The sequence below is a fragment of the Pongo abelii genome, chromosome 6 (genome assembly GCF_028885655.2).
Source record: "Pongo abelii isolate AG06213 chromosome 6, NHGRI_mPonAbe1-v2.0_pri, whole genome shotgun sequence".
NCBI lineage: Eukaryota > Metazoa > Chordata > Mammalia > Primates > Hominidae > Pongo > Pongo abelii.
Window position 1 is genome coordinate 112141578 of NC_071991.2, and position 144179 is coordinate 112285756.

At 36.7% G+C, this 144179-nt stretch overlaps 1 long non-coding RNA gene across 1 annotated transcript; it reads left to right on the plus strand.

The window, feature by feature from the left end:
- The first annotated feature begins 31130 nt into the window (after positions 1 to 31130).
- LOC134761784 (uncharacterized) lies at positions 31131 to 85775 on the plus strand. The gene is made up of 4 exons (XR_010140912.1): positions 31131 to 31282; positions 78194 to 78286; positions 81635 to 81704; positions 84904 to 85775. It is a non-coding gene; the product is annotated as an uncharacterized LOC134761784 (long non-coding RNA).
- The last annotated feature ends 58404 nt before the right edge of the window (positions 85776 to 144179 follow it).

Consider the following 144179-nt stretch of genomic DNA (forward strand, 5'->3'; position numbering starts at 1 on the left):
GGAAATACTAGTACTTCCTTCTGATAGTTTTAATACCTTGGGAAATATGTTGACGTTTGCTTTCTGCTTGCCCCAGGGTCATGTTTGGAAATTCCACTCAGTATTAGAACCAGATTTAGTCGGTCAACAACAACACGGAATGTTAAATTTTTCATTTTTTGGACTAGATAACACTTTTTAAATATTCTCCCTATGCCAGTCATTCTGGTGAGAAATATATATACAGATAAACACCAAGGAAAGTAAACTGTTGACAAATATATTGAAGAGTAATTTAATATGGATCAAATACCTTACATATAAGATCTTTCCACTATCACTTTCTGCAGTTCCATGCTACAGTTTAATCTTTGATTGTGTTTTGTTTTTTTCTGGAATGAAGGGCTGGAATTATATAATTAAAACAACCTGCGTGTGCTAACATAAATTTGATTGGTCTAGACATAAGGATTAAATTTAATAGTAACCATGATAAGCTTTGAGGGTAAATAATCAGACTTTCGGAGGCCATCTACTTCATACTTCATAATCATCAGAAATATTTTACATATTTCTGAGCATAGTTCCTGGCATGTATATCTAGAAGATAGATAAATATATGCTTTTGTTGAATGAATAGATTAGGGATATACCAACCAAATGAAGTACCTAACAAGTTTTTCTTTTCTTTTCAAAAAGATATTTTGATTCTAAGAGAAACAATGCTTAAAAACAAGCATGTAGTGGACGACTAAGACAACTGGAAAATAAGCATTGAACAAGCCATAAACTGAAAAAATTAACTGCTCTCTCAGCTCCCTTAGTGAAACACAAATATATTTGTGAGTAAAAAGGGTATGTTGCTGAAGTCTCAGCTTTCAACACCTAGTGCCTTCGTTCAGTAATGCACACAAAGTGTTGTAGCTTTATATTTAAAAACCTCAGAGGGCAATTCACAGTTTCTCTTATTAACATATTCTAATGCTAGTGAGAGTTCTCTTTCTTTCTCTCTCCAGGTTATAGTATATTATAATTGGTTTAAACAAAGTCCCTCTCTTGTTTTATCTATTCATTTATTTTCTTTTATCCACACACCATACTCCCATTCTTTCTCACCCAATCATCTTTGGATACATTCTATCAAATAACTTATTGAATTTTTGCATATAGTTTTAAATTTTGTAAATGATATTGCTTATTGAATCACCTATTTTTTCTACTTAGGACGATATTTTAGATCTATCTGGCTGAGCGCAGTGGCTCACACCTGTAATCCCAGCACTTTGGGAGGCCTAGGCAGGCAGATCACTGGAGGTCAGGAGTTCTAGACCAGCCTGGCCAACATGGTGAAACCCTGTCTCTACTGAAAATACAAAAATTAGCCAGGGGTGATGATGCATGCTTGTAATCCCAGTTACTGTGGAGACTGAGGCAAGAGAATTGCTTGAACCCGGGAGGCAGAGATTGCAGTGAGCTGAGATTGCACCTCTGCACTCCAGTCTGGGTGACAGAGCAAGTCTCTGTCTCAAAACAAAACAAAAACAGAGTTAGATCTACCTATGCTGCTCTATGCATATCTAATCCATTGCTCCTGCATACAATTTCTACTGACATACTAATTGTTGGTTATATAATAATGGATAAGTTACTTAAAGAAAGGCTCAATTTATTAATAAAATGGTGGATGATATGTCCACCTCATGAAATTGTATAAAAATTAAATGATCAAATGCATGATGGATATTTTCAATTAATAGCAACACTTTATATATATATACAGAGTAGTTTATATATATTTTAAAGTAGTTTATATATATTTTAAAGTAGTTATATACATTTTATATAAATTTTCAGTTAATAGCAACACTATATATATGTGTGTATACACACACACACATATATATATGAAGTAGTTTACTATGACTTGGCAAAATACGATAAAGGATGGTAGGAAAAATGTGGTGGTAATAAATAAGATGAAGCTGGAAAGTCTTGAAAGGTTTTCCTAGAACATGGTAGAGAATTTGTATTTTAAATTTTCAGCCACAGTTTCCATTAGATTCACCTGAGATTGAGAATTTATACTCCTGGACCCTAACCACAGAGATCTGACCTACCCACCTGGTTTAAATTAATTTTTCTAATGCAATAAAGTTGATTATGTTTCTAATTTGTGTCATGTTGACTTCTGCCCTTGAAATTAATAGTAGGGAAGTTGTTTCATTTCTAGATCTGGGTTTTAATGCCTTGAAACTTGGGAAGAGGATAGTGCTTAGAACAGTGTTTAAAACATAATGTCAATAAACTTTTAAATGTGAGGGTGATTGGAGCTGGGTATATCATGTATCAACCAGTCATCTGAGCCTAGGTCAAAGCTATTACAATTTTATATTGACTCTGTCCATCTCTAAGGAAGAAAAATGATCACCTCATCTATCCCTCTCACCTTCAGTATCTAGGGAAAAAAATGACTATTAATTCAATAGGCTGTTGGCTTTTAAAGTAAATAGATGAATGATAGATGATAGAAAGATGATAGATTAGATAGATAGATACATAGATTGATAGATAGGCTAAAACCCTGAAATAGACATTTTAAACCAGTTATTCACATAATCCTTAGGCATGTTAAAGTTTGAGAACCTTTTGGCAATGGGCAGCCATAAAAAAGTATCATATATTTTAGAACTAGCTTGTCTAATATTGTAGCCACTAGCTACATGTGGCCATCTAAATTAGCATTAATTGAAATTAAATACAGTTAACATTTCAGTTTCTTTGTTGCACAAGCCACATAGTATGTCCTCAGTGGTCATACGTTTCTAGTTGCTACTATATTGGAACTTAAATGTATAGGACCTTCTCAATATTGTAGAAAGTACCATGGTGAACTATGTTTTAGAAAGATCATTCTAGTGGCAAGCAGGGAGGGTACACTAGGTGGGAATAAGCCTAGAGTCTAGTTGACAAAACATTTTTTGAAGTCAAGAAAGAGTGTCCAGAAGATAACAATTACTATTGTTGAGTACTGCTCAGCAGTTAAGGATAGTGAAGATTAAAGTTAGTCCACTTGATTTGGCTATCAGCAGGGTTGGTAACCTGTCAGATCAGTATCAGTGGAGCTGGTGGAGACCAAAGGCAGAAATGGGAGAAAGTGAAGGAGGCTGCAATAGAGAAAATATACTTTTAAAAGGCTTGGCTGTCAATGGGACAAGACAGTGCATAGAGGGAAGGAAATGCAGAGATGTGGGAATTTTATTTTAATTGTAGGTGACTTAATTAATTTACAGACTAGAGAAGGGGATGAGTACAGAAAGAAAATGAAATTACAGGATTAACAGCACACATATTGGATGACTTTAAGTATTTAGTGGCCAAGGAGGTGATGACAATGGGTTTTCTTTTCATATCTAAAAGAGTTTTCATTGAGAAGAAAAAAAAAAGAATAAAACACCTCAGAAATGAATAAAATGATTTGAAATCAAAGAAATATTACCTCAAAATCTTACAAGCATACTTCAACAAATGTTTAGGAGTACATATAATATTGTTAACATGCCTCAAGATACAATGAATAAATATGACAGCAATAAGGAGCATGGTGCTGCTGGCTTCTGAGAAGCAACCTTTCATTAGTGATACCAGATATGAGTTTCCGAAGTGAAGTGGTGAGCAATTGGTTGAATTTCATGGTACAGACTGTGTTGGAGAACTTTAGATGAGTAAGAACTGTAATAATCTAAGGAAGCTTTTTGGTTAAGACTCTAGACTTTGAAGGATGGCTGGCATTTGTAAAAGTAAAATAGTAGAAGAACAAGATGAGAGGAAGATGAAAAAGGTGGGAAAGTATCAGTGAAATTCTGATTTATGAAGTGAAAAATATTTGCCTTGACAATTATAAAAAGGAATTTGGATTAATGTAATAGCAAAGATAAAGTCATTAAGAAAGTTTATTCTCCACTTTTTATAAATTAGAACACTCATTGCATTGAATTTGGAGGATGTGAAGTGTAGGCTGGGCATGGTGACTAATGCCTGTAATCCCAACATTTTGAGAAGGCGAGGCAGAAGGATTGCTTGAGCCAAGGAGTTAGTGACCAGCCCTGCAACATGGTGAGACCTTCTCATCTCTATGAAAAAAAAATAAAAAAATTAGCTGGGCATGGTGGCGTTCATATGTAATCTCACCTACTTGTGAGGTTGAGATGGGAGGATGGCTTGAGCCTGGGAGGTTGAGGCTGCAGTGAGCCATAATTGTGCTACTGCACTCCAGCTTGGGTGACAGAGCAAGACTCTGTATCAAAAAAACAGAAATAAAAGAAAGAATAAAAAAAAGAGTATAGAGGAAAAAAACCAAAAACTACTTGTTATCCAACCACTGGGATTGGTTATTGATATTTTATTACATTTCCTTCAAATCATTTCATATGTATAAAAGTATTATAGCTTATGAAATTTTAAAACATACTGTGCTATACAGAATAAAGTACCTCAAAGATGTCCATGTCCTAATCCCTCAAACCTGTGAATATATTAGTCTATATATTGCCAATTTACATATTGCATGACAAGGGGGAATTAAGAATGCAGGTGGCACTAAATTTGCTAATCACTGATCTTGAAATAAAGTGATTATCATGGATTATCTGGGTCTGCCCAGTGTAATCCTAAAGCCCTTTATGTTGGAAGTGAGAGAAGAGTCCATACGTATCAGAGTAATAAAATGCGGTAAAGACTATCAATTAGTGCCTTTGAAGAGGGAAGGGGGCCATTAGCCAAAGAATGCAGGCAGCCTGTATTAGTCTGTTCTCACACTGCTATAAAGAAATTCCCAAGACTGGGTAATTTATAAAGGAAAAAGATTTAATTGACTCACAGTTCCACATGGTTGGGGAAGCCTCAGGAAACTTACAATCATGGTGGAAGGTGAAGAGGAAGGAAGCACCTTCTTCACATAGTGGCAGGAAAGAGAAATGCAAGTGGGGAAGATAGCAAACGCTTACAAAATCATCAGATCTTGTGAGAACTCTCTTACTATCACGAGAACAGCATGGGGGAAACCACTCCTATGATCCAAACACCTCCCACCAAGTATCTCCCTCAATGCCTGGGGATTACAATTCAAGATGAGATTAAAGTGGGGACACAAAGCCTAACCATATCAAAGCCCTAGAAGCTGGAAAAGGCAATAAAACATTAGAGCTTCTGAACTTCTTTATAGCTTCTAGAAAAGAAGCCTGATTTGCTAACACCTTTTCAGCCCAAGGAAACCCATTCTAGACTTCTGACTCCCAGAACTGTAAGATAATATGTACTGCTGTTTTAAGCAACTAAGTTTGTGGTATTTTGTGTCACAGCAACAATAGTCAACTAGTATATGCTATATTTGTAATTTTACATTTTATAAAATTTTACATTCAATTATATGTATTTTCCTATGGCCAGTATTGTTAAAGAATTATATGTTTATGTCTATATCAAAATATCTTATATAACCATAAATATAGACACCAACTATGTACCCACAAAATTCTTTTTTTTTTGAAATGGATTCTCGCTCTGTCACCGAAGCTGGAGTGCAGTGGCGCGATCTTGGCTCACCGCAAACTCCGCTTTCTGAGTTCAAGTGATTCTCCCACCTCAGCCTCCCGAGATCTATTGTTGAACATGTAGGTAATTTCTCATTCTCTGTTTTTGTAACGAATTACTTGAAAACACTTTCATAAACATATTCTGATTTTGTCCTTTCTTAAGAAAATGAATAAAACTTTAGTTATACTGCCAACTGGACTTAAAAAGGCACTTAACAGGTATTACCGGATTGCTCTTCAAAAAGGTCGTACCCATTTGACATCCAACCTAAATAGCCCACTGACAGTGGATGGCATTGCTGAAAAGAACTTTTCAAAAATGATTATGGAAACATGGAATCTCATTTTTAAAGACTGTTATTTACTCTTTCTGGTTTGTCTATCTTAGAAGTAATTACATTTTTGATAAGCATAATTTAATTTTCATAAAATCAAAATTATTGACTTTTTCTTTTATTTTTCTAATAATATTTGCACACTAAATGATCCTTCCTCTTTAGGTGCTAGGTTATATACACTGTGGAAATTTGAAGTATTTTGTTTATCAATGAAAATAGTTTTTAGAAGAGTCTTAGGTAGGATCAAGTAGGATCATAGATTTTGGAAACATCGACTTGGGGAAATGGACACATGACCAAGTGGAAACTAGGAGGTATTTGGAGGTTGGGAAGTAGAGCTCAGTCTAGAGGAAGGGGCCAGCAATATGGCTTTGGATTTGGAGAAGAAAGGAGGTAGCTGAACTAAGAAAGAGGATGAATTATTGGAAAGAGATATTTACAAAGAAAGGAACAGAATCTTCAGATGTGGGCAATTCTCTTCACCCCTTCCAAAATCCACCATGTGTTGTATGCACTTGGATATCAGTTAGCGTGGGGAAGCAGGTATGGATATCACACCACAAAACCCCTTCCTATTACAAGCAGTGAGCTCAGAGCACATCTTCATGAGAGTTATGCTGCTCTCCTATATTTCCACAGCCCGCTAATAGGTTGCTTGCTGCACCTTCAGTCCCTTCTCAACATAGTTTTAATTCCTCTGTGACAGTAATATGGTTCCTATGCCTAAAACCTCAGGTAGAACCCCAAGTTCTTTCCAAGAAGGCTTCCAGTCCCGACTGGATTATCTGTTCCACTCACACCCACTCTGCTCTCTGACCTTGTTGGTTGACTGCACTTCCTAACTTATTCCTGCTTTTCTGACTATAGTAGACTCTTTGCTCTTCCTCAACAAGCCATTCACACTTTCATTGCAGTACCTTGGCCTTCTGACTGTTATGTGCCTTCCCCCTTATGACTTGGTTAACGACCTCAGATTTCTTGAATCTGTGCTCATGTTTCACTTTTTCAATGAAGCTCACCCTGACTATTCTATTTCCTCCTCTGAGTGAAACAAAACCTAAGACCCTCACTGGCTTCCTTCTTTTTAGAAGAAAGTAACAGGGAAGAGGCTTGCATATTCCCTTTTAACAAACTGATTTGCTACATTGAGTTTTCTGTTTCCAGCCCCACCAAGGCAGATAGTATGTGCTCAAATAAATATTTGTTGAATTATTTATTTCATACAAACTGATTAACTTCAGTTCTTTCTACTCTTTCTGTTAAATAGCTTTGCCATATTTACTGGAGTTCAGTTTCAGGCCATTAAGAACTCTATTTTTTATTTTTCTCTTAAAATAAACTTATTGGAGCAGAGGTCCTCATGTTAAGATTTTTATCATTTTGTATTTGCATTTTATATAAACCTCTGTTTTGCTTGTGTAAATGACAAGTGTCTGGGAAATGGTGCTCACCAGCATCTCACACCTGCCTTATTGATGTTTGATGCTTGATTTATTTGTCTAGTTCATTCATAATTCCTTGAGAAATTTGGCAGAGCATTTCCAATGGTCTGGGGGCATTTTCTATGGACTTGCTGGCAATGTGACTAGTTCCCCCTGGTGTTATAGCTTTTGAGAGGCTAAAAATAAAAGACTGAATTATTCCTTTACCTGGCAGTCTTTATTGCTGCATTTCATCAACTCAATCCTACTAAATCATTAATTTGTTTTACTCACATGCTTCTACAGGCATGATGAAGAGGGATCTGCAAAAATGCCACAAAATAAAGTGCCTTCTTTATTGCAAACCTGACATTTGTATACAACAGAAAAATTCTCTTGTAAATTCTCTTAAATTTTTCTATAAAACAAAGGCCTGGCCTCCTACATTTGAAAATGCAATAAAATCACTCATATCAACACAAATTTTTAAACAGTGTGGAAAAGTCTTGCAATGCCACCACAAGACTTCAAGAGCATTTATACAACCAGTGGATGAAGAAAGGCTCAAGAACAATTCTGTGACTCCTCCTCTTTTCTTTTTAGATCTAGGGCACTGTCTTCTCAATTTTCTAGAAATTCAGTATGCTAGTTTCCTTTGGTATCTTCACAAAAGGATCATATTCCATGATATTGAATTTTAAAATTTAGAGCTAGAAAGAAAATTAGAAATTATTAGTATAATTCTCAGATTGTCTTTGTTTGGGCTGCTATAATAAAATACCACAAGTTAGATAGCTTAGAAACAACAGAAATTTATTTCTCATAGTTCTGGAGACAGAAGTCCAAAGTCAAGGTGCTGGTAGATTGGGTGTCTAGTGAGGGCTATTTCCTGGTTCACAGACAGCAGACAGCACTTTCTTGCGATGTCCTCACATGGTGGGAGGGGCAAATGAGCTCCCTTGGTCCTGTTTTATAAGAGTACTAATCTCATTCATAAGGGCTCTGCCCTCAACACTTAATCAAAGTCTCTACCTCCTAATACTATCACCATGGGAGTTAATATTTTAGCATATGGATTTTGGGAGAACATAAACCTTCAGAATTTAGTACACATCATTTGGAACACAGTCTGGATCACAAGGCATTAGAATCCCTCTCCAGTGTCCTTTCCAGATTAATTATCATCTTCCATATTTTTCAAACTTGAAGACCTACAGCTAGGAGAAAAAATCTAGTTCAGACTGTTGCTGTCAGGTGGATAAAACATTATTTTCTCCAATTTACAGATAAGGCAACTGAGATCTAGAGAGTTTATTAACTCCTCCAATGTTATAGTTAAATTATTGCTAGAATTCATGCTGCTCAATTCTTCAAGCCCTCCAATTTATAATTACATAAACAAAACTACTTAACATTAAGCATAATTGCAACTCATCTCAATTAATCTTCTACTCAATGAATTGTTATTTTATTTATAAATATTTAGAGAATTTTTGTCATTGGTGATAACCTAAGATCTGGATTTCATATTTTGGAACAATATCTATTCTTCTAAGTATAGGCACTGTAATTTTTTGGTTGCTCATGAAATATTTATTAATGCTAATGCCAATAAAAATAATGCCATGATGATTATACTCTTCAGTCATTAATGCCCTGAAAGAAGTAATTTGCAAATTGGTACACTGTCACTCAAAGTGTTAATTTACCACATGTGGGTAACAAATTACTCCTGGAATCAGGCTAGGCACAATTGTTGAGGCCCTGGAGTTTTTCTCCCCTGTAGCATTCACATCCAATCAGTTTCCAAATCTTGTAAAGCTATTTCTACAGGCATCTCATCTATCCTTCCTCCTCCCTCCATGATACTGCTACTGCTCTCATCTGAGTTTATTTCTTTCTTATCTCTTGTTTAGTGAACTGTAAAAGTAGCTGGTCATTTTGCTGTTATTCAGCCTCTGTCCAAAACCATCCTACACCGCTACCCGATGAGCATTTTGAAAACACAGTTTTGCTTCTTCATTTGCTCCTAAATAAAACTTCTTTTGCACACCTTCAAGTGAACACACATGCACACACATATACAATGAGTGCCAACTTTAGTGCACATTGGAATCTACCAGAGAACTTTAAGCAAACTCATTGTGAGTAATTGATGAAGAGTGCGGCCTTGTCAGTGGAATTTTATAAAGCTCCCCAGATGATTCTAATGTGCCCTCAGGGCTGAGAACCATCTTTTAAACTTACTAAAAGAGGCAAATTGTTGTAGAAGGGAAAATAACTTCTAAGAGTCAGGAGATTGTTCATTTCTGGAATTTGCCATTGGACAAAACATGATCTTCAGTACATCAAATACTACCACTGAAGCTCATTTCCTCATCTGTAAATGTAACATTAAGAAATTGGGCTAGGTTAATTTATTTAGCTAACATTAACACAGCACTTATTACTTGGCTCTGTATTTGAAGCTGAAAATCTAGTCTTTGCTCTAATCAACTTTACAAAGCACAGAGAAAATGATAAAGAAAATAATTATAAATTATCATAAAAGCTATGAAGAAAATGATTGATGATTATTATAATAAAAAATATGGGGTGGAGATAGCCAGTAAAGGCAATAGTTAGCAATCAAGATTTTTGCTTTTCAGATGACCCTGATCTCAATCTTATAAAAATCAACCAGGTAGACCACACCAATAGAAAGTAACAATAGTTTCCTGAAGGGCTTATTATTTGACTAACAGAATCTCATAGATTAAAAATTCTTGTTTGGGATTCTGCTTCATTTTCCCTTTCACTTTATACAGTCAAGTTTTTAGGAAACATATTTAATCCATTCTTTTGGATACTTTAATTGCAACCAAAAAAGTTGGTTTAGGGTGACTGAACTTAAAATAATCATTTGTCCTGTGTAATGGGACTATAATAGAAATATCCAATTTGGGGCCAGGTCTGGTGGCTCACATCTGTAATCCCAGATGTGAATCTGGAGAATCACTTGAGGCTAGGAGTTTGAGACCAGCCTGGGAAACATAGCAAGACCCCATCACTACAAAAAATTTAAAAAGTTAGCTGGGTGTGGTGGGGCATGCCTGTAGTCCCAGCTAATGAGGAGGCTGAGGTGGGAGGATTGCTTGAGCCCAGGAGTTCGTGGTTGCAGTGAGCTATGATTGCACTACTGCACTCCAGCCTGGGCAACAGAGTGAGACCCTGTCTCTAAAACAATAACAACAAAAGCATCCGAAGTTAAAATAGAAAATAGAACTATCGAATTTTTCCTTACTGGGGATTGATAAAACTGAGTCCATTGCTTCTGGAGTACAATCACTTTTTGAGGCAACATAAATTTCTCAACCTTGTAAATTATCCAGATATTGGTAATCCTTGGCTGTTCGTCCAAACTGGCAGTGCAAAAAATGCAATGCTCTTTTCCTGGGACCATCTTCATGTGGTTTATTATGGCGGGAATTCTAAGGACCCCCTTAAGCCTGTGAGGGGGAATACTGGGGACAATTCCTAGGGTTCGGGTGCTTTGTGCTTTATAAGCTATTCGTGAAGTAGACAATCTGGATCCTTGTTAACAGGTCCAAATGGAATAAGACAAGAAGTGTGAGCCAAAATTCCAAGCCAAGTGGGTCTGGAACCGTGTGTGGCTGCCAACTGGAAGAATCCCACAAATCAAGGAAAAAGCAGATTATTGAGGGTGAAAGTGGAGATGAATCTGAGAGTCTAAGGAAATGTCTAGGCAGTGAAAATTTTTACTTTTTATCCACAGTGGTCCAATTTTGCTTCAGTTCTTCCATTCACTTTAAGTACCAACTGTTTTTGATGCTATTCTTAGGGAGGTTTGATTTCTCAATGCTCTTGAAAAATTCTCTGCAATTAATTTCTTTTGTCCTTGTAAAAGGCTTCTCCGTCCCTTCAGTCATAATAATAATGATGATAAAATAGCAACTAGCATTTATAGAAGATTTGTCACCTGTCTGGCAGTGTGCTAATATCTTAACGTTTTGGCCTCTATTCTGCCTCTCTTTAATTTGAAGGTTAAGCCCGAACTATGATTTTAAGAATGTTCTTGATAGCCAGTTGCTTTTGGCAGAGAAAACTAATATCTAGAGAGAGTGGGTTACAGAAACTCCCATGCATTCTCTCTGTTTGTTTTTGGAAGAGTAATAGCCTCCCTGCTCACAAGGTTTTGCCTGAAGAATTTCATGTTCATGATTGTGTTGCATACCTCATCAGGGTTACTCAAGCTCAGCTCAGTTCTTGAATATTATGCTTAAGAAAACAGCAAGGCCAGGTTGATTGGTTCTGCTACTCTGAAGCCAGATAGCAGGGTCAGGAATTGTTGCTGAGGGGATAAGGAAGTAGAATTCTAGGATCTGGGGTCCTAGAAATCAGGAAAGGAAAGTATTTCATGGTAATTGTTCTGAGAGACCCACCGAGCTATTGTAGTATTCTGGCTTGGACCAGGAAGTCATGTTCACCTACCCTCCCTCTGGAGTTATTGGATTCTTAGTGCTTCTGCCTATTGGTATTTGGAGTCACCTTCTTTAGTTAGAGAAGACTGAAAGTAACTGAATCCCCAAGGAATCAGACACCAGATCCTTGCTGCTGTTATCTCTGACACTTTCCTCCAAAGACTAAGGAGCTGCCCAATTCACAGAAGCCATAATACCCTTTTATTTTTGGTTCAGCATGTGAATGTCCTTTTAAGTCCCAGATTTCATTGCTTTAAATATTTGGTTATTACATATTATAACCATATAGGGGCCCGAAACATTAGACAAAGGGAGAGAATGTATGTGAGCAGCTTCACAAAAAAAAAAAAAAAAAAAGAGTAAAACAGTAGCTCATACTCAAGGGCAGATGTGGTTACAAGGGCTTTAAATACATTAACTCATTCAGTTTTCTTCATAACATTATGAGGTAGGTTCTATCATTATTCCCATTTTACAAATGTAGAAACTGAAGCATAGAGAAATGAAGCAAGGTCACAGAACCAACCACACGCGGCAGGGGCAGGACTCAAACCCAGGAAATCTGATTCTACCAGCTGTGTTCTTAACCACTACACAGAAAGTTATATTTAAATAGAATGTATAAATTTCACTTCACTCTTGTTTATGTAGAGTGTTTTCATAAGGTGGATTAGGTGAGATATTCTGTAGTCTGCCACTTAGACAGAATATTAATATGTTATTAATATGTTGAAGTTTCATCAGGGTCAACTACCATGCTGTTTTGTAAATTAACTTGGTTGTGCTCTAGTCAAACTGCATTGGGAAGTGAAAGGCTTTTCATTTTGGGTCTTCCTCATTTACTCACAGACAATGCCAGCTGTGTCCAAGTGGCTTATTTCTTAACTATAATTTAACAAACGCTGCTATATGATTACATCATTTTATTTAGAAAATTGAAATGTGGCAATACAGGCTCTTGGAGTACAAAAATAAAACAGGATCTGGTGATGTTTGGCAGCATAATTTCAAGAAAATGCTCAAAAATATTCAGTGAGAAATATGTCAGGGTTATTCAGAAGCATATGCCTATAAGGCCTTTCATGCTGTTATTTCCATGAAAAAAACATGTTCTCGACACAAATGGCATCATTGTTTTTAGTTAAATTAAATGCCTGAGTAAAATAATTATGAACTGCTTCATTCCATTGTGTCTCATCCTAGCCAAGGGTGGCTACTCTTAATATTAAGAAATTTGTTATTTTCTAAGGGGTAGCTAGGCAGTGTTTAGCATGTATTAAGTTAAAGAAGTGCCATTGCAAATACAAGGACAGGTATATTGGTATATAATTCTAGTTTATAAATTGAACATTAAATAACTGAATGTATATCTACATAAACAATTTGAATTAACCTTATTATGTTCCTCATTTCAAAGAAGAAATGTTATTATGTATGTTTATTATACCCATTAGTCTCACTTTGTAACATACCTCACATTATGCCAAAAGGGTACTCAATTCATGATTGTGAATGATACCTCCTTTACAGAGATATAAAAATGACTCCCTTAGGATGCTACTTTGTCATGCATCTTTCATTAGAAACTGACATCCTCGTCCTTGATTTTGATGAAATTTCTCCTCATTGTATTCTTGGGTCATGTGATATTTGGAAATTGTTCATCAAGGGAAAGCAGAGTTGGAAAAAATAAGATGCAGAGATTTATCTAGGGCTGGATTCATCTGTAGAGCTATCATCAACATATTATCCAGTTGGTTTTACCTTAATTAAAAAATTGATACATAAATAGATAAGAAACTTACAACATTCAAGTCAAAAAGTTAATAAGACATCAATAAATTAAAACTAAAGAAAGTAAGTAAAAATAATTATTAAGGTAAAGGTAGAGATTCATGTTTTAGAAAGCTACATTTTTCAAGTAAATCCAAGCACTGATTCTTTGGAAGAAAACAATAATATAGACAAACCATCGAGCTGGTTTTATCAAGAAATAATGAAAACAAACACAGAGAGACAACATTATAATGGCTATTTCTTACTTACCTCCTCAATATCTCTTCCTGGCAGCAGCCATGATTTTCATTTGATAAGCTACCCCCACCCTACCAAGGGTTACTACCCAACCCTGGAGAAGAAACATGCAACTTAGACCTAAGCCAGTCAGCACCGCCTATAGTAACTGGATAATGTATAGCTACATAGCCCATGCTGGCCCCAAGAGAATGACACAGGACATTTGTTGGTACAAAAGCTCTTGCTTTTTTATACTTTATTTGAAGCTGGAAATATCCAATCTTGGGAGATCCTGGCTGCTGTCTTAAGACATATTTGAGACTGTAGGCCAAAGAGAGGCAGTAGATATGAAAGTAGAAAAAATCGATTTTTTTATAACATATTTTGAGCCCCTATATTCAATAATGCCTCAAGTGAGAACTAGTCATATTTTCAGCAATGCAAATAAATGAATTGCCACTTTTGCTCAAGCCAATTTGAGTGGGATTTTCTGTCAATTGAAACAAAAGCATCTTACTTGGTATATAAACTAAATTAGGAATAAGATGGGGTGACAACACCATAGGCTTAGAAGGATTTTTTTTAATTTTAAAAAAAGAACAAAATGAAGATGAGTTTGAAAATCTTGATAAAATTGCTGTTTTCTTAGAAAAATAGCTTGCCTAAATAAACTCAAGAAGGAGCAAAAAATATTTTAAAATAGAAAAAAGAGATTATAATCACTATAGCAATAAAAATGCTAGAAAAAAATAATAGAGTCCTTTGACACCATTTTTCTTATTGTAGCTTTATAATATGTTTTAATATGTGGAAATTTAAGGACATATTCATTTTAGTTTAGTTTTTCTTTCAAAATATTTTTCTACTCTCCTTTTTCCCATAAATTTCAGAATAAGCTTGTAAGTAGCATAGAAAATTATTTTTGATATTTTTGTGGGAATTACATTAAATTCATAAATTTAGCTAGAACTAATACCTTTATAATCTGTTCATAAAAGGTGTTATTAATAAGGTTCAGCAAGATATCCATATGTCCCCCTTAAACTGCTCCCTATCCTTCAGAAATTAATCTCTAAACTTCCCTGTAGTATTTCTAGGGCCTTGGAAAAGGTGATTCTGTATTTCATTTCAAAAAATAAACAGGCAAAAATAGCCTAGAATACATACAAAAGAACAAAACAAGAGAGAACTCTAATATATAACATGTAGATATTAAAATATAAAATTAAAACTACTAAAGATTATTGTATCAGTGCAATAAAAATACTGTAAAAAAAAAAAAAGAAAGATCCAGTAATACAGCAATACTTACTATATGACAATATGAATGTGTGCTGGTCATTTGCCTTGCTGCTCACATATCCTTTCTTTGCCTTTCTACTGTCCACTGTTGCTTCCCAATCTCCTGTGTCTGTTAGCGTCTGCTGGGGTTCAGAGTGGGGAGCTACTAGTAGAAAAAGATTGGAAAGGAAACGAAGAGCCAGGAGCCCCCTCTTTTCCTACTTCGATGACTTTTCTGGCAGGTCAGCAGCTTTGTCTCCTTCATGATCCAGCTCCTCCCAAGGGGTTCTTCTGGCTGTGGTCCCATCTATCACTGAGCAACCCTCACTTTTTGTTCTAGGTCCCACCTGATGGCTCTGGCTTCTGAACTCTGAAAACATTTCCTGCTGCTGCCTCTTCTTTTTGATTCCTGGCTTGTAAATAGGGAAAATAGAAGTACCCAAATGAGATTATAGTGCGAATTTTAACCATTATCTGTACTTAAAATCCTTAGTCCAGAGTACAGCATATAGAAATCATTCAACAAATGCTATTATTATATAAAGCCATGTTAAACACATACACACACACACACACACACACACACACACACCAACTTCTGAAATTCAAAAAAGTACCATATAAAAATGGGATAAGCTTGGAGCAAAGTGCACATAACAAAGGGCTAATATTAATATTAAAATGTTATTGCCAAACATATGAAATCCAAACACAACAGAAAATACAAGCATAAATTAGAAAAATTTTTAAAAGAATATAATTATTAATAAAGCAAAAACAGTAATAACTAAAATTGTGTAAATTTAAACTATAAAACTTATTCTTTTACACAGATTATTTATTTGGTGTGAATAAAAAGAACAATGCTCTTTAGTGCTGGTCTGGGAATGTGAATATAAGCCCTCTTATTCAAATCCATATAATTTTTCCAAAAGGGAAATTGAGAAAACAGGATCAAGCTCAGAAAACATGTCAAGTTCTATGATATTACCCCAGAAAATATTCAAAGTTTCACATAAACATTACAGAGAGAAGGATGCATGTCACAAAGTTAGGTACATTAATGATGAATGTATAGTAGCCGATGCTCAAGGGTAAAAGAATGGTTAAGTAAATCATTTTACATTAAAAAAATGCAACTTTGCGTATCTTATGTTGTTGATATAGAAGAATATCTATTGGCAAGATAAGATATTTTTAAAACTCATGTCATTAAAGTCTGGAAAAACATACACCAAAATGCAAAGAGGTTTTATGAAGGGAAAATAGAATTAATAAACATTTAATTTTCCATGTTTCTTCTGTTTGCCATACTCTTTCTATTGAGTATAGGTTGTTTTTAAAGAAAGAAAATATATGTTAAAATTTAAGTTTCAGGCTTCTAGCTTACTCTTATTTTCCATAGTTTAAAAATAACAATTATAACTGGAGCATCTCTTTGTAAAATGAACTGATAGATATATAAAAATATTTCATCTAACAGTGAAGTACTCCAAGTTGTTGCACCCAAACTCTCAGAATTGAAGGAGGGAGACCTCTAAAACCAACATAACTGTGGAGTGTTAAAACCCCAAAGCATTACTTTATCCTCAAAACTATTTGAGTGGCTATCACATGGATGGATAGTTCTAGAAATGAAAATTGGCTCGGAGAATCTCCGATCCAGGTGAATTTCTACTTATGCCATTTTTTGTGGATTTTTTTTGCCTCATTTCTCTTTTTTCTCCTATTTCTTTGCAAGATCAAAATAAAAGCTTCATGTTACAGGGCTTCTCTTTCTGAGGGAATAAAGCTATAAATTTTCACAATGATCTGAACTAAGAAGAACTCAACATCTATTTCTTGGAGAGCCTTGGAAGACTTTTTGTCATTCTTTACCTCACCATTTATCCTGTCTTTAACAGTTAAGCTCTTCTCTCTTGTTTATTTTTTGTTGCTGCTGCTGTTGTTGAGGCATATTATGGGAATTTATTTGAATAAAGTGCAATCAAGTACTTCATTTCTCTACACAAATCTTCCCTGGCCTATTTTCCCCCATCAATTGCAGCTGTATACTCATTCAATTATTTTCCTTCCCTATTTTGTCCCTATCTTCACTCCTAAGTGAGGCACCTTGGTTATGGCAATTTCCTATCCCACCTGCTGCCAAATATTTGGCTTTGATCTTTAATCTTTATTTGAGAAACTATTAGCTGATGGGGTTTCCCTACCCTAAGCCTGCAGCACATTGATAGCTTTATCTTCATAACAGGGATGAAAACAAAGCAAAAAGTTTCAATATTAGAATATCTCAAAAATAGTACTTTTCTTTTGATTTCAAGAGTTTAATTCATTTTTTTTTTCAGACAGGGTTTTCACTCTGTTACCCAGGCTGGAGTATGATCACAGCTCACTCAACTTTGAATTCCCGGCTCAATCAATCCTCCTCGCTTAGCTTCCCAAGTAATTGGGACTACAGGCATGCGCCATCACACCTGGCTAATTTTATTTTTTATTTTTTTTAGAGATAGGATCTCATTATGCTGCCCAGGCTGGTCCCAAACTCTTAGTCTCAAGAGATCCCCCAGCCTTCACCTCCCAAAGTGCTGGGCTTATAAGCATGAAGCCACTGCGCCTGGCCTAATTCAATCATTTCTAAAGCTCCTTGAGGTCAGAGACTTTGCCTCTATCACCACTGTGATATTCATCAAAATACCACATATATGGCATACAAAACTCAGTACATCTTTGTGCATGCATGCTTGGATGAATGAAAGACAGAAGACACTCTTCTTGCTCTTATTCTTATGAGACTTACATACCATTTCTCCCAGCCTTTTCTCTGCCTACTCACAGTTCACACATGAAACACTCTCCTGCTTTTGAATTAGTGGGAGACACACGCTCACACAAAACATTTTCTATATAACGTTGTGAGCATTTTGTTTCAGAAATAAATCTAGGCTATGGGAGCCCAGAAAATAGGCACTTAAGTTAGGTTGGTGATTCTGATAAGGTTCCCTGGTGTGGGGTGTGGGGAATAGTTGAGATGAATTTTGAAAGTGGTTGGGGAGTTAGTTTAAAAAGACAGCGGTTGATGCAGGAGTACAAACCCCAGTCTTCCAGGAGAAGGTTACGGTTACATGTAACCACTAATTTTCAGATCCCCATTCAAGGGCATAGGTCACATGCTCAGGAAGCCAGCACTGACAAAGAGGGATGTGTGCCTCACCACAGGGTTTGAGAAGCAGGGTCCACGGCAACCAGGAGAGCCCAGCTGTCTGTGAAGGGGCAGCATGGTCCAACCCCAGTGGGAGCACAGGCTCCATGCTGCCAGAACTTCTGATTTGCCAACAGAAGCTAGAAATTGAATGGTTGAAGTTGAACTTTCACAATTTAAAATTGTTTAACTCAATTAAAAACAAATTAAAACATGTTTGAAAGGCCAAAAGTCAAGGCTGCAGGTCTAACCTGATGTGAGGGCCAGTGGTTCACCCTATTGATCCTAGGGGAATCTTCCAGCCAAAAATTATGACTAACTCCATTGAATGGACAATATTATTCGAGAATCCTTTTCCAGTGTTTTTCGAAGTATTTTTAGTGTTGTGAAATAATAAAGATTTGGCACAAGATTCATAATGTTCTCATATGTTCTCATTTCAGAATGCTCAGCAATGTTCTCATATTTAAAAAGATACTTCATTTTTTATACTTTAGTGTAAAGGGTTTCAAAGAGTAAAGATGTTACTCATAGAGTCACCTGTGAAACTTTCAAAATATAGATAGCACAGAACCACTTCAACCCTATTGAATCAGAATCTGCAGGGTTGTGAAACTGAAATAGGTGCTTAGAAAAGATCTATGTGCACAGCTGAAAACGACTACATTAATCTTTGGGAGGTTCTGTTGTGTTTTGCTACTAAAATCAGGGATAAGTATAAATATTTATATTGAGCTTCTAAGTAATATAGTAATAATGACTATTTTGTAGTTAATAAAAATTTCATATATTAAAGAAATAACAACATAAAAATGAGGATTATGTGACTAGAGTATTACTTTTAGAAAAAGAATGTAACAACCAATAGACAATTAAATGTTAACACACATATATGATGTAACATAATCATCACATTTTATACATTAAAGTTATATCATATATTTGTGATATCAAGTGGGCAGTTAAAACAGAATGGGTTACCAAAAATATTGATTTTCTCCTCCACTCAAAACCCAATTAATAGGAATAAGCACGGCTGATAAATATTTTATATTGCCCGCCTAGCTATAGGTGATGCATACTTTTTCTCAATAGAAAAGTTTCTAGATATGCATAAATTACTGGAAAATAAGTTTAAGTATACTAAACTCAGTGAAATGCTGGGAATATTTTCCTTAATAAAGTAATAATTATTTGGCTTGTCAATTTTTTTTTCTTTTTTTGTTATTTATTTATTTATTTATTTATTTATTTATTATTATTATACTTTAGGTATGTCTCCCAATGCTATCCCTCCCCACTCCCCCCACCCCACAACAGTCCCCAGAGTGTGATGTTCCCCTTCCTGTGTCCATGTGTTCTCATTGTTCACGGGAAATTATTCTTCTAGAAATCCTTTGGAACATTCTGGGAACAATTACAATCATATAACAATGAGTGCCTTCAAACAAAATGGTATTGTTTGTGCACAATTACAAAGTTATGGCAACTTCTGAAAAACTACCTTTCTCTAAATGTTTTACAACTTTAGTTACCATAACAACATAACATTGGTACTTTACTCTTGAAGAGAAAAATTGCTGTATTTTTATATTTTCCCTGAAGAAGCTTAAAACATGATAGGTGAAATGTCACACTTAATAATACCAAATTCAGTGCAATGTAGAAAGACAGCTGAGAAAAAAGTAAATATCTGCGAAATTCTATTAATCATTTCTGACCTTTTTTCTTTTTAGGTACTTCAACATGTTTTGCCAATAGTGTATCATATCTGAAAGTTGTAAAATTGTTATACTTACTAGTAACTCTACATTTTTAACAATATGGTCTTAAATTCAAATAATTGTCATGTTGAATTATAATTAAGAAAGGTGAAAAAATTAAATATGTATATTTATATGTATATATACTCTATCTATCTATCTATCTGTCTATCTATCTATCTATCGATCGATCTATCATCTATCTGTCATCTATCTACAGAGCTTGCCTTAAATGAAGCAAACATTCAAAAAGTTGATGCCCACATGTCTCTCCCATTCAGAGTCAATCTTTTTCTACAGCTGAGTTACTTACCATTGCCTGTGAGGAAGAGAAAGTTGCTGGTCAAATGGCTAAGAACTTAAAGACCAAAGATTATTTTAAAAATTAGGTTAAATGAAATAAATCAGACACAGAAAGAAAAATACCCTAAGATATGACTTACATGTGGAATCTAAAAAATTAAATACACAGAAACAGAGAGAACAGTGGTTGCCAACGGCAGGAGGGAGGGTGAAGTGCAAGTTGAGGAAAAGTAAGTCAAAGGTATAAAGTTACAGTTACATAGGATGAATAAATCTAGAGATTAATGTACAGCATGAGAACTAGAGTTAATAATACTGTATTATATACTGGAAATTTTCTAAAAGAGTAGATTTTAGGTTTTGCCATCATACAAAAAATTTAAAAAATGGTAACTATGGGAGGAAATGGATTTGTAAATTAGCTTCACTGTAGTAATTGTTTTATTATGTATATGTGTATCAAAACATCATTTTGTATATATTAAATATATACAATTTTTATTTACAATTTAGGTTAAGTATGTGTAAATGGAACTAGAAAAGCTAGAATGAAATAAGTGAAGACTAAAGAAATATTGAAATAAATAGAAACCATGACCCAGATCCCAGTCCCTCCTTTGGAAGTCCTGTATCACAGTCCGTGTTAAAAACGTGAATCCTAGTGGCCATGTTGGCACTGTGTGATCCTGAATCTAGGGGCCAGGTATGAATATTCCCACCATTCATATTTAAATTCCCATTCATATAATAACACAATTTCTTTGATGCCAATATTACTAAAAGAGCTTTCCATTTATGTTTCTATGGGATCATTACCACTACTGAATGGTGAACTAGAGGAAGGTACAGTGGTCACTCTGAGTCAGTATTCCCCATCATGACTGCATACCATTGAGAGCCCCCAGGAAGGGAAATAGCTTCCTAAACAGCTACATTATGTATTTGAGAAGACAGCTTGAACTTGTTATTCTTCTCCTTGTAGGAGATAATCAGCACTGACTCCAGCTTGCCTCATATTCCAGATTATTACCATTGCCTACAGAAGTCTAAACCTTCAGGCCACCTGCTGTCTCTAAGACTTAGCCCCATATATCTATTACCATGACCACTAAGTCTCCACCTGAACCTCTCATCCCAAATTCTTTCTCTATGTCCTCTGAGATTCAAGATCTGGGATCAGTCAACTCTATTATATACTCAATGTCTTCATTGAAAGTTCCCTTCACTATCTTACTGTGAGCGAAACCTGGCCACCTGTTGAAAGTACTGGTCTCCCTGTTGTACTCTGGAGTAAAGATTACTTTTTCTCACAACTTCTGTGTATTTTAGGACCAGGAGGTTAGTGTTCTTACTCTCTCCTGTTGCCTTCAAGACATTTATCTTATTTCCTTTTGGAAAACTAAAACTTTTTCCATCAATATATTATAGTGGCTGCCCCTCCTTGGTACCGTCAACTTATGACTTATTTATTAGAGAATTTGCTCTGTGTCCTCCTCTTAGCCACATTTTCATTCTTGGTAATTTGTCACCCATAAGGCTGAACCATCACTTTCTGTCTTGTCAGTTCCTCCACTTTTTCACTCCTAACAACATTTTCCTTGTACTCCCATGATCACCCCCCTGGATCTTGACATTACCAACATGGACTCCAAAGACTCCACTGGCACTCAGCATCTCCCACCAGCCCTTCTTCTGTCATGTTTTTTATGCTTCACTGAGATCACTATAACTCACTTTCTTACCATCCAGTATGCCCGTCTTAAATTTCTCCTCACCTAGGTGCCATTGTACATTATTATGAACTCTCCCTTGCAAAATGCTTGTTCTTGTCTTTTTTCATACTTAACTGTCAAAATTATAATTCTGATTTAACCCAAATATCCTACATCTCTATGCCTGAAGCTGAAGGAGAGTCAGAGGTGATGAATACCAGATGATACTAAAATCATATAACATATAGAATATCTGTTTTTACTTTATATTATTTACCACCTATCCCTACTGGACACTCAACAATATTAAAATTCTGCTACCTTTCCTAGCATGTTAACTTCCCTAATCCCAGGATAACTATTTCTATTAGTATTCTATTGCTGCATAACAGATTACCACAAATGTCCTGGCTTAAAACAATACCAATTTACCATCTCACAATTCTGTAAGTCAGAAGTCTGAATGAGATGGGTTGGGTTCTTTGCTTAGGGTCTCTCAAGGCTGAAATCTAGATGATGGACAGAGCAGGCTCTTATCTGGAAGCTTGAGGGAAGGATACATTGCAAGATCATTCAGGTTGTGGTTAAATAAAATTCCTTGTGGTTGTAGAACTGAGATGCCTATTTCCTGGCTGGCTATCAACTGGGAGCCACTGTCAGCTCCTACAGGTTTCCCTTGTTCCTTGGACCTGGGTTACCTGTATCTTCAAAGCCAGAAACAAGGCATAGAATCTCCCTCATGCTTCAAATCTCTGACTTCCTCTTCTGCTCACCACCCTGAGAAAACTGCTTTGAAAGGGCCTCTGTGATTAGATTAGGCCCACTCAAATAATCTCCAGTTTGCCATATAATATACCATAATCACATGAATGATGCTTCCACATATGTATGTTTCAGCCTTACTCTAAGGTGAAGTGATTGTACATGGGAGAGAGTCGGTGGGGGGTGGGCATGGGGAGCTTGGGGGGTGTCATTCTTAGAATTCTCTCTACCACCCCATGCTATACCTTCTCCTCTCTTTCAAACCTCACCCAACTCCAACACTCCATAACTTCACCAAGAAATGAGAAACTCTCAGGAGGGAGTGCTTCCAGTAATACAAACTTTCCTGCACTGGTATCCATCATCTCTGACTGTCCTTCAGCAATTTTTTTTTTTCAAAAAGATTAGCTCTGTGGTCTGGGCAATGAGTTTTTTAGTAATACCCTGAAAGCACAGGCAACCAAAGCAAAAATGGACAAATGGGATCACATCAAGTTAAAGAGCTTCTTGACAGCAAAATAAAAAACAAAACAAAAAAAATCAACAAAATGAAAATACAACCCACAGAATGGGAGAAAATATTTGCAAACTGCCCTTCTGACAATGTACTAATAAACATAATATATAAGGAGATTAAACAACTCTACAGGAAAAAATCTAATGGTCTGATTTAAAAATGGGCAAAATATTTGAATAGACATTTTTCAAAAAAAGACATACAAATGGCAAACAGGTATATGAAAAGGTACTCAATATCACTAATCATCAGAGCAATGCAAATCAAAACTGCAATGAAATATCATCTCACTCCAGTTAAAATGGCTTTTATCCAGAAGACAGGCAATAACAAATGCTGGTGAAAATGTGGAGAAGAGGGAGCCCTCTCATACACTGTTGGTGGGAATGTAAATTATTACAATCACCATGGAGAACAGTTTGGAGGTTCCTCAAAAAACTAAAAATGGAACTACCATAGGATCCAGCAATCCCACTGCTGGCTATATACCCCCTCACAAGAAATGGAAGTCAATGTACCAAATAGATATATGTATTTTTATTTATTTGTTGTAGCACTATTAACAATAGCTGAGATTTGGAAGCAACCTAAATGTCCATCAACAGACCAATGGATAAAGAAAATGTGGTACATATACACAATGGAGTACTATTCAGCCATAAAAAGAATGAAACCCTTTCATTTGGGACATGATTGGAATTGGAGAACATTATGTTAAGTGAAATAAGCCTGGCACAGAAAGACAAATCTCACATGTTCTCACTCATTTGTGAGAACCAAAAATTAAAACAATTGAATTCATGGAGATAGAGGGTAGAATGATGGTTATCAGAGGCTGGGAAGGGTGGTGAGTGGTGTCGGGGGCAGTAGGGATGGTAAATGGTTACAAAGATATAGTTACCTAGAATGAATAAGATATAGTATTTGATAACACAACAGGGTGGTTATAGTCAATGTTAACATATTGTACATTTAAAAATAACTAAAAAGTATAACTGGAATGTTTGTGACATAAAGAAATGATAAATGCTTGAGATTATAGACACTCTATTTACCCTAATTATTCTTTTTTTCTTTTCTTTTCCTTCTTTCTTTTTTTGTGACAGGATCTAGTTCTGTTTCCTTGGCTGGAGTGCACTGGCATAATCATAGCTCACTGCAGCCACGACCTCCTGGGCCCTAGTGATCCTCCCACCTCGGCCTCCCAAGTAGACTAGGACCACAGGTGTGCAACACCATGCCTGGCTAATTTTGTAATTTTTTTGTAGAGGCAGGACCTCACTATGTTATCCAGGCTGATCTTGAACTCCTGGGCTCAAGTGGTCCTCCTGCCTTGGCTTCCCAAAGTGCTGGGATTACAGGCGTGAGCCACTGTGCCCAGCCTGATGTGATTGTTGTGCATTGTGTGCCTGAACAAAAATATCTCATGCACTCCATAAATATATATATCTACTATGTACTCAAAAATTTAAGAATAGCAAAGAATAAAAAACAAATTAAAAAAATAACTCTGACTCTCAAAGGAAAATTTCTTCAAATGTTCTCTGCGTCTTATCATCTTGCACCTTCCTGTAAAGTTTGATCCTTCAGTCTTCCCCTACATCATCAATCACATGCTCTCTGCTGGTTCACTTATTTCAGCTTACACTCATGCTCTGGTATCTTCTACTTACAAGCAAGCTTTCAATGACCCCACTTTTTCTTCTAAAAACTACCTAATTCCCCTGCTGTCTTTGAAGGCAAAACCTAATGAATGAGTTGTCTATACTTCAACACTCCTACACGCCGCTGTGGACAATCAACTTCCTAGTCAATTTCCAGCCTTTCCTTTAAACTGTTCTTGTCAATTTATCAATGTGTCTATATTGCCAAATCCAATGTACACTTCTCAGTGCTCATATTACTGGATCTAGAAGAAGATTTCCGTACAGTTGTCTCATCCCTTCTCTTTGAAATAGTCTTCACTCTTGACTTTCTTGATGATCACTCTTCAGGTTTTCCTAGTTTTTCTTTTTTCTGTTTGTTCCTTCTCTAACTAAACCCTAAATGTTGATGTGTCTTAGGGTGCCATCCTGGCCCCTTTTATTTCTTTCTTTGCTTTCTCCCCAGGTGATTATATCCAGTTGCATGGCTTTTAAAATATAATGTATATGCTGATGAGTGTCAAATTTACATTTTAAGCCAACTTTCCTCAAAAACCTCCGTTTTATGTTTCCATCCACATTGTATAGTATCTTCACTTGAAGGGGTAATAGGCATCTCAAACATAATATATCTAAAAGAGAGCTATTGATTTAACCTGTTCCCTTCACATGATATTACCCCACCCATCCAGTGGCTCAAAAAAGGAAAGAAGTAATTTTGGCTCATCTTCCCACCTCTGACATTTAAATCATCTCCAAGCCTTGAAAAATAGATCTCAAATTGTTTCACTTCTTCCAGTTTTCACTGCCATCATGCTGGTCAAAGCCACACAGTTTATTTTAAGACAATGACAGTCACTTCCTAAATTCATTCTTGTTCCTCTCCAATCCATTATTTAAATGACCATCAAAATAATTTTTAAAAATGAAATCAAATCCCGTTACTTTCTACTTTTAAACTTTCCAATGGTTACTTATTATTTTTAGATTAAAATGCAAAAACTTTGAGGTCAGCATCTTCAAGAGAGAAGGCATCTTCTATCACCTAGAGTAAGAGAGAGCTACTGGGCCAAGGAGCTCTGCTGTAAATGCAGTGTGGTTCCATACTCAAGTGGAAAAACCCTGTCATCTCATTTCTCTGCCTTTTAATGGGTTAGACATTAGAGTGACCTCATTAATGAAGGAGATCAGACTGTCTGGGTACCAGAGAATCTGGATTTGAGAGGCCAAGTGGGAAGAGGAATTGTCAGTGAACTTCAAGTGACAGCATAAAAAGACCCTGGGACACAGGTGGAGAAAGACATTGGACTCCTGTGAAGCTGAGTTCAGAAGCAGACCCTCCATTAGAAGAAGGGCTGGGAGCAAGGGAGTGGGGCTGATCCCAGCTACCTTATCCAAATCCAGGCACTCCAGATTAAATACCCAGGGCCATTTTTTGACTGTCCTATTCTTTGCATAACGTTCATATATTGCCTTTGTTTCATCACTTTATTTTATTCAGAATATTTACCAAAATGAATCACATCTTCTTTATTAAAAAAAGAATTAAAAGTATTTATTGTATGTCTACTGTATGTCAGATGCTATTCTAGATGCTTGCTTACTTTTTAATTATCTATGTTCTTCACAAAAAGGCAAGCTTCATCAGCAGAGAGCTTGTCTATTTTATTCACAGGTTTGTCCTCAAAATAGGGACTCCATAATATTTATTGAATGAACAAATGAATGAATTACTAATTGCTAACAAATGCTTTCTTCAAGACTAAAAGAAACCTTTTATTTTAATTTCTCATAGATAACACTAATTAAAAAGTATGGTTAAGTTCTAACCTTAACCAAGTCCATCCAAGTGGCACAGTTCTGTCCTTTAAATTATAGCACAATCATAACACATCATCTAAACTGGCTTCCTTTTGAGAGTGAAAGAAATATTATTAAAAATATGCCAGGACAATAAGCAGAAACTTAGATTTTCCTGGGCAATCTCAGTTTGCCCTGAGCAACCCAAACTGCATGTTTAGCCTATTAAATTGTATCCTACAGTTACAGAGGCTATGTTTTGAGTCTCTAACTTGATTTTCAAGTTAAGACATGGTATTTCTAATACTTATATTTGGCATGTATACTTTTAGATTTTAAAAGAACAAATAAGTTGTAGTTTAATACTTGTTACCATGATAAAGATAAAAACTAACACATCATGCTTACTATGTGCCAGGTCATACCTAAGGGTTTGATTTATTTCAACCCATTTAATCTTCACAACAACGTTATAAGGCAGGCATTGTTATCATCCTCATTACAGAGATGAGAACACTGAGGCACAGAGAAGTTAAGTATAATAACTTGCCCAGGGTGACACAGCTGGTGACTAAAGGAGCTGGGATTCAAACACGAGCAGTTTGCCTCCACAGTCCATGCCCTCTCTAGTAAACTTAATGTGTTATGGACAGATTGCAACTTATGCCTGGCATCTAACTGTACTTTTCCACATGATAATTGGTATGGGGTAGACTGTGCAATGGTTTGAGGAATGCTTAGGAGCCTAACATACGTAGAGCAATTACGAGGATCTTCAGGAATGCTCCAAAGCATAGCTTATCTGTCAAGAATGTCTTCATCCTGGATGGGTCTTACCTATTAAAAAAGAAGATACTGTTTTTACGTTAGAAACATAAAATTTGTTAATTTTTCAAATACTAGGCTGAAAACAATAAATTTCAGATCAATAAGAAGTAATCTGAAATTAGAAGAATAAATTTTTTTTAAATGTTATGCAGTTATGATTTAATACTGTATCTTTACATTTGTTTACACTTAACTTCGAATGGCACTAGGTATGGTCTCTGTGTGTGTGTAAATTCTGATAAATGTTAACTTTTTTTTAACAGAATTGTACTTTTTTTATATTGTTATACTTTTAAGTTCTGGGACACATGTGCAAAACGTGCAGGTTTGTTACATAGGTATACACGTGCCATGGTGGTTTGCTGCACCCATCAACCTGTCATCTACATTAGGTATTTCTCCTAATGCTATACCTCCACTAGCCCCCCACCCCCCGACAGGCTCCGGTGTGTGATGTTCCCCTCCCTGTGTCCATGTGTTCTCACTATTCAACTCCCACTTACGAATGAGAACACACGGTGTTTGGTTTTCTGTTCCTGTGTTGCCTTGCTGAGAATAATGGTTTCCAGCTTCATCTAAGTCCCTGCAAAGGACACAAACTCATCGTTTTTTATGGCTGCATAGTATTCCATGGTGTGTATGTGCCACATTTTCTTTATCCAGTCTAACTTTGATGGGCATTTGGGTTGGTTTCAAGTCTTTGCTATTGTGAATAGTGCCGCAATAAACATACATGTGCATGTGTCTTTATAGTAAAATGATTTATAATCGTTTGGGTATCTACCCAGTAATGGGATTGCTGTGTCAAATGGTATTTCTGGTTCTAGGTCCTTGAGAAATCACCACACTGTCTTCCACAATGGTTGAACTAATTTACACTCCCACCAACAGTGTAAAAGTGTTCCTATTTCTCCACATCTTCTCCAGCATCCATTGTTTCCCGACTTTTTAATCATTGGCATTCTAACAGGTGTGAGATGGTATCTCACTGTGGTTTTGATTTGCATTTCTCTAATGACCAGTGATGATGAGCTTTTTTTCATATGTCTCTTGGTCACATAAATGTCTTCTTTTGAGAAGTGTCTGTTCATATCCTTTGCCCACTTTTTGATGGGGTTGTTTGTTTCTTTCTTGTACATTTGTTTAAGTTCCTCATAGATTTTGGATATTAGCCCTTTGTCAGATGGATAGATTGCAGAAATTTTCTCCCATTCTGTAGGTTGCCTGTTCACTGATGATAGTTTCTTTTGCTGTGCAGAAGCTCTTTAGTTTAATTAGATCCCATTTGTCGATTTTGGCTTTTGTTGCCATTGTTTTGGTGTTTTAGTCATGAAGTCTTTGTCCATGCCTATGTCCTGAATGGTATTGCCTAGGTTTTCTTCTAGGGTTTTAATGGTTTTAGGTCTTATGTTCAAGTCTTTAATCGATCCTGAGTTAATTTTTGTATAAGGTATAAGAAAGGGATCCAGCATTTGGTATCAGGCCAATGAAATTAATGTCTGGTAGACTTTTAAATGTCATGCCTCTGATTCCAATAAAATATTATTCTTGATTAAGATATTAAAATCCTAGATATGAGTTGAAACATATATGAAACAAAAAAGTCTCATTGAAGATTTTGTATGAAGACATACAATTTAAATAAAATTTAAGTAATATTATTTTATAGATTAAGAAACAATGGTCCCTTACACAATAGTATCAATTATAATGTTATCTACCCATAACATTGCATTTTAAAATTTCAATTGTTTTTCATTTTCCTGTTTCAAAATTACTTTTTAAATGACATATTTCAATGATTAATTATGCACTCAAAACAGAAAAAAAGTACAAATTTAAAAAGCAACCAAAATTAACAAACCACCAAAATATCTGAAGTAATCGTTGTTAATAAAACTGGATCATCAGGTCTGGGTGCGGTGGCTCATGCCTGTAATACCAACACTTTGGGAGGCCAAGGTGGGCGGATCATGAGGTCAGGAGATTGAAACCATCCTGGCTAATATGGTGAAACCCCATCTCTACTAAAAATACAAAAAATTAACCAGGTGTAGCGGCATGTGCCTGTAGTTCCAGCTACCCGGGAGGCTGAGGCAGGAGAGTTGCTTGGACCCAGGAGGCGGAGGTTGCAGTGAGCCGAGATGGAGCCATTGCACTCCAGCCTGGGCAACAGAGCGAGACTCCATCTCAAAAAACAACCAACCAACCAAAAAAAAAACTGAGTCATCACTCAAAATAATGGATATTTGTATGCAGAAGAATAGACAGATAAATGATTTCATAGCAATAGTGTGCTTTTTAAATTAAAAATATTATTCATAATTTTGATTGCCTTTAACAGAATTTAAAAACTGAAGAGGAACTTTTGGAATTTCTGAGCTCTAGACACAAATTTATTACCACCTGTGATATAACTTCCAAATCATCTGTCTGAGATTAAGAAAAATATGATGAAAAATATCAAGAGTATAAAGTAAAATTTTAAAACATGTTGCAATTTTTTTCTCTTATGGAGTGGGGTCTGCTGAAAGATGAGAGATAAACATACAAAGATGTTCCCATATTTCCTCTCCTGATCCAACTTCCCAACAAACTAAAAGCTACCTATCTTGAACTATGCAGTTTTGGTGCTTATACATAGGAAAATATTTTGGAGGCATGGTGGTAAATGGAAACTCCTGTTTCGTAAATTAAAGTCATTTGTCAGATTGGCTAAACAGCTATTTACAGAGCATCAATTCCTTCCAAATTTTTAAGCCATGTTGTTATATATATATTATCCAAGTTAATGATATGAATTTTCTCTGATTTCTACATTTTCAACTCCTTGTTTTTATTTTAGTGGATTCAAAACTTGCTGTCCTTTTACCATTGTTTTTCAATTCTGCACTTTAGTAAAAGTCATCTCTTGGGACAAAGTAGGTTTTTGCTGTTACATTAAGTAGGTTTTTTGTTTGTTTGTTTTGCCTGCTCTATTTTTTTTCTCCAGAAGGTTCATACCTGTTTCATTTCCTCCATGAATGAGAATGTCTTCTGGTTTCCTTTATTCTTAAATGATAATTTGGCTGCGTATACATTTTCATTCATGCTTTCTTTACTGCTTCACTGTCTTTGTGTGTTGACAGATGCCTTTCATCTTTTACTCCAGCATCTCCAATCAAGCATCTTTGGTTGGATTTTTGACATCAAGTGATTTCTTTCCTTTTTTACAGAAAGGGCTCATGACTTGTATATTCCCTGACTATTTTTTTGGTTGTTGCTGTTTTTGTTTATAAAATGTCTTTCTGTTGCCCTTATGTTTGTCTGACAATCTCAGTTGGGCATAATAATCTTTAGTTACAGTCTTTCCTACTTGCTATGGTTTGCATGTCCCCTTCAAAACTTATGTTGAAATTTAATTGCCATTGTGATGGTATTAAGAGGTGGGACCATTAAGAGGTGATTAGGTCACCAGGGCTCTGGCCTCTTGAACGGATCAATGTTGGTATCAAGGAAGTGGCCTGTTATTAAAGGGAGTTTGCTCCTCTCTTGCTGGCTTGCTCTCATGCTCTCTTGTCCTTCCGCCTTCTGCCATGGGATGACACAGCAAGAAACCCCTTGGCAGATGTGGGCCTCTCGACCTTGGACTTCTCAGCTTCCAGAACTGTAAGAAATATTACTTTTCTTTATAAATTACCCAGCTTGTGGTATTCTGTTATAGCAACACAAAACATACTGAGACACTATTGAAGGTTGCTAACATTTGTTCCCCTATCTTCTGATTTCTTTTGACATTGGATTTAGTAGAAGTCTAAGACCAGTCTGACATTTCACCTCTCATTATTTATATACACATATACATGTGCGTGCACACGCACACACACACACACACACCACACACACAATTTTTTCTGGCTAAAGAATAATTTCTTTACCTACAAAGTTTAAAACTTCATCTGGACTTTCTTAGTTTAGATTGCTGTAGAAAATGTTCCTAGATTGTAAGGAATCTTTTTGATGATCTGTAATTCAATTCTTCCTTATTTTGCTTGACTATTCTTGGAAGCCTTTTTCTGTTGCCTTAGTTGACTTACCTATTTTAGGGACAACGAGTTTTTATTTTGCTGGATTTACATTTTTTTAATCTGCTGTTTCTACCTATTATTGTCTTTGAATCACAGTAATCTAAATATTTTTTCCTGTGTAGAGTCACCATAATTATACTCTTTTCCTTAGTAGTTTGAGATTTTCTTGTGTCTATTTTTTTCTTGTTGGACATAACTTTGTCTAACTTATTTATTAATTCTGTGATAGTGGCTTTTTCTCCTTAAGTTGCTTCCTTCGTTCTGGAATTTAGCTCCCATTTATCATTTTCTTAATGCCCTTCTTTTATAAAATTATGTTCTTATAATCTCCTATAGAAGGGAAAATAAAGTCTTCATGGGGAGTTATCCTCTCATTTTAGATTGTTTCCTTCCAGAATAGATTTCTTATTTGCTTATTTCTTTCTATTATTTTTTCCATATAGAATGCTTTTATAGTTGCCATGCCATTTATTTCTAGGTTTTTTTTTTGCATGCTTTACATCAGTAACTCTGTTAGATGTTTTCAATGCTCATATAGAATATGATCAAATTCTCTTTTATCTACTTCTCTTCTATCTAGAACATTTTAATATTTTCCTCTGAATTTCACTTTAGAGACTGTGGTTGAGTCTGCCTATTAACTCTTAGTCCAAATTTCTCCAAATGGGGGTGGAATATGCATATTAAAAATATTCTTAGAAATCGTAAAGTTACTTCTTCCTCTCCATGCTGTTAAACTCATCTCAGTTTTCTATTTTTCAGCATAGCAAATCTTTTCGTTTGTCTCATCCTCAATTTATAAATTTACAAATGATACATGAACTTATAGGAATATAAATGGTGCATGGTCATTGTTTGAAATATTAAAAAATATTAAAATAGATGAACAGAGACAGAAATACATATATGTGATATCCTTTCATATTTCTTGATTTTCAATGAAATAGTCTTTCTTAAAAGTAAAGAGCTAATTGTGGTCTTCTCCAGAAAAAAATTTACCCACATCCCTAAAACCCTAAGAATTCCTTACAGTTCTTAGTTATGCTGTCCACTGTGATATATACTGCATAACATTAATTTCATGGAGTAGAAAAACCAACTTCAAAAATTCGCTAGTGTCTGGAATGACTTTGGTGAAACCTGTGGGGAGAGAGCAATAACACTTTGTGAGCAGAAGTGCCACCGCGCACAGGTACCTCATTTACTTGGTTCTCATTTAAACTTCTCATAAAATTACTTAATTCCATATTGTTCCAAAATTGCCTTAATTGATTCTCAGATTGCAAGTGTCATCACTGGAATATACTTTCATTTTACTGCTTTGTCTCTGCTTTATTGTTTTGCTCAAAACTAGTCCATTGAGGATCTCTTGATACAAGGCATTTTCTTCTTAGCCATATTTTATTGAAATGTCAACTAGTACTCGAGTTTTCCTTTCCCTGGATTTTTGAAACTCAGAGTAATCATGGCTTTTACATGATACTTTAATAATGTTGCCAATCCCCTGATAAGTTGTTCACATCAGTTATTTAGCCCCAATACCTAAAGCTTGGGAATCACAATGATTCTTTTCACTTTCTGCTTCTGCAATTCTAAGAGTTATGAATATTAAGTTGTACTTGCCCCAAAGCAAAAGTATATTCACCAAGATATTTGCTGAGATCAGGACTCTCTGGGCCTCATTTTTAAACAATAGCATTAATAAGAAAACACCACAAAATACATGACATTTGAAAAGTAAGAGAAACAGGAATTTAGAATTTTTCAGTAAAGTTAGAAAATATATTTATTGACTAAAGTTTTCCTTAGTAATGCAACAGAACATCCTACATGAAGCTGTCGTTAAATTCTGCCTTTTAAGAAACAATTTATGGGAGTGAAAGAACTCTTGGGTTTTGGCATTCTAATTACTACCTTTGAATTGCATTTGTATGAGCTCTCACAAATTTTAAACTTTTTAGACAGTAAAAATGTCAGAAACTGATTCTATGCAGTACATTTTTATATTTTCTTTTAATCATATAATAATATTACTTTTGAAGTAAACATCAACTTAACCATAAAAGCTACTTCGTCCTTTTGAGAGTCTGAGCTAATATTTTACGGTGATATATTAAAATGATATAAACATTTTAAAAATATCCAGAAAAACCGGTTTCAATCCAGATGGAGTTTCTTGATCCTTGTTTCCTGAGAAAATATATAAGATACATCATCCAGGAGGCTAAGGGACTGCTTCACTGTAATTAGGGCAGCTTTGAATTTTGCTTCGTTGAGCTAGTGTGCATTTTTACCTTATTCAACCTATAAAGAGAAAACTGGATGATATTTTGCAAATTCTTGTCTAGCCTTTGAAAGAAAGCAGACTATTGATTTGGAAGTTTCCCCAGACATAGTTGCAGAGACTAAATGATGTCTAAATTTAAATTCCAAAGCGTGCACACAGTGCTGGACAGAGCAATTGCAGCCACAGAATCTTCCATGATCAAACCTTCGAAGGCAAATCAGGGTCATCTATTCTCAGGAACTTTTGACTCTACAAACCTCCCCTAATACAGGAGGTGGAATCTTAAAAAGGCTTTTTTAACAGGAGTGTCTCCCTCAGCCATCAGATTTTTTTTTAGTTTCTTATACTCAGCAGAAAGGAATCTTTGGAAGAATTGTGCTACTCTTAAGCTTGGGTCTCACCTCAAATCCAAAAGAAGTTCAAAGAACCTGTAAATTACGAAAAACAAAACGAGAATGGGAAAAAGAAAAACAAATCCCAGCTAATGAAATTATTTGCCTCCAGGTCAACAACAGTAGAAACAAAGGCAAAGACAACGCTCACACCTTATATAAAAGAAATAAGCAACACGGAAATATAAGTAGGGCAATTAAAACATAAATTAGGTACAATAATTTCATTTCAGAGTTTTAGAAATGTCATGTTATGTAAACTGCATTCAACCCTTGAGCGTGATATTTAAGGCCCTCAATAATTTGGCAACAAACTATTTTTCCAACCTTATAACAAATTGCCTCATAAAATGTTCCATCCAAATACCTCTATTGCAAGCAATAATCATAATATATCCCAGGAATCTGGAATACCTAATATAACCAATAATACTTTTATCTTAAAAATTTGTGCATTTTATTTTAATAGAAAAAATACTTTTACTTATTTCCCATCAAAGGAAATCCATGCTCCAGGAAATGTGCCGTGTAAACTCTTTTTAGCTTAACCTATTTTCTAGTACACTGTCTTATGTACCAGAGAATATTTGTATTCTAGTATGAGTAGCTAGGAAGTGAAAATACCTAAAGCCTTGAGTTCTAGTCCTGGCCTGCTATTAACTAGTTATGTGATGCTGGCTAGGACTCTTGTATCTTTTCCTGTATCTCCAACTGAAAGATGAAGTCAGATTAGACAAGTGGATTTCACATTTTTTTTTCTTTTTGGCTTCTGACCACTGGTATGTATAACAGATAAAGGGAAGCTTTTCTGGTAGAAGAAGCCAAAGTGGTCAGGCAGGAAGTTCTGGGCTGCATGGCTTCAAATCACAGGGCGAAATTGTGTGCAGTCTTCCGGACCTTCTCTTTTGATCACTGTAGTAATATTTTCCCTTACTTTCACTCACTCTTGAATGATTTGCAGCCTCCCTGAAAGTACTACAGTTTCCCTAGTCTCCATGCTTGTTGACAATCTTGCCTTTGGGCTGAGCTTGTTCTGCACACAGTGCAGTCCCATCTGCTATTAAAATTTTGTCCACCTCCCAATGGCTGCTTAAATGATACTGTTTCCTGGAAAACTTCCTCTGTTAGAAGAAACTTTCCAAACTCATGAAAGACTTTGTGCTTTTTATATGTCACTGTTTTGATTAGTTATTTGTGTACATGTTTTCTAACTTGCTAGATGGTACACTCCTATAGCAATAGAATCATGTTTTACTTATTTGGAGCAGAAAATAACAAATTACTCTTGTCAATTATTGTATCTAACATAAACTGATGCTGAAGACTAGAGGAAAGCAATTTACAGTTGATGTAAGTGTTTTAGTGCAGGGTAGGATCTGGAATGAGTCAAGCCTTTCACAGTAAATAAAGGCTAATCTTGATGAGACTTGTTCTAGGGCCATTTCTGGGCCAGATGGATTTTTGAGCCAAAAAGCAAAATAGATGTCTCTAGGTAGATGCAAACTTATGTCAGGACAAATGGCTAGAGGAACAAAGTGTGGGCTGAAGTTCAGCCTCTGTGTGTTCCTTCATTTGGGCATTTGTGCAGAGCACAGCCTTTCCAACTTGCACAACTACATGTGTTGGTCTTGCTTGTTTCCTATGTACCTAGTGAGAAATTTTACTCTTAGAGAAAGTGAATTTCAATGAACACCTACTCTCCCACTGCTCAGTAGCCAACTTTCTATTTCAGAAGACCCTATTAGAGCTTCTAGTCAGAGCTTGAGTTTCTCAAGGGTTGAGATAGGGACTTGCTACAGCCTTCAATTACAGGGAAGAAAAGGGAATCTGACACTAAATGTGGGGCAACGGTGAAGAGGAGACTATGTAAAGGATTGAGGCCATTAGTGAGGAGGGAGGGAGGCAGGAGAGGATATATCAGTCTTTTCTAGAAGGCCCTTGTCGTTAGCCAGAGAGGCCAGAAATAACTCCCACATTTGGCCACTCTGGTGAATTTTGCTCTACCCTGCTATAAAAGAACTTCGTATTCTCATTTGACCCAGCCATCCCATTACTGGGTATATACCCAAAGGATTATAAATCATGCTGCTATAAAGACACATGCACACGTATGTTTATTGCAGCACTATTCACAATAGCAAAGACCTGGAACCAACCCAAATGTCCAGCAATGATAAACTGGATTAAGAAAATGTGGCACATGTACACCGTGGAGTACTATGCAGCCATAAAAATGATGAGTTCATGTCCTTTGTAGGGACACGGATAAAGCTGGAAACCATCATTCTTAGCAAACTATTGCAAGGACAAAAAACCAAACATCGCATGTTCTCACTTATAGGCGGGAATTGAACAATGAGAACACTTGGACGCAGGAAGGGGGACATCACACACCGGGGCCTGTTGTGGGGTGGGGGGAGGGGGGAGGGATAACATTAGGAGATATACCTAATGTAAATGACGAGTTAATGGGTGCAGCACACCAATATGGCACATGTATACATATGTAATAAACCTGCACATTGTGCACAAGTACCCTAGAACTTAAAGTATAATAATAAAAATAAAAAATAAATAAAAAATAAAAAATAAAGAACTTCGTATTCTTCAACTAGACCAATGTTTGGTTCTGGAAACTTGGTGAAGCAGTGATAGGTATGACAATGTCCTGTTAGAAACAGGATGAACATGGACATATACTCACTCCCGTGAGAACTTGGCTGAGTAACTGTTGGTTATCTGTAGACTGGCTAGCCCAAAGACCAAGAGTAGCACAGATGACCCCATTTGACAGAAAGGCCAAATTTTATCTTCATTGTCTTTTGTCAAAGGTAAGAATAGGGACTCCTCCCATTACCTGGTTCGATACACTTTTCTTCAATAAGTTAATGAGCCTGGGTAAATTAACTATTTACTCATTCTTATTATTTATAAATTACAACATAACTGAACTCTGACTTCATCCAGGAGTGAGTAGATAACTTTAAACTTAAACTGAATATTTTATTTTAGAATGTAAAGTTTTCTCAAGATATGTGTCTAGTCTAGGTTAATAGCCCAACAATCTGCTCAGTCACTCTAGACAGAACCTTTCTCTTTGATATTTACCCTTCCTTTCTCTCCCACTTTAATCCTTGGTTTAAATTCTTTAAAATCTCTTCACAACCTAGAAGAGAGATTCTCAACCTGGGGTTTACCTGTTTAGAATTAGTTGATCACTGTTTAAAAAACAAACAAACAATTACATTTCCATGGTCCTATGTATTCATCAGGGTTCTTCAGAGAAACAGACCCAACTGGATATAAACAGGCATGAAGGGATTTATTATGGGAATTGACTGACATGATTATGGAGGCTGAGAAGCCCCACCATATTCTGTCTGCAAGCTGAAGAACCGGAAAAACCAGGGGTTAATTTAGTCTGAATCTAAAAGCCTGGGAGAACCAGGCAGCCAAAAAGTACAGCTCTCAGTCTAAGGCCAAGGGCCTGAGAGCCTGGGGCCACTAGTGCAAGCCCCAGAGTCTGAAGGCCTGAGAACCTGGAGTTCTGATGTCTGAGGGCAGGAGAAGATGCATGTCCCACCTTTGAACAGAGATAGAATTCATCTTTCCTCTGCCTTTTCGTTTTATGAGAGCCCTCAACAGATGGAATGATGGTCACTCACACTGGTGAAAGCTGATCTTTCTTACTTTGGTCCACTGACATAAGTGCTAATCTCTTCAAGAAAAACCATCAAAGACATCTCAAGAAATGATGCTTTTCCAGCTATTTGGGTATTCCTTAACCCAGTCAAGTGGGCACTTGAAATTAATCCTCAAACCCCACTGTCTAGGCACACTGAATCAGAATTTCTGGAGCGATGGATGAGGAATCTAAGCGTCACTTCTTACTCTTCCATATCATCTTCCTCCCCTCTTCTACCCCCATCCCTCTTCACATCCTAGGATCCAGTCTTGGAAGCCTTAGTGCTCTACTTATAATGTCTATCAGCTTTTCTCTTTGTCATGTTCTTGATGAACTCCTGCTCATCATTCAAACTTAGCAAAAATATTGTTGAGAGATGATTATAAACTCACATCTCACATTTCCATAGAAAGGAAAGGGAGCATCCTCTGCACCTACCAGGAGGAAGCAATACTGATTAAGAACATTTTTAATCCCTCCTGTTCCATAAGGAAAATAGATTGATACACAGCCATGAACAAGCCTGTCCTAGCCTTTATGGAAATGTTTAGTTTAGCTTAGGATCTATTTGTCTGGTGTATGCATGGTTTCTGCTACTCTTTATGGCTTCACACAAACAAAAATCACATCTGGGTCAGGATCAAGGGCCTGCCTTTGCAAAGCAAATCTAGAAGGCTGTCTTTCTATATCCCAGTTCTCTGAGTTCCATGAGTTCAAGCATGGAAAAGCATGTGTCACAGGCCAGGTTGGTATCACTTTGCAAATCCTATTTTACCTATTGGGTGGAAGCCAAGGTCAAATATTGGGAAAGTGGAGTAGGAAGGCTAATTTTGGCCACAGTCCTAAGCCATGATACAAACTTTCTTCAGCAAATTAGTTATTAATTTGATCTCTTTCTGACATCCTCCACTCATGGGGTGTGTTGCTTACCATTTAATATACTGGATGCTATAAATGAATGACTGACATTGGATGAATTTACTGGATGAATAAATAAATGACAGGTGTTGATCACTTCCAATATTTCAGGGTAGCTTGAGAGAAAACACTTACAGGGAGCTTTTCTGATTTTCTGGCCGAATTTTCTGAAAGTCATAAGCAATCCATTAATAATACTAATCTGATAGAATTGAATAAGGAAATCATCTTCTCATGCTCCCTGTTTCCTTTCCTCTTAGCATGGACCCAGCAAGCAGTTTCTTCCATAATCAAAGGACCTTAGCTACTTGATAAACTGTCTCCAGCTAGCTTGCTTTACTAGAGCTTACCAGATGCTGGGTTTGCCGATTTCTTTAAATGCTACAGTTACATGATATATTAATAACTTTCCTATAGTTCCAAATAAATCACCCACATTTATCACAAAACAATTACTTTCAGTAAGAACTTGGGATTGCCAAATAGAAACAAATTTTTAAAAACCTCAGTACATCAAAAATAAAGCAGACAAATTATTTTATGATAACATAGGCATAGCACTTATTTATCCTTGACAATAGAGAATTTAAAGCAGAACCATTATGCAGCTTTGCTGTTCCCTTTTATAAATGATAAACATTCAACAAGACTTTATGGTCTTTACTGTGTTTTGAGCATGATTGGGGACTTTCAGCTAAAAGATTATCAGAACCTAAATTTGAAGTTGAGCTGTAAACCATGACACCATTGGAACATTTCCTCTGACCCACTCCAGATAACATTCCAACATCGTGAATCACCTTGGCAGTGTTTTGACTGTTGCCTTTCTCAATTGCATTCCCAGCAGAAAGTACTTTTATTTGACCAATTCAATCTTTTCAACTTTCACTTACCAACAATAGCTGATTGCTCTTGTCAAAAGACCATGTCATAATAACAATGCACTAAACTCTTAACCTGCCTGGTAGCTGCATATGAAGAGCTGTTGGAATTGAAGCAATCCTGCTGTGGATATAAGGGTTGGAAACAACATCTTGTTAGCTCTCCTTTCTCTTTCAGAAATTAATATTATCTGTTACATTTTTAGCTGGGGCATCATCTTGGGAGGGGGTTAGCTGCAAAAGTGGTAATCTACATTTTCACCAATGTTTAACTATTGGTAGAGAATTTTAGACTTCACAGATTAAGAGTCTTTGAGAAATGATGAAACAAACTTTTATGTGCTTTTGGGCCAGGCGCGGTGGCTCACGCCTGTAATCCCAGCACTTTGGGAAGCCGAGGGGGGGAGGATCATGAGGTCAGGAGATCGAGACCACCCTGGCTAACACAGTGAAACCCCATCTCTACTAAAAATACAAAAAATTAGTGGGGCGTAGTGGCAGGCGCCTGTAGTCCCAGCTACTCCAGAGGCTGAGGCAGGAGAATGGCATGAACCCAGGAGGTGGAGCTTGCAGTGGGCCGAGATCACGCCCCTGCACTCCATCCATCCTGGGCGACAGAGCCAGACTCCGTGTCAAAAAAAAAAAAAAAAAAAAAAAAAGCTTTAAATAGTTGGAAACATCCTCTTATTAGCTCTCCTTTCTCTCTCAGAAATTAATATTATCTGTCACATTTTTAGCTGAGGTATCATCTTGGGAGGGGATTAGCTGCAAAAGTAGTAATCTACATTTTCACCAATATTTAACTATTGGTAGAGAATTTTAGACTTAGAGAATTTTAGACTTCACAGATTAAGAGTCTTTGTGAAATGATGAAACAAACTTTTATGTGCTTTTGAAGACGTATGGAAGGTAATTTCTATTCTTAGCAACAGTATTAATTATTATGATAGGAATTGCATTTTAGTACCTAATTTTCTGGGCACTGTCTTGGGTGCATTATCTAATCTGATTCTCATAACAATTCTGTCAAATAGGAATTATTATTTACAGATGATAAAATAATTATGTGGAAAAAAAATTCTCCTCCTTTTCATACAGCCAATAAATGGAAAGATTACAGATTAAAAGATTAAATACTGTGTTTGAATTACTACCCTTTGCCTGAACACTTTCCATAGCTATTTTTTCCTGTAAACATTTCTGGCGTCAGGACTTAGATCACTCTTCCTTGTACTGAAATGCAGTAAGACTTCCAGGATTTGGAGCAAGAAAAACCTCAAGGACTAGTGTATGAATGACCAAAAAGAATACTTTAGGAAAAATGGTTAGTTACTTCTGGATTTACTGAACTTGGCATGAGATACCCTCTCCTAGTGCTAGTTACTCTCAAGATGCATCCCAATTTTCCATTTGGAAAACAACTTTCATAATAATAGCCCTAGCATACTCAATGAATTTGTTGAACAGAAGTGCATCCATTTTTAGCAGAGGTACTTCAGCAGATATTTTGGGGTATGTTTTGTGGGGGCTATTTGTAGTTCCATATGTTACGCTGTGTAGGTGGCTATCAATTCTGCTGCTTGGTAATCTTGGTCCCAAAGTTATACTGTTTCTAAAAAAAAAAAAAAAAAAAAAAGAACAAAAGAACCCTGCTGAAGGGACTGGTGCATAATCAGGTAAAAGTCTTTGACAGCAGGGACTTACACTTACACATGAGGATAGAAGATAGGAATCCACTTACAGGAACCAGAGCCCCAAATCAGATTGGAATAGCAAAGGGTTGAGCTTCTGAGTTATAGGATTAGGCTTCTTAAATTCCAGATTTGTGACGAGATTGGTTCCAGAGTTGTTGGATGAACAGGTAGGAGGAGTTAAGTAATCAAAGCCAAGAGTTAGAAGAGTCAGGCCAGCAAGCAGATAGCTGAGCAGAAAAGCACATGAGTGTGTTTACATTTTCTGATTCTTTGGTACTGTGGGAAATAGGTCATTTCCAACTGTAGGTTTAGGAACAGTATCCCCTCTCCACTCGTTTCTCCCCTTCTCAAGCTTTTTACCTTTACATATAAATATGTTGTTATTATTCAAGGAGTAGGCCAAATTTAGCTCTTTTGATGAGTGTGTTTTTATACTTTGTTTCTCTTTGAACTACAAAAAAGGAAAAGAACAAAAGAAGGTGTTTAAGGATTTATTTCTATATATGTGTGCTGGTATGTCACCCAGAAATGGAATCGATTTATTGTGTTATATAAAATTGGCTTTAAAAATAAAGCTCCTTTGTATTTTCATAAATTAAGATTGTAAGCTAGGTGTTCTGAAATGTCCCTTCTTCATAGTCGTCTTTACGTCATCATATATAACAGTGGTTCTCAATCTTAGTTGCACACTAGAAACTCTGAGAGATTCTAGTGGAAAAATCCCAATCCCAGGCCACACTCCAAGCCAATTAAAATGAAATCACTGGGGATGGGACTCAGACAACAGTATTTTTTAAAACTCCCCAGGTGATTCCCAAATAAAGCCAAGGCTGAGTGAAATGCTTTACACGATCATCATCATTTTCCAACAACAGCAACACATAATTTTATTGATGTTTAATTTTGGAAGGTAGATGACAAGAAAATTTCTTAAAATGAATATCTGTTTTGTAGCTCCTTGCAATCTAGAATTTTAGCATTTGCTTCTTCCTTTATTCAATAATAAACATATTCGGTAAATATTGATCAAAGGCTAGATGCTGTGCAGAATGCTAAAGATACAGAGGTAAACAAACTAGAAATAGCTCTGACCTCACAGAATTTCAGTGTAGCAGAATAGAAAAAAAACAGAGGGTGTCATCAGCTAATTTTCAACATTTGTGATCCAAGATGCATATTTTAAAATTTCCAAGCTATATTTCTGATATTGTTTAAAAACCACCCAGCATCACCAACACCCAAAAAGTCTCCTTCTGTCTAATACATTAAATATATTCATATCTCCTGATGAAATTCTTCAGAAAAGAAGGGAAGGTATAATGTACCATATTCAATGCAGCAACAATCATGGACAAAAAAATGAATGAAACCCCAAATCCATTGTTAGCTGACTGTATACAGTTCTATATCCTTCAACATATTATCAGTGGACATTTAGAGATGATAAACTAGTTATTTCAGCTAAAAAATATACTAGATTGATTGTAAAACAGAGATGCACAGAACATAACTGAATTAGCAAATATGTTAAAAGAACTTATAGTAAACATAAAGTTTTTTAATTTAGAATTATAATAAAATCGTTCTTTTTTTTTTTTTTTCGAGGCAGAGTCTCGTCCTGTCACCCAGGCTGGAGTGTAGTGGCGTGATCTCGGCTCACTGCAACCTCTGCCTCCCAGGTTCAAGCAATTCTCCTGCCTCAGCCTCCGGAGTAGCTGGGATTACAAGTGCACGCCAATACGCCCAGCTAATTTTTTGTTTCTTTAGTAGAGATGGGGTTTCACCATGTTGGCCAGGCTGGTCTTGAACTCCTGACTTCGTGATCCAGCCACCTCGGCCTCCCAAAATGCTGGCATTACAGGCGGGAGCCGCTGCATCCGGCCTCTGACTGAATTTTTAAAAAAGTTTTATTATGTTTCCTGGTCAAATATCATTAACATATAATAAAGGTATCATGTGGCATACATCTATGTCAAAATTACTGTGGGCTTTGGGGTTCCCTCGCTGGGACTAATACATAGTTGAGCTAATTAGTCTTCTATTGTTCTTTTAACAGCAAGGCCAATGAGATATTCTTATTTAGAATGGTAACATAAGAATTTTTTCTCCAGTGGTAATATTTCATAGGAGGTAGTTTTTGAACATGATATTTTAAATCGAGATATCTTTTAATATAGTTAATTTGTAGGTAATTATAGGGCTATCTATATACGTGACATACTATGAATGCTAGAACATTAATGAAAAATTATAACAAATTTCTAGTCCCTTCATTGAGCATTATCATGCTAAAAAAACTATAACAATTTTGATGGTTATGGCTGATGCCCTTTTGACTGTTACAATTTTAAACATAACGTTAGTCAGCTGGAAAGCATATGTTAAAAAGGAATAGCTCAAGTGAAACAAATTCTTCTTGCTTTTGTCTCCAAGTGAACTGCACTATGAAAGGACACAAAATGTGTATGCATTGCCTGAGAGAATTGCAGTATGAGATAAGGTGTATACGTCGAGTAACGGAAAACCTTTTTCTACTAGCAGAAATATTAAAAAATTGGAAAAACCTGTTAGTTTTTTTAAAATAAAAGTGAAACAAGTCGTTTAGTTTTTCTTTTTTAAAGTTTCTTTGTAGGAATATACATTTTTCATGTCAGTTGTCCTGATGCTGGAAGGCAAATATGGTATGTGAAATGAAGTGCAACTAAAGCACTTTTTGAAGAAAAATTCAAATTTGAGAAATGAAGTTATTGTTTTTATCTTATTTGAGAAATGAAGTTATTGTTTTTATCTTATCTATTAAAATTCTTAATTACAGAATGAGAGGGTTTATTGCTTCCCTCTAGCATTACTTTTCAATGAAGCTGTTTACACTGCTTTTCAATGAAGCTATTCTAACATTATTTAGTAACCCCTCTTCCACGTTCTCCCCTTAGCTCAAAAGATTGTACTTTGTATTTTACAGATATATATGTGTGTATATACATAAGTATAAATATTAGACCAGAGCATATATGTGTGTGTGTATATATATAAAAAAAGTGTATATATATATACACAGACACACACATACACATATATAGTATACACATACATATATACACATATATACATATATACACATATATATACATATATACACATATATATACATATATACACATATATATATGAACTCCACCTCCTGGGTTCAATGTGTATATATATACACATATATATAAACGCACACATATATTTTTTATATATATATACATATATATGAGCAGAGACAGTTCACTGATTTTGATTTGTTAAGAAATGTTTTCATGCAATTGAGACATCAAAATATCTGTATATAATGCCAGCTTTCACTAAAGGTCACATTGTACAGTCAAATTCTGAGAGGAAATACACAGAATAACTTCATATATTCTCTGGTTCACACAGTGGAACTTTGCTAGCTAGATTTTATATTGCTTAGGTATAAACATCTTTGATAAAAATTGTTTTTGTTTTTAATAAAAAATGGTGTTGTCCAGGAACTTAGGGCAAGTTACTTAATTTGATGATCATTAAAATATGAATAACTATCTGGAAAAAATGAATTTTGAATATGTTGATTAAAAAAACCCTTAAAAACAGTGCAGTAAAGTCATTCTCTTTGTTTGCAGTTGGTAATGATGTTCTGGTTTGGGTGCTTTAAATTTTTAATACTGATTTCCAACACCTGACAGATAAATTTAATGTACCTTTCTCAATTATCTCTCCGTTCACTATTCATTTTCCTCTTCCCCTTGGCCATGTTTTCCTCTCTACTTTTCTTCCATCCTTTTTCCCCCCTAACTACCTAAATAAAGACAAAGTTAAAACTGGCTAGGAAAAACTAGATTTCTATTTGATCTTTTTCTGTAAGAGACATATACTTTCCAAGTAATAAATTATCTTTACCGTCTTTTTTTTTTGAGACGGAGTCTGGCTCTGTTTCCCAGGCTGGAGTGCAGTGGCATGATCTTGGCTCACTGCAACCTCTGCCTCCTGGGTTCAAGCGATTCTCCTGCCTCAGCCATCAGATTAGCTGGGACTACAGGCACGTGCCACCACGCCTGGCTAATTTTTTGTATTTTTAGTACAGACGGGGTTTCATCGGGTTAGCCAGGATGGTCTCAATCTCCTGACCTCATGATCCGCCTGCCTCAGCCTTCCAAAGTGCTGGGATTACAGGCATAAGCCACCGTGCTCGGCCACTGTCTTAAATCCAGAGAAGAACTGACCCATTTATGTTTGAGGATGAAGTGCACATATATAGGTTTGTTTTGCTCCGTTGGAATATTGAAAAAACAAACAAACTATAATTTCTTTAGATCATAAGTACATGCTTCAAATGATTACATGTGTGATGGTATAAAACTTAATTTGTAAAATTCACTTTCTAGTCACTAGAAAACTAACTCAGAACAGTTTCCCCATTCTTGGTAGATTAGTTCCACTGCTATTTTTGTGCAAGATGACATACAATCAGTAAAGAGAAAAAATTATGTAATTTTTTGACTTATATTTCTCCAAATGGTAGTAACTTATTACCATTATATATTCAAATATTTTAATAGAGCACATATTGTAGTTTATCTAGTTCCTTAAATTCTAAAGCATGACTTGTATAATCACAGGTGATATGTTAATGTGAATTTTTGATTCATTTTTGAAAGAAGGCAGCCAGGACCACAAAATAATTTTATAGTTTGTCTTGATACCTCTTATTAGTTATCTTTATTTCATCAAAATCAGCCAACTCCTTCAAAATAAAATATAAACAGAAAATGTGACATGTCAAATATTAGACATTCCAGCAGAGAATGAATCCTTTTTAATTTGAAAAAGGAATTAAACAATGTCAACTAATAAATTAGAGTTCACCTTTCATTAAAAATAAATCAGCTAGAATAATTTGACAAATTGCATACTGATAATTATAAGTTATATGTTAATGTAGGTAGAGAGAGAAAACTTACTATCTCTAAAGCATTCATGCAAATCTCGAAAGTTGCTCTCACATCTATCTGGCCATCAGCACTCAATGTCAACTTCCCACTAGACTTCCACTAAAAAACTCCCACTATCAAAACATGAGCTCAGTTGCCAAAAAGTGATAAAAACACTTGCAATAACATCCGATGGGTGCTCTAATGCAATAATCTGCAGAAATTCATAATGATAAGGCACACTGTGTCATGTAAATTGTATTAATCACTCCAGATTGCCATGGCGCTCCTTTTCTCTACCATTTTGACTCCACCTGAAGCAGCCAACAACTCATTGGCCTTGAGAGTGGCAGGCCCTCTCTCTAGGCCACTTCTTTGCAACCAGGCTGACCAGTCTTACATACCTAGACTTTTGGTCTCCCCTGACACTCCTGGACCCAAATAAAACACATACTATAGGTCATAGGATTTGGCATCCTGAACAGCTACCAAAGGATCCAGATGATGCAACCTGGAAATGTGATAGGGGTAACTCACTCATGAGTAAACTGTGTCCCCTGGGAAGCAAGAGTCCAGAAAAGGCATGCAAATAAATTCCACCTTTTTCCTGTATCATCTGCACTACTCCAAGAATGTTTCTTCATACAGTTCTCCTGATATTCCCAGAATGTCTAGCAGAGGTACCTGCAGAGGGACCTGTGGAGGGACTCCTGTGTGAAGTGGTAGTTGATGCTGCAATGCATCACTTTGCAGTTTTGTATTCTTCTTCACCTAACTTTTTTATACCTCACTCTAGTTGTCCTGGGTTGATACAGTCTAAATAGTCCTTGCCTCAAGCTCTAATTTTTCGGGAATCTGGTATCAAACACACATGAATCCGGATTGAGAAAAACACAATCATTCACTCCTAATTAGATACTCCTGTCTTCATATAATAAAGCATTAAAAAAAAACAGGTACCCCTACATCCAGATTCAAATTTTCAGAAAACGTATTCACTGGAAAAATAGGCAAATGCTCTGCTTACATGGCAAGTAGGCAGAATTAGTATCCACTTTGAATATACATCTTCCTGAGAGAGAGAGGAAGAGAGAGAGCAAAGCCACAAAGATGCCTGGGCAGAAGTGGCAGTGGGTAAGAGGGCGAGAAGTGCTGTCAGCAGCACATGATATTGAAGATGAATAATCAACATAAGTAAACCTGTAAAGATGTGAGAGAAAACATGAATAACTCTGAAAGAAGAGCATGATGGAAGTTCTAAGTTTTCATGTATGCCTTATTTTCAGAATGACAGAAACAAGAGAGTATGAATACTAAAAGATTTCATCTCACAAGACAATTTATTTGAAAGTTCTTGGAAACAAACTTATACTGGGAACTGAGCACACAAATTTGCTCCTGAGGTGTAGCTTGAAGAAAGATATTTGCCACAGAAGAAGAAAATAAGACACAAAACAATTCACACCATATCTGAAAGGAGACATTGAATTTGAATATAGGACACCATTTTAGGAGATCTCCTAAAAGAAAGAAATCCCAATAACGTGAACTGAAGAAAGAGATAATGAGAATGGCATTTGAAGACTTACATGCAGAAAATACTTCTAAAAATTATCTAATGAATGGTTGAGAAGAAAATTTCAAAAAAAATTCAGCATCTGCAATAGATTACAAGGAGCCATGGCATTTATGAACAGCTGTTATAGGATTCATAAAGGAAAACCTGAATAACATTAAAAGGCAACAGGATTAGAGTGAAAGATAAGATGCGATAAGGAAGAATTGCAAGAAATGAAAATGTAATAGCCATTCTAAGCAGAAGTGATATTGCAGAAAATTGAATCCATGATGTAAAGAATATATTTGAATAGCTCTCCTAGTCATCAAAGGAAAGGAAAAATATATATGATAATAAGAAATAATATATATCTAAGAACAAAACTGGAAAGCCAACATATTGATAATTCTATATCTAAAGAAGAAATTGGAACAAATGAGAAAGATGCACTATTCAATCATAAAAAATGAGAGCAAATATCCCAGCCAAAGGCAGACCATGATACAGATCGAAATAGGGTCACTGTATTCCAAATCAAGCAAATGAAGATATACCTAGACTGAGCTTAATGTTCTGTGTGTTAAGAATAAAAATAATTCAATTATAACTCGAGGAGAACAATTACCTGCAACATAACAAAACAATATAGCATCTAAACTCTCCTCGACAACATTAAATTCCTGAGTATTATGAAATAATATCTAAGAAATTTTGAGCATAAAAAGAATTATAACACAGGACTTTTGTAAAAAAATAAGTTGTCATTTATTAACAAAGGCAAAAGAATAATATTCTCAGATTCCAAATGCACAAAAAAGTAAAAAAAAAATATGGCACTGAAATTATGTCGATTCACTCCAATTGACCAAGAGGTGAATAAAAATTAAAACCTTTAAAATAATGAAGACATGGTGTATCAATTGTTAAGCTTATTTCTTATCCCTAAACCCAACTTTGTGTAATCTGCTTTGTGATTCTGGGGCTGGTACAATGCAAATTACATGTCTTCTTTGCCAAGTGGCTCTCCCTGGCCAAGAATACCAATAGGAGGTGCCAGAGGAGGCTGGGAGGCAGAACACAGAGAAATAACTTGCTTCTTTCTGTTTCCATATTGTTCCTGTCAGCACCTCTAGGAAACATTTCTTCACCTCAGAAAGCGGAGTTGGTTCCAGTTGCCAGCTTCTTTCCACATTCTCAGATCTGCCTCATTGCGCTACCTAGAAAGCCCTTCTTAAATGTCTGAATACAAGACTTGCGGGGGATTCCTCCTCTGAGCAAATGGAGCATTAGTAGCAGTCAGAGATGCCATCTTCTCAGAGCTCTGCAGGTGCAGATATTAGCAACATTTATCTTTTGTTTTCCTGGCTTAAGGTTGGTTGCTGTTTCCTGCAGTTACTAACTTGTGGTGGCTCAGTGTTTTCCTTTGCTTATTTAGTCCTCCAGTGCCTAACTGCTTTTCTTATGTTAAATTCTCTTAGTTAAAATAACTAGTATTGTTTCCAAGTTTCTGATTGAACTCTGACTAATGTAATACATGGGATAATGTTAGAATGGGATTAGTTTATCTTATCTTTGATCTTGAATTTGGTGCTGAAAGTGCCTCAGTCAAGACCATCAAACCTCACCCCACCTTGCCAATGAGGAGGCCTCTGAGTGGTGGTCCCTGGGAGAGGAATGCAGACACACACATGAGCATACGGAGCCAGATGCCTTGACTAAAACTTCCTCCAAAAAATTAATGCACAGGCTTTCTACTGAGCCCAGTGTGTGAGGGGCAGTATCCCCAAAAAGCGCCGTAGTACAGAGCCTTTGTAAATATCAATGGTTGGGCTTGAAAGATGCACACACACAGGATTTTGGTTTAGAGCCAGACTTCTGAGAGAGCTGTCCTGATCCTTCTGAGAGAGATGAGGGGGCTATTTGGTCTCAGATTGCTTACATTGTCCTCCTTCTGTCTTGGCTGAGGCAGAGATTTGTTCCTCATTAGAATACACACTTATTTTGGATATGCGTTTTTTTTCCTTGCCCACAAAGTTTCTACAAACACTATTATCCACAGACTTATGAATGCCTTATTATTTACCATGATACAAGCAACATTGACCCTGGTCAGGGAACTCATTTCATAGGAAAATACATGTGGCAATGACTCATGTATATGGAATTCACCAGTAATTACCAAAAGCTTCTTCACTCAAAAGCAACTGACTAGTTTAATAAAATGGTCTCCCAAAGATTAAATTATGGCACAAATGGGATGGTAGTAACCTGATAATGTGAGAGATTGATCTTAGAGGATACAGTATATACTTAGAAACAAACACCATTTGGACTGCTGTTCTCAAGGAATAACATGAGGATCCAGGAATCAAGGGAAGTGAACATGGAAGTGGAGCTTCCCCTTATTAAACCTTCAAACACACTTGTGGAGTTTTTGCTTCCAGTTTTCCAGTTTTGAGCTCTGCTAATTTAGAGATGTTAGCTTCAAATGGCAAAACACTATCTAGGAAGGGACACGGCAATGGCATTGGCTAGAAGTTGAAATTAGTAATAAGCACTAGAGCTGGAGAGGATGTGGAGAAATAGGAATACTTTTACACTGTTGGTGGGACTGTAAACTAGTTCAACCATTGTGGAAGTCAGTGTGGCGATTCCTCAGGGATCTAGAACTAGAAATACCATTTGACCCAGCCATCCCATTACTGGGTATATACCCAAAGGACTATAAATCATGCTGCTATAAAGACACATGCACACGTATGTTTATTGCGGCACTATTCACAATAGCAAAGACTTGGAACCAACCCAAATGTCCAACAATGATAGACTGGATTAAGAAAATGTGGCACGGGGAGGAGCCAAGATGGCTGAATAAGAACAGCTCTGGTCTACAGCTCCCAGCGCGAGCGACGCAGAAGACGGGTGATTTCTGCATTTCCATGTGAGGTACCGTGTTCATCTCACTAGGGAGTGCCAGACAGTGGGCGCAGGTCAGTGGGTGAGTGCACCGTGCGCCAGCCGAAGCAGGGGCGAGGCATTGCCTCACTCGGGAAGCGCAAGGGGTCAGGGAGTTCCCTTTCCAGGGTTGACAGACGGCACCTGGAAAATCGGGCCACTCCCACCCGAATACGGTGCTTTTCCGACGGGCTTAGGAAACGGTGCCTCAGGAGAGTATAACCCGCAGCTGGCTCAGAGGGTCCTACGCCCACGGAGTCTCGCTGATTGCTAGCACAGCAGTCGGAGATCAAACTGCAAGGCGGCAGCGAGGCTGGGGGAGGGGCACCCGCCATTGCCCAGGCTCGCTTAGGTAAACAAAGCAGCCTGGAAGCTTGAACTGGGTGGAGCCCACCACAGCTCAAGGAAGCCTGCCTGCCTCTGTAGGCTCCACCTCTGAGGGCAGGGCACAGACAAACAAAAAGACAGCAGTAACCTCTGCAGACTTAAATGTCCCTGGCTGACAGCTTTGAGGAGAGCAGTGGTTCTCCCAGCACGCAACTGGAGATCTGAGAACGGGCTGACTGCCTCCTCAAGTGGGTCCCTGACCCCTGACCCCCGAGCAGCCTAACTGGGAGGCACCCCCCAGCAGGGGCAGACTGACACCTCACACGGCCGGCCAGGTACTCCAACAGACCTGCAGCTGAGGGTCCTGTCTGTTAGAAGGAAAACTAACAGAAAGGACATCCACACCAAAAACCCATCTGTACATCACCATCATCAAAGACCAAAAGTAGATAAAACCACAAAGATGGGGAAAAAACAGAGCAGAAAAACTGGAAACTCTAAAAAGCAGAGCACCTCTCCTCCTCCAAAGGAACGCAGTTCCTCACCAGCAACGGAACAAAGCTGGACGGAGAATGACTTTGACGAGCTGAGAGAAGAAGGCTTCAGACGATCAAATTACTCCGAGCTACGGGAGGATATTCAAACCAAAGGCAAAGAAGTTGAAAACTTTGAAAAAAATTTAGAAGAGTGTATAACTAGAATAACCAATACAGAGAAGTGCTTAAAGGAGCTGATGGAGCTGAAAACCAAGGCTCGAGAACTACGTGAAGAATGCAGAAGCCTCAGGAGCCGATGCGATCAAATGGAAGAAAGGGTATCAGCCCTGGAAGATGAAATGAATGAAATGAAGCGAGAAGGGAAGTTTAGAGAAAAAAGAATAAAAAGAAGTGAGCAAAGCCTCCAAGAAATGTGGGACTATGTGAAAAGACCAAATCTACGTCTGACTGGTGTACCTGAAAGTGATGGGGAGAATGGAAACAAGTTGGAAAACACTCTGCAGGATATTAGCCAGGAGAACTACCCCAATCTAGCAAGGCAGGCCAACATTCAGATTCAGGAAATACAGAGAACGCCACAAAGATACTCCTCGAGAAGAGCAACTCCAAGACACATAATTGTCAGATTCACCAGAGTTGAAATGAAGGAAAAAATGTTAAGGGCAGCCAGAGAGAAAGGTCGGGTTACCATCAAAGGGAAGCCCATCAGACTAACAGCGGATCTCTCAGCAGAAACCCTACAAGCCAGAAGAGAGTGGGGGCCAATATTCAACATTCTTAAAGAAAAGAATTTTCAACCCAGAATTTCATATCCTGCCAAACTAAGCTTCATAAGTGAAGGAGAAATAAAATACTTGACAGACAAGCAAATGCTGAGAGATTTTGTCACCACCAGGCCTGCCCTAAAAGAGCTCCTGAAGGAAGCGCTAAACATGGAAAGGCACAACCGGTACCAGCCACTGCAAAATCATACCGAAATGTAAAGACCATCAAGACTAGGAAGAAACTGCATCAACTAACGAGCAAAATAACCAGCTAACATCATAATGACAGGATCAGATTCACACATAACAATATTAACTTTAAATGTAAATGGACTAAATGCTCCAATCAAAAGACACAGACTGGCAAATTGGATAAAGACTCAAGACCCATCAGTGTGCTGTATTCAGGAAACCCATCTCACGTGCAGAGACACACATAGGCTCAAAATAAAAGGATGGAGGAAGATCTACCAAGCAAATGGAAAACAAAAAAAGGCAGGGGTTGCAATCCTAGTCTCTGATAAAACAGACTTTAAACCAACAAAGATCAAAAGAGACAAAGAAGGCCATTACATAATGGTAAAGGGATTAATTCAACAAGAAGAGCTAACTATCCTAAATATATATGCACCCAATACAGGAGCACCCAGATTCATAAAGCAAGTCCTGAGTGACCTACAAAGAGACTTAGACTCCCACACATTAATAATGGGAGACTTTAACACCCCACTGTCAACATTAGACAGATCAACGAGACAGAAAGTCAACAAGGATACCCAGGAATTGAACTCAGCTCTGCACCAAGCGGACCTAATAGACATCTACAGAACTCTCCACCCCAAATCAACAGAATATACATTTTTTTCAGCACCACACCACACCTATTCCAAAATTGACCATATACTTGGAAGTAAAGCTCTCCTCAATAAATGTAAAAGAACAGAAATTGTAACAAACTGTCTCTCAGATCACAGTGCAATCAAGCTAGAACTCAGGATTAAGAATCTCACTCAAAACCGCTCAACTACGTGGAAACTGAACAACCTGCTCCTGAATGACTACTGGGTACATAACGAAATGAAGGCAGAAATAAAGATGTTCTTTGAAACCAATGAGAACCAAGACACAACATACCAGAATCTCTGGGATGCATTCAAAGCAGTGTGTAGAGGGAAATTTATAGTACTAAATGCCCACAAGAGAAAGCAGGAAAGATCCAAAATTGACACCCTAACATCACAATTAAAAGAACTAGAAAAGCAAGAGCAAACACATTCAAAAGCTAGCAGAAGGCAAGAAATAACTAAAATCAGAGCAGAACTGAAGGAAATTGAGACACAAAAAACCCTTCAAAAAATCAATGAATCCAGGAGCTGGTTTTTTGAAAGGATCAACAAAATTGATAGACCGCTAGCAAGATTAATAAAGAAAAAAAGAGAGAAGAATCAAATAGATGCAATAAAAAATGATAAAGGGGATATCACCACCAATCCCACAGAAATACAAACTACCATCAGAGAATATTACAAACACCTCTACGCAAATAAACTAGAAAATCTAGAAGAAATGGATAAATTCCTCAACACATACACCCTTCCAAGACTAAACCAGGAAGAAGTTGAATCTCTGAATAGACCAATAACAGGAGCTGAAATTGTGGCAATAATCAATAGCTTACCAACCAAAAAAAGTCCAGGACCAGATGGGTTCACAGCCGAATTCTACCAGAGGTACAAGGAGGAGCTGGTACCATTCCTTCTGAAACTATTCCAATCAATAGAAAAAGAGGGAATCCTCCCTAACTCATTTTATGAGGCCAGCATCATCCTGATACCAAAGCCTGGCAGAGACACAACAAAAAAAGAGAATTTTAGACCAATATCCTTGATGAACATTGATGCAAAAATCCTCAATAAAATACTGGCAAACAGAATCCAGCAGCACATCAAAAAGCTTATCCACCATGATCAAGTGGGCTTCGTCCCTGGGATGCAAGACTGGTTCAATATATGCAAATCAATAAATGTAATCCAGCATATAAACAGAACCAAAGTCAAAAACCACATGATTATCTCAAAAGATGCAGAAAAGGCCTTTGACAAAATTCAACAACCCTTCGTGCTAAAAACTCTCAATAAATTAGGTATTGATGGGTCATATCTCAAAATAATAAGAGCTATTTATGACAAACCCACAGCCAATATCATACTGAATGGGCAAAAACTGGAAGCATTCCCTTTGAAAACTGGCACAAGACAGGGATGCCCTCTCTCACCACTTCTATTCAACATAGTGTTGGAAGTTCTGGCCAGGGCAATTAGGCAAGGGAAGGAAATCAAGGGTATTCAATTAGGAAAAGAGGAAGTCAAATTGTCCCTGTTTGCAGATGACATGATAGTATATCTAGAAAACCCCATTGTCTCAGCCCAAAATCTCCTTCAGCTGATAAGCAACTTCAGCAAAATCTCAGGATACAAAATCAATGTACAAAAATCACAAGCATTCTTATACATCAATAACAGACAAACAGAGAGCCAAATCATGAGTGAACTCCCATTCACAATTGCTTCAAAGAGAATAAAATACCTAGGAATCCAACTTACAAGGGATGTGAAGGACCTCTTCAAGGAGAACTACAAACCACTGCTCAAGGAAATAAAAGAGGATACAAACAAATGGAAGAACATTTCATGCTCATGGGTAGGAAGAATCAATATCATGAAAATGGCCATACTCCCCAAGGTAATTTACAGATTCAATGCCATCCCCATCAAGTTACCAATGACTTTCTTCACAGAATTGGAAAAAACTACTTTAAAGTTCATATGGAACCAAAAAAGAGCCCGCATCGCCAAGTCAATCCTAAGCCAAAAGAACAAAGCTGGAGGCATCACCCTACCTGACTTCAAACTATACTACAAGGCTACAGTAACCAAAACAGCATGGTACTGGTACCAAAACAGAGATATAGATCAATGGAACAGAACAGAGCCGTCAGAAATAATGCCACATATCTGCAACTATCTGATCTTTGACAAACCTGAGAAAAACAAGCAATGGGGAAAGGATTCCCTATTTAATAAATGGTGCTGGGAAAACTGGCTAGCCATATGTAGAAAGCTGAAACTGGATCCCTTCCTTACACCTTATACAAAAATCAATTCAAGATGGATTAAAGACTTAAATGTTAGACCTAAAACCATAAAAACCCTAGAAGAAAACCTAGGCAATACCATTCAGGACATAGGCATGGGCAAGGACTTCATGTCTAAAACACCAAAAGCAATGGCAACAAAAGCCAAAATTGACAAATGGGATCTAATTAAACTAAAGAGCTTCTGCACAGCAAAGGAAACTACCATCAGAGTGAACAGGCAACCTATAAAATGGGAGAAAATTTTTGCAACCTACTCATCTGACAAAGGGCTAATATCCAGAATCTACAATGCACTCCAACAAATTTACAAGAAAAAAACAAACAACCCCATCAAAAAGTGGGCGAAGGACATGAACAGACACTTCTCAAAAGAAGACATTTATGCAGCCAAAAAACACATGAAAAAATGCTCACCATCACTGGCCATCAGAGAAATGCAAATCAAAACCACAATGAGATACCATCTCACACCAGTTAGAATGGCAATCATTAAAAAGTCAGGAAACAACAGGTGCTGGAGAGGATATGGAGAAATAGGAACACTTTTACACTGTTGGTGGGACTGTAAACTAGTTCAACCCTTGTGGAAGTCAGTGTGACGATTCCTCAGGGATCTAGAACTAGAAATTCCATTTGACCCAGCCATCCCATTACTGGGTATATACCCAAAGGACTATAAATCATGCTGCTATAAAGACACATGCACACGTATGTTTATTGCGGCATTATTCACAATAGCAAAGACTTGGAACCAACCCAAATGTCCAACAATGATAGACTGGATTAGGAAAATGTGGCACATATACACCATGGAATACTATGCAGCCATAAAAAATGATGAGTTCACGTCCTTTGTAGGGACATGGATGAAATTGGAAATCATCATTCTCAGTAAACTATCGCAAGAACAAAAAACCAAACACCGCATATTCTCACTCATAGGTGGGAATTGAACAATGGGAACACATGGACACAGGAAGGGGAACATCACACTTCGGGGACTGTTGTGGGGTGGGGGGAGTGGGGAGGGATAGCATTGGGAGATATACCTAATGCTAGATGACGAGTTGGTAGGTGCAGCGCACCAGCACGGCACATGTATACATATGTAACTTACCTGCATGTTGCACACATGTACCATAGAGCCTAAAGTATAATAATAATAATAATAATAATAATAATAAAAAGAAAAAAAATGAAAGCTAAAATAATGTGAGCTTTAAGTACAAAAAAAAAAAAAAAAAGAAAATGTGGCACATATACACCATGGAATACTATGCAGCCATAAAAAAGGATGAGTTCATGTCCTTTGTAGGGACATGGATGAAATTGGAAATCATCATTCTCAGTAAACTATCGCAAGGACAAAAAATCAAACACCGCATGTTCTCACTCATAGATGGGAATTGAACAATGAGAACACATGGACACAGGAAGGGGAACATCACACTCTGGGGACTGTTGTGGGGTGGGGTGAGGGGGGAGGGATAGCATTAGGAGATATACCTAATGCTAAATGGCAAGTTAATGGGTGCAGCACACCAGCATGGCACATGTATACATATGTAACTAACCTGCACATTGTGCACATGTACCCTAAAACTTAAAGTTTATAATAATAATTTAAAAAAAAAGTAATAAGCACTAGAAGCAATTAAAGATCAAAATTATTAGATTATAAATCCGGGTTTAAAACTAAATGTAATACAGTAATTACTCTTTAATGAAAATTCATGTTATTTGAAAATATGTAATACCTGTAATCAGTACCAGAAATATTAGTAATATCATCAAAGTCCGAGTAGTGTGTATGTGTGGGGAGTTATTGGGAAGAGAGTAAATTTTCCTAATTAAAGAAGGAAGACCCAAACATATTTTTGATGATGACAATCAAATAAATATATTTTAAGATGCTTTTGAGAATTCTTATATCTTTTGGAATGATTAAAATTAGGACGCATTCTCTAAAGATTGAAGAAAATTTCGAAAAATAAAAGGGAATACAAGCCTTATATAAAACAAGAGAAATTATGAGCAACAAATAACTTTAAAAATTGAGAATATAAATGATTAACATAAGTAAAGGTATAGTCTCTTAAATTATAAAACAAATTGGATTGGATTTACCACAGAGATTATAAGATGAAATTTTAAAAATTCAATTCAATTACTTGTTGTTTTTGACACATGTTAAAACCTACACACAAATTCAAAGTAACTTAATACTTAAAATCAACAAGGCAAGCATAATCAACAACAGAACATGAGTTGATATTATGTTAAAAGTACAATATGTTAAATGGAACGCAAAAGTCACTTTATCTTTTGAATAAAGTAATTCAAAATTAAGATATGACTATCATTAATCATAAATACCAAGAAAATAAGCTGTTTAGTATTAATATAGCTAAATCATTTTATATATTAGATATGACATATTCATTACATGAATAGCTACATATATATTCATATATAAAACATTTGGACATATGTGGAAAATTAAGTACTGGATATATATCTTTCAATTTTTTTCGAAGAACCAGACTTTGGCTTTGTTGATCCCCTTTGGGGCATTTATTTTCTATTTTTAAAAAAAATTATTTTCTTATATATATTATCTCTTTCATTTAGGTTTAGTTTGACCTTATGTATGTGGGTCATCAGGTGGCTTCTTATTCATTTTTAGTGTGTGTTTGTTGTTTTAGAGATACATTTAATGCCACTGTTTCTCTCTATGTATATCTTTCACTGTATCTTCCCAAGTTTTGAATGTAATACTTTTGCCTGGCTTTCAGATTGTATAATTATTTTTGCTCTAGCTTCAAGTTTACTGATTCTGCCTTCTGTCATCTCTAATCTGTTGTTAAACCTGTCGGAATTTTTAAAAAATTCATTTATTGTTTCCACTTTCATTTGGTTCTTGTTTTCCATTTATCTGCTCAGATTCCCTATCTGTTCACTCAAAATGACCATATTTTCCTTTATATATTTAAAATTACTTGTAACAACTTCTTTGAATTTTTTCCTGCTAAATCCAACATCTGAACCTTTTCAGAGTCAGTTATTGACTGCTTTTGTTTCTTGAATATGGGCCACATTTTCCTGTTTGCATGTACACTGATATTTATTATATACCAGATGTTAGGGTAATACATTGTTGTGATTCTAGATTCTGCTATCCACCTCTAAAGAACATTGATTTTTGTTCTTGCAGGCAGGCCAATAACTGGCTGATTGCAGTGAACATGTGTCTGTTTTTATGCTTTTTTATGGTAGTTCTGTGAAAAGCCCAACTTGCTTCTTAAGCCCCTCTAAATTGGAAGGATCTGAGCTCCCAAGTACTACATCCCCTGAACTTATTTAAAGAATTTTTGACTTTTGTTATTCAGGCTTCGTTAGAGCATGTCTAGAATAGGTCTACTCTAGGGTGTGATCTTTAGTCCTCAGGTTGTGTCCTTTCTGATTTTCAGTTAGATGTCTGTGTTGGAATTGGGCTGAAACTCTACTTCCCAGCACTGTTTGATCTCTAGTATTTCTGTTTCTCTCTCAGACCTATAGTCGCTACTCATTGTTAAGCCTTATATAGTCTGGTTCCAAGCATGTGCAAACCAGTCCTCAGCCAAAGATTCATAGAGAATCCCTAAATGGGCTTCTGCCTTTCCCACTCCCAATCCCTGTGTAGCTCCCATCTTTTCAGTTTCCTGCCCCACAGATTCCAGTCACTTTGGTGGCCTCAAACGTGTATGTCTGCTTTCACATCTGAGGAGGACCACCATGCTCCACTTGAACTCAAGCTCCCTAGGCTGGGAACTAGGAAATTATCTCTAGGCAGAGAGCTAGAACAAACTTGTGATTCACCTTGTGAGTTTCCCTTCTTTCAGAGATTATGCTCTTGTGCTGCCTACTGCCCAATGCTTAAAAGAGTTGCATTACATATTTTTCCAGTTTTATAATTGTTTTTGGTGGCAGAATTTGTTTAGTACCAGTTCCTCTGTTATGGTTGAAGCAGATAATTACCAAAAGTAATTTGTATTTTCTTTTCCTTGCTTATTGGAATTTTCTTATTGAATATATATAATATTGATAGCTATATGTTTTAAATTACTTCAAAAGAAAATGTTATTCAAGTCAGAAGAAGAAAATAGAATTCCTATTAAGTTTCACAGAGATTAAAGAACACACCTGGCTGTAAGCTTTCTTTCTAATATCATAGCCTTCTTAGGATGTGTTTTTATTATTTATCTTTGAATTTTTCAAAATGAGGAAAGAACTTGAAAGACGATTACAAAGTAAAAAAAAATTGGAAATGCACAAGGAATATAAATCCTGGAAAAAAAATACACTGATACTTAATCAGTAGCTTTTATATTCAATTTATTTTTCTAATTCCCTGACTTCTACATTATAAATTTTAAGAATTTTGTACATAGTGTGAAAATATGCTCTAACACACTAATAGGGCTAATGATATCACGTATTGAGTACTTGCCCTATATCAGGCCCTGTGCTATATATACTATATATACATGATTTTATTTAATCCTCATTATAACTGCCAAATATAGGCAAATTTATACCTATTTTATTCCCACAAGAAAACAACCTTAGAGCAGTGAAGGAAGCTGATAAAAGTTCTTTCCTTTGGTAAAGTAAGTATGTCCTTCTGGGCCAACATGAGAATTAATGTCTCTGTGTGCACCTGTACAATAAGACCTTCAATGTACTCTTCATGTAGTCCTAGTATGCAGTGTTTATCTGCATATTCCAAATATTACTTATTAATACCTGTGAATTCCACATATTACTTCATAATACCTATGAATGTTTCATTATATTTATACTTATCAAAAGTATATAGCCCACATACATATGGGCTAAAATTGTTTGAGGGACTGTTCTAAAACTTAGGTTTTAAAGCAGTAATGAAATTCATTATTTTATCTCTTTGTCCTCAATGTACTTTGCAAGTGACTTTATTTCCTTTAGTACAAGCCATGTGGTATGAGTATATCTCAGGATGAAGAACATGTTTTGGATTCTAAACTACACTAGAAACAGAATCACTAGTCTTCAGAAGCAAATTTGTTGTCCAAACTATGTGGTTAAATATCCCCATATGTGCAAATGCTGACAATTGTTTGATCCAGGGAGAGTTGAAAGAGAGCCTCAGAGATGATTATAAAGAGAAACCTGAATGAACAAAACCATCTCACTCAGTGGAAACCATCCAGTTCCCAGATAAGAAGTCATTAAAATTTCTGCTGACTTTCACTGGCAGAATGATAAAGGATTAGAAAAAACGATATTAAATGTTTTTAGAGCATACATTAATTGGATATATTCTCATAACTCTGCGACATACTACTATGACCAACCCTGTTTTACTGATGATGAAACTGAGAATTAATGGTTATATAATGTATCTGGGGTTAGTTACATCTCCTACATTGCAGGAGATTGAGCTAAGAGCAGGGACCAGGTAGACTGATACTCAAGGTTATACTCTTGACCACTGCACTGTACTGCTTTGAAATTGATTAAATATAGAAAACAGTATTTTAGAGAATTTATGTCTTCTTAGTCATTTGTTTATATATCAATATAAATAAACTCTTACTTAATGTTGTTGGCCACCCTGGTTATAAGATTTCCAACTTTTGGTGAATGTTTTCTTAGGCAATTATTTGCTAAGCCCCCTTTCCCCATTGGTACCCTGCCCTTATTTGTAGCCTCATTTCTTACTACACTGTCCTACTTTGAGCCCTCTGAGAGCTTCGTGGAGCCTCTTCTCCAAAAAGCTGAGAGAGGGATTCTATTTAGCCTGATTTGTTCCTGCTGTAAAAGTGTTTTAGGTTTGAAAACTTTCAATTATGTCATGAATGGGGAAACCTCTCTTAGGACCAGAAGGGGAAAAAATACAGTGATTTTAATTTTTTACCCCTTAACACAGAAAGAAAGAATAAGATCATTTTTCAATTAAAGGCTCTATCTTGGCCTAAGGATTTAAGATATTCAATCTCTAAAGAATTTGGCTTCCCAGGAGTGGGAACGTTAAATTTAAGCTATAGAATTGACTTGAATTAAAGCAAATTAGTAAAATGCATAATTTTACTGGATTTGTGGAGTTTGCTTTGGTAGAGATTTAGATTATATATGATTGCATATTTTTTTCTTTTTTGTTTTTCGGACCACAGTCATGTAATCAGTTCTATTATATTAACTGGATACACATTTTTTTTTCCATCATGATAGTGGTTGTTTCAATTAAATTAATCCAAGCCAAATCCAACTGATTCATTTGGGAAACAATAGGGTCACTTGACAATGAGAAAACAAAAAAGTTAAAGTGTAGAAAGAAATTGTAGTTCTGTGGGGGAAGCATTATATAATTAACTAAGGCATTAATATTATTTTTTTTAACTCACATACCAAAAGAAAGCTATATTTGGATATCAGAGTGCATTTGCTTCTCTGCCTGGGTAGGTGGTCTTTGATCACTTTTTCCTTTGTTGCCTCATTCTACCAGTCTATGTACCTCTGCTGGTTCTGTCTACCTTCTGCTCTCATTGTCTCCACTGCAGCATTTAAGCTTATCTGGCAGGGGCGGTAAATATTAGGTCTCATTATCATTTGGCCTTCCCCTTCTCCAGATCATGTGGCTAGTAGAGTGATCACATATATGTCAACTAAACTTGGGCATTTCCTCTAGTGCAAATTCTGAATGAAGAAGGACTCTGGTATAAGGGGCAAAACCAGGACTGTCCTGGGCAAACCATAGAGTTTTACCTATAGTATTGATTGCTCCTGCATTCCCCTCACTGCCAATATCCAGGAGTCAGCTCCTTCAATCTCAGGGAGTAGAAACTCATGTTGCTTCAAAGCGATAATTATTTCCTCCTCCACCATTCTGGCTTAATCCATTGATACTGAGTTTTTGTTTTGACTTTACTCCCAAATTTGTTCCAGTTACCTTTTATGTTCAGTGCTAGAATTCTGCCCTATAACCCCAACTAAGAGCTTGACATCCTTCCATAAACTCAGTAGTCTTCTGCTCTTACACCAAAGTTATGTATTTAAAGAGTAACACAGAGGCTGAGGCCTGTCCCCACTGAACATAAATATTGCTTGCTGCCTGACTGGTCACCTGTTGAAGCACTATGCATCCTGGTTTCCTTTGCTGTCGAAATCTATAAACTTGATGGCAATCTGCTGTCTCATCAGAGACCTAAGATACTGGCTGCTTTCTTAATGTTGGCACATGCTTCTGTACCTCCAGATCTTTGAAAATTTTATAACTACCTATATTTCTGGAGCAAGACTCTTCAGGTAGTTATTTCGTTAATTCTTGCCCTTCCATTTCAGATCAGTATATATCTAATATTACTCCCATGCTCTACTCATGGCCTATGTACCCTTGGAAGGACCATTATTCTGCTCACCAGAGGGCCAAATTTTACTAAGGACATTCCTATGTTCAACAACAATGTGGCAGACATAATTTGGAGTATAAATTTAAATATAGACTTGCTTGTGGAAGGGTAGATTATGAGAGATTGGAAGTGGGATTCATGCCAATTATGTCATTAAAGAGAACAAAAATGGAGAAACTAGAAAATGTTGGGAACTAATTTTATATTGATGTTGTATCAGTTAAATTTCACTGATGGTAAGCAACATAAATCAACTTTAAAAATTTAAGTGAAGGTGGAACTTGTTGGAGGAACATTGGAGCCATACGTAGAATGAAAAAAAGAGCTGTAATACTTTGGCTCTTAATCTTTGAGTACTGAGGTCCTCATTCCCCAGCTTCAGAATGTTTTGGAAGTTCACCACTGCCAACCCACTCCCTCTATGGGAATTTAACTTGGCTAAAGAGAGCTGACTTCCCAGGGGTGTTACCTTGATTAAAGCCCCACTCTGTTCAGCCTTATTCAATTTCCATCCCATGAATGGGGGATGTTTGATGGGGGAATATACCTTTTTCTCTTTGACTCCTTGCCTCAATTTGGGACACCTCTGAAGAGCCATCCTAGCTCCAGAGTTCTCCATAGGATTGGCTGAAGACTCCATTGCAACTGCACCACATCCCAACGTCTCCTACTTCCCAATATGTTTCATTTCACTGCCTTAGAGGAAGGTTTTGATCCCAAGATCAATCTTACAGAGGATGGAGCTGATTTATTGCTTTAATGAGATAACTCTACCATTAGCTCTAGAGATACTTGAAAGTATGACTTTGACTCTTGGAAAAGACTAGGGTAGTAGGATTTATCACATACTGTTAAAAGTCTGAAACTTCCCTGCCAAACCCCAATTTTATTTTATGTTTTTACTGATGGTTTCCAAATGTTTTAACTGGTTAAACAGCCTGGTTTGACAGCATGACCAGAGAGGCATAAAAATTTTATTGGAGCTTCTGCTTTGAGCTCTCCCAAAGCCAAACTTTCTCACATAGTTCTTGGTTGAATCCAGCTATGAAGTACAACCCTTACACATATGAGGCCCATGGGAGCTAGTGTATGGATATCTTTCTGACCATAATGTTTGCCTGTACTTGCTTTTTTTTTTTTTTAATGGCACTGTATCTTTTGTCTTTAAATAAAAGTGTTACATAAGTATGCTCTATCAGGTCTATGTGTCCTTTAAATATCTCTATATGGGAAATCTTTTCAATCCCTCAGTAAGCTTCCCACATGCAGATCTCATTCTCAGAGCCTGTTTCCTGGATAATTCTGACCTGTGGAAACAATGCACTTTTAGAAAGTGTGCTAATCAAATAAGCTCTGGTGTTTTCAACAGCAGAAAAGTAGAATTTCTCTACTAGGGTTTCCTAAACTCCTTTTGTCTTCTGTGTCTTTGCTATCGGTTGAATTGTGTCCTTCAAAATTTGTATGTTGAAGTTTTAACCCCCAGAACTTCAGAATGTTACTTTGTTTGGAAATAGGGTCATTGCAGGCATAATTAGTTAAGATGAAGTTATCCTGGAGTAGGGTGGGCCCCTAATCCAATATGACCAGTGTTCTAACATAGAGAGAAAATGTGAATACATACACACACACACACACACACACACACACACACACACACACACACTACCATGTGAAAATGAAGGTAGAAATAAGGGTATTGTAGCAGAAGCCAAGAAACACCCAGGACTGACAGCAAACCACCAGAAGCTAGGAGACAGGAGTGGATCAGATTTCTCCCTCAGAATACTCAGAAGGTTAGACTGACTCTACCATCACCTTGATTGTAGCCTTCAGAATGGTAAGACAATGAGTTCTGTTGTTTAAGCCACCTACTTTGTAGTAGTTTGTTATTGCAGTCTTAGAAAAATTATACAGTCTTTGCTTAAGATCCAAATTCCCAGGAAGGTAGTTCTGATTTGTCCACTGATCAAACAAACAAATAAACAAACAAAATTGCTACACTGAGACAAGGTAGCGAAGAATATTAGAAATGAATTTGAAGTTTCAGGCCTATTGATTAGAAAAAATGATAATTCTCCTCACTGGAAAACAGAACTCTGGAGTTGAAACAAGTTTTATGGGTAACACATTGTTTTATTTATTTGACTTTGTGGTAGTAATGGTACATCTATCTGGAGATACCAGCCGGAGATTAGAAATTTCTGGTTAGAGCCTGAGAGAGGGGCTGAGATTAAAGATTTACAGCTGACCCTTAAACAACAGAGGGGTTATGAGGGAGCCGACTCCTTGTGCAGTCAAAAATCTGAGTATAATTTTTGACTCCTCAAAAACTTTACTAATAGCCTACTGTTGACCAGAAACCTCAACAATAACATGAACAGTTGATTAACACATATTTTTCATGATATATATATCATATACTGTATTCTTATAATAAACCAATGGAGAGAAAAGAAAATGTTATGAAGAAAATAAGAAAGAGAAAATACATTTATATTACTGTACTATATTTATCAATACTGTAATTTTATATCACCTGTTTAAAAGACAAATTCTCTGAAATGGCGGGTGCCCACAGTGGCAGAACTCAATCTATGATACATATCAAGCAATTTAACTTTTTCTTGTAATGTCATGACTTGCTATTTGGGAGCACTTCCCAGCATCACTGGTGGCCCCTTGTGTGGGCCTCATGGTGTTACTCAAGATTATGATATTGCACTAAACAGATGAAAAATACTCTGGAACTTTGAAATTGCTTTTTAATGCAATACAAAATTTACTAGATACACCCACTTACATGGAGACATTAGCATCACAGGCGATTTAAGTGGATAGTTGCAACACTTGAGCTCACTGCAATAGCAACAGGAAGTAGCTACCATATTGTTATAGTAGTGCAGTATGTACTAAAGTGAATTTTATGCAATTATGATTTAATGCTGCATCTTTACTTTTGTTTACGTTTATCTGACTGTGAATGGTGCCATGTATGGTCTGTGTTTGTGGTCATAAGCTTTGATAAATTTTAACATTTTACAATAAATTCGTATGTATTTTATAGTAATATATGATAAAAGAGACTCATATCTAATCTCTAATATATTTTATGTATTCGTAACATACCTAAACTTCTTTTTATTTATTTATTTATTTATTTATTTTTTGAGACAGAGTCTCACTCTGTCACCCAGGCTGAAGTGCAGTGGCGCGATCTCAGCTCACTGCAAGCTCCCCCACCCGGGTTCAGGCCATTCTCCTGCCTCAGCCTCCCGAGTAGCTGGGACTACAGGTGCCTGCCACCACGCCCGGCTAATTTTTTTTGTATTTTTAGTAGGCATGGGGTTTCACCATGTTAGCCAGGATGGTCTTGATCTCCCGACCTTGTGATCCACCCGCCTCAGCCTCCCAAAGTGCTGGGATTACAGGCGTTAGCCACCGCACCCTGCCAACTTCTTTTTATTTTTTAAAAATATTTTAAATTACATGACTCATCTGCAAGTTTTTTCAAATTGTCACAGATTTCCAATTTTCTAATACATTTATTTTTTTTAAAATTCACATATAAGTGTATCCATGCAGTTCAAACTCGTGTTGTTCAAGAGTCAACTACATGTATGAGTGATTTTACAGAAGTGACTTTTGAAGAAATTGGATCGTTAATCATTGGCTGTGGGCCAGACCAGGAGTAAGCTCAACTGTACCTTAAAGATTGCACCATAGCAAAGCTATGATGGTTTCTGTGGGTAGTGCTGTAGGAATTGAGGGAAAAACAACTAGCTATTGCTGATTAGTAGCTTAAGTTTTCAGGTCAGCCAGAGAAGAGAGAAATTTACTCAAAAAAGTTAGGGTGCCAAATTTCGTTATAAGAAATAATCTGGGCTCAAGAACTTGGAGCCAAGGCCAAAAGCATATTATGGAGAGAAAAATTCAGCAAAGAAGTTACATTAAAATCTAGCTGGTGTCAATGCATTAATTCACTGGGGAAAAGAAGAGTCTTGTCAACAAATGGTATTGGGACAACTGCATATCTGTGTTCAAATAAATAAAGTTGGTCTCTTATATCACATCATATATAAAAATTAATTCAAAATGGCTCAAAGACCTAAATATAACAGCTGACTTATTAAACTCTTAGAAGAAAACATAGGCAGAATCTCATAAATATTTGTTAGGTAATAATCTCTTAGATACATCAGTAAAAGTACAAGCAATGACAACAGCCTAACAGATAAATGAGACAAAAATTAAAAATGTTTTGTAGTTTGAAGGACACCATCAAGAAAGTGGATAAAAAAACTCATAGAATTAAAATAGAGGCAAAGGATTCAACTAGACGTTTCTCCAAAGAAGAGATACAAATGGCATTAGACAGATGAAAAGATGTCCCTATAATTAACCATCACTGAAATGCAAATCAAAACCATGATTACATACCACTGATACGAACTGGAATGACTATGATAAAAAGAAAGGTAATAGTAAGTGTTGGTGAGAATGGAAAGAAATTGTAGAAGGTACAGTCGCTCTGGAAACAGTCTGGCATTTTTTAAAAAGGTTAAACAGAGCTTCCTCACAACCCAGTAGTTTCACCTCTAGATATATACCTGTGAGAAATAAAACATGCGTCCACATAAAACTTGTGGAACAGTATTCATAGTAGCATCATACATAACAGCCAAAAGGTGGAAACCATTCAAATGTTTATCAACTAAAGGATGAATGAAAAAAATTTGGCATATCTTTGTCATACAATATTATTGGACTACAAAAAGGAATGAAGTTCTGATTTATTCTACAATATGAATGAACCTTCTAACATTATGCTAAAAATCAGTCACATATTGTATGATTCCTTATACAGTTATGCATTGCTTAACAACAGAGATATGTTCTAAGAAGTTCATCATTAAGCCATTTTCTCCTCGTGCAAACATTATAGATTGTACTTCACAAACCTAGATGGTATATAGCCTACTACAGTATGATACGGTCTATTGCTCCTAGGCTACATACCTGTACAACATGTTACTGTACTGAACAGTGTGGGCAGTTGTAACACAATGGTATTTGTGTGTCAAAACATGTCTAAGCATAGAAAAGGTACAGTAAAAATTTGGAATAAAAGATTAAAAGAAAAGTACATCTGTATAGAGCACCTATTTTGAATGGGCTTTTCAGGACTGGAAGTTTCTTTGGGTGAGGTAGTGAGTGGTGAATGAATGTGAAGGCCTAGGACATTATTGTGCATTCTGTAGTCTTTATAAACACTGTACACTTAAGCCACACTAAATTTATTTAAAACATTTCTTTCTTCAATAACAACCTTAGCTTACTATAACTTTTTTACGTAATAACCTCTTGATTTTTTTAACTTTTTGACTCTTTTGTAATAATACTTAGGTTAAAACGCAAATACATTGTACAGCTGTACAAAAATTTTTTTTTAATATCCCTATTCTGTATGCCTTTTAGTTTTTAAAATTTTTTTTTTCTATTTTTTTACTTTTAAACTTCTTTGTTAAAAAACAGAGGCAAAAACACACATTAGCCTAGGCCTACTAGGGGTCAGGCGCATCAATATCACTGTCTCCCACCTATACATCTTGTCCCACTGAGATTTTCAGGGGTGATAGCATGCACAGAGCTGCCATCTTCTATGATAACAATGCCTTCTTCTGAAATACCTCCTGAAGGACCTGCCTATGGCTGTTTTACAGTGGACTTTAGAACATATATATATATAGAAAGAGAGAGAGAGAGAGAGGGAATATACTCTAAAATAAAAAGCTATGGTATAGTAAGCACGTAAGGCAATAATGTATAATGTAGTCATTTATGATCAAGTGTTATGTAGCATACATAATTGTATGTGCTAGACTTTTATATGACTATCAGTGCAGTAGGTTTGTTTACAGCAGCATCCCCACAAACATGTGAATAGTGTTTTCCACTATGACATTAAGACTGCTATGATGTCCCTAGGCAGTAATGATTTTCCAGCTCCGTTATAATCCTATGGGACCACTGTTGTATATATGGTCTGTTGTTCACCAAAACTGTTAAGCAGCATAAGACCATGTATAAAATATTCAGAATAGGGAAACCTAAATAGACAGAAGTTAATTAGTGGTTGCTTAGGGCTGGAAGGGGAAATTACAATGAAAAACTGCGGAGTTTCTGAATGATAAAAATGTTATAAGATTGTGGTAAGGGTTGCACAGCTCTGTATTGTACTAAGAACCTGTATTACAACTTATATATTTTCAATGGATGAATTGCGTAGTATGTGAATTCTATCTCAATAAAGCTGTTTTGAAAATCAAATAAGAATGGAAGTGTGGTGAGTGTAGACATGGAGAGTAAGTTTTAGCACTGGGTCCAGTTTTATGTGTGTGAAACATCAGGATCAAACAGACAACAAAAGCAGAGTGTCATGTTGCTAATTGATAAGAAAGATATAAGAAAATGCCTCTTTACTCACTAGCAAGAAGATATAACTGCTTTAGTGAGAAGTATTGGTAAATATGAAAAGATTTTATTATTTTTAAATAAATTTCAACTGTTCTATATTGAGCCCCCTCCGTCTTTTCTTCCCTTAACAGGATTTTAGCCATATTTCCTAACTTTTCCACTATTTTTGGCAATTAGAAAAGGCTAATTCTTGTGTTCAAGAATTTGCCCTTTATATTTAAAATTTAACTTTTATATGCAATGCAAAGTGATTCTCCTCTCTTCTTCCTAGAAGAGGCAGAAGCTGTGCAGGAGGGAATGTTGTCTGCCTCTCGGGCATTTTTCAGGCCTTCTCACTTCTCTCCGTCTCTTTCTACCACCTTTAAGTGGTGCTATCTCTGGGGTCAGTGATGAAGGAAATGAAGCAACAATGTTCTCATGCTTCAGAGCAGATTCCGGGTGCACACACACAGAGACCTGCACCCTTGCCCTTAGCACTCTGATGAGGACTTGACCTTGTGAAAGGTTGTGGCCATTCCCTTCCCATGTGAACTGGCCTTTGTTTACCCTTTCTCTGGTAGTTTTCCAAATACTTGTATTGGCTTCTTTTTTTAAAAGGTCAGTTTCCCTCTCCTGCTGCTATTTAGCCTTGATCATTGTTCCTTATGCTATTTTACTGAAGTCCTTGGAAAGAATGTTCAACGTAAGCAATTTCCACTTTGCTGTCTATACTATGAGTTACATATGAGCTATTACTTGTTACAAATTGTTAGTTCTAGCAACTTGCTGAGGAGGTTATTACGTCAAACTACTGTACATATGGGGTTGACTTTTCCTTTTTCTGATATTGTCTTGATTTGAGGGCTGTGGAAATTAAATTGTTAAAGACATCATCAGATATTGTCACCATACCTTCCACCCTCTTCTTTTCTCTTTTTTTGTTTGTTTATCTGCTGTTTTCTCCTATTTATCATTGCTTCCATCAAAATATCAGATTTAATTGAAACTCTATTCAAATTCAGCAAAATCATTAATAGCCGGAAATTATGTGTGCATTTCCTCATTAATTGTCTTGCTGCTTTCTATAGAGTTAAACCACATTATCCAGGTGGTGGTATGTTGAACGCAAAGGCACAATAAGCACTAAATAATTTACTTCTAGCTCTTCCAAACACTACCATATTCTCCAGTGACTTGGGCAGCAGTGGTGATTATATTTGTAGGCTTGTCTTCTTTGTCAAATCTGGCAGTGGCTTTTTTGACATCACTAAAAATGACACTGACAGTAGAGTCCTTGGGGTGGCCCACATGTATTATTTTTAAGGAAGCAAATGTCACAGTATTGTGGAAACAATCATATTACTGGCACTTAAAATCATACCTCACCATGTCAAGGTAAAAATAGCTTGGGACAACAGATCTGAGTTTGATTAAGAGTACTGTGGAAAACAGAGTGAGGTAGAAACCACACATTTTTTAAGTTCTTCTACCTAGTTCTCTCATTCCAACACCACAGAATACAGCCACTCAATCTATGAGCTGGCCAGGCATAAAAATTCTCACTTCACTTTACGTCTTCTGCAAGTAGACAATTTTGGATCTGCGGTTGCTAACATCTCCAGAGGCCAGGTAACACAGACTTTTGCATGACTTTCAGAGCCACAAAAGAAACATGGGGACCCACAATCGGGAAGGAATCATTCAATACCACTTGACTTGAGATTTTGAAGTATAATCCCCATTTCACTAATAGCCAAGTTAGAACATATGCTGGAAGAGACACACAAGTGAAAAACAAAACACACACATTTAACTGCATTCTTTATACTTGTAGAAAAAGCACATAATTTAACTATTCTTGAGCTTGCCTGATTGTCATGTACATAACTGGAAGAAGGAATTAAGTCTTGTTTTTATAATTAGACTACCAATGCAGAAGGAGAAGTTACACCAAGTCATGGGATATATTGAGCCCTTAATACTGGGTCCTACACCTACTTATGGTGTGTTTTCCAACTAACTACCTTTAACTGCATGAGAAGAGCATACCTGCCTGCATACACTGGGGAGGGAAAGTTGGGAGAGTGGGCATGGTTACAACAAATCTGTTTTATGTTGGGAGGCCAAGGCGGGTGGATCACCTGAGGTCAGGAATTTGAGACCAGCCTGGCCAACATGGTGAAACCCCGTCTCTACTAAAATACAAAAATTAGCCGAGTGTGGTGGAGGGCACCTGTAATCCCAGCTACTCGGGAGGCTGAGTCAGGAAAATCACTTGAACCCGGGAGGCAGAGGTTGCAGTGAGCCAAGATCGTGTCTTGCACTCTAGCCTGGGCAACAAGAGTGAAACTCCGTCTCAAAAAACAAACAAACAAACAAACAATTTTATGTTCCCAGACTTGAAGTCATAGCTTTCCTTCTCCTTTGGGACAGAAGAAGTCTACTAATCTCACTTTCTCTCCAGCTCTGGCTCATCATGGCTGTTTTTCTAATATATTTCTAACTCATCTATGTTCTTCCATTTTCTCCTCTCTCAATCTTCCCTTCCCACCCTATATGCTGATATCAGATAGACTAGCTTTCCTAAACTCATTTTAACAATTCTCTGCTTAAGAATCAGAGATGGCTTTTTGTTGTCTATCAAAGCAAGTCCAGTTCCTTAGCTTGGCACTTTATCCCTATCCACCAACACCCTCCTTCACTCTCATATCTTCACTTTATTCCTCATATCTCAAGGTTTCTCTCACTTCCTCCCCAAGCTGCCTCATCTCCCATCTAGAGTGTGTTCACATCACCTTGGATCCCTCCTCCAGTGTTTCTCAACTGTGGGAAACCATTATTTTGGCTGCCCTTCGGGATTCTGATTTGTTCCTCATTCCTTTATTCCATTAAAGAATCATAGCTTTTTGCTTATCCTACCAGACAGGGGTTTGTAAAGCTTTGCTTCCCTTGATTTGTGTTATAAAAGCAGAAGTTATTGGTTTGTTTTTTAAAAAATATATAAAATTGTTGTAATATTGAATATGCATTTCTTTCCAAGTAACAACCTTTCTTTCCACTTAGTGGATATCCTTCCTCCCTTGAAAATGACGGACATAGTTAATTCATGCATTTCTCTGCAGTCAGCATAATCTTAGCCTTCCCTGATGTCATCTTTACTCTCTCTTCTTTGAACTCCTATGACGCTTGTATATGACATGTACCCATTTATTACTTAGTTCTTGTGTGTTATTTCTTTTTCTTCAGTGAAATGGGTAAAGTTCTTGAGAACAGTAGCCATGTCATATTTCTCAATATTTCCATCTAGTCTAATGTCAGGCATGTGATAAATCCTTAAGTTCCTGTTATCAATTCGTTCTGCTGAATAATTGTAATTTTCTGCCATTTTAAACGTGTGTCTGTCTGAATCATGGATGCTAACCATGTTTGTAAAAGTCAAACACACTGATAATCCACGTATTTTATGGAGAAAAATTACAGTCTCCAGGTTCTGGGCAAATTTTGTTCACATGCAAAAATACTCAGAAAAATAACAGGAATAATTAAATACATGTTTCTGAGTTGAATGAGGTTTTAAAGGTAATCACTACCATGTATTTAGTGACAATTCTTCTCAGTGCCTAATAGTTTCTGGGAATTTGTGGATGGTTTACTCATTAAACTGTTGCCTACAATCTATCCCAACTTGTTTTGCCTACTCTAATTTCTCTCTTCACAAACTATCCCTTGTTCAGGCGGAAAAAAAAATGTGCATGAGGAATACTTTCCACATATCTTGCCAACCCTGTTAAGAAACATTTCATCTGTTCTTCCAAAACTAATGTTTACCTTTCCCCATAGATATGACTTTCATCTAAAATCTGATATTTTAGAAGTTTTCATTTACCACTTTAGAAGCAATATTTTGTCCATGTTACATAGGTATTCACTACCATTACTTTCACTGAATTCTGTATCAAATGTGATTATGAAACAGATCACTGGAATATACTGATAAGAAATAAATTAGCATACACCTATAGTACCCTGCATTTGTGTAGCTATGTGGATAATTCTACATTGCTGGGGGAATGCTACCATAATTTAAATAGAAAACAAGTTTTGTTTTCTAAATAAAGTTTAATGGTGTATCCAGAAATAATATTCTCCTATCCTTGGTTTTAAAGTGCTCAAGGAAGCACAAAAGCTTTCTAGGATTTCATGTATTCAAATGGGGTTTTAAACATATTATTTCATTTCTTAACAATTCAAGTACACTTATTACACATTTGCTTGTGCTTCCATAGATCACCAAGCTGACCTTGTACATATATAATAAATGGTCTTCAAAGACAATTTATGTTTTAAAGTATTTTCTTGATTTATGTTATTGGCTCACTGACTATTCTGAGGGAAAATGAGGTGGAATACTTCCAAATATGTCCTTCTCACCTTCCTCCTTACACCTCCCTTTCCTGCCAAAATCTTGTTTTTACAGTTTTATTTTGTTACTGATGCTCACTCTGTGTGGTCCTTTTCTAATAAGGAAATAGAAATAGGAAAACACACCCATTTATTTTCGCCTTTACTGTAATCCTGGCCTCTTGGGAATTTGGAGGTCAGTGATTTGCTCTCTGTCTCCCGCTCCTTCCGTTCTTCCCAGATAGGAACTTATTGGATGAAGAGAGAACAGTGGTGCTTTGTGACTGGGGGACTGGGCAGTGCTTGACCTAGCACTTTTCTCCAGGTGCATACACCTGCAGTTCACCGTGGCTGGATTGTTGGATCAGCCAGTCAAACAATTTATTCTTTTTAATGAATTAATTGGGCGTTTAACTTAAATGGCAAATCACAGTCCTGAATTGAAAGGGTAAAATGGTGATTTGTATAAGGATAACCTAAATTATTTGAAGAAAAATGCAGAGCAGTGTCATGCTCAGTATACATCCTGGAAAATAGAAAAACCTAATGTCATCTGACTTTGCCATTTCAGAGATAAAGTGTTAAATGATGACATTCCTGTGTTTATTTTATTACCCAGATATAATGTATGAGTGAAAGTTTAAATGGAATACTTCCAAAATATTAGTGTTGAACTGGATTCAAATTTTGGGGGAAAAAAACAATTCTTTTAAAAGGGCAGATACACTGGAGATTGAACACAATAAAATCCTAGAAATTATAAGTTTAGCTTAAAACTCCACCATTAATACATCCCTTTAGAATATAACAGAGAACAATACAATACATTCTCACATTGCCACAGTGCCCTTTGTTCTGCAATCCTAGAGAACTTAACGGCAAATACAGTTAAAATTAACAACAGAGCAACAGATTTCCTAAAGGAATTATTGTAGACAGATGGAGACGAAACAAATCAGCTTAAAGTTTAGATTGAAGAAATCAACCATGGGGGCTTTCTTTATTTCATTTCACAATGCATTCAAAGTCAGAGGACTCCCGATATATAACTGAGTTACAATTTGGCTGGTAACTAAAAACAATTGATGTTCATTTAATGTGTTATTTACAGGCACTAAGCACTCATCACACATTAACTTCTTTAACCTCACAAGGATTCTATGAGATGGTGTATTCGTTTCCTAGGCATGCCGTAATAACCACCACACATTCGGAGGCTTAAAACAACAGAAATGTATTCTCCCCAGTTCTGGAGACTAGAACTCCAAAATCTAGCAAAGCTGCACTACCCCTGGGGTCTCTTGGGGAAAATCCATTCCCACTTCTGGTGACTGTTGCATTCCTTGACTTGTGGCTGCATCATTCTAATCTCTGTCTGCACGGTCACATTGCCACCTCCCCTCTTGTCTTTGTCTCCTCTGTGTATCTTTTATAAGGACACTTGTCATTGAATTTGGGGCCCACACACATATTTGAGGATGATCTTTTCATCTCAAGACCTGTAGCTTAATTACATCTGTGAAGACCCTGTTCTCAATTAAGGTAACATTCACAGGTTCCCAGGATTAGGATGTGGACAGATCTTTTAGGGGTCATTCAACCCACGGCAGCACTGTCTTCAGTTTACAGATTAAGAAAATAAAGAGAATTAGTTAAATTGTATTGGACTACACGTAAGGTATGAACATTGTATGAAGTGTTTTACATACACTGTACCTCCTATCTAATGTTCATAACATCCTATGACATAGCTCTAATTATTATTATTGGCATTTTACAGATAAGGAATCTGGGCTTCTTCAATTTAATTTACTTAATATCACCCAGACAAAAAATTTACTCCCTTTCTGAAGGCAGATTGCTAGACAAAATAAATAATAATTATTTATTTATACAATTATATATTTATTACATAAATACCTGAAATATATAGTATATCAGATAGTTTTAAGGGTTATCAAAAAACAAAAGAAAAAGGGAGGATAGAGAATACTGTGAACAAATTACGTTTTTAAATAGGTGGTCAGGGAAGGTTTCACTTAGAAGAGATCATAGATGGAAGGAGAGGAGAGAGTGGGCTATGTAGAAATCTGGGAGAAGGGCATTCCAGGCAGAAAGAACAGCAGGCGTAAACTCCTTGAGGCATGTTCAGTAACTACGATAATGAAAAGTAGCATATGTCTGTGTGACTATGTGTGTGTGTGTACAGTACTGAGAAATACTGGCTTCTCTTTTAGACAAGTGAAGTATGAAGTACCTAAAGGAATACACAGATGTGAGTAGAGTAACATATATGCCTCTAGATCAGTAGCAAGATCTATGCAGGAGAACAAAACTTGGAAGTCACTATCAAATACAATACTCCAAATCCAGTGCTCATTGCCCCATACCAGGAGGAAGCAATTTAAATAAACAGTACTTTTGTGCAGAAAGTGCCAAATTGTACTGTGTTGACAACTGCATTTTTTAAAAAAATGACTTTTAGAGTTAGTCTTCCTATTGGCACACTCAATAAACTTCAAAAAATGAAAATACATGCTCATAGAAATATGAAATAAATTTACATAGGTCTAACCCTTAACATGCTAAAATCATGGACTCAAGTGGGTTATGCTCATTATCAAAATGTCATTTATCTTTTGTCTTTACAATGCAGTTGATGTGAGCATGGCACTTTAACGTCAAGTGTGGTAGAGTAAGCATGCCTAATGCTGGACATCTGGTTAAGCAGTTCAGTGGAACTCCAGAAGGTAGAAAATTGGATCTACACAGCCTAATACCCTCTCTGTAACTGGAAGTGAAAGATATTTTTTTCCGTACAATTTTGACTTCTAATGAAATCAAAACTTCTTAAATGCAGAAACAAGAAAAGCCTTCTCAATTTACTAAGCTCATTCTTGATAGTTATAATTATCAGACTCTACCTAACAAACCAAATGACTCATAATAGATCGTGGTATTTATGTAGTCTTACTCTTCTTTTCTGCCATTCATTGAATGGAACCATTGCTACAAAGAAATTCTTGCTGGGTTCTGTACATGTGCATGTTTCAAAAAGAATTGTGTTTATAGCAGTACAGTCACGATTGCAGAATTTCCTTACATTTTAATATATAATTTGCCTCTCTTTGCTGCAGGTGGAGCACAGGAATGGGGTGAAGGAGGGAGTAGACTGCTTTGGAATGTCAGTCAAAACGGTGGGAAAATATAATCAGGGCTGGGGCTAATGCAAAGCACTCGGTGAACCTGCCTTGGTTAATGGACAAAGCCAAAATTTAAGCAGGGAAATTGAGACTGGAGCTGCCTAGAGGGAAAGCAAAAAGCCTAGTGGTGGGACAAGGAGAGTGCAAAACTGAGGCACAGAGCCAAGAATGTGGATAGTAGGAGGGGAGTCTGAACATCAGCAGATTAGGACCAATGAAGAGTTGTAGGAATTGAACCCCAACAATGATGTAGATGTCAGCTGTCACTTGTGGTTTGTTACTAGGGAGCGTAATGCTTATACTAGCCATGAAGGATTTGTTAGGAAATGTGACCTATTAATTTCTAAGAGACATTGAGATAATTATGATCTTTTGTATAGACTATGTACTAGTTCTTCTTTCAGGTTTTATTTTATTTTATTTTTTGTTAGTATGTTTTCATCTTAGAATTTTCTTTGCTGTAACTCTTTTCTTATCCAGAAATGTTCTTAGTCTCTGATTATCCCATGAATGACTGGTGTTCTTTCCTGCCATTCAGATCTTACCTTAAATTGTCATTTCTACCAAGAAGCTTTCCTGACAACACAATCTAAAGAATCTGTTTAGGACTTCCTCCATAACATCTCTAATTTTTAGCATGGGATCCATCCCACATTTCTTCCCTCTTTCCATTCTTTCTTCACTTCCTCCTTTCTGCCCACCTTTCCTACTAGATTTCAAGTTTCATGAGAGTTAGAACCTTGACTGTCTGATATCCTATGGTAGCTTCAGCACAGAGGAGAGTGATTCTTAATATTCCTCAATAAATATTTTAATTAAATTATAAATAGATGGATATTTGCTGCATTAACAATTACTTCTTAAATGTGCTTGTTTTGTTGCCGAGCTTTTAATGTTTTTTTGTTTGTTTGTTTGTTTTTTGCACTGTATTAAAGAGGAGCCATTGAAGAATCCTGTTGTCCTATCCCAGAAGGATCAAGGGGACAACACTGATATCCTGACCGCTGACCATCCACCACCACTTAAAGGTATCTATATTTTATGGCACAGGAAATAGGATGTATTAGTCATTCATTTCTTAATAGTAGTAGACTGCATAAAAACCACTTGTAATTCTTCCTGTTTATTCGAAACCAGAGGTCCCCAAACCCCCGGCTGTCTACCAATACCAGTCTGTGACCTCTTAGGAACCGAGCTGCACAGCAGGAGGTGAATGGTGGAGAAGCGAGCATTATCGCCTGAGTTCCACCTCCTGTCAGGTCAGCGGCAACATTAAATTTTTATAGGAATGTGAACCCTATTGTGAACTGTGCATGTGAGGACACTAGGTTGCGTGCTCTTTATGATAATCTAATGCCTGATGATCTGAGGTGGAACATCCCAAAACCATTGCCCCTACCCACCCCGGCTATGGAAAAATTGTCTTCCATAGAACTAGTCCCTAGTGCCAAAAAGTTGGAGGACTCTTCTAAACCACTAGCATTACGTGCTTCTAAGATATTTCCCAGAAAAGGGAAAGTGGGCAACAAATAGTATTATAAAAGCACCTCCATCATCTTGATCTCATATTTAAGTGGTTGATAGGAGGACTGCTGAAGAAAGAAAGGTTAGTTAGGATTCTCATGCACAAAATATTAATTTTGTTTCTAAGTAAAAATAATAAAAATCCTAAATAGAAGTATTATGTGTCCCTGACCATTTAAAGAGGCAAAACCTAAGATCAAAAATTATTAACATCGTTCACAGTCTATGCTTTACCTGTTTTTCATTAGAATCACCTGGGGGCACTTTTAAATAATACAGGTACTGGGTTCCATACTCAAAGATTGTGATTCCACTAGTCTGTGTGGGACCAGGGCATTTATAGATAGCCTTAAGTTCCTAACACAGATACATTTTAGGAATGGTAATTAGAGTATTGTTTATAATGGAGAAAGATTGAAAATGATTTAAATATCCTTAAAGTGTTGTTGTCATAGCAGATTTAATAAGATGGGAAAATATTGACAACATATTATAGCATGAAAAGCTTAGGTTTACATCAAAGAAGAGAAAGCAAATGGTCCTGCTTAAAATAGATGTGTTATTTTTAAAGTTTCAATGATACGTTCTTTCTTTTTCACTGAAAAATAAAGTTAGTTAAATTAGGCTTTTCTGTGTCTCCTAATTGGTGTTCCTTTTTAAAAGTTTTAAAATTTCTTTATTGACATAATAATTGTACATATGGGGTACGCAGTGATGTGATACAGATAAGTATAGTGATCAGATCAGAGTAATTAGTGTATCCATCATCTCAAACATTTATCTTTCTTTGTGTTGGGAACATTCAGTAATTGATTTTACTTTGTGGAGTGTGAGCCATACTATTAAAAGAAGAAGAAGCAGCCAGGTGCAGTGGCAAACACCTGTAGCTCCAGTTACTCAGGATGTTAAGGCAGGAGGGTCGTTTGAACCCAGGAGTTCAGGACCATAGTATGTAATGATCTTGCCTGTGACTTGCCACTGCACTCCAGCCTGGGTAGCAGAAGGAGACCTTGTCTGAAAAAAAAAAAAAAAAAAAAAAAAAAAAGAGAGAGAGAGAGAAGAGTTCAGCACCGTGCTGCTGCCTCTGATTCCTGCGGGGAGATGCTGAGTTTGACCTTGCCCCACCTCCTTGAGGCGCAGAATTCTCAGACCCGCCGAGTGGAGGTGGACAAACAGATCTTTGTTACCATTATCTTAGACTTTGGGACACAAAAATTTTTCAGTTCCAGAGCCTAAAATGCTACTAAAAATGGAGCAAATGATAACCTAGACTGTGGGCACCTCAGAAAAAGAACAAGACTCAGTTAAATTTCTCAAAAACAAAAAAAACCCAATAGTATCCTTTTTTCCTTATTTAAAAAGGTTGAGGGAGAGAATAACTTTCTTTATCCCTTCCTGGGCCTGGGTCTGTCTCTGCAGGACAGGAAGAATCTTGATATTACTTGTTAAGCCCTGTTGTCACTGTGCTTTTAGAGAAAAACAAAACATTATACTCGGAAGTTTAGTGATTATCTGCTCTGGCTGGCCATGCTTTAAAGGTGAAGCAGCTTAGGCCCAGGGGTCCTGCAGCCAGCCATAGACCAAGGCAGTTTCTGCTCAGTCCACCTGCAGCCTTGTCCTGCCTGCCTGACAAGGCTCAGAGTGATTGTCTCCCAAACAAGTCCAGGGAGGTAAAGTCAGAACACTGAGAAGGAAAGGAACCTGTAAAACACAGGACAAACACTTAAGTTATCTGAGCTGAAGAGACCTATAATGAGAAGACCTTGCGTGCCAGGTTTTGTGCTCTCAAGGATCAGCAAAGCATAGATGCTATGGCCCGGCTAGTCCTACTGGCGTAGGAGGCAGGACTCAACTCCAGAGGTGGGGCCAGACACTAGATCAGATTGAGGACTAGCTAAAACAAGGACAAGGTGGAAGCAGCTTTCCTTAAGACATGCCCACCAATGTGCCATGTCAGCTTACCATTGTCATGGCAACACTCAGAAGTTACCATCCCTTTCCATGGCAGTAATTTGATGACCTGGAAGTTATTCCTCTTTTTCTAGAAATTTCTGCATAATCCCCCTTAATTTACATGTAATTTAAAGTGGTTATAAATATGACTGCAGAACTGCCTCTAAACTGCTACTCTCAGCACACTATGGAGCCCTGCTCTGTAGGAGCAGTCATGGAGCTGTAACACTGCTGCCTCAATAAAGCTGTTTTCTTCTACCACCAGCTCAGTGTTCAATTTTTTCTTGAGCAAAGTCAAGAACCCTCCCAGGCTAAGCCCCAGTTTGAGACTTACCTGTCCTGCATCACTAACTTACTAATGTACTAAGATTTTTAGGAATCCAGAAAAAAAATTAACTAATCTAAAATACACAGGGTGGATGAAGTTGAAGTTGAACTTTTATTATCTCAGTTAGCATGCAGTGAGGACTCAAGATTTTATTGTCATGGTCCTATAAAATTTGATGGAAAGAAAATGTATGCAAAGGATGAATCAAGAGGGAAAAAATGTTTAAGTCTTTCATTAAAGAAAAGACACTTAACACAGTGCAAGCCTTCAATACTGTGCAGTGGAGTGGTGTATGTTAGGAGAGTTTAGACCTTAGAAGGAATAGGAATACATATGAAATAATCAACATGAGTCTTCCACACCTGCATTTACCATGGAGCATTTCTATTCAGTAATAAGGCAGGTATTTTATTTTACTTTATTTTATTTATTTCAGCTTGTCAAAATTAACAAGGCTAAAGCTATGGTTGCAAATTTACTTTCCCAACAAGTAATATCATTCATAATACCACTGTCCTATAAGGAAAGGAACAAGGAAGTGACATGTTCACTTTAACCTTTTAAATTATAGTTTTAAAAAGAATAACAGAAAGAAAGAAGTGGCTGAAACCTAAATGCCATATGGAGAAGACAGCTAATTGGTAAGAAAATAATTTTTATTTCAGGTTTTGAATGGGTAATAAAAACAACTGAGAGGAAGGAAAAATAACACTGTACAGTAGGTGGTGGCAGTTTCCTCTGAAGTAATCATGCATTAAAGTATAAAGTTGTACGTAGCTTGGAGAAGTGTGCTGCTTCTCAGATACTCAATTGGTTAAAGGCAAACAAGCTAGTATAAAGTGGTTGAGTACAAAGATGTCATTTCCTCATCGCATCAAATTAAAGAGGGTTGTAAAGTTTTTCTGTGTGTGACACAAACAGTGGTGTGCTTTACCTACTGCCAGCTTGGATCACTGTGATAGGACTTGCTGGTAAACATCACTGCATCATGGATTTAAAGAGGTGTCACCTCTTTTTCATTTGGCTGGAAGATGACAATCAGCAGACAAGTGTCTCCTGATACTCATAGAAGGGAGCAAAACAGGAGATCAAACGTTTCTTACTCTCTACAAATAACTGTCTGCAAATGCCTGGGTCTTTCAGGATTCCAGAAGATAGTGAACATTTCTCAGCTGGTGAAGCACTGCCTCTTTGACTCTGATGTCTGCATCTTATCATAGTGTGCAAATTATTTAGCAACTGCCACATTATTTATAGGTATGAATTGAACAAATTAATCTCATAAATAATTCATTTGGGGGGCTGTGAATTAGCAGGGAACCACAGTAAAATAAAAATCTACTTTTATGAAGCTGATATCAATTGTCATTGTGAGTTAGATTCAATCTTTTTTCAAACTACATTTTAGCATACAGCATGTGGCCTTTTTTAGGTTTAGAACCAAGACTGTGCGGATGAGGTGAATACAAGTATCTAGACAATCTGTTGGAGTGCTCTAAAAACAATAAAAGGAATATAAGTGGGGAATTCTGGTGTGAATTATCCAGATAATTGCTGCAATTTTTCAATTCACCTTGGGTGCATAGTTTTTTAAAAACTGTCTTTTTCCTTAATGAGAGTTCTGAAATATACAGACTCATAAGATGAAATAGTTTGATACAAAAGAAAGTAGGTCTTGTCCTAACAGAGCAGCAGGCTGTCAAACTATTTCATCAATCAAAAAGCCAAGAACAGGCCTTAGATACCCCAAAATTTATCTTTAAAACTGGAAACAGAGGGAAAAATTTTGCTTCCCTACAGTGAGACATAAGAATGTCACTGTAGACCTGAGAGAAAGACAGTCGCAAGTTTGTTTGCTAGTAGACTCCTAGGGAGCTGAACACAAAAATCCAATAAATAATTAGCTCTCCTGTGACAGGCTTCTGAATTACTGTGATACATTAATTGGAGAAAATTAGCATGAATTAAGGCAAATAACTATAACATGTAATTTATTACTTACTAAGCATGGTGCTGCAGTGGAAGCTTCGGATTTCCCTTAAGATTGCTTTAACAGCTATAATGCATTCCTTAATTTACTCTGTGGAAAATCAATTTTTTCAGAGTTCATTAAGCACCAATATGTTACAATGCAACTCTCTAGAGCATAGAGCCTCAATACATTATGCAAATCCATGCCAGTGTGGCACCAATATGTAAATAGCAGTAATGTTATTGTCAGTTTCCTATTGATAAGTCTGACCAGAATGAGAATACCTAGAACTTCTTGAATTTGTTGACATGTTTTGTGTGGTTGGGGCTGTTGCATGCTGTCCTTCACTGAATATAATGCCAATATTTCTTGCAAGGTATAGGAAGACTTTCATCAATGACTGGAAACAGTGTCATTTCCATTTAATTCCGTGCCTTCTTGTCTATGCTAACCAACCAATCAACAAGTGTTTATTAAGTATATATTATGGGCCTAGTGGAGTCCCTTCTGAATTTTAGGTGATAATAAGCTTTATTTACCTAATTTGATCCAGAGAAATCATTTAGGTCATCAAAGCTGCAATTTCATGGAAATACATCTCAATTCCCCATTTCACTTGGCGTCAATTGACTTAGGTCATATTAACAAAAAAAATAACGTGGTTCAACTGAAAATAATTTTGTAAAAAGCAGTGTATTCAAGAAAAGTATAATTGAAGCAATTTGTTTGGCTTTAAGACTTAATAGAATTATTATTATAAAAATTAATATCCATAATATCTGATTTTTCAAAAGTTATTGATTTTGTTTTCCCAATAAATAGCAATTCTGTAATCCTTTATGACTTATTTTTTAAATGTTTCTTTTAGTTTCGAATTAATTTTCCACTATTTATTTTTTCTCTGGGTTATTTATACCATTAAAAAAATCAATTAAGTCTCAATGTTTAGAAATAATAGAATGCTATGGACTGAATTTTATCTCCCCAAAATTCATATTTTGAAGCCCTAATCCCCAGTGTGATAGTATTGGGGATGAGGATTTTGGGAGGTATTTAGGTTTAGATAAGATCATGAAGGTGAGGACATCATGATGGAATTAGTGCTCTTATTAGAAGAGATACCAGAAACGTGCTCACACACTCTCTCTCTCCACCATGTGAGGATACAGGGAGAAAGCTCTTATCTGCAAGCCAGGAAGTGAACCCTTGCCAAAGCCCAACCATGCAGGCACCCTGATCTCAAACTTTCAGACTTCAGAACTGTGAGGAATAAGTTTGTGTTATTTAAGCCATCCAGTTTATGGTACTTTGTTAAGGCAGCCTAAGATGGCTAAGACATTGGGTAACAGTTGGAATAATATAAATGTCTACAATTTGGTTGGTTGTATACAAAAATTATGTTGATTTAGAAAATATTAGGTAGAATATAATTCTTTTTTTGGTACCAAAATACTCTTTCTATATTATATATATATAATATGTATATAAAATATATAAATATATATTTGTATATATAAATATATAATACATAATACATAAATGTTATCATTTATAGAATACAAAGATATATAATGTATACAATATATTATATACTATATATTATTTATTATATTATATATACATATAATAAATGTGTAATATATAAAAAATATAATATATAAAATATAATATGTATAAGTGCATATTATATATACATTTATGGAGGATGGAGGATATATATCTAGGAGTTGTCTGCAATGAATACTTTCGTTTCCTGTAATAAATAAGAGCTAAATATTATTTAAATGAAAGGAATTATATAGGACCATACGGAATTATTTTCCCTACTGATTCTATTTCTTCTTTCTTCCCTGCTTACTTGGTTCTAGCCACACTCTCCTCTTTGGTCTTTCCTGGTACACAGCATACAAGCCCACAGATTGAGGACTCTGCACTTGCTGTTCTCTCTGCCTGGAGCTCTATGGCTCCAGATAGACTCCTGCCAACTCCTTCGCCTTGTTCAGGTTACCTTCATTAAATGTCAGCTTAAATGTGTGCCTACTTTTTGCCCTACCTGGAATTGCAAGCACCTCTCACCACTGTGCTCCCATTCTCCTTAACTTAAGCCACTTTTATTTTCATAATAAAGCCACATATTTTTTCTTATTATATCATAATCACACTGTATAATTTATATTTTATTACTTTTGTTTGTATACTTATTCTATGTTTCTGTTCACAAGGATGTAAACCCCATGAACACAGAGATCTTTGATTGTTTTATTAACTGATTTATGCCAAATGTTTGGAACAATGCCTGGCACACAGCAGATGTTTGATAAATATTTTTTTTCTGAATGAATAAATACGTTTTAGCCAAATATGCTGACTCTGCTTGTTTGGTTATATTTATGTGTGTGTGCATGTATGTGCAGGAAAAGAAAGGAATTAGTTAATACCAAATCTATAAAATGGGAAAAATAATGCTTACCTTATAGTGTTGTTATGAAACTCAACTAATATAAAATATGTGAAGGGTCTAGCATAAAATGTGGAGCATAATAAGCATTCAATAAATGGCATTCTGTTTTATTTACCATCTGGTTGCCTATTGTTGAAGGTTGGCTCTTTAATGTGCAAATTAAGGTGTTTTATTTCCTTCATATATCAATTACGGTCTATTTATTTATTTCTAGATAAAATCCTTTGATGGACATTTAACCTGTGCCAACTATTTACTAAGAAAAATATTTATATTCTGTGCTCCCAGTTTTTTTTAATATATTTGCTTGCTCTTTTCCTTTATAGCACTTAATTTGAAATTATATATTTTTTAAACCATGAATTTCTTTAATATTTGTTTTCATACTACACTATAATTTCAGTGAAGACAGGTGCTCACGTGACTTACCTTACCTTTTTATATTTGGAACCTGGCACAGTGTGCTTGTCACATAGTAGGTAACATATATGAAATGAAAGAAACACCAAAGGCCTGAAAATAAATAGAAATGATAAAGCAAAAATGAAGGGAAGCCATCAGGAAATTTGAAAATGGAGAAAATTGCTTAAAATTGTTTTTATGGGATGACAATATGATCAACTCCTCTCTTTCTCTATCTATATACATACACACATACACACAAGCATACACACACACACCAAATAGTTTGATGTATATGTATATGTGTATATATATATATAGTCGTTTTTCCACTAAATTGTGGACTTCCTTGTTTTAAGCCAAACTCCTTTCACTCAGTTTGTCTGATATAAAAAGACACAAACTCAGTTTAGTTGATTGGTGTGCTAGCAGTGTTTTCTACACTGTAATTCACTACCTGATTATCAAGTATACTGATGGTGATTAACTATTTAATTATAAAGAAATTGGTCATAATAATAGGCACAAAAAAATTAAGGTTTATAGGCACCAAAAAAGATCTTTTTTTTTTTTTGGTAGGGAAAATACCCTGAATTTTTCCATATTTTCTGCAATAAATAAATCCTTTGTCAGTTTTGGTAAATGAGTATTACAGTGAGCATGGGTAAGATGTTCTATACTTTTTCTAATGAAAAATTGGGCTGAGGATTCCAATACTGCTGTTTCTCGGCTGGACAGCATTTGTTAGTGTATGCTACAATTTTACCTAGAAATGAAGGGAGTTTGGGAATGAGAGAAATTTTGATGCTTCATTATTTATATAATTTTTATTTTATTGGTTTTTAAAATGGAAATACAATGCAAATTATATGGAAAGTAAAACTGATGAGAATTAGAAGGAAAAAAATTAACTCATAATTCAAAAAAATTGGAAATAGGGAAAAAGAGTCCAACAAACTACTAGAGTAAAAGTTAAAAAAAAATCGCTGCTAAATTCAACATAATCTAATTGTCACGAAGAAATCACTAGAATGTTATTTCCATGCCTAGGATACATCATGTTTTCATCACTGAATTCTTAGCACCTAGAACAGAATGAAAAAGGAGTCAGTCAGGAAGTTGGCTAGAGAAGTAGTCTTTCAAGTATGTCAAAACATTATCGCGGCATCAGATATCTCTGGAAACATAACAAGATGGTGAAAATGGTGTTTCCTTATTTTCTCTCAGGAAAAATATTCTATGAAACAGAAAGAAATATTTTGTTTTAGCTTGGAGGGTGTAATAAAATATGGCGGCTTCTCAGGTGGTGGATGTAGTTCTCTGAGGGGCTTTGGCTTTGCTGAATACTGTGTGGATTTTTAAGACCAAGCTGATTAACCTGGACTAAGATGAGGTACGAAGCTCTGTATTAGTCTAACCATGCAGAGCAGTGGCCCCTTTCCCGTTTTCACAATGAAATTATTAGCCTCTATCCTAAATGCATGGAAAAGAAATATTTAGGGACTATCACTTTTAAAGGGTACCCTATTGATCATGCCTTGCTTTAGGATCCCACTGTTTTCATAGTACTTTTGTCCCTACAACACCTAAACATTGTGACATTCTTTTCTGGTACAGTTACCATCACACTGGAATGACTGTGAAAGATTTCAAGTCTCTGGGAAAAAATTCAGATGCAAAGGAGGCTGGGGGAAAATACATTTGTTTGTGAAAGGTTTGATTTCATGACTTCATGGCTTCATATGAACATAGATTATGTGGAGAAATTCTGACACCTCTGGAATGCTTAGAACAGAGCTAATGAAATTTTGACAACAAGTGTCCATAAATATGTATTTTACAAGTAGGTTTTGTGAATGTGTTTGATAAACACATATGATGGTAAGGTCGACAAAGTATGACTCAAAAAGTATTTGTGGGGCAGAGTGTTATGATATACTGTATCAGGTTTCTGATTTATATGGAGTAGCTAGAAATGAATTTACATGATAAAATAGAGCATTTACTGCCTATAAAGGATATAAAATACTAACCCAATTTGTACTGCAGAAGTTTATGTGACTTTTATTACAGGTACTTTGGTTGTTTCTATCTGCTTGATAGTTGTTTCTTAGGGTTTTTGTAATATTCATTTTAAACATTAATACTCCAAGATTAGATTAAAATCTAAGTATCTGGTAAGTAACATATGTTGTGAAAGATTATATTGTGAATGAGAACATTTTCTAACGGAGAAATAGCTATGAAATCTTTATGATCTATCATCCAAATAGTACTATTAGAATGAGAGCTTTTAAAGATGTCTAATTTCTCAAACACTTTCCAAGTAATTTCATCTTTTACATTATATAACTATGTGTTCTGAAAGTGCTTTGAATAATAGAATCTCTTGGTCTGAGATTAATAACCACATCTGTTTGTTTACTTATGTGTTTAATGTCATATTTTATAGCAATTTTAATGTATTTTTACAACTGTTATGACATTCTGAGCTTACAATAGTCATACAAATAAATCATCTTTTATTTAGGATCACTTCATATAGACCATTTTTATGTAAACATTAAATCAAAAGTCTGGGTTCAAATCCCGTCTTTGCTTTCTGCCTATACATGAGACTTATGAGAATTGCTAACATTTAATAAGCACATACAGTTGTCAACTATTATGGTTTACATACTTTATTTAATGACCCCTGGCATTGGCACCATTATAATTTCTTTTTATACGTTACAACACTGAGGTTAAATGAGATTAAGTAATTTGCCCAAGGTTACACAGCTTGTAAATGACAGAGCTGGTAATAGAACCTTTGACTGCCAGAACCCAAAGCCTAACTTTAATTGCAACTAGATTGCACCTCTTTAAACCATGGAGACTGGGGACACAGCTTCCATAGAAGAATGCTTTGCTGTCAATGATCTTGCTTACCTGAAATGTAAATTGTGGACTTCATGGAGCCACATTGGAAGCCTAACTCTAAGTTTTTTTATTTTTTTTTATTTTTATTTTTTTATAGCCGTCACTTACCTTTGCAAGAAGATTTGCCGCAGGATTTGTCACTGTTGCCATTCTAACACTTCCCAATCAAATACAAAACAGTCCTAAAAAGAAAATGTTGATCAAAACACTTTCTAGTTTCTCAGTCTTGATGTTACTGTTTTTTTCCTCCTGGACATTGTATTTTGTTCTTGTGAGAGAAGTCAGATTCAGAAGAATTTTCTCAAAGTGTGATGAGACAGAGGAGTTCTAGAGCTAACCAAGTAGGGCAGCTCAAGGAAGAACAACATGAGGGAGACATTCAAAGAAGATGAGTCAAGAGCCATGAAGGGCCATGAAGACAGAGCCAACTGTCAATGTGAATGGAAAACAATAAAAATACCAAGACTGGAGGAAGGCTGTGGACGAAGGGCATGGAAGAGCAATTAGATCTAAGATAGTAGATGACACTAGCACATGCATTTGTTTGCAATACAGGAGAAAACCCCTGAGCTTAGGGTACTTAGTATTGTATAATGTTAGGCATGCCAGCCTTTGCTCTGGAGGGAGACATTATGTTTATTTTGCTGGACAATAATTATTCCTGGAGGGAGATACCATCTCTATCTTCCAAGGCTGTTTGATAAACAAACATCCTTCAAAGAACAAAGGCAACCAGTGCCTTTACTTCCAGGATAAGCAGATTCCCATGGGACTGATAAAGACTTGTGTTCCATTAGTATCCACACCTTGTTTCTACACTGTCTTGGCATCTGACAAGTTTTTCCCAGGGGAATACACTCCATCGTCAACTCCAGTGGTGTCATTGATCACTTCAGCTAAACTCAAGGACAAGTTCTATATTACCTATTCTATGTGGATAACTTCCATCTAGGGATAACAGCCCACAGGATGTAAAACAGTCATTCCTCCTGGAAGCATCCCGGAGTAGTCTAGCTTTAAAGAGATTCCTACAGTTATCTGAGGTTTTCTTGATCCACTGGTGTTGTTCCCTTAAACACTTGGAGGTCTCTTATGAATACCTCTAAGGTTTATGTCACTGCGTTTTCAGGAGGGAAATAAGTTCATGACTGGATTTTATATAAGAAGTCCATTCCTGAAGGTGTCACAGTGCCATGGAGATAATGCTATTTACAATTATTGGGCCTCCCAAGTGGGACCTACACAAGTTGGAGGGTACAGGTTGATGGAGCCTCCAGGCCAGCTGGTCAGTATTAGTTTTCCCAACTTAGTTCAAATGGTTGAGACTAGTCTTTGTGTTTGGAGGGGGAGCCAGTCTAATCTGTTCTGTTTGTCTTGTCATCCGCCTGGTGACATTTGTCTCCTCCATGCAATGATTAAGCCTTGACAAATGGTAAATGGCAAATTGATAAATGGGGGTGTTGAAAGATGATTTGTATGTGAGGTGCAGAAGCTAGGACTCTGTGTACTCTTTCTGATGAACTTCTCTCTATGTTTGAGGGGATAATGATCAAATCATGGTAGGAGCAGTCTGGTAGGAATGGCAGACGCAGAAAGTCAGTTTAATATAAGGCTCTTGCAACAGTTTGGGAGATGTGCATCACGGTGTTTTCATTTAGGAGGATGTCTCCAGAGTGGCTCTGACAAACAGCGTGTCTCAATGTCCCTACCTCTCCCCTAAGATTTTTATTCATTCCCCATCCAAGTGCTAAGGTTGTTGCTTTCCCTTCACTGGCACAAAATCAGCATTTCCCATTCACATAGCAGTTATGCCATTTGTTTTTCAGTCATCTTCTATTTGCATCCAGATCTTTCATTTGGAAGTATCAAATACTATACAACAGTGCATTTTTATAAAACTCACAGAGACACATAACATTGCCCACTTTTGCCAAGGTGGGCTACCATAGCACACTTGGCTTAGAGTATGCTTATGCAAATATTCAGTATTCTCATAATCTGGGACTATACACATATATCCAATAAGAGAATCCAGGTGACTGCCCATAATTAAGTTTGAGTCCCCTAGGCCCCCTTTTAACCATGCTGATGTTCATAGAGTATAGCAACCAGTCCTGCCTGAGGTAATGGTTAGGGGAAAGAAAGATACACCATGTTCATGAATGGACAGAGCAAAATGCCAGTTTTTCAAAATAAATCTATATAACTCCCCAACGTCTTTGACCTGCCTATTACCCATAGAGCAGGTGAGAGGAACAGATCTCTTTTTGGACATAATTGCCTTCAATGACCAAACTACCTTACTAACATTGCAGACCAGGAGGAGGTATGGAAGGTAGAGTCAGAAATATTTTTGGCTTAATTTTTGAGGAAGTATTTCCAGTGCTCATTAATATCAGATACCTGTGGATGTATGGAAGGTCTATCAAATATCTGATCTATAAGCCCAGTATGGAGTGGCTTTTCCAGTAAGAGCTGAAACGTTGTCATAATGGAAATTTTTTGAAAAGCCAAATATATGACACAGAAAATGTCAAGGACCATAATGTTATAGCCAGAGTCAATGGACGTGACAAGTATATCAACACTCTAACCTGCGTTCCAGTGGTGAGATATGGCCAACAGCCCCAAGAAGGTGCTCAAAAGTCTGATGTAGTTAATCTGCTAGGAGTGAGAGGGAGCAATGCCGCTTTCAGTATGTCCTTTCTCACTGTGAGATAAAGAGGTCAACTTTTGGCAGGAGCCACAAGTCTGGCATGTGGTAGGCAACATAGAGTCGTTTACTTTGTTGTTGGCTTGCAATTGTAGATGTGTTTCCATTAAGATAAGGGGTTCAGGCAGCAATCATGGCAATCTCAGTTGTTCAGGCTGTATCAGCTGCTTGACTCCAGTTGGTCTCATCAAAAGCTGACACTCACTAAGGCATGTACATGAGTCACCAAGACAGTTTAATCAAAAGCCATGGTTGCTTTCCACAGTTTGCAATTCTGAAGAGCAGTGTCTTTAATCTGCTAGTCTGCAGTTTTCCAAGTGGCAGACCAAATATCTAGCCCATTGGCAACAACCCAGGAGTTGTAAAAAATATACCAAGATTCATCAAGCAAAGTACTGGCCAGAGCTTTGAGCTCTGCCCATTCAGCAGAAAGACCAAATCTATTTTGGTTCTATTGTAGATGGTTCTGGGTTGGGCAGCCACAGCAGCCCAGTGGAAAACATCGTGATTCTGTTTAGCCAAACTATCTGTGACCCAGACCTAGACATTTAGGGTGATCTCTGTAGATCGAGAACCCCATCGAGTCAGCAACTCTGTCTCAAATGTGTTGGAGTGGGGAAAAAGTTTCCCCCAAAGGGAAGGCTGCCTCTGTTTCATATAAAGCTGAGATACCTTGGCTCTGTTCTTGGTTATTTCATTTCCATTTGAAAAGGAAGGCCTGTTAGGTCCTTTCTGTCTTTTATTATTGAAGCCAAGTTATTGAGCCCAAGTTGACCCACCCCAATTTCAGGTCAAGGAGTTGCAAGGCCTTCTTGGATCAAGTGCTCCATGTAGGTAAGAACCTAGCATGAAGTATTATATGGTTTTCAACAGGATGCACTTGCTAGTCATGTCAGGAAGGTGATGTAGGTGGAGGTTGCTACCCTTTGCCAGAGGCTCCCATTGGCTAAATCATTAGCCACAGAAACTTAAAGCTCAAAAGGATGAGGAGATTTGTGGGGCTCCAAAGATGCCAGCACTTCTCTACATGCAGCTCTTCCTAATCAGAAGAATCTCCACTGGCACTTTTGGGATGAAGCACAAGCATATAACATATCAATTTCTACTGTGCATTCAGATGTTAAGAAAAACATTGAATTGGCCCAAATGGCCCCACCCATAGTGTCATATTAGCTTTCTTTCACCTCCATGAACCCTATCTAAACTCCCTTAGCTCATGAGACATGCGGAAAAGGGATGTCCATAAGAAACTTTCTCCCACTGCCTGGTATTTTCCAAACTCATTGTCTACATTTATGCCTCTGTACTATTGTTCATGAAATTCCCTCTGTCTGATATATCCTCCTCATCTCTCTCTGTCAATATTTGTCTCTTTTAGAGCCCAGCTCAAGTGTTGTATTCTCTGTAAAGCATTTGCTAACCACACCCATTGGGCTGCAAGTATGTGCTTTTCCTTGAGGGTTCTCCCATTGCCTATTTCTGTTATGGTAAGCATCCCACTGTGTTACCATTGTTTGTTTACATGTCTCTTTATGCAGCTAGGCTGTGATGTTCTCAGGGTATGGGCCCTGTCTTGCTCATCTATCTTGGTGTCTGGTGCCATGCTTGTTTACTGAGCACTCACTCTTCTGAGTGATGGGCAGAGCATGGAGAATTAAGCTAGCTCCTATTGGAGTAGCATCTTATTTACTTTCCATTACTTTTTGACATTTAATAAGTCTTACTTCTGTCCTGTTATTAAAGTTAAATATATTTCCTTATCAAAGTTAAATATAATAAAATAATAGTACTAGGAAAACAGTTATGGCTTATAGATTAGATTGTTGATATGATATGGAAAGTTAACAGGATTCAAGTTATTTGGCTTAAAAATCATACCTATTGCAAACTTCATTTGGCTACAAGAAGTTCTGATGGGCAAATTAATAGCTATAATATTATATAAGCACTCATAGAGCATTTACAATATAGTAAGCAGCAAATATTAGTGGTTAGCCGAAACAGATATCAGGCCAGCCTGAGTTTGTTCCCAGTTTCTATTAACTACCAGCCATAGTTAAGCTATCTAACTTTTTTATGTCTAGTTTTTTCCTCTGTATCATAAAAGCAGCTATTTCAGAATATCACTGGAGGAAATTAAGTATGATAATGCTTGTAAAGAGCATAGAATAATGCCTGGTAACAATACCTGCCCAATAAACTACAAAGCAAGGGGTTCATTTAGGATGGGACTCCTCGAAAAACGGTTACTAATTACATAACATTTGTATTAATGGACACTAATTACGTTTGTATATTTGTATTTGTATATTTTGTACTTTCTGTGTTGTTGTATTTTTTTTCTCTTTTGATTCTAAAACACAACTGTGAGACAAGCAATGAAGGTATCGATATCTTAACAATGAGGCAACAAGGTCTCGGAAATTGTGACCTATTCATTGTCACACAACTTGCTATGGACTGAGTCAAGACATTTTGCTAGAATATTTGTCATTGTCTGATATCTATTGCACATGAGCATTAAATCTTCATCTGATCATGTTTCAAACAGAATAAAGCTCAGAATCTGCTCAAGGTAGGTACATCACCTACAAACAATTTATAAGACGTTAAGATGAAATGAATTATCAACAACTATCTCAATATGTATAAAAATTTCAACAAGATTTTTAGCTCAGCTTAAAATATACAACAAATTACAAATAACTGTGGTAAAATTCATAAATATGTGTTGAATTTTAATGGCACCAAGTCCTTTTTGGAAATGGGAAGATCATACATTGTGAATGTAAAAATGATTTTTTAAAAATCAGCATCTTCTTAGCTGGGGGATTGTAATGTTTTACTAACTTTGCTTGGTGTGTGTCTCAGTCTACCTTGAATCTCCCTTTGTTTGTGGTTGGTCACCTTCTCCAGTGCTTTGTGCTGTCATTGTTTCTCCTTCTAACTTCGCTGCTGCTTCTCTTGGGAAAGATTCAGTCTGTGTTGCTTTGCATGTTTCAGAGACTTACAGACTTCCTTTAGCCATAACTGAATATTTGCTTATTATTACTAGGGTTTACTGTCCTTTCTGCAAATCCTATAATCTGATGAATCACTATTTTCTAGTGGAATTTGTTTTCACTTTAAAATATATTTTTCTGTTTTCTTCCCAAACAGGATCCCATGGTAGATGCTTCTCCTTCACATGTTTGACTACTTTGGCTCTCTCATGGCCACATACCCACTTGGTATTTGCATAGGCTCCAGTGGCCAACACAGCCTTCTTTTACTGTTTCTACAGCATGGGAGAGACTTTCATCCACCCTTCCCTCAGGAAATCCTCTATTTTGAGCTGGAAAAAAACGCTGCTGAGCAGAACCACCAGAGTCAATTCTTTTCAGGAAATAGCAAAACCGTGCCCGTTGTATACTTCCTTAAACTAAAGAAGGCTATACATCAAAATTTGTGGTGATATGCCTAATTTCTTCTGTTTTCAACTCTTCACCATACATTACTTGTGGTTTAAAATAAACATACAAACCCAAATACAGTCATTTTTAAGAATTTTTGTTGAAGGTGAGACAGAACAAAATGAGAGATTTGTCATAAATAAAAACGTCTTGGTAGGGTGATGTGGTAGCTCTGAGTTGGAAGATGCCATAAATATTAATATTTGTTATTGACATAAGTATTCAACAAGTTTTTGTTCAACAGTAGGTATATATTTGTGAAATACAGTGATGACCACTTTAGTCTTAAAAGTAGGGAAGGGAGGTCACTTGATGGCTTCTCTACAGTCCCCTTCAACCATTCCCCATTATATTAAGAATAGGGCAAAGGAGCATTGTGTAACTTAAGAAGGGAGCCTGGAATGTTTGCATCTTCTCAAAGAGTACAGTAATTAAGATCAACAAAGCAGGTTTATTTTATTTGGCTTTCACAGGATCCTTTACAAAAATTTTGGCTTATCTTCAAAGGATTGTTTTAATAGCTGAAAAGTTCAAACTCTCACACCTTAAATAAATAAAACATGGAAGTGACTATTTGCTACAAAAATGATTTTAGGGAAAACTAATCTAACTAAAAATTGGCCCCGAGTGCAGAAAGTTCCATCATCTTGAGCAAAGCACGCAGAGAGCCTGGGTGGTGTAGAGCAGGAAAGGGTGGAACTTGACAACAGCTACAGAAAATACAATAGTCTCCATTATCTGTGGTTTTGCTTTCTGCAGTTTCAGTAACCTGTGATCAAAAGTGGTCTGAAAATAGGTGAGCATAGTACAGTAAGATATTTTGAGAGAGAGACCATATTCACATAACTTTTACTATAATATATTGTTATAACTGCTCTATTTTATTATTAGTTATTGTTGTTAATCTATTACTGTGACTAATTTGTAAAATAAACTTTATCATACGTATATGTGTATAGGAAAAAAACAGACTATATATAGGGTTTGGTATTATCTAGGGCTTCTGGTATCCACTGGGGGCAGTTGGAAAGTATCTCCCATGGACAAGGAGCGAATACTGTATATTTTCCTTATCTTCACAAATGATGGGCCAAAATCTGATATACTACTTTCTTCAAGCATGCTCCTGAGGTTTCCCTGTTTGAGAGCCTGGCATTACACTAATTCCCTTTTCTGTAACCACACTCTGAATACACTTGATTAGGGTCAGCTTTTCTCACTCTCCCTCCCTCCTTCTCTCCCTCCCTCCTTTCTTTTCCTTCCTTCCTTCCTTCTTTCTTCCTTCCTTCCTCCTCTTCCTCTCTTTCTTATTTGTCAATATCACATCCTTATCATCTCAAACATCAAATTCATGTGCCATTAGAATAAAGGAACTGTTGGAACAATGATGCCTTACTTCACAATATGTCTTTGTACAATATTGCTTTGCATATTTCTGAATCATAGGAGATTCATTACAAAAGCAACTTAAACATTTTTTGTGTGTGTGGGTAGGATGAGAAATCATCTAGTGTTACCTGTCTTGTCTTCTTGTCCAGTGGTAGTACATAAGCCCAGGGACAATGGTTTTCCATTTATCATATTGCCAGAACAATTGTCCGAGTGATTGTGTAGATAGCTTCCAGGAAATTCACTGGCTGCTAACTGATCAGTGTTGGGATATTGCCAATGACTCTCCCTTTTTTTCACTTCACACTTGATGACTTATACCATGGAGGTTGATTCTTAGTGCTGACAACACTGAGGTCAAGAGCAGCCAGCATCCTTGTCCCTGGGTGCTCACAGTGCAAAATCTGAATTTGGGTCCTTTCTTGAAAGCCTAGCACCACAGGGAACGTGAGTCCCACACGACCACAAAGGATGGAGCTGAGCCATAGTGCTCCTTTAGATAGGACATTTGTTCATCCATTCAAAGGAGGCCAGCTGGACATGTTCATTCACTTGTCCTGACTAGCCCCTGTAGGCATTCAACTTTGACACAATTGAAAGACAAGATCATCTCATGTTAGTAATCATGTTTTTAAAAAATTTCATGAAGAATAACAGACATAAAGTGTGCACACATTAATGTACACTTCATTGAATTTTTACAAACCAGACATACCCATGTAATCAGCATCACGATTAAGAATAAAATGTTGTGCGCATCTCAGATGTTCTTCTGTGTCCTTCCAGTGACTACCCCCAACGACAGCATCCTGATGTCTCACTGGCCCTGGTTTTGACTGCATTTCTGAAATGTTTACTAACTCTGTAAGTATATGCTGCTTCATTTGATCCTTACAACAACACTGGGAGATTGGTAGGGCCAGGTAGTCAATCAGGTAAACACTATTACTTTATTCAATACCATCTTTTGCTGCTTTCATGATGACATTTGGGCAAGGTATTTTGTGGGTAACCTAAAGAAAATCCACCTGAAAGTCTCCTAACTTACTGAAGTAACAAAATTTGAGACATTATGTAACAAATAAAACCCAACCCATGGAAAATACCTATTATTCCCAGCAGTGAGAGACTCCACTGTTGCTAAACTTCTCTTTTCCCCAAGCTTTTATTCACGTTGCTTGTTTAAAGGGCTATTATTATTAGAAGTGAAGAATTCAGTTGTTAGAACATTTGCTGTGGCTTTATGCTTGAATCTCAAAAGTTCGTATATTAGTGAGATATTGCAATGACCGTGAAAATACATAAAGCATTATTTTTATGCTTAGCATGAGACATGTAATACTTCCATTTGGGGAATTTATTTTGAAGGAAATGGCTCATTAGACCAGAAAATGCCTATTTTGTTTTCATTTCATTTTTTTAAAGATGTCCGTGCATGTTTGCATAGCAGGTAGAGTTAAAAACCCAGTGTAGCAAGATTTCAGCTGTTTTTTCTTCCCTTTCAAAAACAATAACAGAAAGGGAAATTTATGTATAATATACCATAATTTACTCAAATTTAATGAATGCATACAATTTTTCATCCTCAAGTATTAATTATAGAGGAATTTACTGTAATTTATGATGCATTAGAAGATTATTTCTTAAAGAGACCTTAGCCAAAGCCAATGGCAACTCTAGCTCTCATTTATAATAATGGAGTAACTGCATTGAAACTTGACTTTTTCATTCTAATCATATAATTGGAAAATAACACTTAACGTACCCCCAAACATAATGAACTCATTAAAAGGCTTTTTATTTGTTATTTTACAATGGTTTAAAATAATTACAATGTTTTAAACAAAATTTTAGCCAGTATTTTTCTTAGTCCTTTATAGTCTAACAAATAGTAGTGGAGTATATAGTAACTTGCATGGTATTGTGGAGTATATAGTAACTTGCATGGTATTGTGTCTCAAGAATTAATAGATTTTAAATTTTTTATTTCAAAGTTTTTGGACTACAGTGGTTTTTGGTTACATGGAGAAGATTTTTAGTGGTGATATCTGAGATTTTGGTGCACCTGTCACCTGAGCAGTGTACACTGTACCCAATATGTAGTCTTTTATCCCTCACTACCCTGCTCCCCTCCCCTTGACAAGTCCCCAAAATTCATTATATCATTCTTATGCCTTTGTGTCCTCATAGCTTAGCTCCCACTTATAAGTGAGAACATATAATATTTGGTTTTCCATTCCTGAGTTACTTCACTTAGAATAATGGCCCATTTTTCTCTTTTACATAAAAGAAAACCAAGTTTTCTCAAGGTTGGTATAAAGAAGTAGACCAGTTATTGAATAGCGGAAGGTGGATTTTATGGTCTTCGTTTGGGAGATTTTTTCCATATTTACCCCTACTCTACTCCTAACTCTAACCCTTACCCTAATTTTGTCCTGAGAAGAGGGTGTAGTGTTGTTCTGGGTATTCCACTCTGATCCAACTGTGAATGTGTAATCTTTACTTTTATAACCTGCAGTGCAGTTGAAATCAGGCAGTCAGACAGAACTTTATTAAAGGATAACAAAGTGGAAATAATTTTTTTTAAATAGCATAAACTAGACTATTTGGCTTCTGGGAAAGAACATAACTTCAGCTTGTATTTTCTGACAAGGATACCACAGCTCTTTTGTAGCTCCCTATATGCCTGTCCTTAAATGACAGAAGACATATTTGACCACTGCTTCATGGAAACACCTTTACAAACATCTAGAACTCTCAAAGTCAACAGAACAATCTAGAGGCAGAAATAAAGTTGCCTATTTTTGCTTTCACGTTTCTTGTTTAAAGACTTTTTTCTTGGTGATTAATTGACAGAGGAACCCTCAGGATAGAACTCACCTTCCACAGAAGCAGGCTCATGACTTGCAGCCTCCACAGGAGAACCATTTAATAATCTCATCCCAAACCTCCATACACATACACCTTGTACACATATGTAGAAGAGTTTTATATTTTTGACCCATGTGGGAAATCCTTTCATTTCTGTATCACAGTGAGATACCCATATTTCTTGCTATCTGCGCAGAAAAAGGAGGGATTTTGTCATAGTGAGGAGGGAAAATTGTTTTTTTTCCAGCCAGAAAAGATCAACTAAAGACAGATCAACTAAAATCTTGACTAATGTTTGTATAGCTATGCAACATAGTCATCTTTGGTCCCTTCCAAACCATGGGACTTGACACGTTGCACCAACTTTCTCCCTTTTCTGAGGCTCCACTCTGATGAAGGTGCTTCGTGTACTCTGCTCAATGGGAGATGGGGATTTTTCTGTGATCAGGTTTTTTACCAGCTTTGGAGGGGGTGCAGGGTATGCTCTGTCTTCATAGATAAACATAGTATTAATTAATCTTTTAAATGCCATTTATAGACACCCAACTTAACCAGAATAAGGAAGAAGGAATTGTTTTATGTAGCCAGGAAATATATTAAGATAGTTGTTCTTTCAAAGACTGATATGGTTAGTTAGGCTTTGTGTCCCACCCAAATCTCATCTTGAATTGTAATCCCCATAATCCCCACATATCAAGGGACAGTGCAGGTGGAGGTAATTGAATCATGGGGGCGGTTTCCCCCATGCTGTTCCCGTGATAATGAGTGAGTTCTCACGAGATCTGGTGGTTTTATAAGGGGCTCTTCCCCGTTCGCTTGGCACTCCTTTTTCCTGCTGCTTTGTGAAGAAGGTGACTTGCTTCCCCTTCCCGTTCTCCTTCCCCTTCCACCATGATTCCAAGTTTCCTGAGGCCTCTCCAGCCATGCTGAACTGTGAGTCAATTAAACCTCTTTCCTTTATAAATTGCCCATTCTCGGGTATTTCCTCATAACAACAGGAAAACGGACTAATACAAAGACGAATATTCAATAAGGACTGGAACCAGGAATCCAGTACTACCTGATCTAGTACTACCTGTTCCGTTCATCTCCCATCTCTGCAGCTCTCCGCTTGGTTGCACTCTCTATATAGTCTCTCTTAGCTCTCCTGGTAAAAAGTTTATTTGCCTCAGTTTTCATTTACTTATTCTAGGACAGTACTGTCAGTTTTGCTTGTCATGGCGTATGTCTTGGAACAATCACTGCTGAGGGTCAGTTCCAAACACATGGGAGAAGGTCTGGGACCAGAAAAAGAAGAGGAAGGTTGAGGAATTTTGCTGGTTGACAAAAAAAGAGAAAATCTTTAATAACTTTTCAGAAAGCAAAACCAAAATTCACTACAATAGAGACTAAATATTTGTTCCCCTGAAGATTGATTCCCTTTTGTCTTTCCCCCAAGTACTTTAAATTCAGAAATTGATTGCTTAAAGTAGCTAGTTTGGCAACAGAATAGGAGCAAAACAAATGAATAAAAATGGACATAGACTGGCTATTTCTACCAGGGAGAAATGGAGGAAATCATTTATTTTGACCATCCTAATAATTGCTACTGAAAGTAACATGATTGATTTAATGGTAATATTGAGTTAGGATTGAGTAACAAGGTGGCCTAAATATAGAGAATAATCATGCTGTGACCCAGCTCACCTGTGTTGTGGAGAATATGCTACTTTGGGGAAAGGGATCTTCAGGTGTTGTAGTTTTATGCATTTAATCTGGTAGAAAAGGACCTCCAGGTGGTACACTTTTATGCATTTAATCTGGGGAAAAGGGATCACAGCTGGTATACTTTTCCATCAGGTTCAAGCATTCGGGAATGCAGGAGAGAACCTTCCCCTCAAAATTTGTTACTGATAATCAAAGGAAACAGATATACTTCTGGATTCTTTTGTGATATCCCTAGAGAGCTGTCGCTATTGACATATACTATTTTTATTAAACCTCAACCTATTGAGGTCACTGATATTTCTTTTGTGAGAAGTAATGCCCACTAATTTCAAACATTACTTTAGAGAGGAAACAGACCAATTTACGTAAAATAATTCACAGAAAGCCAATTAGCTTACAACTCTTTTGCTGAAAGCCAATTTGCCAAATGACCAATTTGCCTAAAACTAATTTGCTAAAAATCAATTTACTGAATGACTTATTCTCCAAATTATTGAGGATTAAAAATAATTTTTGGTTTCGCCACTGTTCCCACTTCTGCCAGTACCCTTTATAGCCACGGTTGCCCAGATGGGGTGTTTGTCTCTAGGGGTAAAACAGCTACAAACTGTGCCAAGACCTGTTCCAAGGTATTATGTTTTCAATTTTAGAGAAAGGGAAACTGAGGCTTAGAAAATTTAATTAACTTGCTTATTTAAGTCAATTATGAGTCTAGACTATTAAGTACAGAGGTTTTTCTGGCTCCAAAGCATCTGCTGCTGTCAGCCATTGTGTCATGCATTGCTTGATCATCTGTAGTGTGTTTCATACTGTGACCATATTGGAGAATTAGCTAAGGAAAAATAGGTCCTTAAAAACCAAAAGCTTTAATGAAAAGAAATGAGATAAATCAGAAAACATAAAACCAGTGTATTATCTAAAACTCTGTGAGGGAATGGGATATTTGGATTGGTTAAATATTCTGTTTAAAATAATTACATATATTATACATTGGTAGAGATATCGAAATATGATAACATAAAAATACACAGTTCTACATCTTTATGGGAAAGAATGAAACTTTAGTATTTATTTTAGTTTGATTTGGAAGACTGCTGAGCTTGGAGTCATTATTTGGATCAAGAGGAGGGCAGATTCAGAGTTTACATTGAGCCAAGTTCCAAAACGTAGTTAAAATATTGAGAGAAGAAAGTTATAAATTCATTTGAGAAATTTTATCAGCTATCAAACAAAATCATGACTAATAAAACTTTTGGGAATAACTCCCAGAAGCTGGGGTGCGAAAGGTACCATTACTTTGAACTGGCCCATTGTCAGAATGGCATCTTCCAGTGGTTGGGAGTGGTTATTGTCTTTTCTCGCAGAGTAAGAGCCTAAGGTACAGTTCAATGACTTCAGACAACAGTGAAACTGAGGCTGATGTGATAGAGATCTGATGGGCTGGGGCATCCTTGAGCCTAAGAAAACTGTGTCATTTTTCAACAGTAACTACAGTAGAACAAAAAGTCTATTTACATACTCAGATTTAATGCCTGTTGCTATGGAAAGTAACATGATTGATTTGATGGTAATATTGAGTTAGGATTGAGTAACAAGGTGGCCTAATTATAGAGAATAATCACGCTGTGACCCAGCTCACCTGTGTTGTGGAGTGTATGCTACATTGGGGAAACGGCTTCAGGTGTTGTAGTTTTACGCATTTAATCTGGGAGAAAAGGATCTCCAGGTGGTATACTTTTATGCATTTAATCTGGGGAAAAGGGATCACAGCTGGTATACTTTTCCATCAGGTTCTGGGAATATCCTTCTTTTGCAAGGGAGGATATATTCTAGCTAAGTGTTTACTAGCTCTTTAAGAAAAAGAGAATTTTAGAAACTGTCTTCTGGAATTTAAATGGGAAACAGGACTTCTGTACTATATATTGTACTGCATATATTGCACTCTGTGATACCTTTGAATGAATTAGAAAATGAAGCACCTTTGAGGGATATGTGCAATTTGGCCAGTGAAATCTGGGCTGCACTCAGCTCCCCTGTTTTCTTGGCTGAGTGCCTTATACAGAGCACTGTCCTGTACATGTTTTTGAGTACTGCTCAACCATGTTTTTCCTTTCCTATGCCCAAATTGTGACCAACAAAATTACCACACTAATTACAATCCAGTTTCTAAAAGTACTCTCCTCCAAGTCAATTGTATATGCTTGCCAAATATTTTATAATATTATTAAGTTCTAATTGCTTTTGAATTGCTGATTGCCTATTCTTTCTTAGTTATTTGTATTTATTTTAAATAAATTTATTTTATAGCATATTGATGTAAAAATGACCTATGATCACTATGTTTAAGAAGTACAGTAAGTCAGAAAATGTAATATCAATAAATTATCTAACACTCTGTAAGGGGATGAGATATTTAGATTCAGCCACACTAATTGCAATCTAGTTACAATTTAAAAGAAAAAAGAAAGGTATCTCCCAGCCTGCATTTTCATCTTCTAGAAACAGCTACTGCAGGACTAGGCGCTAGGGGCTAAATAATTTGCCGAAGTTCTAATCATCAATAAGCAAGGGAGACAGGATGGGGTTGGCCCTTTAACTTAGGGACCTGCTTTCTAAAACACTGTTACTTCTTAAGCATTTTCAATCTCTCCATTTTTTCCTTTGGATTTTTCTCAGTTATTGCCACAGAAAAATTTCATCTCTCTTTTATTCTCTCTCCCTTTTGCTAGTTGGGAATCCCATATGATCCCGGTCAAGTCAAGTGAGTACAAGAATAGAGCTAATGATATGTCTTCATTAAATAAAATTAAAGTTTTACCTTTTGTAGTGAAATTAGACAATATAGGGAAGCAATGACATCAACCTTAAAATATCTTGAGTCCTCTTCAGAATCTATAATGACATCTTCTACTGTCTCTTCCTCTTATAATTAAAAATTTAATTTAATTTACCTTAAGCACCAATGTTCAAGGGAAATTTCTTATTAAATTTTATTGTACTTCTTATTTTCCAAATATATAGCACCTTTTACCTCACTTTATATGAATGAATTTGGATATTGCTTCAAACTTCTTTAAGCTCAAACACCTCTTTGGAGTTGATGTGCATAAAGTATGGGATAGAGTCATAAAACCAGCTTTATTTCTATGTAGTTGATTTGTAGAAGAAGTTTATTGCGTTGCAGTCAGCATTCTAAGCATTACTGGACTATATTGCACTTAAATGCTTTCTCTGTGTGGGCTCTTTTATGTCTTTATGTATTTAATTTTATTTATTGCATTTCAGCTTTCTACTCTATGGCATGTCTACTTACAATATAGACTGTTGACTTAATATAAATTTAATAAATTTTAATACAATTTTGTTATATATTTGGATATTGGATGTGAAAAACTTTTGTAGTGCCAAACACTTTCTGTTTTTGTCAAAACAGAGATAGTTTTGACAAAGTGACATAATCCCTATTTTACAGACTTTATTTATGATGGACATTTAATAAGTTTTACTAACTTTTAGAAAAATTTTCAGAGTGATAAATTTTCACAGAAAGTAGGGGTAAAAGCTTCTGTTCAACTCTGTCCCTGACTCAGATCGCCTCTAGCTTTTGCTTTCCTATAGCAGAATTGAAAAAGGTGGGACCCCAGAAATCCTGGTCTTGGAAGAGCTGTGACCTCTCCCTAAAGAAAGAATGTGCTCTATAAATGAATACAGCTTAACACCCTACATTTACTCTACAGTAGGGAATATGAGAAAATATAATAATAACTATAGTGCTTTAAGATTAAATGTGAGCTTAACCTTAATTAAAATTTACAATATTTAAGTACTGGAGTTTTCTTAAAGCCACTCATTTGTTTCCATAGATTTCACTTTTTTCTTTTATACACCGCATTTTATGTGTTTATGCATTTTTAACTTGTATAAATGGCATGATAGTTTAGATCTTTTATTTCCTTTTTTCTTTTGCTTAAACTATGTTTTTAAGATCTTTCCATGTTTATTTGTATTTCTAGTTCATTGCTTCTAAGCAAGGCATAATATTTTATGGTATGCATTTACTATACTTTACTTGTGTGTTTTTAGGCAACCTTGTGAGTGATTCTTTCTGGATATACTCTGGAGACGAATTACTAGGTCATTGGTTACACCACTCTGATTTTTACTAAATACTGCCAGATTGTTCTCCAGAATGACTGTGCTAGTTTCATTTCTACATTTTGGCTAACTCTTGGTGTTACTCAACTTCTAATTTTTGTGACTCTGATGGATATAAAGGGGTATTTTAATTGAACTTTTTTCTAGTAATTAGGTTGAGCAATTCTTCAATATTTGTTCAGCTATTTGCATTCCAATCTGAATTCCTCTTCCTGTCTTTTGCTCATTTTTTTTTTTCTATCAGGCTTCCAGTCTTTTCCTTGACTTCTTGTAAGAAACTCTTTTGGGGTGCTAATATTAATTCCTAATTAACTCTTGGTTTTGAAAAGTTCTTCCACCCTCCTGGTCTGTCAACCATTAGTCTATGGTAATTTTGACAAACAGAAATTCTAAATTTTGGTTTAATCTTTGCCCTACTGGTCTTTTTGGATCTTAACAAGTCCTTCTTCATTCCAAAGTCACAAAGATTTTTACCCATAATTGTTTTTATTATATTCATATTTCCTCCACTAATTTTTCCCATGAAAACTTTATTTGACTAAACTTTAGAGACTATTACATTCTCTCCTCAGAGTTCAAATCTGAACACCTACATGATGTAGTAAACCAGCATTTGGGCAGAAAGTAATATGTGACAGGAAACCAGTTTTTCAGGTTTAACCTAAGTTTAGATGAAAAAAACTGGAGTCTGAGGGAGATTTTTTGAATATATCTGCACTTTCTTTAAACAGGAAGGAAAAAATTATAAGTGCTCATACCTCTTGACCTGATTCTGTGCCAGTAGCCTGGAGGCAGAAGTAGGTATTTAGTGCATTCAAACAGGTAGCCTTAGAGCAGAGAGATAAATGTTTGTATTTTCTTGGATAGTGGAAATACCTTTATGTAGCAGGAGTTTACGTGCATTCCCTGTTGTGTGAATAACAATTTTATTTTTAAACATTTCCATTCCATTCTAGCCCCCTTTCCTTGTGTGCCTTTCACATAACAACTATACATTTTTGAGTTGTTGCAGTGTTAAAGTGGTGGCTTCATGGAAACTCTGAGCATATTTTTTGTTCCACATTTTTATTTTTTGTGCATTTGTTGTCTCTTTAAGTTCTTAAATTAACCTAATTTATAAATTGAGTCCTATTAGTCTCCATTTATTTTCTATTGCCTGAAATTTGTGTCAAAAAACTCAGAGGATACAGCCCCAGAGGAAACAACCTATTTCCCAATTTTAGATGTTAATTCATTACTAAGTTTCTTTGATTTTAATTTTAATTTTATATTATATTTTGTTGTTTGATCCTACATTTCACCTTAAAAATGTGGTCTGGGAAGAGTGATTACTGGGGGTATTAGACTATGCCCTGAAGAAAGTATCAAGAATTTATACATACATCGAAAACTTTCACAGTTGATTTGACCATTGTCTTCTGGGGAGTTTGATTCTTTCATGCACCTGCCATTCCTGATATAGCCAGAGCTAAGTAAGCAGAGCCCAGGGAGAGGACTAGAGGGTACTGACATAGCAACCTCCCTAGCCAGCTGTGTGATCACCCCCTTAATCTACAGTCATTTTCCAGCTGTGAGGAAGAAGCTCTACAGCAGCTGCTCAGCACAGAGTGCTCACGTCCAGACTGGCTTAGGCAGGTGGCCGCTTTACTCATCTTCCCTTTTATTTTTTCCTTTTGTAAGCACGGGTGTGTGCTCAGATGTGAGGCAATTGTTCAAAGAACATCCTGGGATGAAAAGCAACTTTCATGCCATTATTAGGACTGAATCTTCAGATTTCATTAATTTAGTAAATATTAATGGCATCGCTCAAAAGAAGTGCCCAATACTTACTTGGATATTTTCTCACAAGTTTACTGTTAGCAAGACTCAAAATTAAATTTTCAAAATATAACTATACTTATTTTTAAATGTACATTTTATGATAATCCTCCTCCTGCCAGGGCTGGCCCTCTAACTAACTTGTATAATTTAAAGGATATAAAAAGGCCATTCTGCTCCTAAATAGTTCACTAGCTTGCTATGAAACCTGAAGTTCCTCCTGAGAGGCACTCTTTTGGTTAAGGCATTTTTTCTAGCCCAATGCACAGGCCCTGATTCTCTTGCAACATAGCAATTATATTGCAACCCTGCTATGGGAGAGCACCATGATGTGAACCAGGAATGGGAATGGGCATGGGATACGGCTCCTGCCCTTGAGGGATTTACAGTCTGTTTGGAAAGGCAGGGGACATATATTGAAGGTAAAATAACAAGGCAAGGGTGCATCTAGGTAGATCACTACATTTATCTATGTAAATCATTTACATGTATAGGACTTAAAAAATGCTCTGAGAGCTGCTCTTCAGGGAAGGGCTTATGGATGACTGGATGCTAGAGCCTGATCCTGAAAGAAGGTGGAGTTAGGAAAAGCAGAGAGACAATAACAAATATTCTAGACCAGGAATAAAGAAAGACAGGATGTGTTCTGGAGCTAGGGAACAGAGCATGGTGATTGGAATGAATGAGTTCATGTAAGAGGTTGAGGACAATGAGATGCTGCAGTTGATGAAAAGAGCTTGTGTGAAAAGAGCCAGTGAGTGAATATTTCTTGGCATTGATTTTACGTGTAACATATGAAAAGTCTGACTTAAAAAGTATATACAAACCGGGCACAGTGGCTCACGCCTGTAATCCCAGCAATTTGGGAGGTTGAGGCAGATGGATCACCTGAGGTCAGGAATTCAAGACCAGCCTGGACAACGTGGTGAAACCCCATCTCTACTAAAAAGACAAAAATTAGCCAGGCATGGTGGCAGATGCCTGTAATCCCAGCTACTCAGGAGGCTGAGGCAGGAGAATCACTTGAACTTGGGAGGTGGAGGTTGCAGTGAGCTGAGATCACGCCATTGCACTCCAGCCTGGGCAACAAGAGTGAAACTCCGTTTCAAAAAAAAAAAAAAAAAAAAAGTACACGCAAATCACAGTTACTTTGTTTATTATTTGAACCTCAAAAAGAATTAACGAAGGCTAGATGACAACCAGGGATCCTCCTAAACCAAACGGTGAACTCATAAAATCTGTTTGATTCCCTGTCATCTTTTTTTCAGAAAACTGATTTATTTTTCTCCTTGCTATCTGCTTTCCTTTCTACTGGAAATGATCTGAATGCCTTTGGGATTGGCCCATTGTCTGGCTATCCATGGTTACTTCATCAGAACATTTTAGGAGACAAATAAACCCGCTATTCCTGCCATCACTGGATATTCAAATACCTTTACTCTGTCCCTAGTACCTTCTTTCCCATACTGCCTCATGCTTTACCTCGTCTGGCTCCTGTTCCCACTGTACTTCTCTCCTGAGACATTTCACTTGGCCAACTGAATCCTGTTACTCCTGCATCCCTAAACCCTTCGTGGAATGTTTCCTTTCCTTCTTAATCATCCTAGAGACCTAGCAGTCCCTACAGTTAGAGGTTTCAGGGCTGCCCATTTGAGTGAGATTACACATTCTCTCACACCACAAATGCCCTAAGGTGGGGTAAGCATCCTCCTCACTTCCCAGTGTCCCATCCAGATCATCCCCCACCCCCACCACAAAAATCAAAATCCTCAGTCCTTTAAAGCTCTTTAGTTGCTTCAACCTATTTATTTATTTATTTATTTATTTATTGAGACGGAGTTTCACTCTTGTTGTCCGGGCTGGAGTGCAATGGCGCGATCTCGCCTCACTGAAACCTCTGTTTATTGGTTCAAGGGATTCTCGTGCTGATGCCTCCAGCGTAGCTGGGATTACAGGCGCCTGCTACCATGTCCAGCTAATTTTTATATTTGTAGTAGAGACAGATTTTCACCATGTTGGCCAGGCTGGTCTCAAGCTCCTGACCTTGGGTGATCTGCTTGCCCCAACCTCCCAAAGTGCTGGGATTAAAGGTGTGAGAAACCACCGTGCCTCGCCTGCTTCAACCAATTTACAGACTACCAATCAGTCAGGTGTTTAGACCTGAGTTACTATTTTCCTTACCAATGCAACTCCTTCCATCATCTGGAATGATGTAAATTTTCGCATCAATGTTTAAATACAATATTTTAGCACGTTTCCTCTTTGTCTTCCTTCTACTGACTTTTACACCCAGTTTATTTCAGGTACCTCTATAACCACATTCCGGACATTGGAATACTTGTAATGGTTCCTCCTATTGAGTAATGTGTTGAAACCCTCCCTACTAGATAACAACTTTCTGTCTTTCTAACTTTTCATCAAATTACCCACTCTTTTTTTTATCTCTCTCTTTTACAGACTGAGTCTCACTCTGTTGTCGATGCTGGAGTGCAGTAGCACAATCATAGCTCACTGCAGCCTCTAAATCCTGGGCTCAAGTGACCCTCTTACCTCAGCCTCCATAGCTGCTAGGACTATAGGCATGCACTGTATGTTTTTCCTTGGCTGTTTTTGTTGTTGTTGTTTGTTTTTGAGAGACGAGGTCTTGCTATGTTGCCCAGGCTTCAAACATCTGGCCTCAAGTAATCCATCTACCCCACCCAACCTCCCAAAGTGCTGGGATAGAAGTGTGAGCCATGGTGCCCAGCCCTAACTCTCTTCTTGACCTTCACTTTCTTAGGAATATCTTGTCTTTTTACTCTTCTACTTCTTCCCCATATACCAGTCTACATCTACCTTTCATTTCTTCTTTGTTCTTGATTGAATGGGATGGTCCATTTTTGTAACCATCCTGTGTCTATATCCTCAGAACTCTTGAGCCATTGTCTTTCTGTCTTATCCACCAGGTAAAATTTCAACCCCAGATCAATCCAGTTATATGCTTTCTTTATAACAACACATCACTTGATGAATGGTTGGAAAGACACACATACAGATATACAACTGCATGAATTGTTGCCACCACAAATTCTTGGTTTCTAACTTCATCTGGTCATCAGTGTTGCCTGCCATTTCTTCTGGTGCCTTTCTTTAGCTTTCCCTCTATTTCCCCTGGTGCCTATTTCAAATCTTCTCCATGAGCCTCTGACTTCTGCCTCCATCCCTTCTTCTCCATAGTCTCATTTTCAGCAGATGACTTTGACTCTAGACTCAGACAAAAGTAAAAAACAAATGAACTCTAATTTTCCCTTCCTTACTGACTTAACTGCATGAACAACTATAATTTCTTATTTTTCTTCTATTATATCAGAAAAGTCACCTTCTACTTGAGGATTACCCTACCCATTGTGCTTTGAGTCCCATCCTTTTGTGTGGTGCTGCTGTTAAGATAATTAATCTTGCATGTTTCTTCAACCTCTTCACCTAGTCATCATCAGCTCTTCTTTAAATGCCCTCCTCAACCCCATGCTCCTCTCCAACTATGGTTCTATCACTCTTCTTTCCCTCACCAGCAGAAGTCTCCAAAGAGTTGGCTGAACTCGCTGCATACTTTATTCACTTTCCCATCCACACTCTCTACCTTTCATTGCATGAATCTGCTCTTTTACAAACCTGTAGTGGTTCCTTCAGAAATGAGATGTTTCTACATGCTCATCCTCCTTGCCTTCTGTGCAGTACTGACATTTCTGCCTTCTCCCTCTTTCCTGAAATAGTGTCCTCTTATTGCAATTCTCTTCATAACAGATTCACCATCGGATGTGGGAACCTTCAACTTGCCAACAGAATTCATGCCCGTCTATCTCCACTCAAGCTTTCCATCTTCCCTGTTGTTGTAGAAGAGGTGTTCCCTCTTTCCTGAGGCTGATGCTTGAATCCACCCAGCCAGAAATCCTCTTTCTCTACATTGACATAATGCAGCATCATGTTCTAGTGATTCTACCCACTTACCATCTCTTGGATCTGCCCAGCTTCTCCATCCCCACTTTTACTATTCTGGATTAGTTTACCATGATCAGGTCCACACTGGTATTTAACTGCCTCTTCAGAGGCTAATTTATTGCTACACTAATAAAGCTTTAGCTTTAGGGTTCTGTATTTCCAAAGGCCTTTGAAAATGCTCTGGTCTTAGAATTTTATATATTTTTTATTTTATGGAGAGCCTCCAAATTGTCTAAACCTCAGTAGCTACCACCCCTGGATCTGCTCCCAGGACTACATGTTCTATAGTCTCTGGTATTGTGCTATGCTAACACATTCTCCACACTGCCATTACGGTATTTTTTCCTCATATGACCATCATATAATGCCACTTTCTTGCTTAAAAATTCTTCAGTGACTTCTTATCGCTTTTAGATTTCTGGAAAAAAATCCTAAATAGAGCTTTTAGATCCATTCTGACCTGACCTCTGCTTTTCTCTCTTGTGTTGCCTTTGACTACACGTTTTAAATGTTTTTCCATCATTCTCTCATCTCCAGTGATGTAAGCAGAGCAGATTTTCTCCTTTAAAGATGAGGAAAATAAATCTCAGTGAAGGTAAATCATGTTCCTAAGCTTATGGAAAAAAATGACTTACGTGGCTGAGATTTGGGCTGTGCTCTTCCGATCCTTTTTAAAATTTATTTTTCCATTATAAAATGGGGCTTCTACATACAAATGTGCTCGTTCTGGGATTATTTAGAAAAAAACAGAAGTCTTTGTGAATAATTTTTGGGTCATATACTAGGTGACAAGATTTTTATTATTTGATTTGTATGTAAACAAAATTAACTGTTTTTAATGTATAAAACTGATCTAATTATATTTTAGTTACTTCAGTAATGAATATTTTCATAACTATCTGCAGACTGGCATATTTTAGGACCTGTATTTTTCAAAGAGATGCATTTATTAAGGGAATAGTTAAAGCGGTGATGCTTCCATTTCTATGTGAGGCCAAACTGATTTCAGAGTAGTGGACCCACACTCTAAAACCTGACTAATCTTTAGATAGGTTTCTTTCTGACTGTGGCACCTGACTTCCCTCCTCTTAAAGTATTTACTTTGAAAAAACTTGCAATTGTAAACTCTTTCTCTGCCCCTTTGAAATGTAAATCTTCTAAAAATATATAATTATCAAGAAAGATAAGGTCTTTATCTCTCAGTCTCTGTGGGAAGGTAGAAGCCTAACTTCCATAAGTGCTGATTGGCAAATACAGATTCCTAATCAGATTCACAAATCTTGCCTTTAAAGTCTTCCAGTACTTTCCTGTAACTCACCCTGGTGCTTAAAGATTCCCCTACCTTTGGTTTCAGTGGACTTGAGTTCGATCTCTCTCTCCCATATTGCCATCATATTAGTCTTCCTTGGCATCTTCAATAGCTATCAGTGTAATTTTGCTTTTATGATGCCTACTTATAAGAGTGTTTCTAAAACTATAGAGAAATGTATTTGTAGGCACAACAGTTACTGATCTTGCTTTTTCTATTTCACTTGCTAAAAAGCATTTATTCTAGGTATTTGCTACTGGTAAACAGAAAAAATGTATAATTCTCAAGGATCATGTGCACCCCTCCAGAGCCCACTGATTTGTTTAGACCCTCCCATCTCTGAACAGATTCTGACATAGCTTATCACTTTAGCTCATGCTCCTCTTTATCCTCTGTGTAGTATATATTATTTTCTCAACAACATTCTCCTTAGTATATAAGAGCAGACAGCATTGTTTTCCTTGCTGATAGTGCCTTACACTATTTTATGATACAGTTTCATTTGTCTCCATAGGAGCAGAATATTGAGAAGGATGAATATAAAGGGAGGCCGTTCAGCCCATCAAGCTCTTTTCCTTATAATGTACCCTAGAGAACATTTAATTGCTTCTTGAATGACCCCCAAGGTCTTCCTAGAATGAGCTTGTTGTCTTCTTTGTGGAGGAGACCATCCCCATTTCATTCGAACTCATTGTGACTTAATTATAGGATACATATAATAAATTGGAGGCAATCAGTAATCCTTAATCAAACAGGGTAAATTTATTTCACATGCAAGACACAATGGGCCCTTGTGAAATAGATGGCACACTTTCATTTACTGAATGATACCCAGATTAATTAACTCACCTGATAGCTGTGGTTTCAATTTCCCAACTCAACTCGTCTGTCTTATGGTTGCCCTTCTTTCTTTTCCTTATTCCATGAAACTGATCTTTAATAGACTTTCAGATTCAATGATTATGATTTCCCTCCACATATATTTTCTTGTCATCATATTAAAAAAACATATGTTTGTCTACAAACAGCACATAGTTTGTATATGTATTTTATATTACATACGATGTATTATATATGTGCACACACACACACACACACACACATACACACACCCCTGCATGGTGGCGCACATTCAGTGGAAAAGATGCCAGACTGTTTTTTTTTTTAACCTGGCATTTTAGTTACAACTCTATTACAGATCTGAGTTCACTGGGTCTATTTCCAGAATTTTACAATAATTTCTTTAAGCCTCCAGCAGTGCGTAATCATTTTCTAGAGCAGAGATTTTAGCTGTTTGGTTTCTGCTGGCTGTTTTTCCTGAAAATTACTGTAAGTAATTTAATTGATTTTTTTCATTTATCTTCTAAAAAGTTGAGGTTTTTATTAAATTTAAGTGTCTGTTTAGTGCCTCTCATTGTGTATCCTGATTACTTTTGGTGACTCAGTGTAACATTTAATAACTGTTAGTTTTCTTTTGAAGAGTTCTTAACCAGGAAACAAGAGTTCTTACAGCTACATAGATAATTAACTTGAAGCTTGTCTGTCTCCTGAGAGACATCAAATATGTAAATGAGGAACTTAAGCCTTAACAAGACATGGTAAGAAAATCACTAAAAGTTTTATCACATGAAAGCTAAAATCCGTGTTTTTTAAAAAAATCAATATGCTTTGAAGAACTAATACATGCTTCTTGCTTAGGATTTGCGAAATTTATGGGCTTTAAATTCTTTTTCAAAGCTGCAGGAGCTAGCCAGATCTGTTAACAAAAAACTAGAGTAGTTTAAAAAAAATGAGGAGAGGAACCACATTTAAATGCTTCACAATGCCTACCATATTATTGAATCTCAACAAATATTTGATAAACTTGTACCAAATTTTTCTTTTTTATTTTACAAATGCCATTAGCTATACCTAACATTCTTTCAAACTATTAATCACACCACCTTTCAGAGCTAACCAATAATTGATATCTTTGGTCTGTTTTTATTAATAAATAATTTAAGAGGGAAGAGCTATTTGTGTTTAATGTTTTAAACTTGATTAACCAACTCTCTTCATTTTTCTGTACATACTCGTATTATAAAATGTAACTCAAGAAAAATATGGACAAAAAGACCCTTTACATTTCTGTGCTCAGTTTTTTTGTTTACTTGTTTCTTTGTTTGTTTTGAGACAGGGTCTTGCTCTGTTGCCCAGATTGGAGTGCAGTGATGCTATCATGGCTCCCTGCAGTCTTGACGTCCTGGACTCAAGTAGTTCTCCCACCTCAGCCTCCGAGTAGCTGAGACTACAGGTGTGCACACCCAGCTAATTTTTTGTACCTTTTGTAGAAACAGGATTTTGCCATGTTGTCCAGGCTGGTCTCGAACTCCTGAGCTCCAGCAATCTGCCTACCTCGACCTCCCAAAGTGCTGAGACTACAGGTGTGACCCACTACACTCAGCCTGTGCTCGCTTTTTAATATGAAAAGAAAACATTATAAGTTTTAATTACCTGGATAAAATATTTTTGTTATAATTGATGGATTATATTTCCTGGAGACATACTGGAACTAGTGAATGGAGTGGCTGAAGATGAGAAACTATTTGTAAGTTCTCCCCACAAATGGTTTTCTTGAAGATAGATTTTTAATTTTTAGAAAAGATAAATCATTTGAAGCTTCTAAGGACAATTCACTGGGCTCTCAGTGGGTTATGTACTTCTAACAAACTATACTTGTGATTCATTCCTCAAGTCTTTAGGTGGGTATACAGGTAGAATATTTGGTATTCTAGAGCTGCAGTTAGAAATAACATTGAACATAGGTACAAACATACCCCCTACTTCGGACTTGGTTAGAAGTTCCTGTGGTTGGTGTTGTGGTATCTGTCTACCAGGGGCTGGCATCTACTTTGTGTTTTCATGGGGCAACTGCTGTGGTGGTTTTTCCTTTTGCAAGTCTGGGCCACATCAACTAGGCCGAACTTGGGCTAGGACCAGGATTAGTATGGAATGTGCATGATTTCCTTAAGGAAATTGTCTGACTCTTAAGTAAACATATTAAACAGCACCTGGATGGGAATAAAGGGCATTTGTGTGCTTGATCAATTTTCTTCTGTCAGAATTTAGTGAGTGCCTCCCATGTCAACAGTGGCAAATCTGATGAAAGGGAAAATGCCCAAATGAGAAAAGGCAGGGGTGACAATAGTGTTTTCTTTACCATATTAAAGCCAAATTCACTTCCGTTTTTCCTATCATGCTAGTTTGTTAAATATTGCCAGCATGTGCTTCCTACATTATAGCATTTCTCAGTTTTCCAAAGGATAAGCTATTGCCAAAATTCTAGTCATAACATCAATACAACTTTTAATGACAATTCCTTTTTTTCTTTACGTGTGTCTCATGAGTCTTATAAGTATGATGCTCTGAAGAGCTCTGAGTGGCCCAGGACCCTGGGGTAGTTATTATGGCCAAGCAGGCACTAAATCACCGTAGGGGGTATGAGATGTTTCTCAGCTCACAAGAACTTTACAGCCTCACAGGGAGATGAAGTTCAAATTATGCAGATTCACTAGCTTGTATGGCATGCCTTTGGTTCCCTCTTGACTGCCAACCTCTCCTCAACATCTTTTAGATCTCTTAAATTTATAATAAAAACATATTATGTTGGTATTGCACTTGCATATTCATAAAGCTTAGTCACATTCAATATCTCATCTGGTCCTTGTAGCATTGCTCTATCACTGGCTACTTATTCATTGGCCCTGTTAACAGAAATCAATTTCCTAACCCATTGAACAAATCATCTAGATAGAAGTAAGTTGAACCAAGTTGTCCTAAAAGCAAGAACAACAAAAAGAACAAGAAAAAAGAACTGGCTTGATCTCAGAGCAGTAGTTGTGTGGTAGTTGTATTTTGGCTACATGAATTAATCTAAGAAAGCTTTAATTATCCATTACTTGATGTATAAAAAGCTGGACCAATTATTCTTTAATTCTTCCTTCTTTGGAGTCCCCTCTTCAGAGCCATTCTAGAAAATACATGATGAATTCGCTCACTCTATCAGAAGAGAAAAAAAAAAATGAAGAAAATAAAGACTCGTCTCGCTTACTATTTAATTCATTATATAACATGTTCCTTTTAATCACATGAATAATTTCCAATTTTGTTATAAATATTTCCAATTAAAACTAAACAAGGGATACTTTTAGGGATAAAAAGGAGTTTATGGTTCAACATTTGGCCTTTTAAAAGATAACTTAATTTTACTTCCCTTCGAAGTAAAGGAAAGATTTCAAACCTTTAAATTATTAGAACACTTGGCTTTTGGGAATATAGTAAAAGGATTATTTTTAGTTAAATTACTGGGACCACCCTTAATAATTCATGATAGCTACATCATTCATGACTTAAGATTGCCTTAATTAGAGAAGATTCTCTTTCACTTCACTTTTTGCTATTAGCACATATTACTGTTTCAGTTTTCTCTTTAGCATTATTGACATCATAGCCAACTTTTTATGTGCCAGATACATAATTATTATATTTAAATTTATGATATTTAGAAAATAACACATAATGCAGATATATAAAACATAACAGAAAAAGGTACTTTTTCCTGAAATCCACAGAAATGCATCAATTCTAGGATGTTTGCTGTCCTGGTAATTTTAGTTTTATTTAGTTATCAAAACAGGAAGGTGCTTTGTGACTATTTTCTTCGGTTAAGAGATGCTTTACAGAGAATCGTGGATTTGAAAAAACACAAATTTTAGAATATTTCTGAGAAAGCTTTAATTTGTTAGTTCTTTACTGGTTTATAATTGCTGCGTGTGAGGATAATTAGGGAATAAAAGCTAACTCCATGCTTAAGAAAACTTGTAGCTGTCATTGACTGTTCTTAGTCTTTTTCCTTGTATTTCTTGTTCAAGGTAATCACTCGCAAAGGTTGTTATATTTTGATCAATGGACAAATAAAATATATTTTCAAATTGCTTTTAATATGATCAAGTTCAATTTTAAAAAGTGACTCAATTATTTCTTGACAGAAAAATATAAAGTGGTATAGATTTCAAATTTTAAAAATATTGCAAAATTTAAAATACAAGAAAATATATTTGGCAAATACTTATTGTTATAGCAATCTTTAACTATCAGATAGTAACTTCATTTCAGGATTCTAAAAATGGTGTAAGGCAAACAAGAACTTGGTAATTAAGTACTGAATGAACCTATATTTTCAAATGTATTTTGTTATAGAGAGCCAAGAGAACACTATGAAGCTATATAGATGTAATCTGGTTTCTTCAGTTTGGTTTCTCGTGGATTCTATTTATATACACTCAACATTGAGCATTAGTCAAATAGTATTTTTTAATGCACTATGATTTTAACCAGGAATTTGTTTAATGAGTTTGGTTTTGGATCTTGTTTTGTGTGCAAACATACTATTTTGATTTAATTTTTTCTGACATGATGCCCACTGCACAGTATAAAAAAAGTATAGCTGTAGTTTTGTCCTTTATAGCACAGGACAAATAAATGTCAAAATCAAATGGTGGTGTCCCCCAAGGGAAAACACACTTCAATGATGAAATATTCTTCCTCACGTCCCATTGCTATTCCTCTGAACACCCAGGTGAAGCCGCCTCAGGACCTAATCAAATGCTGCCAATTTGCATATAATAAAAATCCTGCCACGAGATTTTAGAACATTAGGAAGAAAAGTGCATAGTCTCCAAAATGGTAAATTATGAAAATATGTATACATCTATGAATCAATAGCTTATAAATGCTCAGAATAGTTTGACTAGACCCAATGTGTTATGAGCATCAGCTTATGTTGATGTATAAATTGTCAGTTTAATTCTCTGTTAATAAAAATCTTTGGAAGTGACACGCGGCTCTTTCCTATGTTCCTTTAAAATGCTGTGATATTGATAAAATGTCAGACCTCCTCTTGGACATGACGATAACAATCAACTTCACAAAGCAATCATTAAGGTACCTTTATAAAGATAGCTGTTTGAGGAAAAAGGTTTTTCCTGGAAACTATTTGTACTTATATTATAATTGTCCTTTTGTTTTTCAAAAATAACAATTCATACACTCAATGTAAGATTTTCTTACCAAAATTATCCCCACCACAAATTATTTTAAAGAGTGTATTTTTAAGTCACCTGAAGTATGTTTTAAATGAATTTTTCGAACCAGGTCCCTGGTTGTCTTGATAATTTCTGCGTTTATCAAGTGGTTAAAAATAAACTTATTTTGCAATATTCTTTTTTAATCTATGGAGTGAAACCCTTTTTAAAAAATGCAGTTACCATCAAATTCACAAATACAAGGTTTCCTAAATTTCAGTTCCCTAATCCTAACATTATACATGTAATTTTGAAAAATCTCACCTAGAAATTACAGAGAACTACCTAGGCATTTGAAATTAAGGCAAAATCCCTCTTCTCTAAAATTGAAATACTCAACTAGTAAAGAAATATACCTGAATTCGGAGATATCTCTGAAGGTTATCCACTATTGAGATACTAATTATCATTGCATTTGCATAGGACATAGTAAATATGATTACATTTTATGCTTTTAAAGACATGATAAATTACAGAGAGTGATTTGCCATTTGAAATCCATATGGTCAGAAGGAAAAAGGCATAACTTAAACATGAGAAGTTAAAGATAGAAATTTCCTGCCTGGGGTAGAATTGAAGAAGTTACTTAGGGACATTTTGAATTTTTTGAATTAGAGTTTTTGTAAGTACAATTGATTCTCATTTGCCAATGACATTCTATCTGTAGGGAGAAGAACAGACTAATATTTAGCAGTGTGTCAGTGGGCTTCCATGTAACAAATCTCATCATTACAGGAATGTTAGTGTTCTGCAGTTCAAATCATGTTTTCTGAAAAGTATGTAGAATATGATCTTGTGCAAAAGCAGAAATAACAATCACAACGAGAAGAAAGATTTGTCTCTGTTACCCAGTAGCAAGCTAGTAAAGACTATCATTTTTATTTAATACAATCATGAGATCACTCTTCCTTAGACACAAGAAATAGAATTTATATACCTGGGGAATGAAGACTCTGTCTTTCCCTTTAAAGAGGAAATAGAGGTAAAAGAAGTAGAGTATACTGAGAGATTTTAATTCTTTATTGGCAAAAACATGCTCAGGGGCCTGCCAGTCTACCAGAGCAGACTGGAGTCCCCAGGGGGCAGAGATTGTATTCAATTCATCTTTTTGTTACAGGGCCAGTAGTATAGTACACCCTCCACCAATGAATGAAGTAAACATCAGTTGGTCAGACGTCCTCCTTTTTCTAGGCTGAATACTCCTTTTACATGCATTTAAATAATATTTTTATTTATTCAGCAACAGAAATAACTTAGTATACACAAGGATTTGAGTATTTCTTATATTAATCCTATAGTCATCTAGTTTCCTGGATGGACATTTCTCCTTCAGGCAATCAGTGGCCTGATAGTGTTTGTGTGGTTGCCATCTCTTTTTAACCTTTGCACTGCAAGTGCAGAGCTGAAGGGGCATTCTGAAAAGACGGATACTTTTTTCCTTTCGTTCTCCAAATGAAATGATGGAGTGTAGCTGTTGACACCTGACTTGCTTTCCAAGAATGAATTTATCCAGTGCCATCAATGGTCTCCCTCCCACTTTAGGCTGCAAGTAGGCATTCTCTTGTTCTATGCTTCCATAAATTGAAGAAAAGTTTGGAATTCATGAAGGTGCAATCATTTAGAGCAAGGATTCCCACAGGCCATGTACCAGTTCATGGCCTGTTAGGAACCAGGCTGCAAAGCAGGAAGTGAGTGGCAGGCCAGCGAGCACTACCGCCTGAGCTCTGCCTCCCATCAGGTCAGTGAGGCATTAGATTCTCATAGGAGCACAAACACTACCGTGAACTGCGCATGCGAGAGATCTAGGTTGTGCGTTTCTTATGAGAATCTAATACATGATGATCTGAGGTGGAACAGTTTCGTCCGGAAAACCTCCCCCATCTCCTCCACAGAAAAATTGTCTTCCACGAAACTGGTCCCTGGTGCCAAAAAGGCTGGGGACTGCTGACTTATAGACTAAAAATTAGACAGCTTCCTTTGTTTACAAGTTAAGAAACAAAATGAATAATTTTAAGCCATCTGTAATGACCACATGATTACAAATTAAAAAAAAATTTGAATTCGAGTTTATGCCTTTCTTCCTGCTTCATTATCACTTTCAATTCTTTCCGTCACCTTCTATTTCTCATTCCATTTCTACTGTTATCTTGTTGAAGTAATTCTTTTATATCAGTAATCTGCTTTGAAAAAATATTTTGGATTTTCCTTGGCTGACTAATAGAAATCCAGGAGAAACCTGGTGAGATGTACACAACTTACTTTGATGACATGCTGCCGTTGTACATTGTAAACATCTGTAGAGTACGCTATGGGTGCTTGCATAGTTTCTGCCATAGTTTAGGCTTTTATTTTCACTCAACGGTTTTCTTATTTATATCGTTCATCTAAGTTTTTGATGGAATTGCCTCAAAATTTATGAAGAAAATTTTTCTTGGATATTATTATTAGTTTCCATTTTGTCCTATTCATGAACAGTCCTACACTTTTTTAGAATAATTTAAATTCTTGACAACTCGAAAACTTATGGCCTTACAATCATTCTTGAGCATATTTTTTCCTTGTCACATTTCCTCATATGTAGCAAAAGTAGGGCAGTACATCTAAACGTTTATAAAAATAAATGGGGAAAGCATAACTTCAAACATGCAAGATTTTATTTTTGGTGTTCAAGGCCTATAATAGATTTCTAAATTAGTATTTTTGGCTAATACATATTTTGATTGTTTCATTAATTGATGAGCAAATTATTAGTTCTGTAAAATGCTTAAACTGTTTTAACGTAATCTCCTTCTTTAAATGTCATATTTTTTCCCAGAGTTTAAAAACTAATCTGTATCTTATAGCATTTATGCCAAATTAACCAGGACTCAGTTAATAATGATTAGCATGTATTTGTTTCCAACCAAAGGTGCCATTTGTACATGGCATTTATTTAGCATTATCTAAAGTCTTAAGACAGCTTCACATGTAATAAAGTCTAAAAAATGAAGTTTAAATGAATCTGGTCATGTCCTTTGCCCACTTTTTAATGAAATTGTTTTTCCTTGTTGGATTGTTTGAGTTCCTTGCAGATTCTGGGTATTAGTCCATTGTTCAACGCCTACTTTGTAAATATTTTCTCCCATTCTGTAGGTTGTCTCTTTACTCTGTTAGTAATATCTTTTGCTGTGCAGAAGCTTTTTAGTTTAATTAAGTCCCATTTGTCTATTTTTATTTTTGTTGCATTTGCCTTTCGGGTCTTAGTCATAATTTTTTTTTTTTTTGTCAAGGCCAATGTCCAGAAGAGTTTTTCCTCGGTTTTCTTCTAGAATTTTTATAGTTTCAGATCTTAACCTTAAGTCTTTAATCCATACCATATTCCATTTTCACACTGCTGATAAAGACATAGCTGGGACTGGGCAATATACAAAAGAAGTTTAATGGATTTATAGTTCCGTATGGCTGGGGAGGCCTCACAATCATGATGGAAGGCAAGGAGAGGAGCAAGTTACATCTTACATAGATGGCAGCAGGCAAGAGAGAGCTTGTGCAAGGAAACTCCCAGTTTTAAAACCATCAGATCTTGGGAGACCCATTCACTATCATGAGAACAGCACTGGAAAGACCAGTCCCAATAATTCGATCACCTCCTACCTTGTTCTTCCCATGATGCATGAGAATTGTGGGAGTTACAATTCAACATGAAGTTTGGGTAGGGACAAAGCCAAACCATATCATTCTCCCCCTGGCTCCTCCCAAATCTCATGTCCTCACATTTTAAAATCAATCATGCCTTCCCAACAGTTCCCCAAAGTCTTAACTCAGTTCAGTGTTAACTCAAAAGTCTACAGTCCAAAGTCTCGTCTGAGACAAGGCAAGTCCCTTCTGCTTTTGAGCCTGTAAAATCAAAAGCAAGTTAGCTATTTCCTAGATACAATGGGGATATAGACATTGATTGGGTAAATACAGTCACTCCAAATGGGAGAAATTGGCCTAAACAAAGGGACTAAAGGCCCCATGCAAGTCCAAATTCCAGCAGGGCAGTCAAATATTAAAGGTCCAAAATGATCTCCTTTGACTCCATATCTTGCATCCAGGTCACACTGATGCAAGAGGTGGGCTTCCATGGTCTTGGGCAGCTCCAGCCCTGTGGCTCTGCAGGGTACAGCCTCCCTACTTGCTGCTTTTATGGGCTGGTGTTGAGTGTCTGCAGCTTTTCCAGGCATATGGTGCAAACTGTTGGTGGATCTACCATACTGGGGTCTAGAGGATGGTGGCCCTCTTCTCACAGCTTCACAAGGTGGTCCCTACACAGTAGGGACTCTATGTGGGGGTTCCAGCCTCACATTTCCCTTCCACACTGCCCTAGCAGAGGTTCTCCATGAGAGCCCTGCCCCTGTAGCAAACTGCCTGGACAACCAGGCATTTCCATACATCCTCTGAAATCTAGACAGAGATTTCCAAGCCTCAATTCTTGACTTCTGTGTACCCACATGCTCAACACCACATGGAAGCTGCCAAGGCTTGGGACTTGCACCCTCTGAAGCCATGGACTTAGTTGTACCTTGGCTCCTTTTACTCATGGCTAGAGCAGCTGGGACACAGGGTACCAAGTCCCTAGGCTGCATACAGCAAGGGGACTCTGGCCCAGCCCATGAAACCATATTTACCTCCTAGGCCTCTGGGCCTGTGATAGGAGGGGCTTCCATGAAGACCTCTGACATGCCCTAGAGACATTTTCCCCATTGTCTTGGGGATTAACATTCAGCTCCTCATTACTTATGCAAATTTCTACAGCTGGCTTGAATTTCTCCTCAGAAAATGGGTTTTTCTTTTCCATTACATTGTCAGGCTGCAAATTTTCTGAACTTTTACTCTCTGCTTCCCTTACAAAACTTAATGCCTTTAACAGCACCCAAGTCACCTCCAGAATGCTTTGCTTCTTAGAAATTTCTTCTGCCGATACCCTAAATCATCTCTCTCAAGTTCAAAGTTCCACGAATCTCTAGGGCAGGGGCAAAATGCCACCAGTCTCTTTGCTAAAATATAACAAGAGTCACCTTTGCTCCAGTTCCCAACAAGTTCCTCATCTCCATCTGATACCACCTCAGCCTGGACTTTATTGTTCATATCATTATCGGCATTTTTGTCAAAGCCATTCAACACATCTCTAGGAAGTTCCAAACTTTCTCACATTTTTGTCTCTTCTTCTGAGCCCTCCAAACTGTTCCAGCCTCTCCCTGTTACTCAGTCCCAAAGTCAGTTCCACATTTTTGAGTATGTTTTCAGCAATGCTCTACTCTACTGGTACCAATATTGTATTGGTCTATTGCCATACTGCTGTTAAAGACATACCCGAGACTGGGCAATTTACAGAAGTAAGAGCTTTAATGGACTTACAGTTCCACATGGCTGGGGAGGCCTCACAAACATGGTGGAAAGCAAAGAGGAGCAAATCAGATTTTACATGGATGGTGGCAGGCAAGAGAGAGAGAGCTTGTGCAGGGAAACTCTCATTTTTAAAACCATTAGATCTCATGAGACTCATTCACTCTGCCAAAAATAACTCAGGAAAAACCTACTGCCATAATTCAATCACCTCCCACTGGGTTCCTTCCATGACATGTGGAAACTGTGGGAGTTACAATTCAACATGAGATTTGGATGGGGACACAGCTAAACCGTATCATCCATCTTGAGTTAATTTTTGTATATGGTGAGAAATATGGGCCCAGCTTTATTCTTCTGTTTATGCCTATCCAAGCATATGGATAGTGTGGTTCAGTATTGCTTTGGACAATATCATCATTTTAATGATATTGATTCTTCTAATCAATATGTGTGGGTTGTTTTTCCATTTGTTTGTGTCATCTATGATTTCTTAGTGTTTTGTAGTTTTCCTTTAAGAGAACTTTCACGTCCTCAATTAATGTATTCCTAGGATCTGGGGGTATTTGTAGCTATTTTAAATGGGATTAAGGTCTTGACTTGGTTCTCAGCTTGTTATTGGTTTATAAAAATGCTAATAATTTTTTTTTTTTGAGATGGTGTCTCACTCTGTTGCCCAGGCTGGAGTGCAGTCATGTGATCTTGGCTCACTGCAAGCCCCACCTCCCAGGTTCATGCCATTCTCCTGTCTCAGCCTCCTGAGTAGCTGGGACTACAGGCGCCCACCACTACATCCAGCTAATTTTTATGTTGATTTTTTTTTATCCTGAAACTTTGCTGAATTCACTTACTAAATTTGGAGTCATTTGAAGGAGTCTTTAGGGTTTTCTAGATATAAGATTATATCATGAACAACCAGAGATAATTTGACTTCATGTTTTCCAGCTTTTATGCCTCTTAGTTTTTTCTCTTGCCTGATTTCTCTAAGGTCAAGAGTTTGAGTACTATGTTGAATAGGACTGAAAGTGGCAATCTTTTCTTGTTCCAGCTAACAGGGAATTTTAACTTTTTCCTGCTCAGTATGATGTTGGCTGTGAGTTTGTCATATATGGCTTTTATTACTTTTTATTTGTTGCCTAGTTTTGTGAGAGTTTTTATCATGAAGAAATGATAACATTTATCAAATGCTCTATCTGTGTCTATTGACATCATCATATTTTTTTTTTGGCTTAAATTCTGTTTATTTGGTGAATTGCGTCTACTGATTTGTATATATTAAACCATCTTTGTGTCCCTGGAATAAAACCCACTTGATTTAGTGTATTATACTTTTGATGTGCTGTTGGATTCAGTTTGTTTGTACTTTGAGGGCTTTTGTATCTACGTTCATCAGGCGTATTGGGTTATAATTCTTTCTTTGCCTGGCTTTGGCATCAAGGTGATAATGGATTTGTAGAATGAGTTAGGGAGGATTCCCTCCTTTCCAAGCTTTTGGAATAATTTCTGTAAGATCGGTACTAGTTCTTCTTTGTACATCTTATAGAATTCAGCTATGAATCCTTCTTGTCCTGTGCTATTTTTGAAGAGGCAGGAAGTATTCTTTTATTACTGATTCGATCTCATCACTCATTATTGGTCTGTTCAGAATTTCTATTTCTTTCTAGTTCAATTTTGGGAGGTTTTAGGTTTCCAGAAATTTATCTATTTCCTCTAATTTTTCTAGTTTGTGACTGTAGAGAAGTTCACAGAAATACAAGAGATCAACAGAAACATTTTGTTTTATTAATCCTTTGTATTTTTTCAATTTTATTTAGTTCTACTTTGATATTTGCTATTTATTTTCTTCTGTTAGCTTTGGCTTTGTTTTTGCTTGTTTTTTTTTTAGTTCGTTGAGGTACAACTTTAGGTTTTTAATTTGTGATCTTTCTATCTTTTTGATGTAGGCATTTAATACTCTGAACTTCCTTCTTAGCACTGCTTTTGCTATATCCCAGAGATATTGGTATGTTGCATCTCTATTTTTTATGTGTTTTAACAATTTTATATTTCCATTTTCAATTTCACCATGACCCAACAATCATTCAGGAGCAGGTTTTTTACTTTCCATGTATTTTTATAGTTTCGAGAGTTTCTCTTATGATTTATTTCTAGTTTTATTCCACTGTGGTCTAGGAAGATACCTGATATGATTTTGCTTCTTAATAAATTTATTGAGATGTGTTGTGGCCTAATCTTGGAAATATTTCATGCATTGATAAGAAAAATGATATTCTGATGATATTTTGCAGTTGTTGGGTACACTGTTCTGTAAATTTCTGCTGGATCAATTTGGTCTAGAGTCTAATTCAAGTTTAATGTTTCTTTGTTGATTTTCTGCCTTGATCTGTTTAGTGCTGATAATGATCTTTGCCATTATATAATGACCTTCTTTGTCTTTTTTGTTATTGTTGATTTAAAGTTTGTTTTATCTTATATAAACAAAGCTATTTCTGCTTGGTATTAGTTTCCATTTGTGTGGAATATCTTTTTTCCATAATTTACCTTCAGTCTGCAAGTACCTACCAATTAGATAAGTTTCTTGTTAGCAGCCATATAATTAGAACATTTAAAAAAAATCAACTTCACTAGTCTATATCTTTTAAGTAGAGTATTTAATTCATTTATGTTTAAAGTTAATATTGATATGTGAGGGTTTTTTCCTGTCCTAATGTTAATTGTTATCTAGTTGTTTTGTAGTCTTATTTGTGTAATTGTTTTATAAGCTCTGTGAGTCTTATACCTTTGTGTGTTTTTTAAGATGGCAGGTATCAACTTTTTGTTTTCATGTTTAGAAGTCTCTTGAATATTTCTTACAGGACTAGTCTAGTGGTGATGAATTCCCTTAGTGTGGGCTTATCTCAGAAACATTTTATTACTCCTTTAGTTATGAGGCTTATTTTAGCACAATACAAAGCTTATAGTTAATAGTTTTTTTCTTCTGTAAGAAATCTGAAAATAGGATCCCAATCTCTTCTGGCTTGTAAGATTTCTGATTAGAAGTCCAGTATCAGCCTGATAGGATTTCCTATATAAGTAATTGGATACTTTTTTCTTGCTGATTTTAGGATTTTTCCTTAATGCTGACTTTAGATAACCTGATGACTATATGTTTTGGTGAAGTCTGTCTTGAAATGTATTTTTCTGGAATTCTCCGAGCCTCTTGTATCTGGATGCTACATCTCTAGCAAGAATAGGAAAGTTTTCCTCAATTATTTTTTCAAATAGATTTTTCAAACTTTTTATTTTCCTTCAGGTATTCCTGACTCATAGGTCTGGATGTTTTACATAATCCCATGTCTCTTTAAGGCATTTTTTTAAAATTCTTTTTTCTTCATTTGTTTTTCTGACTGGATTAATTTAAAAGACCTATCTTCAAGCTCTGAAATTCTTTATTCTGCTTGGCCTTATCTATTGTTAAAGATTTCAATTGTATATTATCATTCTTTTAATTAAGTTTTTATTTCTAGAAGTTGTGTATCTGATATAAGCATAGCTGTTTGTGCTTGGTATAATACGTGTCTCTTTGGTAATTTTTTCATTCATATCCTGCATTGGTTTTCTGACTTTGTCTTGGATCTCACTGACCTTCTTTGAAATCAATATTTTGCACTCTTTATCTGGTATTTCTAAGATTTCATTTGGGTGAGGATCAATAGCTAGACTAGTGTGATTTTTTGGGGGTGTCATAATACCATTTTTTTTGTTTTTGTTTTTTGTTTTTTATTATTCCAGAATTGTTTTGCCAACTCCTTCTCATCTGGAAAAACTATCTCTTCTTGTTATTTTTAAATTGACTTTCATTTGCATAGGATTTTTTCCCTTCAGGGTGTAATTATGATGTATGTTATGTAGAGTCATTTGGCTTTGGCTCTGGGTGTGTTCAGCGGTGAAGACACCATGTAAGTTTCTGGGTTACAGACAGGTTTACTGTTGTGTTTGTCTCAAATGCTGCTTATAGTAGTGATATACTAGATGAGTGAGCAGGCTCACTTCCTTCTGCAGTGCCGGGATAGCAGAGGTCTCAAGAGGTTATCTCATTCTCCAGCACAGTGCACTTGTGTTAGCAAAGTTTGTATTGGATTGTGCTGTTGACCTCCAAGTCAGTAGGTGGTACTTGCAGGTAAAAGGCAGCTGCAAGAATAACAGATGAGTATATGCTTGATTTTTGTTTGCTGGGAGAATGTATCTTTTGCTTCAAGCAGTGGGCTGGTCCATAGAATGCACAGTGGCCTGAGCTTCCTGCTCAGCCCTGAAGGTGGGGGACAAAGCTGGGCAGAGTTGGACTACCAAGTCACCCTCAGATCCCCCAGTGGAGAACACAATCAATGGCCCTGAGAGGTGATGGTGGAGCTCCACAGGTGGTGGAGGGGACTGCCCAGCTCCATGGCCTGGGCAGAAAGGAAATGATCTGTTTCCTTCTCATGTCCCCCGTCTGGCACTTGGAATACTCAGATGGATCAGACACTGTTTATCTCCAGGCTACAATGTATCCAAGAGCCAAAAGGACTCCTACCCTGTGGCTCACTGCTGAAATGGCTTCAGCCTGGTACCTATATATTTGAAAACATATATATGCAACTATTTTGTTATGCTATCTGTGTGTCAACTTAGGAGACCTTTGGCTTAATAAATCTCTTGTAGTCATTTCACAGCTTCCCCTACTTAGAGAGAATTTGGTTTATAGGATGGGCATTGTAGGTTCATAAAGGACTATAGAAGCCAATTCTCCTCATTGGTCAAAATAATAGGCCACTGGGCATTTGTTTTAATGCCCATTCAGGAAAACAAATTCTACACTATAAAAGCAAAAAAAAAAAAAATTAAAATCATTGGCCCAGAGAAAATATGGCTGTAAGGGAAGATGGTGGCCAGAATTCCTAGACATTGTGAAAAATTATTTTCACAATCTCTAGAGGATTGTTTTTCTCTGCGGAAAATAATCTTATTCATTCTTTGACATAGACCAGCCCAATTCTGGTATTTAGAATACAAAAGAGTTCGTAGCACTTTATTTTCTGGTTCGGTACTTATTTAGAAACTAAACATGTGTTTTCTTTATTTAGCGATCATGGCAACAGCCATTTCTGAACTCTAGATAACTACTTTTTCTTAGGTTATCACTCGATGTTTGGGACTGATACCACTTAGTACAGCTTGGAGGGAGAAGGAGGAAGTTGAAAGCATCAGTTGATTTTTGCCAAATGTACTGACAATATAGAATAAGGGCCTTTTAATTCATTCACTAAACCTTTGTTGAGTACCTGCTAGTGTCAAGCATTGTGTTAGATTGTGGAGATATGAAGTTCAAAGAAGCAAGGCATCTGCCCCAAGAAACACAAGAGCAGTGGGACTATAGATGTGTAAACAAGCTATCACAATCCCACAAAAGCTTTTAATAGAGGTATATACAAAATTTGGTCAGAAAATAAAAGAAGCCTTACAACTTATTTCATCTGACCATAATATTGACTAACTTAAAAATTAAAGATGAAACAGTTATCAGCCATTTCAGGTCTCTTTCCAAGATTTGTAGGTGGCAGGAAGTGATTTTTTTGCTCAGCTATAGATTTCCTTTAATTGAAAGTTGACTTAACTCACCTGCCAAAGACTAAAATTTAAAAACACTCCCAGATTACCTTGTCATGGTTTTGGGCTAAAGTTGTCTTCCTTATCACATAGCAGGAGAAAATATTAGCAAGTCATACCTCTGACAAAAACACTCGTATCCAGAATATAGTAAGGATTTTTAAAGGTAGTAAGAAAACAACCCCATAAAAATGGGCAAAATGTTGGAATAGACATTTTATCAAAGAGGATATATGGATGGCAAATAAACAGATGGAAAAAATGCCCAGCATCAATAGGGAAATACTAATTGAAACCACAATGAGATACCAGTATACACTTATTGAAATAATAAAAGTGAAAAAGACTGACCATACCAAGTATTAGCGATGATATAAAGAAACTGAATCTCTCATACATTTCTTGGAGGGATGTAAAATGTTGCAATTACTTTGGAAAATAGCTTGGCATTTTCTTAAAGTTAGAGGTACATTTAACATATAATCCAGCTATTTCATGTTTAGGCAATTACTCAAAGAAAATGAAAGTACAAGTCTATACAAAGACTTATACATGAATGCTCATAGAACCTTCATTTAGGAGCTCCAGAGTGGAAGCAACCTACCATCCTTCAACAGGTGAATGGATAAATAGGCCATGTTACATCTATAAAATGGAACCCTACACAACAATAAAAAAAATGAACTATTGATATGTGCTCCTATTTCTATTCAATAGGTATGAATCTCAGTTATGGAAAGTGAAAGAAATCAGACAAAAAAATGTACATACTATATTTCATTTATATAAAATTCTGGAAAATGCAAACTAATGTTTACTGTCAGAAAACTGATATCTGTGCAATGCGTTGTCTATATGCCATCTAAGAGATACGTTTGTGGAAGATTTGCTACTTAGGCTCCTGGAGACCAAGTAGGGGCTGTAGGGTGGATAGGAAGAAAGGAATTATAAAGTGATACAATGAAACTTTTGGAGAAGTAGAATATGTTCATTATCTTTATTGTGATTTTACCAATGTACACGTATGCCAAAACTTATCAAATTGTGCCCTTTAAACATATACATTGTATTTGATGTCAATTATAACTCACTAAATCTCTTTTTTAAAAAAGCAGTTGGAATATTGCTGTTACATCCATTGCTAATGTTTGAAAAATAGAAGCAAACAAAAATGATTTCATGGGAAAAAATAAGTGCCCTATTTTTTCCTGCTCCTCTGTTTTTAGTCTAGTTTGTTAATGGCATCACATCATTGGTTAAATTGGTCAGATTTATTGAAATGCATGAGGGTAAATCATATATTAATGTAATTCTTAAGGGGAGCCTCTATGGTCTTTGGCTGCCCAGGAAATCCATTTTTATGGAAGCTTTCATTGCACTCAATACATTAGAGATTAGAAGCCTTAGCTACCTTTTATTTAAAACATGTTTGCTTAAATTACAACAAGTTATTTTACAGCTAGACATATGAATGCCACGTGCTAAGTAAATTGTACATTATGTAGAAAGAATGTTTAAAAATACCCTGAAGTTGTAGAAATATGAGATGCATATAGAGAATGATAATTTAAGCAGTTTCAATCATCTCACTGATGTTAAACTGAGCTTTCTGTAGTTCTTCCAGCAGAAGAGACATATGTCTTGAATGTATTTTAAATATATGCCAAAGCTAACCCTTTTAAGGGCATCATTGAATTGATAATTTCAAACAGTTTGTCAAACTTAGATATGTTCCAGAGAGGGAAGGGAAATCTTGAATGCATCATTTAGTATGTTTTATAATGTCATTTTTGAGGATTCATGTTTACTTTGACTGCCTGTCCCACTGTACCCAAAATATGAATAAATAAAGATGGAATACTTGGTTTCTATGTCCTTTGACTACAAAGTGTTGAATGAGTGTTAAAGCTAATACGGTGGGATACAAGTCATATCCTCCAGTCATCACTTTGTTAATTTGATAATTGCTAAATACTGATCTTAATGAAGTTAATGTGCCCATTATTCATAACCATAAAACATTGCTGATATAAAACAGTTCCACTGTAAATCAAAGAAAAATGAAATGGTCACACATATTAACATATAAGGTGGTGAACAAATTTAGTTGAGTTACATGACAGTGTCAGCTCTGTGCAAAAAAAACAACAACTATTTTTTTAATAAAAGGTCATGATTTCCAAGCTCTTGAACAAGAAGATTTAATTTATCTGTTATTTTATGAAGCATTTTTATGTGCAGAAAAAGTGCTACTTGTTTGCACATGCCGGTTATGTGGCATTCTTACATGATTTCGTGCTTTGCTGATGGAAAATTAGACCCTTGTGTATTATAAAAGAATAGAAGATAGCTATAGAATCAGGATGCAATTGCCTCACGACATTCTGTTGACAGCTAGGAATACATACAGACAAAGCAATGTCACTGGATGCTAATGTGAACTCTATCCACTGATTAGTACTGTAAATCCCTCTAAAACAAAAAGCCAAAATCTTTTTATTGAACTGAGGGTTTTACCTTAAAGTTTAAATATGGAGATAATTTCTCCACTTTTGTACAATGAAACCATAATGAATATTTTATAATTACATTATGTTCATGAACTCATAAATATGATCCCAGGAGCTGATATATCCTGACAAAGCTACATATAGATATGAGATAATTCATTTCTGTTATTTATGTATTAGACAAATAACATGGTGCCTTTCTCGCATACTGAAGATGAATCATTCATTTCTTGGATTAGTTTTTAACATGCAAGTCCTTACACAATAATTTCCTTCTCTGTTAGAAGTTTTCAAATTTCTCCAGTGTGAAATTGAATGAGAGGTATACTGTAATTTAACTAACAATAATATGTATGAGTAATAATATCTTTAATACTACCTAATAGGAAATTCTAGTAAGGAGTGTCAAAACAGCCCTAGAAGCTACAGTGTCTCTGTTGGTCTTTTTAACCTCCAAGTCATCTTTAATAACCATTATGAATACTCTGTAGAGCAAACCTCAGTGCAAAGGTGTGAATCTGAGGCCAGTCAGCCAATTCTGAAAGGATTTCCTTGCTTTGTTTCCCTGTGAAACTATTTACCTTACATTTTAGAAAGCATCTTGCTGCTTATCAACAGAGAGTGGAGATAAATTGACATTGACTGCTTTAGTCCTACTTCCAGAGAACTGCTATGCTTTATAACTAGTGGCTGAAAGACTGTGAGGAAAAATGTACAGTAGTCAAGTACAGAGGTCGTCTTTGGTGATGTTAATGTTCTTGGTGGGTTTGGCACCTGGAGCAATTTTCCATTACAATGCAGCTGTAGTATAAGTGGAAACATTTTCTTTAACCAAACAACCGTGTAGGCAGGCTGTGTGTAGTGTTCCTTGAAATGAACCTGGAAAAACAAAACAAAGCCCTTCCTTGTTGCTTCTAATTGTCACACTCTGAAATGAACTGTAAGTGAAACCTGGTAAGTAGAAATGTCAGGACTATTTGGTTTTCCTATAGCAATTGCTTCTTGGTAGTTGGTATCAAAGAACATTATTTTGCTAGGTTTAAGAATTGACTGAAAAGAATATAGAACAGTCCTTGAAAATCATGGCAATTATTCACAGCAAAAAGACTCTGGCCTAGAAATCCTGATGCCAGTGGATGGTTTTGGAATTTTTGTTTGGGGTGTGAGTAAAACAGATGAGCTAAGAGCAGCCCTTCACAAGAAAAGCCCTTTGTTGCTATCCCAGGCTGACCCCACTTTATAAGACTGCCATATACAACTGCAGGAGCACATATTGAGCAAAATGAACAATGAACCACAAAACCTCCTGGGATAGAAGATCAGGGACCCCAGTGAGCATTATTTCCCATTTTAAATCAAATGATATACTAAAATAGAATAAGGCCTAAATGTATAAAACATTCTCGGTATGACACAGTGGAGTGCCTAGAAGTAAATAAAGTTCCTATGATTGTCTTCTATTTCAAATAAATAGCCTTTTCTAGGTCAATTCAACAAATATCTCCTGTTCTAAAGTGAGGAAACAAGTTTATTAACACAAAATGACTTTGTGTACAACTAAACTGGAAGAAATCAGCCTCATTCACAGTCAGATAGAATAAGTCTACCTGTAAAAATTTCTCAACACGGGAAGGATATATCTGCAAATAAAAATAAAAGAAATGTGACACTGATGTGTTATAAAATTATTTCACAGATTCATCAGCACTATTGCTTTTAACTGATCAGACAGGTAAGCAGGTGTAGCTGAAGAAGGCTCAACTTTCAAGTTTTCTCTAAGCTGAGTTTCCTTTCTATGATGACTAACACCACCACCATCGAAGTCTTCTCATATCACAGCAATATTATCACATTTATTATTCCCAACAGCAATCTCGCTTCTGCTTCGGATCTCTGGCCCTCACCCCTATTTTGTTGTATTGTTCCCTCTTAATTTTCTTAAATCAGTATGTCAACCTTGTTAAAAGCATGCCTATCACCTTCAAGCTAAAGTAAAAGCACCTACTTTAGAGGTTCAAAGCCCTCCACAATTAAGCACAATGTTCTCATTAAAAACGATTTTCCTTCTTATACTGCTTTGCTCACTGGAGCTCAAAGCATTATTCTTGCCTCCAAGATTTTGATTAAGCCATGGTCTCTTCAAATTGCCTTCTGTCTTCTTTGCCTTAAACAAACTGTACTAATTCATCCATTCACCCATTTGACAGATACCACCCACTGTGTATCAGGCTCTGTGCTAGGAAGAAGGGATTTAGTAGCAAAAGAAACAAAATGGTCCCTGCTCTTAAAGACATCAGGTTCTAGTGAACAATTTTGGGGGACAGCAGATATATTATTCATAATAAAAAGGAGATAGTGGTAAGTATTATAAAGGAAAGTGTTATAAATAACATAGGTTGATGTTATAGTGTGTAGTAAGGTACTTAGATTGGATATAATCAGGGAGGACTACATTGAAGAAGTGTCATTTAAATTGACAACTGAATATAAGAAGAGTCAACCACATAGAGGCTGGGAGTGAAGTTTTCTAGAGATTGACAGATACAAATATACTAAGGCAGAAAACAATCTGGTATGTTCAGGAAAGGAAGAAAAGGCGGTGAAACCAAAGAGGAAAGAAGTGAACTTTGAAAAACTCTTAATTTTCTGTATCAAGCATCTGGAAATTGCCTTGTGCTCCTGACATAGTCTGGCATATTACTAATTAACTACTATCTTGTTTTTATTTGGATATGTCATTGCCTGATTAGATTTTGAGTTTACTGCATCATAAAAATGAAGTTATATCACAAATGCAGGCTCGCAGGATCTTCCAGTGTGTTACGTGTAAAATAGGTTTTTAAACATAGTAATGATATCAAGTCTCCCCAAACTGATATACAGGTTTAACATAATTCCTGTCAAAATCCAAGCAATATTTTTTGTAGATATAGTAAAGGTTATTCTAAAATTTGTAGAGAAAAGCAAAAGAAATAAAATAGCTAAAACAAGAAGTTAGGTGGAATCAGTCTACCCAATTTCAAGATTTACATGTCTACAGTAATCAATCCTATATGATATTGGCATGGGAATCAGCAAAGATTAATGGGACAGAATAGAGAACACAGAAATAGCCCCACAGAAGTTAAGCCAACTGATTTTTGATAAAGGTTCAAAAGCAATTCAATAGAGCAAGGATAGTCTTTTCAACAAATTGTGCTGTAACAACTTAGATATCCCAGGCAATTACAAAGAAAAAACCTTGACTATCACTTCATATGCAAAAATTAACTCAAAATGAATCAGCAGACTTAAATGTAAAACATAAAACTATTTAATAGAAGAGAATCTTTAGGATCTAGGACTAGGCAAACAGTTCTTGGAGTTGACACCAAAAGCATAATCTACTAAATTTAAAAAAGTGATATATTTTACTTCATCAAAATCTGAAAACTTTGCTACATAAGAGACTACAGACTGAGAGAAAAATATTTGAAAACTACTTATTTAGTTAAGAATTAATAACTAGAATATATAAAGAATTCTCTAAACTCAACAGTGAAATAAACCTACCCAAGTGGAATGGACAAAAGACATGGACAGAAATTTCACTGAAGTAGACATACAGATAACAAATAAACACATGAAAGGACATTCAGCATTGTTAATCATTAAGGAAATTTAAATTAAAACCACAACGAGATATCACTTAAATATCTGTCAGAATGGCTAAAATAACAAATAGTGATAACACAGAATGCTGACAAGGATGTAAGAAAGCTTAATCACTCATATATTGTTGCAATGTAAAATGGTTTGCCATTTTAAAAACAGTTTGACAGCTTTTTTAAAAAATGAAGCATGCAACTACCATATGACCCAGTACCATAAAATTCTGTTATAGACGCTAATCCCAGAGAAAATAAAATTTATATTTGCACAACAACCTGTGCAAAAATTTTTTTTTTAAAAAGCAGCTTTATTTGTAATAGCCAAAAAAAGAATCAACCCAGATGTCCTTCAATGGGTAAATGGTTAGAGAAAAATTGTGATGTATCCATATCATGGACTACTATTCGGCAAAAAGAAAAGGGGAACAACTATACATGCAACAACTTGGATAAATCTCAAGAGAATTACATAAGTGATAAAAGCCAATTCCAAAAGGTTATATAATTGTATTAGTCTATTTATATAACCTTCTTGAAATGACACTTCTTGTTTTTTTTAAGAGGGGACAAATAAGCAGTGTCCATAGGTTAAGAAGAAGTTAAGGGTGGAAAGAGTTTGTGTTTACAAAAGGGATCCTTACGGTGGTGAAAATGTTCTGAATTTTGACTGTATCAACGTCAAGATCCTGATCGTGAAATTGTACTATAATTTTGTGAGATTTTATCATTGGGGAAACTAGGTGAAGGGTCCATGGAATCTTTCTGTTATTTCTTACAACTGCATGTGGATCTACAATTCTTTCAAAATAAAGCGTTTAATAAGAACTAAATATTGGGTTGGGCGGGGTGGCTCACGCCTATAATCCCAGCACTTTGGGAGGCTGAGGCGGGCGGATCCCAAGGTCAGGAGATCGAGACCAACCTGGCTAACATGGTGAAACCCCATCTCTACTAAAAATAAAAAAAAATTAGGAGGGTGTGGTGGCACACGCCTGTAGACCCAGGTACTCAGGAGGCTGAGACAAGATAATCGCTTGAACCTAGGAGGCAGAGGTTGCAGTGAGCTAAGATCACACCACTGCACTCCAGCCTGGGTGACAGAGAGACACCCATCTCAAAAAAACAAAACAAAACAAAAACTAAATATTGGTTCAATGATTTATGAGGATGGATAAATAAGCAGCCACAGTAATAACAGCTAACACATATACAGGCATTTCTTTTTTTAATTGTGCTTTGCTTTACTATGCTTTGCAGATACTATGTTTTTTTTACAAATTAAAGATTTGTGACAACCCTGCTTTAAGCACGTTTGTGTCACACATTGGTAATTCTTGCAATATTTCAAACTTTTAAATTATATCTGTTATGGTGGTCTGTGATCACTGATATTTGGTGTTACTATTGTAATTTTTTGGGGGTACTACAAACCATGATCATACAAGATGGTGAACATAATAAATATTATGTGTATTCTTATTGCTCTATTCACTGGCCGTTCCCCTATCTCTTTCCTTCCCCCCAGGCCTCTCTATTACCTGAGACAAAAAATACTGAAATTAGGCCAATTAATAATTCTACAATGGCTTCTGTGTGTTCAAGTGAATGAAAGAGTCACATGTCTCTCACTTTAAATTGAAAGCTAGAAACTATTAAGCTTAGTGAGGAAGACAAGTTGAAAGCTGAGCTAGTCCTCCTGTTCCAAACAGTTAACCAAGTAGTGAATGCAAAATAAAAATAAAGTTCTTAAAGGAAATGAAAAGTGCTACTCCAGTGATCACATGAGTGATAAGAAACCACAAAAGGCTTTCTGCTGGTATGGAGAAGTGTTAGTGGTCTGGATAGAAGATCAAACCAGCCCCAGCATTCCCTTAAGCCAAAGCCTAATCCAGAGAAAGGCCTTAACTCTCTTCAATTGTATTGGGCTGAGAGAGGTTAGGAAGCTGCAGATGAACAGTTGGAAGCTAGCAGAGATTCATGCATGAGGTTTAAGGGAAGAAGCTATCTCCATGACATAAACGTACAAGGCGAAGCAGGAAGTGCAAATGTAGAAGCTGTAGCAAGTTATCTAGATTATCTAGCTGAAATCTTTCATGAAGATGGCAACATTAAAAAACAGATTTTCAAAGTAGACAAAATAGTCTTCATCTGGAAGAAGATGGCATCTAGGACTTTCATAGCTTCAGAGGAGAAGTCAATGCCTGGCTTCAAAACTTCAAGGGACAGTCTGAATTTCTTTTTTTTTAAATTATAATTTCAGTTTTAGGGTACATGTGCACAACCTGCAGGTTAGTTACATATGTATACATGTGCCATGTTGGTGTGCTGCACCCAGTAATTCGTTATTTAACATTAGGTATATCTCCTAATGCTATCCCACCCCGCTCCCCCCATCCCACAACAGGCCCTGGTGTGTGATGTTCCCCTTCCTGTGTCCATGTGTTCTCATTGTTCAATTCCCACCTATGAGTGAGAACATGCGGTGTTTTTTTGTCCTTGCAATAGTTTGCTGAGAATGATGGTTTTCAGCTTCATTCATGTCCCTACAAAGGACATGAACTCATCATTATTTAGGGCTGCATAGTATTCTATTGTGTATATGTGCCACATTTTCTTAATCCAGTCTATCATTGTTGGACATTTGGGTTGGTTCCAAGTCTTTGCTATTGTGAATAGTGCCACAACAAACATACGTGTGCATGTGTCTTTATAGCAGCGTGATTTATAGTCCTTTGGGTATATACCCAGTAATGGGATGGCTGGGTCAAATGGTATTTCTAGTTCTAGATCCCTGAGGAATCGCCACACTGACTTCCACAATGGTTCAACTAGTTTACAGTCCCACCAACAGTGTAAAAGTGTTCCTATTTCTCCACATCCTCTCCAGCACCTGTTGTTTCCTGACTTTTTAATGATTGCCATTCTAACTGGTGTGAGATGGTATCTCATTGTGGTTTTGATTTGCATTTCTCTGATGGCCAGTGACGATGAGCATTTTTTCATGTGTCTTTTGGCTGCATAAATGTCTTCTTTTGAGAAGTGTCTGTTCATCTCTTTCTCCCACTTTTTGATGGGGATGTTTGTTTTTTCTTGTAAATTTGTTGGAATTCATTGTAGATTCCGGTTATTAGCCCTTTGTCAGATGAGTAGATTGCAAAAATTTTCTCCCATTGTGTAGGTTGCCTGTTCACTCTGATGGTAGTTTCTTTTGCTGTGCAGAGGCTCTTTAGTTTAATTAGATCCCATTTGTCGATGTTGGCTTTTGTTGCCATTGCTTTTGGTGTTTTAGACATGGAGTCCTTGCCCATGCCTATGTCCTGAATGGTATTGCCTAGGTTTTCTTCTAGGGTTTTCATGGTTTTAGGTCTAACATTTAAGTCTTTAATCCATCTTGAATAAATTTTTGTATAAGGTGTAAGGAAGGGATGCAGTTTCAGCTTTCTACATATGGCTAGCTAGTTTTCCCAGCACCATTTATTAAATTGGGAATCCTTTCCCCATTGCTTGCTTTCCTCAGGTTTGTCAAAGATCAGATAGTTGTAGATATGCGGCATTATTTCTGAAGGCTCTGTTCTGTTCCATTGGTCTATATCTCTGTTTTGGTACCAGTACCATGCTGTTTTGGTTACTGTAGCCTTGTAGTATAGTTTGAAGTCAGGTAGCGTAATGCCTCCAGCTTTGTTCTTTTGGCTTAGGATTGACTTGGCAACGTGGGCTCCTTTTTGGTTCCATATGAACTTTAGTTTTTTCCAGTTCTGTGAAGAAAGTCATTGGTAGCTTGATGGGGATGGCATTGACTCTATAAATTACCTTTGACAGTATGGCCATTTTCATGATATTCATTCTTCCTACCCATGAGCATGGAATGTTCTTCCATTTGTTTGTATCCTCTTTTATTTCATTGAGCAGTGGTTTGTAGTTCTCCTTGGAGAGGTCTTTCACGTCCCTTGTAAGTTGGATTCCTAGGTATTTTATTCTCTTTGAAGCAATTGTGAATGGGAGTTCACTCATGATTTGGCTCTCTGTTTGTCTGTTATTGGTGTATAAGAATGCTTGTGATTTTTGCACATTTATTTTTATCCTGAGACTTTGCATAAGTTGCCTACCAGCTTAAGGAGATTTTGGGCTGAGACAATGGGGTTTTCTAGATATACTATCATGTCATCTGCAAACAGGGACAATTTGACTTCCTCTTTTCCTAATTGAATACCCTTTATTTCCTTCTCCTGCCTAATTGCCCTGTCCAGAACTTCCAACACTTTGTTGAATAAGAGTGGTGAGAGAGCGCATCCCTGTCTTGTGCCAGTTTTCAAAGGGAATGCTTCCAGTTTTTGCCCATTCAGTATGATATTGGCTGTGGGTTCGTCATAGATAGCTCTTATTATTTTGAGCTACATCCCATCAATACTGAATTTATTGAGAGTTTTTAGCATGCAGGGTTGTTGAATTTTGTCAAAGGCCTTTTCTGCATCTATTGAGATAATCATGTGGTTTTTGTCATTGGTTCTATTTATATGCTGGATTATGCTTATTGATTTGGGTATGTTGAACCAGCCTTGCATCCCAGGGATGAAGCCCACTTGATCATGGTGGATAAGCTTTTAGATGTGCTGCTGGATTTGGTTTGCCAGTATTTTATTGAGGATTTTTACATCGATGTTCATCAGGGATATAGGTCTAAAATTCTCTTTTTTTGTTGTCTCTGCCAGGCTTTGGTATCAGGATAATGCTGGCCTCATAAAATGAGTTAGGGAGGATTCCCTCTTTTTATATTGATTGGAATAGTTTCAGAAGGAATGGTACCAACACCTCCTTGTACCTCTGGTAGAATTTGGCTGTGAATCAATCTGGTCCTGGACTTTTTTTGGTTGGTAAGCTATTAATTATTGCCTCAATTTCAGAGCCTGTTATTGGTCTATTCAGAGATTCAACTTCTTCTTGGTTTAGTCTTGGGAGGGTGTATGTGTTGAGGAATTTATCCATTTCTTCTAGATTTTCTAGTTTATTTGCGTAGAGGTGTTTCTAGTATTCTCCGATGGTAGTTTGTATTTCTGTGGGATTGGTGGTGATATCCCCTTTATCATTTTTTATTGCGTCTATTTGATTCTTCTCTCTTTTCTTCTTTATTAGTCTTGCTAGTGGTCTATCAATTTTGTTGATCTTTTCAAAAAACCAACTCCTGGATTCATTGATTTTTTGAAGGGTTTTTTGTGTCTCTATCTCCTTCAGTTCTGCTCTGATCTTCATTATTTCTTGCCTTCTGCTAGCTTTTGAATGTGTTTGCTCTTGCTTCTCTAGTTCTTTTAATTCTGATGTTAGGGTGTCAATTTTAGATCTTTCCTGCTTTCTCTTGTGGGCATTTATTGCTATAAATTCCCCTCTACACACTGCTTTGAATGTGTCCCAGAGATTCTGGTATGTTGTGTCTTTGTTCTCATTGGTTTCAGAGAACATCTTTATTTCTGCCTTCATTTCATTATGTACACAGTAGTCATTCAGGAGCAAGTTGTTCAGTTTCCATGTAGTTGAGCAGTTTTGAGTGAGTTTCTTAATTCTGAGTTCTAGTTTGATTGCACTGTGGTCTGAGAGACAGTTTGTTGTAATTTCTGTTCTCTTACATTTGCTGAGGAGTGCTTTACTTCCAACTATGTGGTCAGTTTTGGAGTAAGTGCGATGTGGTGCTGAGAAGAATGTATATTCTGTTGATTTGGGGTGGAGAGTTCTGTAGATGTCTATTAGGTCCACTTGGTGCAGAGCTGAGTTCGATTCCTGGGTATCCTTGTTAACTTTCTGTCTCGTTGATCTAATGTTGACAGTGGGGTGTTAAAGTCTCCCATTATTATTGTGTGGGAGTCTAAGTGTCTTTGCAGGTCACTCAGGACTTGCTTTATGAATCTGGGTGCTCCTATATTGGGTGCATATATATTTAGGATAGTTAGCTCTTCTTGTTGAATTGATCCCTTTACCATTATGTAATGGCCTTCTTTGTCTCTTTTGATCTTTGTTGGTTTAAAGTCTGTTTTATCAGAGACTAGGATTGCAACCCCTGCCATTTTTGGTTTTCCATTTGCTTGGTAGATCTTCCTCCATCCTTTTATTTTGAGCCTATGTGTGTCTCTGCATGTGAGATGGGTTTCCTGAATACAGCACGCTGAAGGGTCTTGACTCTATCCAATTTGCCAGTCTGTGTCTTTTAATTGGAGCATTTAGTCCATTTACATTGAAAGTTAATATGGTAATGTGTGAATTTGATCCTGTCATTATGATGTTAGCTGGTTATTTTGCTTGTTAGTTGACGCAGTTTCTTCCTAGCCTCGATGGTCTTTACAATTTGGCATGATTTTGCAGCGGCTGGTACCAGTTGTTCCTTTCCATGTTTAGTGCTTCCTTCAGGAACTCTTTTAGAGCAGGCCTGGTGGTGACAAAATCTCTCAGCATTTGCTTGTCTGTAAAGGATTTTATTTCTCCTTCACTTATGAAGGTGAGTTTGGCTGGATATGAAATTTTGGGTTGAAAATTCTTTTCTTTAAGAATGTTGAATATTGGCCCCCACTCTCTTCTGGCTTGTAGAGTTTCTGCTGAGAGATCTGCTGTTAGTCTTACGGGCTTCCCTTTGTGGGTAACCCGACCTTTCTCTCTGGCTGCCCTTAACATTTTTTCCTTCATTTCGGCTTTGGTGAATCTGACAATTATGTGTCTTGGAGTTGCTCTTCTCTAGGAGTATCTTTGTGGCGTTCTCTGTATTTCCTGAATCTGAATGTTGGCCTGCCTTGCTAGATTGGGGAAGTTCTCCTGGATAATATCCTGCAGAGTGTTCTCCAACTTGGTTCCATTCTCCTCGTCACTTTCAGGTACACCAATCAGATGTAGATTTGTTCTTTTCACGTAATCCCATATTTCTTGGAGGCTTTGTTCGTTTCTTTTTATTTATTTTTCTCTAAACTTCCCTTCTTGCTTCATTTCATTCATTTCATCTTCCATCACTGATACCCTTTCTTCCAGTTGATCACATCGGCTCCTGAGGCTTCTGCATTCTTCACGTAGTTCTCGAGCCTTGGCTTTCAGCTCCATCAGCTCCTTTAAGCTCTTTTCTGTATTGGTTATTCTAGTTATACATTTGTCTAAATTTCTTTCAAAGTTTTCAACTTCTTTGCCTTTGGTTTGAATTTCCTCCTGTAGCTCGGAGTAGTTTGATCATCTGAAGCCTTCTTCTCTCAACTCGTCAGTCATTCTCCGTCCAGCTTTGTTCCATTGCTGTTGAGGAGCTGTGTTCCTTTGGAGGAGGAGAGGTGCTCTGCTTTTTAGTTTCCAGTTTTTCTGCTCTGTTTTTTCTCCATCTTTGTGGTTTTATCTACTTTTGGTCTTTGATGGTGGTGATGTACAGATGGGTTTTTGGTGTGGATGTCCTTTCTGTTTGTTAGTTTTCCTTCTAACAGACAGGACCCTCAGCTGGAGGTCTGTTGGAGTTTGCTAGAGGCCCACTCCAGACCCTGTTTGCCTGGGTACCAGCAGTGGTGGCTGCAGAACAGCGGATTTTCATGAACCACGAATGCTGCTGTCTGATCGTTCCTCTGGAAGTTTTGTCTCAGAGGAGTACCCGGCTGTGTGAGGTGTCAGTCTGCCCCTACTGGGGGGTGCCTCCCAGTTAGGCTACTCGGGGGTCAGGGGTCAGGGACACACTTGAGGAGGCAGTCTGCCCATTCTCAGATCTCCAGCTGCGTGCTGGGAGAACCACTGCTCTCTTCAAAGCTGTCAGACAGGGACATTTAAGTCTGCAGAGGTTACTGCTGTCTTTTTGTTTGTCTGTGCCCTGCCCCCAGAGGTGGAGCCTACAGAGATGGGCAGGCCTCCTTGAGCTGTGGTGGGCTCCACCCAGTTCAAGCTTCCAGGCTGCTTTGTTTACCTAAGCAATCCTGGGCAATGGCAGGTGCCCCTCCCCCAGCCTCGCTGCCACCTTGCTGTTTGATCTCAGACTGCTGTGCTAGCAATCAGCGAGACTCCGTGGGTGTAGCACCCTGTGAGCCAGGTGTGGGATATAATCTCCTGGTGTGCCGTTTTTTTAAGCCCGTCGGAAAAGCACAGTATTAGGGTGGGAGTGACCCGATTTTCCAGGTGCTGTCTGTCACCCCTTTCTTTGAATAGGAAAGGGAACTCCCTGACCTCTTGTGCTTCCCAAATGAGGTAATGCCTCGCCCTACTTTGGCTCGCGCACGGTGCGCTGCACCCACTGTCCTGCACCCACTGTCTGGCACTCCCTAGTGAGATGAACCCGGTACCTCAGATGGAAATGCAGAAATCACTCGTCTTCTGCGTCGCTCATGATGGGAGCTGTAGACCAGAGCTGTTCCTGTTCGGCCATCTTGGCTACCCCTCCAAGAACTTTCATTCATACTTTTTGGAGTATAGATCTGATGGTGATGAAATCTCTCTGCCTTTATTTTCTGGAAAACATCTTTATTCAACCTTTGCTTTTGAGATGTATTTTCATTTTATGTAGAATTCTAGATTGATAGCTTTTCTCTTTGGAATTTTAAAGATGTTATTTCATTGCATTATGTGTTTATAGTTTGTGCCAAGAAGTCTGCTGTAATTCTTATCTGTTTCATTGTGTATGTAATGTGTCTTTCTCTGGCAGTTTTAAAGATTTTCTCTTTTCTATTTTTTTAAGTACTTTGATTATGATAGTCCTTGAC